The sequence below is a fragment of the Populus alba genome, chromosome 5 (genome assembly GCF_005239225.2).
Source record: "Populus alba chromosome 5, ASM523922v2, whole genome shotgun sequence".
Lineage (NCBI taxonomy): Eukaryota > Viridiplantae > Streptophyta > Magnoliopsida > Malpighiales > Salicaceae > Populus > Populus alba.
Window position 1 is genome coordinate 4510764 of NC_133288.1, and position 123673 is coordinate 4634436.

At 34.3% G+C, this 123673-nt stretch overlaps 11 protein-coding genes across 16 annotated transcripts; 3 read left to right on the forward strand and 8 right to left on the reverse strand.

The window, feature by feature from the left end:
* The first annotated feature begins 1937 nt into the window (after positions 1-1937).
* LOC118032389 (U3 snoRNP-associated protein-like EMB2271) lies at positions 1938-5694 on the forward strand. The gene is made up of 7 exons (XM_073409263.1): positions 1938-2372; positions 2910-3256; positions 3920-4144; positions 4468-4696; positions 4927-5063; positions 5308-5373; positions 5478-5694. The coding sequence occupies exons 1-7, from the start codon at positions 1949-1951 to the stop codon at positions 5553-5555; spliced, it is 1506 nt and encodes a 501-aa protein (XP_073265364.1). The 5' UTR covers positions 1938-1948; the 3' UTR covers positions 5556-5694.
* A 976-nt stretch (positions 5695-6670) lies between these two features.
* LOC118032380 (zinc finger CCCH domain-containing protein 38) lies at positions 6671-15767 on the reverse strand. 2 transcript variants are annotated; one of them, XM_035037086.2, is made up of 4 exons: positions 15612-15765; positions 10150-10563; positions 7501-9667; positions 6671-7273 (listed from the first exon to the last, which is right to left on the reverse strand). In XM_035037086.2, exons 2-4 carry the CDS (start codon positions 10548-10550, stop codon positions 7241-7243), a joined length of 2601 nt encoding a protein of 866 aa, XP_034892977.1. In that variant the 5' UTR covers positions 10551-10563; positions 15612-15765; the 3' UTR covers positions 6671-7240. The 2 variants fall into 2 exon arrangements, 1 of the variants encoding a protein (XP_034892977.1); XR_012169887.1 differs by lacking the exons at positions 6671-7273; positions 7501-9667; positions 10150-10563 and adding an exon at positions 13987-14492 and having other exon boundaries at positions 15612-15767.
* Positions 15768-18065: 2298 nt separating this feature from the next.
* LOC118032398 (general transcription and DNA repair factor IIH subunit TFB1-1-like) lies at positions 18066-20041 on the reverse strand. 2 transcript variants are annotated; one of them, XM_035037108.2, is made up of 6 exons: positions 19867-20041; positions 19340-19463; positions 19133-19192; positions 18920-19050; positions 18648-18839; positions 18066-18545 (listed from the first exon to the last, which is right to left on the reverse strand). In XM_035037108.2, the coding sequence occupies exons 1-6, from the start codon at positions 19903-19905 to the stop codon at positions 18513-18515; spliced, it is 579 nt and encodes a 192-aa protein (XP_034892999.1). In that variant the 5' UTR covers positions 19906-20041; the 3' UTR covers positions 18066-18512. The 2 variants fall into 2 exon arrangements, with proteins under 2 accessions (XP_034892999.1, XP_073265714.1); XM_073409613.1 differs by having other exon boundaries at positions 18066-18839.
* A 2036-nt stretch (positions 20042-22077) lies between these two features.
* Positions 22078-25463, forward strand: LOC118032408 (probable pectinesterase/pectinesterase inhibitor 51). Its single transcript, XM_035037120.2, has 2 exons — positions 22078-23381; positions 24512-25463. The coding sequence occupies exons 1-2, from the start codon at positions 22325-22327 to the stop codon at positions 25195-25197; spliced, it is 1743 nt and encodes a 580-aa protein (XP_034893011.1). The 5' UTR covers positions 22078-22324; the 3' UTR covers positions 25198-25463.
* A 2324-nt stretch (positions 25464-27787) lies between these two features.
* Positions 27788-31799, reverse strand: LOC118032416 (UDP-glucuronate:xylan alpha-glucuronosyltransferase 1). 4 transcript variants are annotated; one of them, XM_035037151.2, is made up of 5 exons: positions 31657-31799; positions 31381-31506; positions 30271-30468; positions 29120-29730; positions 27788-29032 (listed from the first exon to the last, which is right to left on the reverse strand). In XM_035037151.2, exons 2-5 carry the CDS (start codon positions 31431-31433, stop codon positions 28002-28004), a joined length of 1893 nt encoding a protein of 630 aa, XP_034893042.1. In that variant the 5' UTR covers positions 31434-31506; positions 31657-31799; the 3' UTR covers positions 27788-28001. The 4 variants fall into 4 exon arrangements, with proteins under 4 accessions (XP_034893042.1, XP_034893035.1, XP_034893022.1 ...); XM_035037144.2 differs by having other exon boundaries at positions 27788-29017; positions 29120-29748; XM_035037131.2 differs by having other exon boundaries at positions 29120-29748.
* Positions 31800-35265: 3466 nt separating this feature from the next.
* Positions 35266-38284, reverse strand: LOC118032444 (uncharacterized). The gene is made up of 6 exons (XM_035037160.2): positions 38126-38284; positions 37951-38005; positions 37561-37611; positions 37127-37218; positions 36966-37043; positions 35266-35726 (listed from the first exon to the last, which is right to left on the reverse strand). The coding sequence occupies exons 1-6, from the start codon at positions 38179-38181 to the stop codon at positions 35576-35578; spliced, it is 483 nt and encodes a 160-aa protein (XP_034893051.1). The 5' UTR covers positions 38182-38284; the 3' UTR covers positions 35266-35575.
* A 3064-nt stretch (positions 38285-41348) lies between these two features.
* LOC118032451 (uncharacterized) lies at positions 41349-70705 on the reverse strand. The gene is made up of 15 exons (XM_035037167.2): positions 70572-70705; positions 70083-70300; positions 68261-69252; positions 61505-61579; positions 60779-61285; positions 56281-56641; positions 54254-56118; positions 53506-54012; positions 52103-52828; positions 50521-51393; positions 49587-50351; positions 43205-44035; positions 42634-42903; positions 42466-42561; positions 41349-42381 (listed from the first exon to the last, which is right to left on the reverse strand). The coding sequence occupies exons 1-15, from the start codon at positions 70703-70705 to the stop codon at positions 41527-41529; spliced, it is 9075 nt and encodes a 3024-aa protein (XP_034893058.2). The 3' UTR covers positions 41349-41526.
* Positions 70706-75794: 5089 nt separating this feature from the next.
* LOC118032459 (uncharacterized) lies at positions 75795-83502 on the reverse strand. The gene is made up of 9 exons (XM_035037172.2): positions 83287-83502; positions 82546-83052; positions 81415-82119; positions 79819-80688; positions 78889-79653; positions 77643-78473; positions 77085-77354; positions 76917-77012; positions 75795-76832 (listed from the first exon to the last, which is right to left on the reverse strand). The coding sequence occupies exons 1-9, from the start codon at positions 83473-83475 to the stop codon at positions 75978-75980; spliced, it is 5088 nt and encodes a 1695-aa protein (XP_034893063.1). The 5' UTR covers positions 83476-83502; the 3' UTR covers positions 75795-75977.
* A 146-nt stretch (positions 83503-83648) lies between these two features.
* LOC118031853 (disease resistance protein At4g27190) lies at positions 83649-91339 on the reverse strand. Its single transcript, XM_073409260.1, has 3 exons — positions 90944-91339; positions 89782-90789; positions 83649-85144 (listed from the first exon to the last, which is right to left on the reverse strand). Exons 2-3 carry the CDS (start codon positions 90752-90754, stop codon positions 83649-83651), a joined length of 2469 nt encoding a protein of 822 aa, XP_073265361.1. The 5' UTR covers positions 90755-90789; positions 90944-91339.
* Positions 91340-94179: 2840 nt separating this feature from the next.
* On the reverse strand, positions 94180-94497 carry LOC118031861 (uncharacterized). Its single transcript, XM_035036367.1, has one exon. The coding sequence runs from the start codon at positions 94495-94497 to the stop codon at positions 94180-94182; it is 318 nt and encodes a 105-aa protein (XP_034892258.1).
* Positions 94498-110783: 16286 nt separating this feature from the next.
* LOC118032466 (mitogen-activated protein kinase kinase kinase 3) lies at positions 110784-116467 on the forward strand. Its single transcript, XM_035037176.2, has 11 exons — positions 110784-111404; positions 112147-112524; positions 112855-112942; positions 113074-113136; positions 113306-113466; positions 113563-113638; positions 114446-114505; positions 114668-114775; positions 114894-115130; positions 115660-115766; positions 115851-116467. Exons 1-11 carry the CDS (start codon positions 111007-111009, stop codon positions 116101-116103), a joined length of 1929 nt encoding a protein of 642 aa, XP_034893067.1. The 5' UTR covers positions 110784-111006; the 3' UTR covers positions 116104-116467.
* Positions 116468-123673: the final 7206 nt, after the last annotated feature.

Consider the following 123673-nt stretch of genomic DNA (forward strand, 5'->3'; position numbering starts at 1 on the left):
TTTATAACATATAAAATAAATAATAAAATTGAAATCAAATCTAAATAAGTAACAAATTAAAGGGTTGTTTTTAATTTTTGAATGGACATAGTGAAAATTAGAGAGGAGAGAAAAAAAAAATCACCGGTGCCTAATCAAATGGTCGTTAGCCACACACAGCATCTTATTACAAAGAGTATGTTGAAACGATTCAAGCTCTATTACGGAAGACAATATTTGACTACTAGATGACCTTGCATATATTGGTAGAATGGCACGGAGATTACTCACATGTTAACATGTGCACTGCATGAATTATCAGTTATGATGGTGGACATGACAATAAAAAATTTTATGTCCTCAAAAAAGATAAAAAGATTGATAATTAGATATTATCTTTTATCAATTCAAGAAAAAAATATTAAACCAAAGTAGGAAAGAAAACAAGTCTGGATACTTAATGAGTTGTACTAGATCAAACAATCTCTGTATTATTTTCAAAAATTATATCTTATCTTTTGAATTTTTTAGTAAAAAATAATGATTTTTCTTGATATCTCCAACAAAAATCTCCATTAAAATCTACATGTCTCCAAGTGTGTTTTCATGAAAAATCTTCGTTATAAATTATTCATCTCTTCATTAAATCTATATACATGTCTGTCTGCAAAAGGGTCCAGCATCCTTCTCTAAAAATGTTGGCAAACGTTAACAAAAGCCACCTATATGCATGGCTATAATGGCAAGAATTCAGGCATAGTAACGGTAACATTATCATAGTCTTTCAAAGGTGCATAATTTTAGAAGATGGCCTAAACGGCACATACATATTATTACTTGCTAACAAATATTTTTGCCTTTGCTATGGTTTGGGCCTATGCCCCAACAGCAACAACATCTTCGTTTCCTTTTGGATCATGGCCTTTGCTATTTTCATAATCAATTATCTGGTGAAGTCCACATCTTTATTATTATTATTATTAATAATAATGTGGGTATTTGGGTCAGTTTATGTGCATTTCGATTAATCTCACGAACCTAAAAATAATGATCATGTAAACTTCTAGTGGACATTATATGAGCACTCAAGAGGCTCGAACTTGAAATCATAACAAAAAAAAATAAATTTAGTTCCAAGTTCTTACTATTAAATTTAAGTCCTGGTTTTTGTAACACCGATTAGATGGCGTGGGCATGGTGACAGCAACAGACATATCCTCCCCCCAAGCTAGTTTCCGACGTGGTCTCCGGCGAGTTTTGTTTTCTCCAGAAGACAAGGGATATAGTTTCCCATCAATATGGGAGGGGACACAAACTAAGAGAGGATAAAAGTGGATTTTGTCGGGAGGGTAAAATTGCAAATGAGTTACTTGGACCTGTTGAAGCTGACAGCATTTTCAGCTCAGTTCTGTTTGATTTTTATTTAAAATAAATAATTATATAAAAATTACCGAAACTAACTAGAAATTGGTTCAAACCAGTCCTATGTTAACTAGGCAAACAACTACAAGTACTATGCTACATACTAGGAGATCAAAGAACACAAGAACTGAAGATTGATATGTACTTGGTTTATATCCAACAAATCTTTCTCTGTTTAGTTTTTTTTTTTTCTCAGCAACTAGATATTAGTTCTCAGGCGAAATCACATAATACCATGGTGCATATCAACTCACAAAATTTCTTCAACATGTGCCGCAGCCCAAGCCCATTTATTCACGAGACAAGGCCATAGCAGGAGGCCCAACAAGAATTGTCTGTTTTATGTCCAGACAGAACCCAAATGGCTGTTGCACTTCAGTTCTCACCAAAAACCCCTAACGTTAAACCCTACTCGCAGAGCTCCTTTCCCTTTCAAAGCTCTCCCCATCCAGCCCCCTTTATTTCCCTCTTTCTCTGCTAAAAAGCAAAAAATCTTTTCTGGGTTTCTGTTTTTTTCGCAGAAAAATATATAATATTAACGATAACCATGAACAAGAATCCAAGGAAGAGAGGAGGCCCCCCGGGAAGAAACAAGAGGGGCGGCAGCAAGTTTTCTATGAATAGAGATCCCTTTTTCAGCAACAACAAAAGACGTAAGAAGGGTGAGGATGAAGACATCGAATCCGAGGAGGAGGAGTTGGACGGAGGAATGCTAAATGGTGGAGGAGATTCAGGGGAGGATGAAGAGGATGAGGAATTAGTACCGGAGGAGACGGCGGGAGAGAAGAGGCAGCGGATCGCGAAAGCAGTGGTAGAGAATCTTAGAGCGAGAGAGAAGGAGCTTGAGGGTGAGGAGGATGAAGAGGGGGATAGAGAGTTTGAGAAGGACGGTGAGAGGGATTCTTCTGTGGCTAAGAAATTGATGCAGCAACAGCTTGAAGAAAGTGGTCGCTTGAGAAGAGCCATTGCTTCTAGGTAAAAATAAGAGAAAAGTCCTCTTTCCTTTTTAAATCCATTTTTGCTTAACAATTTATGAATTGTAAGGATTAGTAACTTATCGGGTTTTTATTCAATGTTTCTGTGCAATGTTACATTCTTTATTGTTTGTTTTGATTTTGTGGTCAAATGGTATCCTCAGGCCAGTTTTCCTGTCGTACATTTTGTTTGTTCTTGAAAAGACATGCCACTAGCATTGTAATGATTTTTTTTTTAATTTGCGAATTCTTGAACCTCAAACAAATCGTCTCTAATTTTAAACCTTTTTCCATCAGTAATTGATTGATTGTTTTACTCACTTTCTAAAGCTGAATTGAGCTGTTTCTAGAGTGCTACTTGCATGATGCGGGCTAATCAAACTTAATGTTTGCTTCAGTGTTTCTGAAAGCTGAAGAACACATCTTTTCTGCTAATGTCATAAAGTAGGGAACTTTAAGGGCATCTTTAAATGTTTTATATATTACGATGGCATGTAAATGTATTTTGTTTAGAATGCTTACATTCATGAGTACCTAGGGTTCAAAAGCCAGAGAGTGTCGATGGATTTGAAGTCCTTGTGAAACATCGGCAATCTGTTACTGCTGTATGCCTTTCTGATGATGACTCGAAGGGCTTTTCTGCTTCCAAAGATGGCACAATTTTGCATTGGGATGTAGACAGTGGAAAAGCTGAAAAATACCAATGGCCTAACGATGAAATACTAAGATCCCATGGGGCCAAGAATCCAGAAGGTCGAGCAACTAAGCATAGCAGGAATGTTTTGGCATTGGCTGTTAGTACTGATGGTCGGTATTTGGCCAGTGGAGGCTTGGATCGGCATGTTCATCTGTGGGACACTCGTACACGAGAACATATTCAGGTAGATGTTGGTTAATGCTCTACATTTCTTAAGCTCCCTTTATGAACTTTTATGTTTTATCTTAAAGAATTCAACTTGCAAATCTGGTATGGAAACAACAGAAGAAGCAGAAATTCTACCCTTGTTCCCAAAATGAAAGCACCAGATGAAGAAAAAAACTACATAGCAAATCACAGTTTTAGCTCTTGTTGCTGACATGTGGGAGATAGCTGAATGTTCAAGCTAACACAGCTCCTTTTCAAAATAAGGAGCTAATATCTATTACAACTAATTCCGGCTAAATATTGATTCTTAGAGCATTTCTATGCAAAATAAAAAATCATCAGATTAACCCAGAATACTGCTGTTTTCATTAAGTTCTTACAATGTGAATGGTTCTAATCTTAGTCCTGTACCAATAGTTTCTAAAGTCTTGTCTAAATCTGCCTACACCTTATCTGGAACTCTCAAGATAAGTTATCTATCCTGCAAAAGATGCAAGTAATCTCATATCTCAAATTGCTGTAAGATTTTTTTCCCTATTAAATATCATTCTTAGTAGATGCTCTCGTAGTGTTATATTAGCAAGATTTTAATTATTCATTTTAGTAGCATATTGTGTCATTTCCAATCAAATTTTGTGTCCTGTTAACTTGTTATTCTCTTCTATTATCTATTTTACAGGCTTTCCCAGGTCATAAAGGTCCTGTCTCATGTTTGACGTTTAGGAAAGGGAGTTCAGAACTTTTTTCTGGTTCATATGATCGATCAATCAAGATATGGAATGTAGAAGATAGAGCTTACATGAGCACATTGTTTGGTCACCAAAGTGAAGTGTTAACAATTGATTGTTTGTGGCAAGAACGAGTGCTTGCTGTTGGACGTGATCGGAGCATGCAATTGTTTAAGGTATATAAAATAATGTTTCGATATTCACTTGGCCCATATGAAAGGAGGCATTACTGGTCTCACAAACTTAAGTTTATATCTGAAAATTAAATTGCCAGGACGCTTCTTTTGAAGCTATGACATTTCTATTCATGAATATTGGCACATGAATGATGACCTGTATAAAGAACAATCAAAGTGCAAAGGAATCATATTTAATGCCTTTTTCTCCATCGCATCAAATTCTCATCTTGATTTTTCTAAAGAAGATTTGTACATGCTCTAGTTCCATGTAAATTTTCAGTTGTAATTACTTAACATCCTTTTTCATATTCTATGAGCAGGTCCATGATGAGTCAAGGCTGATATTTCGTTCTTCTACGTCATCTTTGGAGTGTTGCTGTTTTATTGACAACAGCGAATTTGTGTCTGGATCAGATGATGGAAATATTGAGCTTTGGGGCGTACAAAAGAAGAAGCCTGTGTACATTGTTAAAAATGCTCATACTTCGTCGACTGATGTCAATAATGGTGAACTGAAGGATAATGGAAGAAATTACAATGGTCATATTGGTAAATACAAAGTTTCTTGCTGTCCTTTCGCTGCATCTTTGAAGAAACTAGAATCTAGTTGCTGATTTGAAATATTATTTGGTGTCACTACCTGATTTCTTTGGTTGCATTGTGTTTTGCAGAAAAACACCTGACCTGTGGTCATTAAGTCTTAATTTGTTTGTCTGCATGCTTAAGATTTTCAGATTGATTTTTCCTCTAATGACCCGGAAACTATTGTTGTTATGCAGCATCTTCCTGGGTAAGTTCAGTCGGTGTGTGTAGAGGCAGCGATCTTGCTGCATCAGGGGCTGGGAATGGTTCTGTCCGCTTATGGGCTGTAGAAGGTGCTGGCAAAGGCATCCGGCCCTTGTACAATCTTCCATTGGTAAGTACGCCAGTTGAATAACCTTTTCAATAACTGATATTTGGTTGTCAGTAATGGTATAGAAATACTATCATATGGAAATATTGGAATTCTTTTTGCTCACCTTCCTACCTTCTTTCACCCACCAGCATCACTTTCCCGTTTTCCATTCTCTGTTTTCCTCTCTCCTGTTACACATGTTCCTTCTGATGTTAAATTCAGCTACTGTGCAATTCATCACTTACCAGCCTATTGTATAATGCAGATTGGGTTTGTAAATTCTCTGGCCTTTGCAAAATCTGGAAAGTTCCTTCTCGCTGGGGTTGGACAGGTAACTGTATAGATCGATCTCTTGTTTTTTTAAATAAATAATTTTAACATGTTTAAGATGTTTTATTATACAATTTTGTAATGCTTAAGTTATTTTTGCTACAGGAACCTCGCCTAGGAAGATGGGGACACAATTCAGCTGCTCGAAACGGAGTTGCAATCCAGCAGTTGAAGCTTTTGTAGGGTAGAAAGAAGGATTTGATCCTTTACAGTAATGATTACTTGAGAAATTAAATGAATATTCCTCGGTCCTTGTAACTCAATTTTGTTCAAATCTAATGGTTTATACCAGTTTATTCGATATCTTGCTGCACATTGTTAAGTGAATTCTGCCCTCAATTTTCTTGGTTGATACTTTCGTTTGGAAGGAAATACGAGTCATGATTTCTCAAACAATTGTTATTTATAATTTCTGTTTGAAGACAGAGCTCTAATGTCTGCTGCAATATAACCCAAATAACTCGCAGGCAGTTCATCCTTATTAACTGTCCTTACGATCAACAAACTGTCCATCTCTAGAGAAACCTTCACGTACCCCATCTCTTTAGCTAGAGGTAAATGCCATACCGTGCGGCAATAACAGGTGCATCGACCATTTCCAGAACATTCATGGCTGTCAGCATCATCTCCCCTCTAGTATTTCTGATAAGGACTCCCCAACCAGCAACAGCTGCGTCTGTATTTATTTTAAATGCATCCCCTGCTGGTCTCTTCCAACGTATTATTGCTTTGCTTCATGCCCGTTATTAGTCCTAGCTCTCACCTCGTATCTTTCAGCAGAGTAAAGGCCATCTCATTCACCGCAGAAACTCTTAATCAAACTTGTAATCCTTTCTCATAAAAAATATAAGAACAAATCATAAAAGTAAATCATTAATATTAACAGAAAATGGGGAAATCGGTGTTTAAGTTTGTGGGGCATGCTCTTCCAAAACTAGTTTTTATAGGCATGAAACTCTAGCCGAAACAAAGATAAAGGAATACGGGTGGAAGGGGGATGGCAAACAAATAAATAGCAGCAAGAACTTGATGACATTATACCAAAAAAAAAAAAAAAAAAAACCTTGATGACAACGCTGTGAGAGTACTCAAACTGGACAAGGTGAAGTATCAAGACACTGCAGTGCGGATGATGAGCGTGAGGAAAATTTGCTAAGAACAAACAAGCTCATGCAAATCCTGTCAGGTAATTGTCCACTGGTGCTACCGATGTTCATATATCAGCATAAAATGCCCTGTTGGGCTGTAGTTTGGGTGGTTCCTCCAGCTATTAACTCTCACAAAATACTCTCAAAACACACTTAAACATAGCATATCATTGCTGTAATTTTCTGGTACAAAACTCACACAAGAAAGGGATTACAATGGTGGAAACCACACTCTCTGCTGCTGTTTCTCCTTATCTGTTACAGCACCTGTTTCTGCCTATTTTCAGATTAACTTTCAGCTGTACCTGCTGTCATTCTCTTCAATAATTTCAGCCCCATGTACCCAACCACTTAAACAAAATAATACACTTAACACACATTCAACTCTAGTTAACTTTAAGCTAACACTAGTCAACTAACTTCACAGCACATTAACAATAACATGCCCCTATTAGGTGGCATTATAGAATCTGAAAGTTAATCTACCTGGTTAACCTTCATGATTAGGAGGCATTCTAAACTTCCAAGCAAAAAGACATTCTACATGTAAGAGTTAAAGTTTTAGCCAACCTTGATTTCAACAGCTAAAACAAAACAGGTTGAAAAGAAGAGCTCATTCTAGAAGCTTCGTTACCATAATAAAATCATATGAAACATAAAATTTAACTAGCTTTCTATATGACACAGGAAAATAGATGAATAGTAAACACGGGAGTTCTTTCATTTGTCCTTCTGAAATTTCTCCACATATGCCTGCAACAAGATTGATAAATAAATAATTACAATAACAAAATCACAAAAAAATGTGTAAAAGAAATCATAAAATGAAACATCAGTGCCCCCACATAAATTTGTACCCCATAAAGGGATGAGAATGAGAAGCACTGGGAGAATACAGGCAAGGAAAAGGCTGCGTTAGTAATCAAATTCATATACCTTTCAAAATCAAATACAACAGGAGCAAGCACATCAACGCTCACCTGTACAAGTTTTGTCAGCTTTGGCTTTGAAACTGACAGATATTGTTCAATTTTTTCCTGCGTTGTTGGAATACCAGCACTGTGCATGGTACCAGTAACTTTGTCAACCACTTTCTTAACTATGTTCTTGTAAGCGTCTTTGCTGATTTGACCTTCCTTCCATGCAGGTTTCAGAAGATCCTTAACAAACTCCACCAGTGCAAACTTAAATGCACGATATCCCTTGGCATCCTTGTTTTTCTTGCTCTCATCAGCTTTGCCATCACCATCACTGTTCTCTAAGGGACCATTTTCTTGTGCGGTCTTATCCTGCTCTTGCACTCTATTGCCTTCACCAGACCCCACCCCATTGTTTTCCTTGGTAGCTTCAGAACTCGCAGCTGGTGCTGGCTGATTTAACTGGGAACTCTTTTCATTAGACTCTTGCTCCAAGAAGAACTTGTTAAAGTCACCACCATTGGGTGCAGCAGCAAGAGATGAAGGGGACAAGCTTTTGGATAACAATTCTAGTTTCTTGTCTGGAGAGTTAGTATTGACATTAAGCTTCCCAGGCTCAACACTGTCACAAATAGGATCATACTGCTTCCGGGGTTCAACAGCTTGATTTGGCTGAATGGTCACTGCAGAATCTGGTTTCACAGTGACAGTGCCCTCTGAGTTGGCAAAGGTACCATCATGCGAATTATGAGATTCATGAAGTTGTGGAAGCTGCTGTCCATTCACAAGTAACTGAACCAGAGAGGCGGAAAGGTTGGTAAGCTGAGTCAAATGTCCATTACTGGCCATGTTTTGTGCTGTTGGAATCCCCAAATTCGCATGTGGAGCATTTGGATTCCCAGTATCTGGAATGTTGATCACTGTCCTCTCCTGAAACAGTGTTTGCTTTTGAGGATTTGTTGTTGTCCCTCCTCTTGAAGCATTGGTCAAGAAAGCTTCTTGAATTTTTCCAACAGTATTCAAATTCAGAATAGGTAAAGTATTTGAACTCTGGCCATTTTTGTTGAAGCTTTGTGATGCAAGGGCATTGGCAGAAATGTTTGTGTAGGAACTAGCAGTTTTTGCAGTCACACCATCATCATCATGTGGCAAAGCACTAATCCCAACCTCCTGTAAATTAAAGCCCTGTTGAATGGAAGATGTTTCATTTGAAATTGGTGGCATGACTGCAGCGGTATCATGCACCTGACCTGAACCCTCTTGAAGTTCACGACTGGATCCTTTGTTGATATGGTTGGAAGGTTGCAGTCTGTAGTTCCAATCCGGAGACATTTCCATATCACCAAGCCAATTCTCAGAAACATTAGTGTTATCACCAGAATTTTCAGTCTTCCATTGGAAGGCTTCCTTTTTGTCGATCTCAACCACTTCATTAGTTGGAGGATTACTGTGTGTCTTGTCCTCGACAGGATCATGGCCCCATCCATCCTCCATATGCCGTGCAGAGAGACTCAGATTAGGTGCATCCAATTTTTCATTTTTATCCTCTCTCAACCTTGCAGAGTCTGAGTTATGACTGTCACTCCATTTTGGACCATTCCATGATTTTTCAAATTCATCTGAGTTTTGGCTTGGTGGCCACCTAACATCTCGTGATCTTTTGTCAGGACTTGCAAGTGTCTGATCATGATGAGAAAACCTGCAATATTTTCCATTCTGGCAATTGCCAGCAGCAAAAAATTTGCACGGAATATCAGCTGCTCTGCGGGTTTCACGCTCAGCACGTCTCTCTGGAGATGCATATCTATGCCTTCGGTCATTATCTCTTTCTCTAATCACCTCATTTGCAGACCCCCTACTGGATGGATCAGAAGCACCATGATGAGCATACCTGCAGGATTCACCCCTTCTACAGTTTCCCTTTAGAAAATTAGTGCAGCAATTGGCAGATCTTCCACTCCCCATTGGGTACTGCTTAGTATCGTGCGAGATAGGATATTTAGAAGCTGCAGTTCTCCTGGGTCTTTCCCAGTCATTCTCACAAGTCTCAGTATCTTGGTGAAGAAACTGGCAATGATTGCCTCTCCTGCATCTCCCAGCAACAAAATCCTTACATAATTGAGCTGATACACCAGATCTACTTCTAGTTCTGTCATATGCTCCTGATTCTCGCCTGAAGCCATGGACAGGGCTCCTGCTCCGGCTCTGGCTCCAACTTCGGCTTCGGCTCCTGCTTTCGCAGACAAACCAGAGACAGGACAAGTCAACCAATGCCAATCAACTGAATCAACTTCTAAAGAAAAAACAAGACGACCTTTAGAAATGTTGCATGCAGAGTCAAATTGAGGTAAATCAGTTTATAGCAGGCAATGTAGTTATTACATGGTGTGAAGAGCACTACCTGGTTCATTAAAAGCATGAAACAGAAACACCCAAAACCATAAACTAACAAGCAGAGTTGCTGAAACTTGAATAAATCTAAAATTTCTAGTGGTTAGGATAGCATTGCATGTCCAATGAAAATCTCTACAGAACCAAAAGTGTGTGATTCTTGACTCTTTAGCGATATAGAAGATATTTGAAGACTACCATTACTATTCCATCACATGTGTGTAGGTGCCAGATAGATTTAGCAATAGTTGACTAGAAAACAGGACATTGACAAGAATGTTAATAGCTGTATCAGTAAGCATGCTGAGCAAATAACCAAACCTTCTTAATCTTTTATATTCATTCTTGGGAGAGTTTTGAAAACTTTGCTGTCTCCATTCATCAAGACCAGGAGACATTCTACTTCCATAACTCTCATCTTCATAGGTGGCTTTCAAAGTTCTACTATGGTCTTCATCAATATTATCATCCCTGCAGGAGCCTCTTCTTCCAGGCAAAGGTTCCATAGCCGACCACTTGGAGCGAGTGCTGCCAGCAGCTTCAGGTGGGAGCCAGTCACATCGTGATTCTTTGTCGCAAAAAGGTATTCCTGCTTTCCCAGGCCAAGCATTGTCTTCCACATCTTCAAATGACATTCGGGACTCTTCTTTCAAATCCCATTTTGAACTATGTTTTCGGCCACTGCCACTCATTTTGACAGAAGCAGTACCACCTTCTTTCATTCAACAGGAGCACCTGGCGACAGGGAAAAGCCATAGATCCATCTATCATGATGACATTGAATTAATCCTAATTTATTTGGTTTCTCGTTTCCTCAAGTTGCATGAAAATATCCTATCACAAGCGAGATTCATATTTCAAGTTTTAGATGTGGCTAACATAAACTAATAAAACAAAGCTATATTAACCTAGAAAATGAACAGACAAAAGAAAATCTCAATTTCAAACAGCATTCATCTTTTATATAAATCAGATGTAGCTAAAATAAACCAATGGCTCCATGAAATCAAAAGGTAAATAGAATAGACAGTCAAATAAAGAACACAGCTTAAACCCCCCAGCCCTACCCTTCTTTTTAAGTACACGAAGTTAGAGGAGAAAGAGAAAATTGACTTCTCTTCCAGCTAGTAAAAGGAAACAAATGATGCATTAACTTGACCAAAAGCAGAAAGGAAGCTCGTCTGTTAGTAACACAAGGAGAGGGATAGAACACAACTCCTTAATTTATATTTGATTGATCCAGCAAACTAAAAGAGCATAAAAGTATAAACAAAATGAAAGAAAAGTCTTCCATATCTTATATCTGATTTCTGAAATCATATTAGTAGATTTACACAATACAAATTTCCTAAATACATAGTGGATCCCGAACACAATTCACTAATTAATTCCTAAGACATTCAATCAAAGTATACCCTTCCCTTATTCACTAACTCAATCGAGATTAACATTTCTATTGGATATTTTGCTAGTTTAATTGAATATCAAGCTCAAATGAAAACACTACTGGATTTTTTTTTCGGGATTAACTGGACCTGAACTAAGCGCCCCTAAAAAATAAAAGAAAATGAATACAAAGAAAGTGAAAGTTGAAAAGATATTCATTGTAGGTGCAGGTACAAAAATCATTACTCCCATATCACATGTCCAGTAGTTTCAATGAAAGAGCATGTGTATTTCCTTTCGACCCCAAACACAAAACAAATTGCAAAGAGAATTATAAACAGCGCAATGGAAGGAGTGGCTGACAATCATACAATAAAAACCCCACCCATTACACAAACAAATAAGCAACAAAAGAAGTTCCTTTAACTAATGCCACTACAAGCAACATTCTATGCAATTTCCACTACTACATGTACATCCACAAAGTTAGAACAGTCTATCCATCCATTTCCTACAAACCACAACGAGAATCCTTTAACAATTTGCAAAAACAAGGCAACTAGCTTGCTAAAATAAAAGTACAGGATCGAGCAACAGATGCACTACTTTTTTTGGGAGGGTTGAGTTTGTTTGGGCCTTAGCATGCAAGCCTGAAATGGGTGCTCAGCCTTGCATAGTTAAACGTGAAATTGACTGTACTTAAATGCAACCAGGCCATCTCCTATCCAGGAGAGAACATGCAGTCCAAATTACATCCCACAAGATTTTGATTGGGTCCAAATCATCTACATGATATGTTTGGAACAAAACCCAGTTTTCACCACAATAAGGCAATTTCCTATTCTGTACTACTAAGAGAACGCACATTTGTGTCATTTCTTGCTTATTGCAAACCCAAGATGGCTACAAACAGGTGAGCTTCAACTGTATGCAAGGACTATCGTTCTATCAGTAATATAGGAAAATCTAAAAAAAAAAAAAAAAAAAACAGAGAGAGGCCACTATATGGCAACTTGAGGTTTCTAGTTATCACGATGCAGTTTAGAAAGTGACATGGGAAATAACATTGACTACAACCCTCAATAATTTCACCCGTCTGCCCTCCCACAAATACGTTCACGTCTTACTTGGTCCTCTATTGCTTTCATGAATTTTTTCTTTACATTTTCAATTTTTCTTGTTCAGTGTCCAACACTCACCATCACAAAGCAAAGCTAGCCTAATCGATATTTTATGTAATTTATCCTTCAACTGATAAGGACCAACCACGGGATGGACCCCTTAGCTAGGCAACATAAACAACTGACCTAAGCCACTGTCAATACATCCGATGTAACACTCTCTTAAACTCTTCCACAACAACTAAACTTTAGATCATCCCACTCTTAACAGGAGTAAAAGGGGGCCAAATGTGTTTTCATATTTCATTCATTACAGAAAAAAAGGACAAAGGCTCCATATAGATTCTTGGAACAACCATTTTGTACAAGGAAATTCGCCCATGTCAACCTAACAGTCCTCACTGATAGAAACTACACCTTCGTGTATGATTGACCACATTTATATGTCAAATGACAACTCTTTCTGCCACACTCGCTGTCAAACTTCCCTTAATATTACAGAACTCCGCAATCTATAAATTGATGAAGACCATGAATTATAGCTTGTGCTAGCACTTTTCCTTGGTAAGATAGACTATTCTACTGCCTTTCTATATTAACCCCTTTTCATAGGCTCCCTAGCATAAAACTAGTTAATTTCAGAAATCGTGATGTCGTAACTTTATCTTGCTCAATCACTCTTTTCCCATAGGCTATCATGTAGCAACTCATTAATTGAGAACCTTGATAGTTCATGCAACTGCGATATCATCCTTGCTCTTAGATTTAAAACCAAAGAACACCTTTCATTAACCAAGCATCTTTTCCATTATCAATCTTATAGCCAATTTTACTTGACCAAACCTGGCACTTCCAAACTTCCATAGAGATTCTTGCAAATCTACATGCTTTTTGTATCTTCTTCATGACTTCCTTCAACATAGAGATTTAATCCTACACGAGGAATTGAATTGATATTTCTTAAAACCTTCAATGTGATAAGTTCTCCAAGATTCTCCAAGTGGCTACCATCCTTTATTCTCTCATCTCTTAATGAAATGCTATGAAAATACACTTCCCTTAATTCGGAGTTTGACCTTTCCTATCCTATTCAATAAACTAATTTGAATAGAAATCGTACTCGCTTTTGAGTCCCAACCTTTATATACAACTCTTATACATTTTCAGGCCCAGCTTCTCTAACTCCTAAATCCTTTGCTGGCCTATAATTTTCCCAAAGGATGTTCTGACAAGATTCCACAAAATATTCTCTAGTACAAAGGGTTAGTTAATCAATATTACTACCAGCATAGTTCACCCCACCTTAACCATTCAATAATCTCATAGGAACGGTGTTTCGAATGCCACAAATATCAAAACATTACCCTATCTATGTCATTTTTTCAAAGACTGGCTTAAATCTCAAAATCTTTATAGCACCTATAGTCACAATTTTAATCAGCTTTACAATAGTGCTTCGGGCCCATGAGAACACAAGTCATCAGAAATCTGTTTCATCGATTTCTTTTATTTCAAAATAATCCAATAAAGCTGCAACTAGATAACATCGCAAGGACTGAACATCATGTCAGATTATTATAAAATAGGAACATATTCCCATGTGCCATTTTTCCTTTTTGTCAGCCATATGACAAATCACCAACAAACAAAGTAACAAACAGTTATATTTCTGTATATAAAAAGTTATGTCCTGCGAATTGCGAGTTCTTTACATCTTTCCAAAATATTCAAAAATATGGCATCAATGTTGCCCTGGTAACATTTCCCACAAAAAAGGTGGTAGAATTTGCTGATGATCAATGATATGATCACTCATAACAATCAATATAGTACAGTAGCTTGAACATGAAGTCCAACTTTAATTCCCCCAATGCTTCCACGCAAAATGATATCGATGGACATTAGACCTCAAAAAATCAATAAATTTACTTTTGTGGATGGATTCTTTGACAACTCCTGAACTATGATGGAGGTTTCACAATGCTACCTCAAACCCTTTTCAATGGTCTCCAGTCCAACAAATTGACCAAGATCCATTAATTTTTGCCATGATTCAAGGTTCCAGTTGTGGAAGGATTGCAATCCATTACAAAAATAATTACATCAGTTACTTTTGAACAATTTGGAAATCCCTCCACGCATTGACCTCTTGAGTCACTGCATAAACATTATATCTGATATTAGCAATCGGGTAAATGTTTTCTATGGAGAGGCAAAGAACTAGAGCACATATGGGCACATTACCCTAGTAGCGATCTACTAGTGTGTAAGCAGTTAGCCTAGAAAAAAGATAGAACCTAATGACTCAAGCAAATGGATATATCAATGTGATTTTATTACCTAACCTAACTATCCGGGATATGGCATTGATGTCATAATAGTTACACTAAGCACACGGCAGATATTAAATAGATGTATATTTTACGCAAACATCAAGTCTGTATATCATTCAACAGACAATTATGCAAAAACTTGCACAGAAAGCAAGGTTGAAAATAGATAAACGAATCAAATTACAGTTCAGTCTGTGACTAATAAATTCATGAATGAATTGTATTACTACATCATTATTAAAATTTAACCTCCGCTCAGCATCCCTAAAATTTGACTATTTGAGTATCCAGTTATCTAACCTAATTTAAGAACTCGGGAGCAAAATAATTCAAAAAACTAGATTATGGCAGTCTTCAAGATTTATTTCTGATGCATCTCAACATCTGAGTCCTAAACAACCCATCAACACTCCATGAACCTAAAGCCAATATTATATATTAGTAATACAAACCATTTTAGTATAAAACTCAAATTCCTATCAAGCCCAATCTACACTTAGAACCCAAAATTTTCCTCAACACAATACTAAAAATGGTGAGCCCCAGATTAGTCCCTAAAACAGCTAAAACCATTTCTTTTCATTATACACTTTTGCTTTTTAACCCTGTCAAATCAAGAACCCATAATCCAAAAACGAATTAAAGTTTACAAGAATCGAAAAAGTTGCAAGCTTTTCCAAAGAAAGACTAAAAATAATCAAAACCCATGAACTAAAAATAATCTCCAAAGAAGTATCACCACACAAACTGAGAAACCCCAATTTAAAGCAGCAAAACCTAAAGGAACCCTAATCATTGTGTTCAATAACTTCTCTAAATTATCGAACTCAAAATCAGAACTTGAACAAAACCCATTAAAAAGAATAAACACAAAACCCTAAAATCAAGAAAAACAGAAGCATTTTGGGAAACTTTATAAAAGATCGAAAACGAGAGTACTTACATGGAAATTAAGGAGAGAAAACCATGCAAGAGAACCAAAGTGAGAGCACAAATGGGAGAGATTCGAGAGCTCAGTTAAGAAGTAAAGAGTGTTTTTAGTTAAGACTTTAAATTAGCAGAAAGAAAGAGACATGGAAAAAGACTTGTGACTTGTGAGCTCTACTTTATACTAACAAGTGTCTTTGATTATGTGATTTGAAATCAAAAATTTATAAAAAATATTTTTAACTGAAATTTATTTAATATTTATATATATTTAATTAAAATTATTCTTGAATAAAAAATAATTTAATGTGTTTGATAAAAAATACTTTTTAAATTAAGGTTATAAAATAATTAAAAATGATATATATTAATATTAATGATTTTTAATTTAAATATTACAGATTTAATTATTATTATTATTATTATATTATTAAATAAATAATATTTTTATATCAAATATTTTCAATTGTTCTATTAACCTATTTAAAATTCCATTACATACGAAATTCATCTAATAAGGATTACAGTTTTCATGATTTTTTTGAGCGTGCAATAAAATCAGGTAAAATATCATCAGGAACAAAATTAAGATTGCGATCAAATTTTATAAATGTTACGTTATTATGCAATCTCCTTATAATTTATGTAGTGTCATTGATTAATATTAAACACTAGTTTTTTAAGTAAAACATAATTAAATAAAATAATTTTTTTTACCAGATCCGTCCAATCAAAATAATAAAGAATAAAATTTAGGCTGGATCCAGCATGGACAATGGAGAATGTCTCCACTGTCTCCACGTAGTGAAGAGTATTGTATGAATTATCCTGCCAAAGAAATTAGAAAATGGGAAAGCCACCACCATTCTGCAATGACTGAATAGCCATGGTGGTGGTGCACGAATTCATGGTGTGTTTGGAATTGTGGTTATGATTACTTTTTAAAGTGTTTAGAAAAGTATATCAATAATATTTTTTTAAAATTATTTTTGAGAATAGAAAATCAAAATAATTTAAAAATATAAAAAATATATTAATTTAAAGCAATTTTTTTTTTAATTTTTTTTTAAAAATACTTTTAAAATACAATACCATACACACTTAGAAGGGCCAGAATCCATTAAAAACATCGTCGGAATGGAAACCATAAACTCATCCATTTGCCTTTTGTTTGACCCGAAAAATAGATAACTGCCTTTTCGTTTTAGATGCTCTCTTTATTATAGAAGAAATGAATCTTTCACTCAGTGTTGAATATTAAAAAAATAAAATTGTAGACGAAACTTTAAGGGGTGAGAAATATAGTAAAAAGGAGAGGGAAAAAAAAACAATGAAAGTTTTTAGATTGAAAAGATGATAAATCACCTGTTTTTTTGACATAAAACTTAAGGGATACTGATAGGATTTGTGTAGAAAAAATCTAATATATATATATATAACCTAAATAACAAAGAAATTTAGTTAACGGACTAAAATGACGATTTTCAAAAACTTAGAGGACCATTCAAGAAACTTACCACGTTCCCAGTAATGTGGACGCCAAGCTAAACAGTATAATTTCATCCATGGCCCCAATGGTGATGTGATTCTTCAAGTGGAGACCATGAACCAATAAAAACTATCCACATCAGAATAATATCAAAACCATCAGAATCTCTCCTCTTTTATCTGCTTTACTTTCAAGCTAACAATTCTCATATTTGTAACGTTCAACTTTATTTACAGTGTTTCCCTTAACGCAACTCCAAGATTCAAAACACGCCAAGTTCTTGAAAGACAGCCAGCTAAGATGTGCTGTGGGAAGAGGGTGTGCATGTTCTGCACGTGTGTGGTATTGGTGGCGATCCTGATAGGGTTGCTGTTTGGTTTTGGAATTTACAAGAATGGGTTTCACAAGTTGAAGGATGCTTTTCATGAATGTGATTCTAGTGTCAGTGGTTCACTTTGTGGAGCTGGAATTGGAAGGCCTTTCATGGGTTATGCTCCTCCTCCGCCTCCTCCTCCTCCTCCTCCTCTCTAGTAGCATTTCCTTCAGGGTTTCTGTTTTCTTCCTAACTTGTTCTTGTTCTTAGGTGCTTGTTGGGACTGGCTCATTGGAATTAGTTTTGGATCGTAATAACTTTTGTTTATTGTTGTTTGACTGTAGCAATTGTTGAAAGGAACAATGTCTAATGGTTCTCAGATTTGTTAAATTGAAACAGATGCCTTGCAGCTTATCTGATCCTGCAATGGGGTTGAAGATCATGACTTTCCACACAGCTGTGTTAATTTGTGTCCATTTCGACACACATTTATCCTACAAAACTAGTTCAAAATGGTCTTCTCCAGATGAACGGAATTGCCCCTTTTGCATTTTGGTGTCTTTTACTTAGTTTTTTTTTTTTTTTTTGTTAGAAGGCAAAAACAATCGCCTCTCCCTTTGCCGTTGACATTATTGTCAGTGGACAGAAATCCTTGTTTGCTAATCAGGATATGTGGGCACATAACATCAAATAATTGAAGGAGCAAATCACCAAGGTCAAAACAGGGGCTCCAACAATGTAGGCACCCCTAGATTTCTACTTCTAACAATGCTCTCTTATACTCACTTTTGTATGTAAATAATATGAACTCAGTGGTAAAATTGACTTGAAGGTGGCAAATAATGTATATCCATTTGATCTCTCTCCACTTCACGATGATCTCTTCTGCATATCTGCATCATAATGTTGCATAGCTACCTCTAGAGCCGGCACAAAAACAATTCGGAATATTTTGCAATTGACTTGTGATCTTGGCAGAGTTGGCAGAACAATAGAAAATTAGGGTATTTGTTAACTTTTGTAATTCCAATCTGACATCAAAAAACTCAAAACCATGGTTGACATTTCAGTCAAAAAGAAGTCTACTAACAGCTCAAACAGATAATTGACAGCTGCTATGAGATATTGGGGGTCAAGACTGAAAGGACCTGCATCATAGTCACATGATATATACTACAGTATCAATGGCAATATGAAAGCTTTCCAATAACATGTAGCAAAGAAACAGCAGATAGTTTAAGATCCATTACCTTAGCAGCAACTTCAGGTGTAACCATGGGATCAACCAATCCTGTGTTTTTTATGTGGGAAATGGAGTCCCTCAAAGAAGCATATGATTCTTCCACGCTCAGGGTGCGTCTTACTGGATCATTTCCAATACTGGTATCTCTGGAAGTTGTAAGAGCACTAGCTTGTTGAGAATCAAAGTAATCCCTTGGATCCTGGATTCAGAAATATCAAATCACACATCTCAATTAAAAAAATTTACAGCAGACTCTTGATGACGAGAAGTCGACCAAACCTTGATAGAAAGCGGTGCCAAAGGAAGATCACTTGACGCCTGAAGATCGTCAATTTCCATCATTTTTAAAATTCTACTCAATCTGTCCTGGTTTGCATTGATATCAGCTTCTTCATTTGAAGTATTCTGTCCTGACAACAGATACACAAGGATGTTTTCATACATGACCAAATAGAGGAGGGGTAAAGGGAAGTCAACACAAACCATACTAACCCTGTTTTGATCGTTCAAGTGCCTCTGCTACAGTCTGTGTGTCTTTCAATTGGTCCTCGTCTATAAGATGACAAATCTTAATTTCACACGTTATCTAGTCGCAACTTATAAGGTACAAACACCAGCAAATTAAACAAGAAACAGACACAAAATCACTCATTGCATACTTAAAGCACTTAGAAGCAAACTTTGATAGAAAACTCTTACCTACAGTTGTTCCTTGAAGAACAACAGCGGCATGCCTGTTTAGGTCCTGCGACAGAGTTCTTCTATATAGTTCATGCTGCAATTCGGTTATTTCCTTGCTACCGTCATGGACAATGCCATGATCCTATATTTTAAAAGCGCAACGAAGATTAGAAGAGATAGATATAAAAGCACATAATGACAGGTTCAGACAATCAACCTAGAGAAGAAACTAGGATTTCCTCCACAAATGCATACCAGAAAGTAACATATAATGCTAAGTTTAAATTTAATTCAAATACATGAGGACGTTAAGCAGGGAAGAAAACCCTTTTTTTATATTTTTTATTGAGATGTTCCATTTTCTCAATAAACCTATCTAGCACTTCTTTTAGAAAATTAGTATAAGATAAGCAGGAAATACAAACTCTAGCGTTATTTCCCAGTGGAGTTTTATATCCAAGCTTACCATTTATAAATAATTCACAAGGAAATAACAAATTCCAGGAATATAGTCTTAATATGAAAATGGGCATTATACAACTTACTGGAAGATGTGTATAATCATCCCCTTCATCAGCTTCCATGTCTAGAGCTGGATCAACACCTCTGATCTGGAACAGAAGGCACCGATTGAATCAACATATCTTAATTCAGAATAAAAGGACATAAAAAGTACAAAGAAACGTCCCAGTTTATGAGATGTGCCTCAACTTGGGGTAATTATTTACTGAGAGAATTTTTGTTTTTGTTTTTGAAGATGAAAGAGTCATTACACTACAAAAAAATCATGTTCAAACCATTTTGTTCCTTATCAATTTTATAATAATGAATGTATTCTAAAAAAAAAAAATATCTACCCCTATTACAAACTTAGAAAACTGTTTGCTTAAAATTAATTTTTTTTTATATTTTTTTGATTGTTTTGGTGCGCTGATTTTAAAAATATATATTTTTTAAAAAATATTATTTTAATGTATTTCAACACGAAAAATACTTTAAAAAATAACCGCAACAACATTGCCAAACAAAAATTGTTTTTTTAATAATGATAAAATAATCATATTTATACTATTTCAATTAATAATTTTTCATATCTCAAACCATGGTGAAAGACTGAGCTCATTAATTTTTTTTCTATGTAAAAATGTAATTGTAAGTAGAGGCTTTAGCACCGGGCTTTAAAACGGGAAGGGAGAGGGACTCGTGAGAGATGAAATGGCTATGTATATGGTTCTGCTTGCTGGTTGCCAGCTGGTTCCCGTAACATCTGCAAGCCGATGGCACCTGGGCCCAACAATTTCTTAGAAAACAGGCCCATTTCCATAACAGAACAAGAGATCCGCCGAGAAGGGGGGAAATATATATATATATATATATAAACAGAACACGAGAAGCACCGAAATTAATGTTCTTAATTCATCTTTAGTTTAATTTAATTTTAAGGGCTTACCATATATAAGTTGTTTATATAATAATTCCAATAAATATTATTCATTTTTATTTGAATACTAGATTTTATTCTTTCTTTTTTACACTTAATCCAATAATAACTCCAATAAATATTATTCATTTTTATTTAAATGCTACATTTTATTTCTTTTTTAAAATTTTTAATGATCTGTTTGGGATTATGATAGCGGTTGAAAATATTTTTCATTTAAAAATGTATTAGAATTATATATTTTTATTTTTAAAAAATTAATTTTGAAATTTGCATGTCAAAACAAATTAAAAATAAAAAAAAAATATTTTTTAAATTTTAAGAAAACATTACATTTCCAAACAAATCCTTAATTTATGAAGAATAATAAAATAAAAGTGCTCAAGAGTGATAAATTTTACATTAAAATTAAACTCCTATCTAGAAACAAATCCATTCCATAAAAATCTCTATCAAGTCAGTCTAACTAAAATCAATAGCTTTTGACTTTAGGGTGTAGAATTTACTTTATGCATATATTTCAAACCTAACTTGGAATTTAACGCGGGACAAGTGATAGGTTAATAATTAGATGGATTAACTTAAATTAATTTTTTTATTTTATAAAAAAAATTAAAAATCACTTTATTTTAATAATAAATTTTAAAAAATAAAAAGTCAACAGTTTGAAGCAATTTTTTTCTAGATTAATCAAGTAATTATCAACCTAACTTTTTAATTTGATCACAACATATTAATTTTTTTTTCTGTCGTTGAAAATCAAGCCCACCCCAGGCCTCGTATCATAGGTCTACTTGTGGTAGGTTTGAAAAGTGTCCAAAAACAACAATTTTGTACCAATAGCTTCCGTCCCACAAAACTAATTCCGCCCATTACCTTTATAGCTTTTGTTTTTGGCTAAAAATTATGTTTTATAAAATTTTATTTTTTTAAAATTAATTTCTAAAATATTTTTAGATTGATATTAAAAAATTTCTAAAATAATAAAACCTCATCGAGCTAATATATTTAAATTAAAAGCCTCATCAAGCTAATATATTCAAATTTCTAAAATAATAAAACCTTCAATCCTATTTTTATAAATAAAAAAAAATATCCTTTGATGTATTTTTAAACAAAAAATAAAAATAATGTAAAATATATATTTTTAATTTTTAATTTTAATATTAATATATAATAATAATAATAAAATAATTAATTAAATACATTTTTACACTAAAACTAAAATCACTTTTAAAAACCAACTAACCCATATAGGCATATACCACCGAAAGCATCCAAAAAAATCACGATAGGTTTGATCTACTTTCCTCCTCCATCACCTGCGATAAGACTTAGTAACAACTCCCTGGTGACAAGACTCGTAGTAACCACTCCCTAGTCTCTGCCTTCCACCAGCCCACCGCCTCATCTCTCCGTCTCAAAAAGTTTAATGTCAAAAGAACCAGTGACCTTCTGATCTCGGGAACCCAAATGAAGAATCCAAAATCTTTAGAATCACAAACATCCATTGATTCAATATTTGACCACTCCACTCCATCACTATAAATACCTTCGTTGCCATGACAACGTTAACAACAAAGCTAACATCAATCACACATTATCCAAGAAACTTTCTTCACATTTTCATGGCTTCACTTCTCTCTTTCTCCCTCCTTTCTCTCTTCCTCTTCCTCTCCCTCTCCTCCTCCGCCACTTTAAAGATAAACCACCAACCCCCCACGAAACAACAACAAAAACAAATATCAAAACCACCTTCATTTGCTTCAACAACCCCACCTGGGATTCTCCAAGCTTGTAAAGCCACTAGATTACAGGACACTTGTGTCTCTTCTTTGTCTAACGCTAATGTCCCTCAAAATCCAACCCCACTTCAAATCATCCAATCAGCAATCTCTGTTTCCGACACTAACCTCAAAACTGCCCAATCAATGGTCAAGTCTATCCTAGAGTCGTCCGCAGGGAATACAGACCGCGCAACAGCCGCAAAAAACTGCATGGAGGTGTTAAACAATTCACAGTACCGTATAACAAGATCAGCGGGTGATGCTTTGCCACGTGGAAAGATCAAGGACGCTAGAGCTTGGATGAGTGCTGCGTTGTTGTACCAGTACGATTGTTCCAACGCATTGAAGTACGCGAATGACACGTCTCTCACCAACCAGACGATGTCGTTTTTGGACACCTTGATGGGTTTCTCCAGTAATGCTCTGAGCATGATCGTCTCTTACGATGCTTTTGGTAATGACACCAAGTCGTGGGGCCCACCAAAAACAGAACGGGACGGGGTTTGGGAACTCAGGTCGGGTGGGGATTCCGGTTCAGAGTTGAGGGGTGGGGTTCCGTCCAATTTAACGCCGGATGTGACGGTATGTAAGAACGGGAATGATAAAGGGTGCTATAAAACGGTGCAGGAGGCGGTCAATACGGCACCGGATAATGAGTGGGGACGTAGGTACGTGATATCTATTAAGGAGGGGGTTTATGACGAGATTGTTAGAGTGCCGTTAGAGAAAAAGAATGTAGTGTTTTTAGGGGATGGGATGGGCAAAACAGTAATTACAGGGTCGTTAGCTGCGGGCCAGCCTGGGATTTTTACCTACAACACAGCAACAGTTGGTAAGGTTTTTTTTTTTTTTATATTAAAAAAACTCTTGTTATTTTAATTAAATTTTGTTCTTGATCTTTGCTTTTCTGGAAATGTTGAAGGTCGTGGACTTAGCTGGATGCTGACTCATCACGGCAAATGTGATGGCATTTGGATGCGATGACATATGGCATGCTGAGTCAGCATTCACTTGTAGTCAGGCACTCGGTAACAATTTTTTTTTACCTCTTGTGCATTGGCCTGGGTGTAAAAAAAAAAGAAGGAATTATGCAGCTATGACGTGCACGGTCCAATTGTCAATCCGTCGTCTTTAAAATGATTTCCCTCCCTTTTACGTCAAATGTCGCATAGCTTAGTTTTCAGATTCTATCCGAGGACTAACATAAACAAGGATTTGGATTATTAGATTATCGGATCAATCCATGAATTATCGAGCTGAACTTGGTCTCCATTGTTTGGCTTGGCATCCAGGTTTGTATTTGAGATTGAGAGGAAGCAGGTAACTTTTTATTTATTTCTAAATTTTGCAACTTTCTCACCAAGGGGAAGTAGTTTCACGTTTCGATGGAAAAGTATTTGATTGGAGAACAACAGATAATTTAGTGATTGATTTGCAATATTTGGTGATAGAGGTCGATTTGATATACAATTCAAGCTGACCTTCTGTATTATTCTATCAAATGGTCTGCGTCCCATATGTTGGCATTGCTCTCAACTCATTGTGAAATTGGGAAGGTACTTTGAAGCTTGAATCCAAGCCAAGCACATGGCTTGCCTACCGCTATTGTGGCTTCAAGTCCTGGAAAACCATGAGTTGCAAGTTTAGGTTTTGAGGCAATCATTCTGATCCGAAATGAAAACAAAAATCTCCAAGGGTGCACAGCAGATTATGTTTTAGCCATCTTGTTAGGATAAGTTTGATTTCTTGTAATTTGATTTTTGCTGGTATGATAAACAGTGTCTTGGTTGCAAGTCCTGCTTGTCCAATTTGTGGAAAATGATCACGAGGGGGAGCTTGAGCAAAAGAACTTTGCTGATGTGCCTGTCAAATAACTTTGAATTTTTTTTTAAGAAGGGAAAATGGTGGTTTTTGGGGATAAATTCCTCACCTTGTTTTGACATGTTCTATTATCTGACGCAGGAGTTCTTGGTGATGGATTTATGGCCAGAGGACTAACAATCCAGAACACAGCAGGAGCCCCCACCCACCAAGCAGTTGCTTTCAGATTAGATGGTGATCTGTCCATTATAGAGAACTGTGAATTCCTAGGCAATCAAGACACTTTATATGCTCATTCGCTTCGCCAATTCTACAAATCATGTCACATTGAGGGAAATGTGGACTTCATCTTTGGAAACTCAGCTGCAATATTTCAAGATTGCCAGATATCAGTCCGTCCAAGGCAAGAAAATCCAGAAAAAGGTGAAACTAATACTGTCACAGCGCATGGCAGGACAGACCCTGCCCAATCAACAGGTTTCGTCTTTCAAAATTGTCTGATCAATGGAACTGAGGAATACATGGCACTATATAGAAGCAACCCTAGCGTGCACAAGAATTTCTTGGGAAGGCCATGGAAGGAATACTCAAGGACTGTTTTTATACGCTGTAACTTGGAAGCTCTTGTAACACCACAAGGATGGTTGCCATGGAGTGGAGGTTTTGCACTTGAAACACTTTACTATGGAGAATTTGAGAATTCTGGACCAGGATCTAAGTCGTCTCAGAGAGTAACATGGAGTAGTCAGATTCCTTCACAGCATGTAGATGCATATTCAGTGCAGAATTTCATTCAAGGAGACGAGTGGATTCCAACGTCTTCTTGATCGTTTTGTCTGGTTAGCTACAATAATAACAATGCCATCTGCGGTGTGTTGTTAGCAGAACCTGTAGTATTAGACACAATTTGGTGGGGATGAATCCCTCTGTCATTACAAAATTCGTGAAATGGCGACAAAATTTCCCATTTGAAGTCAGTAACTTATCCCATCAGCAATTCTTTGTAGAAACCAGTTCTCCTCAGGCTAATTCCTCCTGTTTGTACACCATGTTTATGTATTTCCTTTCTAGTTAAGTATGAACCCTTGGCAAATGGATAATCTCATATACTCAAATGTTCTTGATCGAGTAGTGGAACCGGGTGCATAATGCTGGGCTAAATTACTCAAAATTACCCCGAATTTTGAGTCCAAAGGAACTTTATTGGGTGGATGCCATGGTTTATTGTGTGAACAAGATCCAGTCAAGATCAGTCATGAAAAAGGGCAAAAAAGAAAGCGTGCATCAGAAACCATATGAGATGATTGTTTTCCATGCTGTATTGGGACTACGATACAACATACCGGTTCTCTTTACTTGCCGGTAAAGGATGCTCTCCATGATCGGTTACTTTGCAAAACTGACAAAAAACAAAAAGAGGTGACCTGAGTGAATAGTTTAAGCACTTTTATTTCTGAAATATTGGGTGCATCTACGTGAAATAAATGTAAAGCCCAGCCATCGACAAATCGGCTTCCTAGAATGCAGAATTAGAGAGATGATGAGGTTAACTAACCGGTACAGTTTTTCCATAGCTATAAAACCCGCCTTGGCCTTACAGGTTGATTAAGAAGTAGAACCTGCATAGTTAGAAATCTCGGCGGGCTGAACCGGGACCCGGCTGATCCGGAACTGAAACCGTACCGGGTTGAAAAAAAAAAAAAAAAAATCCAGCGTGACCCGGCGACCTGGTTGACCGGGCAAAACTCGTTGACTTTTGTTTTTTTTCTTTTTATATACTAATACGACGTCATTTTGATTTTTTTAAAAAAAAAAAAATTTACCCGGCCGACTCGATGACCTAGTTAAGACCTGAAACCCGGGCCTTGGACCGGGCCATGGACTGGCCATTAGACTGGGTCTTAAAACTATGAGAACATGACTGACCTAGTTCTGATACGGGCTGAGTTTCAAATTGACAATCAACCCGCAGTTAAGTAGTGTACCCAGCAAATCAACTCGTAATATGTTAAAAGTTCAGTTTTTTTTTTTTTTTTCAAATCAATGTTATTTTAACTTAAAAAAAACCTGAGGTAACCATTTTAATTTCTCTTATCTTAATAAGGTCAGAATTTATAACCAAACAATTAAAGAACCGAGTTTCATTTCACAAAGCAATAAAAAAAGCTAATGAATTAACTGAGCAGAGCAATACAAAAGAAATTCAAGTACAAATTGCAAGGCATCTTGATGAGAAAGAAATTTCACGTGCTGGATGGGTTAGAGAGGGTAAGGGTTCCTATACAAACTCTTCCAGCTAAAATTAATTATTGTTCATATACAGTTAGAATTATTTATGGGAATATCAGGTATAAAAAATTGGATATTTGTAGACGAGGAATAATGAATTCTTACTTAACTTCTCTTACATTCTATTTATTGATAGAACAAAAATGATGTTTAATAACTTTGGTTTTTCCCGCATGATGCTTTCATGCGAGCATGTGTCTGGACAGCTTCTGACTATTGCTATATTTGTCTTAATTGTACTGACAAAAGAGCTACGAAACCCCATCAAGGAACAGTTTTCTACATGTCATTTTCAGATCACATGTTTCAGTCGCTGTCACACGATGCCGAAAGTTTATCAGTTTCTTAATTGTGATGGAAGAACAAACGGTCCTCAAATGCCACACCTTTCTTTACATTTATGTCAATACTTCTGCTATACAACAGATGCAGCTAAAATCACTCGCCTAAGCTTCAGGATATGGCAAGTGCTATAACTATCTCGTCCTTGAAGTTGGTCTGCGCATGCTTTCCACTCTTTGCCTCATCTTCCCCTTAGAGGAAATGGACTCCTTGGTGTCTACTTTACTCTCCATTACTGAATCCCATTGTGGCACTCTGCTCTGGCATCCACTTGCTTGGACATGCTCCTATCCTCCCACCTCCATACCTCTTTCCTTTCACTTGCCTGTTTCTTCTTCTTTACTCTACCACTTGTAGGTCTGGTTCCCATTTGTATTGTAAGCTTACACGAATGCATAAAGTGTGCTATAACCACCACATATGATGATCAACACCCTCTAGTCAAGCTGTGCTGTGGTGGGTCTCAGCTGTGATCTGCTAGATATGAAAACCTCATGCTCTCTAGTGTCCATTGATCTTATGACGTAAGATAGAATTATCCCATACTATCATCAGCCCAAGTTGCAGCCGCACTGACTGATGATCACATATGGCATGCGGCCTCCTTTGTCTCAATTATTTTCACCCCGTAGGCTGCAGACATGTGACTGCAGTAGTCTAGAAGATTTGGAGAGGTAAGAAAAATTTACGAGGCATCAATCCATCAGGCTCTGTAATGGCCTATAGAATCGCTTGAAAGCATGGAGAGTAATTGCAAGTCTGGTTTCTGTGATAAAACAGGATGAGTAATGGAATTATGGGAAAAATTGCACTAGTATAAAGAACAAAAATCAAATAACTCTCTCGAATCTGTTTCTAACTCAGGCTACAGAAACATCAAATGGATATTCTATCTCGAACACAGAGTGGTCTTGAAATTTATGCTTTGAAAGAGGAGAGGGGTGATTCGTTTATACTAAAGAGGCATGTGAATATGGTGAGACTAATGGGAAATGATAATTCACAGGCCAGAAAGAGATGCTGTGCTAATAGCTGGTGGTGATGGATTAAGAAATTCATCATCAGTCCAATTCGTCTCGCCCCAGTGTTTTAACATGCTCTTCCAGTTGCAGACATTGTCAATACATTTCTTTAAGCGACGGTCTTGAACTTTGATTTTCCAATGACCATCTGTGTAGTTTGCCTTCTCAGCTTCTCTTCGATCATATTCTAGTTGTGCCTTTTGCTTCGATTTCAAGGAACAAAACTGATGCAACTGCTCAGGCATTGCATCATAAACTCTCCACCACTTTTCATGAGCAATATCACTTGCAAACTCTTGAAATATGTCCACATTCCAGTTGCAATCGTAGTCTCGGAAGCACAACCATGGCTTTACACCAAGATAGTGAAGGACATAGAGAATTGGAGGCTCGGCTCCGAAAAGGCTAGTTTTCTTTTGCTTAACCTCTTCCTCATCACCAATCCAGAAATGTTTTAAGAAGTTCATGTGTTTTGGAATACGATGCCACCATGTAAAGATCTCATTCAGATAGCCTTGATCTCCACCATTATAGGATTCGATCTCGTTAATATGTTCCATCAAAAGATTGAATGTGCAATTTGAAGGCTCAATGACCATCACACCCGAGTTAAAAAGAGTAGCATTGTTCCCTGTTGCTGATATTTCTGGCATGCCAAATAAGAAATCGATGTTCCTGAGTATAAGTAAATCAGCATCGATGAAAATGATCTTGTCATAGTCTGTCAGCTGCCATAACCGGAACTTGCTATAATTCCATTCATTGTATGCATCCTTCTCAGCTTTTGGGTTCCGTATTCTTTGAATTGTCCTGGTTTTCCATCCAGCTGCCTCAAGTCCACTTCTGTGGTAAACACTGATAGTTTCGTCAACAAGTATGACAAGGTCTCGAGTTGAGCCTGACAATCGAATGCTTTGTGCTGCAGCAATGGCTCCACAGACATAAACATGAGCAGAATGGAGAATCGTTGCATATGCTTCTCGATGTGGAATCCCTGAATAAACCCGTTCTGCTTTAAAGGAGTATCAGAATTCTGTCTGCTACAAGTGTATTACATTCAAAAGGAAAAATGTTGTTGAAATTGGATATAACTAACCTTTGTCTCCGAGAGGAAGTGAAAGCTCACAAGAGCCAGCTGGGAGCTGGAGTTTGTCTCTCAAAACGTTCACATCAGGCTTGTATAACCAAACATTCCCATCTCGTACAACAAGTTCCTTGCAAGAGAAGAGGTTCGGTATGGGAAAGCGCGCGGTGATAAAGAGCAAATGGACTGGATAAAACCCTCTGGCAGAGGCTGCAAGACTAGCTGCTGCTAGCTGCAAGTGCAACCGAGCAACATCTCTTGACCAATTCCACTCATTTCTGCAAGGAAGCTTCACAGCGATGAGGTCAAGTCGTTTTCTAGGAGTCTCAGGTTTCGGTAGAGATGGGCAAACAGGAACTTCCTTTTCTTGTTCCTCATCAATCCATTCTGGATATAATGAATCCCAGGTCATGTTCTTGTCAGCATAGTCTAGTTGAAGAGCAACATGTGTAGCGTCAGGCATAAGGTGCTTCCAATAACTGATTTCACTGTTATTGAAGTTTAGAAGACCAATTCCCTGATAGTCATTCTTTTCACCAAGCTTCTCAATGACTTTCATCACATCATCCCAGTTCACATCTAAATCTGATACATATCTAGGATCCAATCCCCCCCAAATCCACCTGTTCACAAAATTTTGTCTGCGATAAATAACCAAATTTCAGCTTCTTTTAGATCTGATTCAGGCTGCTTTCATGAATAAACATTTCTCCAATTGACAGTTCTTGTTGCAACTAGGGCATATGCATAATTGGCCAACTGTGTTGGAATAGTCAATATCCAAAAAGCTTTCCAGGATCAAATATGTTAGAAATTTAAGAAACAGATGTTTCCTCAATCCCCCGATTATAAAAGAATTTACTATTCACATTAACACATTGGTGCATGGGATCTGACTAGAACACATTTCTACAAAGGATGTCTGGTTCGGACAACAGAATCTTAATGATTTTTTCTATTACCACTGAAACTAACTTAAATGTTTATTAGACAAATTGCTATCTCTTAGTAACTTGGTAGCAGAAATGTTGAAAGGACCCGGCACCAACCGCACAGCGTGAGTTAAGTGTTCGAATCACACAGTTCCAATATGAAAACAGCAGTAAGCTTTATGGAAAACCTAAGAGTCAAAAGAGCAGGTGAAAAGGCATGGTGAAATGTACCTTGAACCTGAGTGAGATAGTTGATCAACATCTGGAGAGTATAAGAGTGATACCACAGTGCCACCGATAATGACGACAAGGACTAATTTGATAAGTGGAAACTTGAAACAAGAACTTCTATCTTGGATGGGGATGTTGAAGGGCTTTTGAACACCTTTAACTTTATATCTTGTTAACCTTCTTTTGTATAAATCTTCACTGTTCGAGTATAAATAAATTTGCAAACAAATATTACGATCGAAAAAAAGAGAGCCGGGATAAGCAAAACAGGAAAACTGCATGAAAAGTACTAATGAACAGAAAAAAATGATCTGATTGTCCATGGAAATGCACTAAATGCAGTTGGAAACAATATATTTATCTCGAGAATGTATAATTATATTTTCCTTATCAGTAGGTCATCTGTATTTTCTTGATTAGCTACAGAAAAAAATCTCATTGCACTCTAGCAAACTTTCCCTTAAATCAGTCAATCTAATCTCATCATCATTACGGAGATCACACGGAATTGCATTAACATGTTCCTTATTGATTAGTTCCTTCTTGCTTTTACTTCACAGTCATATAAATACAGAGACACCAATCCATGGCCTAGCCTCACCATTGCTATATCGAAAGAGCTGTTGCTATATTTATATAAAACATTTTCCTTCTGGGAATTTTCTCTTTCGAGCGACTTGCATTGAAAGAAAATCACAAGTTTCATACATTGTTGGATTCGGTTAGAAGCGATATCTTCAACCACTACTTTGATTCATCAGATAAGCACTTTAGAATTGAGCTTGAGATGCCTGAAGTTGAGAATCTTTAAAACTGGGCTCGAAGACTAGCTGATGCAGACCTTGTTCATGCGAACTAAACCAATCACATTACAAAGTCCATTGCATTGACGAATTACAACAGCAGAGTCCACAGAATCCATCAACCATAATTTTTTCAGAATACGAATGACCATGTAAATATATTGCAGTACTTGTGGAGGCAATCAAGAGTTAATTATGCAAAAAAGATCAAGAAGCAGATATTTGAAAACTTTCTTTGACAAATAATGCATAATGATTGATGAAAATATGTACCTTGGTCTGTAAATGTTTTTTTATAGTAACTTACAATGATGCAGATAGCCTATGCCTAGGCTCAACCGAACCCGGTGCGCCACCCATTGCTCAACTTATTCCTGTATGTAAGCAACAGGAGAATATTGTACCATGTGATAGTTAATGATCGAGCGAAAGCCTGCAAGAATCATGAAGACAACAGTAAGCTTCAAGAAGCAACCAGGCAAATAACAAGCCAGAAAGGAGTTAAAAAAAACAAGGAAAAAAGACGATCAAACAACATTTTCATGAAGTTCTATATCAATGAGGGGATTGGTGAAGCAAAAACCTTAGGTCGTGATGATGGTATTTCCTAGCCTTTTTAGAAATAGAAAGATGGTGAGGGTGCCATAATGAAAGACAGGTTGAGAGCCAACGAGAGGAAGGAGTAGTAGTCAATATAGACAGAGTTAACGTCCATTTGAATTTTCCTTCCTTCGCTATTAGGCAGCTGGCTTAATTGAGTTTTCATTTTCATTTGCAATTTTTTTTGTCACCAAATTTATTATTATTTTCTTTATTTTTCCCTCTAAATACTCAAAACCTGTTATTTTTTGTTCCTAATACAAAAATTATAATTATTGAATGTTTAAGGAACTAATCATAAACTTCTGATTGGTGTTTGGCACAGAAACTATGAAAGAACAACGTTTTCATCATTTTGGAAGTACATTGTTGCTAGATTACGTTAATGAAAACAAATTGGTTTGGTTAACGATGGATTTGAGTAAGTAATTGGAAACCGTCTGCTAGTGCATTAGCTTCTGTTTCTGGGTATTTCTTAAGAATATATTTGCCTTAAAAACATCAAATTTATAGTTTTTTTAAGTGTTTTTTAATAATTTTAATGTACTAATGTTAAAAATAATAAAAAAAACACCTTACATTACATTACCGAATACCAAATACGCAACAAAAGTGATCAAATGTCCCATCTCACTTACCAAACAGGGGCTGGGGTGGAAATTGGTGCTGCTTTTTCTTCGTGATTGTCAGTAGAACATACTGATTAACAGCAGTAAAATTGATTGTTAACCCAATTGGCTAAATCCCTTTGTCCTCTCTCAATCATTGCAAAACCATGATACAGGTTTCAGCACCTCAATAAATTGTCTTACTGAAGAAGTAGCATAGGAAGGCAGCAAATGATATAGGTTTAGGAGTGCTTTCAAAAACTGTTCTCACAAAAAAAACGTTTAAAATCTGGTCAAAACCTTGTGATATAAGGAGGGCGGCTGAAACAAAGTGCGTTGGCACACAGTTGCATGATTCTGAAGAGTTTTTAGTTTATATATATATCCCCAGAATAGAGAAAAATATAGATTTTATCATCTTTTTGTAACGCGAATTATAAATAATTTGATTAGACATTTTGTAGTTATATGCACAAACAAGTAATGGCAATATTGGCTTGGCTGGAGATCTCTACTTAATTTACAGCCTCCCCTCCCCCTTCTGATCATTCTTTATATCCAAGCAACGAGATCCACCGCATAAACCCAGTTTTTAAGTGACAATGGAATGTTTCAAAAAGGCTTAATAAGGCATGATTATACGATAATCATGACAGTAACTTGTTATATTAAGTTTAAAGTTTCAGCTAGATCTTGCCCGACCAAGAAGGTGGAACTTCTTTGTAGGATGGAATCCTTGCACCTATAGCTTATACGTATCTCTCTGTTACTCCAATATCCCTAGCTCCATGCATTAATTATCTATATAGTTTTGGCTGGCAAATATATATATATATATATATATATATATATATATATATATATATATATATATAAAAGTGTATCTGCATTGCGTACCAAAAATGGAATGGATGAATGTTTGAAGGGGTCTGTCTGTGTACGTGAATTGCATTGGAAGTTAAGCAACCCAACAACAGGTAGACTCCATTTTTGTTTTCTTCCACACCTATCATGGAAATGGGCTTGATTAAGCACCATTAATGTAGATGGGTTGCTTGCCTAATTCATCTTGATTTTTGTATGGTCTATGAGAACTAATTAATCCTCCCTTGAGTTTTGGGACGCTAGTTATCTTGGAAAGTTGCCAATGACCTAATTAATGATATAAGAGTAATTAACATCTGATCATCAGTACTACCCTATTTCAATGGCCATGTCTCAACTAAATGAATCAATCTGAGTTATCTTAATGAACCTGTAAGCTATATTAATTTTATAAAAATAAAGAATGAGTTTTCCGACAAAAGAGCTCTAATACTTTTTTCCCAGATGTTGTGAAGTGATTTCCCTCGCACGTTTTAGTTTATGGTAATAATTATGTTCAAAGACTGAAAAAGGCTTTTTGTGAAGTGGCAACCTTGACAGCGACCTTCAAAAAGTACAGGAAAAAGTTTTGGAATTTGTGATTAAATTATCTTTTGAAAAGGATAATTGAACTGGAAAGCAGTTAAAAACGAGGGGAGGGGCCATGTTCTCCACTCCTCCCCCGTGCAGCTTTCTTTCCCTGATTTTTACTCTTTGTCTGGACGGCAAAACCTTGCTTTTAATTCAATTCTCTTCAGGTAGGTGCGTGGGGCGGCGGCGGCTGCAGATTTGGCTCTTCCTCGGAATGTTGACTGCTGACTTGCTAAGCATGCCTTTTGAACCGGTGCTGGTCGAGACTCCGAACTAAACCAAGTCCTTCATTCTCTCACGTATTAACGTGGATTCGAATAATAAATTTTTTCTAAGTTTTCAATTTAATCTTTTATTTTTTTTCACAAATAAACTTTTTTAAATTTAAATTAACACTCAAGTAATTTTTTTTTGTTTGAAAAAAAAAGATTAGATTGAAAAATATAGGATTAAGTGAAAAGAAAAAAATAAAACACATGACTATTTTGAATTTTACATAAACAAACATATTTTGGTTCTATATTTTTTGGTCTATAGGTGTTCGGTTTTTTAGTTGTCAAGAATTTATTTTTGATATTAAATTTTATTTTTTATGTATAGTATTTTTTGTGTAAGGAAAGAGGCTCATTAAATTCTTGTATAGAGAGAAAAAATAATCATTAATGATGATTTCAACCACTAAAATGATTGATTATAACTTCAATTAGTTTTTTATGACGAGAAGAGTTTTACCTAGGTGTTTTTTCCTTCTTTTTACTCAAGGAGGTAGATCCAACCGTGATAATATTTTTATATTTGGGTTCATTTTGATTTTTGAGCTATTTTTGAATTTTTTGAGGTCATGAATAAGCTTATTAAGGTGTTTAGGGTGTTCTTTATGTGTTTTGGTTTAACAAAAACAACCCAAGGCCTTGATTTTTATGAAGAAAATAGAAAATATATCAACTACTGTTTTATTTTTAAAAAATAACAATTAAGGTGGACCACAGGTTTTCATCCCTTTTAAGAAATTAAAAAAAAGTTAGACCCATGCGTCTAAGTTGATATTTTTCTAATGTATAGGCATATTGGGTCACTAGGCCCACACGCTTTTTTTTATTTTTTTTTGTTATTTTATATTTGTGTTATAAAAAATAATAAAATAAATTATTGAACTGGATTCACTTCATGTTACATCCAGGCTATTATTTTCTTTTCGATGCCTTTTTTGTCTTATAATTTTAAAAAATATAATTTCATCATTTGTTAACAATAATATATTTTTTATTTTGCCCAAAACTAAAATAATATAATTTCACTTTTGTTATCACTTATCTAATTTTACATATAAGTGTAGGTTAATCCAATGTATCTCCATCTTCATCTTAAAATTAAATAAAATCCTCATTCAATTCATGATTAAAATCTTTTTTTTTTAGTTTTTTTTTTTTTTTTTTTGCTTCACCCAGCGGATAGTGAAAATACCGGAGCAAGATGTACATGTCATGGCATTGAAACGCAAATCAAACAAGGTCAGAGTAAGTTCAACATAATCAAAATATCCGACTCTAAATTCTTGCACAATGACATTACCCTGATACATGTTCTACAATAAACCTTCAATTTGTACAGCAAAAATCACCCTACAATAGCAAGAAAAGAACAATCATTTTGATCCATGTTGGAACCTTCTTATCTACGTTCTCCCAAGAACTGGGGCAATAAACAATGCGAGGTAAAATGATGCTGCATTTATATAATTCAGGTATCAAACTGTTAATAGCACAGCATAAGGAGGTATTGAAGGCTAACAGCTTAGCAGAAACACAATACTGCAAGCAGAAGCTAATGATTTTTGAATCATATCTCAGGATCAGAGCTTTTTTCTTCTTTAGGGGGTGCAAACTGCCTGGTAAGCCGTGATCTTGTCCAGGGATCCAAAGGAGCTCTCTGTGGTGGTTGAGGGGTTGGTGGTTTGGACTGTCTAAGCTCATTTTCTCTGTCAATAAACCTGTCCAGATATAAAAATATAAGAATAAACTAGTAGGCGACCCTCAACAAACACTGGGAAAAAAATCAACACCAATTAATGATATCGTTTCTAAAAAACACCAGATGTTGGCTTTGGCAACATTGCTTACTTCACTACCTCAAAGATTACACAACAGCTTTTTAACTCCCTTTGAACGATTTGAAAGTGAAAGGCATCGTCCTCAATATACTTTGATATTGGTTTATTCTGATGCAAGAAATATACTCAAGAGTGCATTTGGCCATCCATTGTGTCTAGGAAAAGCTTATTGATTATTTACACCAGTTGTTGAATGCGAGCTTTGCCCATTTTTATGGAGAATATATCCTTCAACCAATAAACATAACCTTCTAGCAAGGACAATTTAACAATCTAATGAGCAGAAAATTTCAAATTTCATTTTTTCAATAATAGCAGGATTAACAATTCTTACCAAGACTTCAAATTTACTGCTGAACAAAACACCTCCCGGGTGCCTCTCACACATTTATTTCTAAGGTGACAAAGCAAAACTTCAGCTTCGGACACAGATAATCTAATAATTAGTTCCATTCTCTTATTTCATTTATTTGTTTAGGTATGGAAATTTTGCTGATGACATTATTGACCCAAATTACAGGATGGAGAATAAAGGCATCTTCTGCATGAGGAAATATAAAACCAAGGCAATCAGAATACAAAGCCCTCCAATTCCCTTTTAATTTTTGGACAGAGAAACAGTGAACAGACCCTCTAGCAGTAGTATAGGGATGTTAGTAACAAAATCCTATCCTTGCAGTTCTTTAAAACTTTAATGCTATTAACATTCATGTTACTTCCAGAACTAGCATCAACAAGTTCCCTTTTGATATTACAATTGCCATTAGCTTTTGCATTTTGATTTTTAATTCAAGTAATGGACTCCAATAGTAAACCAACTCTACATAAGCTGCAGAGATGAACACAATAGTTGTCAGACAGCTGGAAAGTTGTAATCTATGTTTTACCGGGAAGAAAGTTCATGAACTGCTGACTGAAAGTAATATTAGGTTTCCCCTACACATATTCATATAAGCGTTTAAACTTTAAACCAATTTTATTTGATTTCAGTAATCCCTTGGTTTCATATGGAGGGTGTGGGTGTTCCTTTAAAAATAATAATAATTCAGACCATTCATCTCTGAATTATTATTTTATGTTTAGAATAAAACAGTTTAGAATTGGCAATAACGGTCTTACTCAATGTAGGCCATTGGTGCAGCATCACCAACTCTTATGCGAGTTCGAAGCATCCTTGTGTAACCACCTGCTCTGTCCCTGAAACATCAATACATACATAAGCCCTTCTATTAAAATAATACAGATAGAACTTAGATGAATAATAACATCAAAAGATTTACTTGTAACGGTAAGCCATTTCAGAAAACAGCTTGTGAATGACATCATCCCCTCTCACAAATGCCGCAGCACGCCTTGCAGCACAAAGGGACCCCTGTAGTTTTGATGAAATACAATAAGTAATGATAGAAGGGGGAAAGTGATCAGAAGAGACAGGTTTATAGATTAAAAGCTCATTCTCTTTTGCACTGACTGATACCTAACAAAAAGTTCCTTTTAACTAGAATTCAGTTTTTCTGTTCCGATTACATCTAAAGAACAATCTACATATTCATGTAACCTCATAACAGGCAATAATAAGAAGACTCTGCAAATTGCCAGTGATGGTGTTCATGTTAACAATGTCATCAATAATGTTGATCATTCTATCCCTTTCGCATGCTTAATCGCTACTAACCATAAACAAGCTGATTCATATAGCTAAGTTAGTACACACCTCTTTCCCAAGCTGTACCATATTATCTGCAAGACGTCGAATCTCTTTTGCCTGCAAAATCATAAAAAAAATAATGGAAATCCTATCACCATCATTACCAAACAATTTCTTTCATCACCCTCAATTTGAATCATTCACTACCAAAAATCCACTCAAAGCAGCAAAGTTTTTGTACAAAACAAAAAATCAGCTAAACCCATATATTCTGAACATCACTACTCAATGTTTCAATCAACTTCCTCATAAATCAAACAAAAATGAAAAAACCATGGATTCTTCAATCTCAAATCGTCAAAATAACAATCAAACTTAAATCTTTCTTGCCGATATAACATCCAGGTATATAAACCCTACAAAAACCCTATAAATGAGGAGTTAAAAAAATCCAACCTTTGCAACAGTGGTTTCAATTCTCTCATGTTTGATCAACTGGGACACCATAGTTCTGAAGATTAATAAAAATCATAAAAAAATTAAACTAAATTAACGATTTTGATTGGATTAATACAAAAATAGAAGCAAACTTTTTTTAAGAAAAAAAATAGAGATAAAAGAAATGAAGAACCTGAGCATGGACATACGGTGACCAGTGGGTCGATTTAGCTTTCTGAATTTCGTCATTTGAGAGAGAGAGAGAGTGGGAAAATCTCAGTTCTGGGGAGAGAAATGATAAACCCTACCAGCCTGCAATAGCAATGCAAGCAGCGGAGAAGAAGTGAAAGTTTCACTGTTGAAGTATTGATGGGCTTTTAATTTGGACTACACTAGTCCAAAATGGGGTGTTGCTGGGTTGGGCTACTTTTTTAAGAATTAAAATCTCATGCAAGACATCAAAAATAATTTTAAATTAATTCTCTAATATTCCTAGGGATTTAAGCTCTAGCTAATAGCATATTTTTTATATTATTTTTTTAAAAAAATTTAATTTAAATATATTAAAATAATATTTATTTTTTATTTTTTAAAATTTATTTTTGATATAAATATATTAAACAATGTAAAAATACAAGAAAAATTTAAAAAAATTCAAAATTTTACAAAAATGTTTTCTATCTATAAAAATAAAATCACTACTATATAAATTACCATTTTCAAGTAAGTATTAAAACTTGACATCTTCAAAATTAAGAGGGTATTTGAAAATGTAATATCTATTGTTTTTTAAAAAAACATTTCTCTTGGAAAAACATTAAAATAATATTGATATATTTTAAAATTTATTTTTGATATACAATAAAAAATATTAAAAAAATTAATCAATTTTTTTTTTTTAAAAAAAGGTTGAAATTCACTATGAAACAGTGCCTAGTGTTCCAGTGCTGTGCATACTGCATAGTGATATGGTGGTGAGGACCCACTTGAGAACAGGAAATACGAGACACTTCCATGGTGTCTCTGTGATGGTTACTGCACTGGGCACATGAACTCAAGGAAGGAGAAAAACAGGAAATATGCTTATTTTTGTAAATCAGAGCCGGCCCCTCGTAAGAAACTAACATAACAATGATTTTTGGCTTCTTTCTTGACCTCATCCATGGAAGTTGTACTATGAAAATAATGAGGTATCATGGGAAGTCATCTCTCTCACTGAAGAAGGAGGGAGAGAGCAGAGGGAGAGGAAGGAAGACACTGAAATGGCGAACCACAAACCAGCCTTGTTCCTCAGCTCAATTTTGATGCTCTCGCTTTTGCTCGCTGTCTCCATGGCTGAAAGCCGAATTCTTGGATTTAAGTATTTGAATATGGGTTCCACACTAATCTTTATATTAGCAATGGATTGACAAAAATGGATTCGAACCTGTTCTTTTTTCAATTTTTTTATGAGAATAATATTGATCTACAAGCTCATTGATTCGACCGATTCCATGTTCCTAATGTTATGCATGAACATATGCATTTGCCGAACACAGTTATAACCTGGTTTCCCTTGTTAGGTTAATTTGATAAACCGTCAACATAATATCTAGTTTAAGTATTAAACCTAGATGATTGGCAAATCAATTTATAATTTGATTGACTTAATAAAACTAGTGTAAGATCCAATGTGATTAAGCTTAAAGTTTTTTTTTGTTTGTTAATGTTAAAACTTGACTTGTTTCTGTATTTTAAAAGTGTTTTTTGAAAAAATTTATTTATGTTTTATTTTTTTATAAACTTCAAATTAATATATTTTTAGTGTTTTCAAATTATTTTAATGTGTTGATGTTAAAAATAATTTTTTAAAAATAAAATATTATTATTAATATTTATTTTAGGATGAAAAGTTATTATAATGCTTTTTTCGTGGGTCAATGGCTATGTGTTGCAGGATCAGCTTGAAGACTGAATTAAGTTGTTAATCAGTTGCTTATCCTCTCCAAGGCATCTCGAAATAAACAAGTATTGTATGAATGAGGAGATTATGAACTCCATTTATTTCCTTGGATCATTGATGTTTTGTTTTTGCTCTTAAACAATAAAATCGGCCATGGATACACAAAGAACAGAAGCTTGTACCTGCATAAAATAGTTCAATAATACTTCACGATGACAAAATTTTCCAGATTGGTTAAGCTCTCCAGCTAAACAAAAATTCTAGGTTAGGTACAAAAACAGATACAAAAAGAAATAAACGATTTTTGTTGGAAAGACAAAGATAATATATAAAATAAATATAATTTAAAAAAAAAATTTAAAGTGAATTTTTATTTTTTAAAATAAAAAATATTTTTTTTTATATCGACTATCTCGATATCTTGTGTCTCGAAGACACATTTAAGTGCTATTTTTTAAAGTTGAATACTTCAATGATCATAAAATTGCTCAAACTAAGCTTTTTTATTTTCACCTTATTTTTTTCATCAATTTGTTAGAAAAACCTCCTCTTTGTTATGAATTGTATCAACTGAGCGTATGTGTACTTTTCATTTTAGCCAATTTAGTACATTTTTTTTTCACTATTTGAGTCATCAATATAAATTTTATTTTATTAACGTGGATATTCGAACCAGTTTGAATATATTTTAATTAATTTCACGGATTTTGAAATTAATAATCATATAAATATTTAATAGCCCTAAAATTTATAAATTTTAAATTGATAAATTCTAAAAAACAAATATAAAATTTGAGTTCCATCTCTTAGAATTAATAAACTTTACTTTCTCGTGTGTAAATATCATCACCCGCCTGACCCCCTCTCTTCCGAGTAGATTAACATAGGACTTTTTCATGGATTCACGACTTTCAGAGACGATGAATTACATAGCATTCGCAATTACATGAACAGCAAGTGGCTGCTTCAAGGCCAAAACCCCAGAATCTGATCGAGGGTTTGGACGAGGAAGTGGTGACACTTGCTTTGACATTTATACAATCGTTCAACTTGACCACTGCATTCTTTGACTCTATAAACCCAAATCTCAAGGTTCAATGGCTATGCGTAGCTGGATCAGCTTAAAGACTGCATGAATACGTTGCTGAGTTAATTACTCATCCTTTCCAGGGCATCTACTGTATGTACAAGGAGATTAAGAACTCCATTTAGTTCCTTGAAAGATTATTGTTTTTTTTTTTTTTTTAACTACAAATTACGTCATGGTGTTGATCTATAAGTAAACTTTGTTCTTGTTATGAAATTTCTTTTTTTCACAGAGAAAAAAAGACGATCACTATAAATTAATCATTCATCTTTTGTCAGAATGTGTATGCGTGACAGAGACTTTCGAAAAGAAATACATCCAGCTTAAGTATAAATTAATAAAAACCAAAACTTAGTCAAAGGAGTCAACCTTCATTGCTGACAGAAATTGTAGAGCAAAATATGATTTGATTATTAAAGCTCGTGTTAAGGTTTACAGAGAGTGATCGTAACTTAATAAATTCGATAACAAGACAAAGATAGTGATTCAATGTATATGGTTTATGGCAACAAATAATTGCACAATTAATCACCATTTCGAAAGTAAATACCAACAACTTAACTGCTCAAGCAAATAAATTTCGAATCTTACCCCAATAATCATTGGAATTGTTGGTTCTATTCTCAGCCTCATTTTGTTGTCTCAAAGCTTCTGGAAGAGCTTTCATGTGCGTTTCTAGTTCAGCTTTCCAACTCATCAGCTGTGTACGGACATCTTCTACATCTTCTCGGATGTGAATTTCTTCTTTTGCAATCTCATCAAGTCTCTTTTTCAATGCTTCCTTCTCTGCAGCAAGACTGCTTGCATTGTTGATAAGATCTCCGTAATGGTTCTTGAGGTCAGAAATTCCTTTTTTCTTATGTTCAATGGAACATTTCAGCGCACTTGTCCTATCAATTTGGTGCTCGTACAATGGGTGGTTGGACACTAGACTATCAAAATTGTCAATGTAAGCTTGAATGATTTCTAACTGCTGAGAATTTAGGAGATCGCTTTTCTTCAGATTCTTCATTGTAGCTAGCAACAGGAGGCCATCAGGTGATCTTGCTACTTCCGTCAGGGGTTTCATTAAGATTTTCTTTATCAAACCCATAGAGTAGACATGACTGTCGGGGCTCCCAACATCAGACTCATAAGATTCAGCATAAGTATTTGCACTTGATTCAGGCTGCGAAGAAGACACAGGACATGGCCTGACCAATTGTTCCATGGTAGCAAATAGAGACTCGATTTCTGTAATTGTTTCTGAAGTTTGTCTCGAGGAAGTGTGAGATGCGAGCTTCTGAGTGGAGGTTTCATTGATTGAAGATGCAGAAGTTGATGCAAGAGATTGTTCTGCAGCACTGGGAGGAGATACAAGAACAATGCTTTTTTGCTGACTTGAAGAAGCAGTCATAAATTGGTCTTGTGGCAATTCCTTCTGTAGTAATTTCAGTTTTTCTTCAAGTATCATCTAAGAACAAAAGACGGTGCTTGAATGGTTTAATTTGAAATAGAGAATTACCTCATCAGTTGCTTGAGAATCATTTTGAACTTGCTGAGAGATGGGAGCTTCAATGTCAATGGGAGCTAGGGGACTCTGACCTTGTTCACGATCCTCCTGCGTTCAGGATGTGGCAAGCTTTTCAAAATCATGTCAGGAACAGTGCAACTAAAAAGAAGAGACAGCTACCTTATCATTCAAAGTTGCCTGGGAATCTTGGTATATTGAGGTCACTTGAGGGCCTGGTTTCATCAATCCATTTCTCATGGCCTGTTCTTTGATAACAAGATTAGTGCTTGTTTCGATGACAGGATGGGAAGCTTTTCCAGCATCTGTATTCTCATTGACGTGCAAATTCTCAGAAGCTGGTCCTTCAGAGACAGCATACATTTGATTTTTATGTGCTGTAGTTGTCTCACGTGCTAAGCTTGGCTGCCTAGATGAGCTTGGCAATTTGGACTGTGCCATGCCATAACCCAGCAAATGAAATTGAGTTGGAAATGAGTCAACTAAGGAATTAGAGGTCACTACACACAGGATTTGAATGGATAGAGAAGCTTTTTGTTGACTCCCTATGTGAAGCTGTATCCTTACATTACTTTAGAGTCACAGTATGGTGAAAGCAGTAGAAATTTAACAAGATTATTCGTTAGTTTTATGTTGGCAGAGTAGCTAGTTAGTTGCTCATGTTTTCTGGATCCAGGAGAAAAGGAAAACAAAATATGGACTAGGCAACTAAATTTCGCAAAAGAATTCATACCTTCTTCACGAACAAGTTATGTATAGTCAAATTAAGGTCATCCTTCCAGAATCCTGTGCTGTCTCCTTCTGTTAGTTGTACTCTCTCTAGCTTTGGGGTGTTTATGAATCCCGGTGAAAACAATTCCATCTTCGGGCACTGATCTATGTATACTCTCTCCAATGAAGGAAACTTCAATGCACAGTTGTGCATGTAGAAGCTTGTGAGGCTTGGTAAGCAGTGAAACGCCAAATTTTCCAATTTATGAAAAACAATCTCATTTTCTGCTTCATTTTCGTCGTTTGCAACTACCACTTCAATCCTTTCACATTCGACTACAGTCATGCTAGTGAGTTGCACAAGATTTTTAGCTGTTGAGGAAGACATCAAACTTGCTAGCCCATTACATTTTGAGACTTCCAAAGTCATCAGGCATCGGAAAGATACTGGCATTGGAATTAAAGTTTTCAGTGTGCCACATTCAGATACTCGAAGAATTTCTAGATTTTGGAAAATTTGACATGCCTGCGAGCTTTCTTTCGACAGATGCATGAGTTCCGGCAGCTTAAACAGCTCCAATAATCTTAGCTGAGCAAAGACCTGGTTCGGCCTGCTACTCATCTCTTCAAGCCGGACTATTTCTTTGAAAGAAGCATCACACACAACAAGGCTCTCTAAAATGTTGAATCTCTGAAGGAACCAGGATGGAAAATCAACACAATCAATAGGAAAGCGGACGAGTTCAAGAACCCTTAGTCGGTAGAAGAACTCGGTCCGAAATTGGCCACGCTGTGTCACCTCCATGATAGCATTCCAATCCACTCTCAATTTCTTCAATTCTGGAAATGCAACCTGCAAACCAATCCAAGACATAAGAAAGTAGGATTTAGTGTCCCTTTAATGTATAGGATGTTATTGCATAAACTGGCAGGCTCCCACCACCAACCATTTGTTAGCATTGTCAATATATTCTCTTTTATTTCATCTCTTTAATAGCTGTCAGTCTTTCCTTTATAGCTGTCAGTATATTCTATTTCTTTCATAGCTGTCACTATATTCTTCTTTCTTTGTTTAATTTCTGTTATAGCTGTATATCCCTTGATTCTCTCTAAAGTTCTCAATTATTGTCTAGGCCTAGTATTAAGGGATATGATTATGTTTTCCTAGAATTAAGGGATTTGATACTTCTTGATGTATATATATATTGTAACTCTCTTAGTGAATGGAAGAAAACATTTCCAGAATTTCTCTTGTATTATCTTGTCATGGTATCAGAGCTATACCTTTGAATTTGTATCCCAAAATCAGGTTCTTTCTTGCTGTTTTCGGTTTCTGGATTATTCTGGATCAGTCCTAGATACAGAGGACTCTCAGTTTCTTGATTCTTTTGGTTTGGTTCTTGGTTGTCAGCTGAGGTCTGTATTCTCTTGGTTCTGTGATTTTTTTTGTGTGTATCACTACAAAGATGTCAAACAATTCTGATCTGTTTGGTGTCCGATTTACTGGGAAGAATTATTCAGCTTGGGAATTTCAGTTTCAAGTCTTTGTCACAGGAAAAGAATTGTGGGATCATGTGGATGGGAGTGATCCAGCCCCTACTGATGCTAAAGAACTGTCTTTATGGAAGGTCAAGGACGCTCGGGTAATGTCCTGGATACTAGGGTCAGTCGACCCCCTCATTATTCTGAATCTGAGGCCATACAAAACAGCAAGAACCATGTGGGAATATCTGAAAAAGGTTTACTATCAAGATAACAATGCTAGACGTTTTCAATTAGAACACGACATCTCTAATTATTCTCAAAGCAATCTTTCTATTCAGGAGTATTATTCTGGTTTTCAGAATCTATGGGCAGAATATACTGATATCATTTATGCCCAGATTCCAGTAGAATCCCTCTCGGTTATTCAGAAGGTGCATGAGCAAAGCAAGCGTGATCAATTTCTCATGAAATTGAGATCTGAATTTGAGATTACTCGCTCAAATTTGATGAGCCGAGCTCCTTTGCCTTCCTTGGATGTTTGTTTTGGGGAATTACTGCGGGAAGAACAGCGAATCCTTACACAAAGTACTCTAAAGCAGGACAACCCAGCTGCAGTTGCCTTTGCTGCCCAAGGAAGAGGTAGAGGCCGGAATATGGGCAATGTTCAGTGTTATAGTTGCAAGGAATATGGCCACATAGCTAACAATTGTAGAAAGAAGTTCTGCAATTATTGCAAACAGCAAGGGCACATTATCAAGGAGTGTCCCACTCGTCCTCAAAACCGGAAAATACAAGCCTTTCCAGCGGTGGTATCTGAAAACTCATCTGTGACAGTCGCTACCAGTTCTCTTACTCCAGAAATGGTGCAGCAAATGATCATTACAGCCCTCTCGGCCCTAGGGCTACAAGGTAATACTTCCAATTCACAACTTTGGCTTGCTGATTCCGCTGCTTCAAATCATATGACCAACTCATCAAGTATGCTTAAGAATGTGCGAGAGTATCATGGTTCATCACAAATTCAGGTTGCTAATGGTGGTCATATACCCATCACTAAAATTGGAGATATTGATCCCACCTTCACGAATATTTTTGTATCACCAGAACTGTCTACTAGCCTTATTTCAATTGGTCAACTGGTGGATGATAACTGTGATGTGCATTTTTCTCGTAATGGTTGTCTTGTGCAGGATCAGGTGTCGGGGAAAGTAATCGCGAAGGGGCCTAAAGTTGGACGCTTATTTCCGCTGAATTTTTCCATTCCTAGTTGTCTTTCTTTTGCATGCTTGAATGTTCTAAATAAAAGTGAAGTCTGGCATAAACGTTTAGGCCATCCAAATTCTGTTGTTTTATCGCGATTGTTGAATTCTGGTTTGTTGGGCAATCAAGATAAATTTTCTTCTTTCGATGCCTTGATTGATTGTTCAACATGTAAGTTAGGTAAGAGTAAAACTCTTCCTTTTCCTTCTCATGGTAGTCGTGCCACAAAATGTTTTGATATTATTCATAGTGATGTTTGGGGACCTTCACCGATACTTTCTCATGCTCATTTCAAGTACTTTGTAACTTTTATTGATGATTATAGTCGGTTTACTTGGGTATACTTCCTACGTTCCAAATCTGAGGTTCTTTCCGTCTTTAAGACATTTCTTGCCTATGTTGAAACCCAATTTTCTACTGGTATTAAGGTATTAAGATCTGATTCGGGTGGGGAATATATGTCACGTGACTTTCATGATTTGTTACTACAAAAGGGCATTATTTCACATCGTTCTTGTCCATATACACCTCAACAAAATGGGGTTGCTGAGCGTAAGAATCGACATTTGTTGGATGTCACTAGAACCTTATTGCTTGACTCGTCTGTTCCCTCTAAATTCTGGGTTGAAGCATTGTCTACTGCTGTTTATTTAATCAACCGTTTGCCCTCCCAGGTGTTAAAATTCGACTCCCCTTATTATCGTCTATATCATGAGGCTCCTAGCTACTCTGATTTGCATACTTTTGGTTGTGTCTGTTTTGTTCATTTGCCTTCTAATGAACGCCACAAACTTTCTGCTCAGTCTGCTAAATGTGCTTTTCTAGGTTACAGTATTTCTCACAAGGGTTTTGTTTGTTATGATCTAAGTTGTAGCAAATTTCGAGTCTCTCGCAATGTGGTCTTCTTTGAAAATCAATATTTTTTTCCTACTACTACTCCTACTGCATCTTCATTGCATGCTCCTATTCTTCCTCATTTTGAGGATGTGTCGTCATTTGAGCGGTTTAAACCTGGAATTGTGTATGAAAGACGGCGCCCAATTTTGGCTCTTCCGGAGACTAACCCACCATCTGATCCTGCTACTGAGACTGCTTCGGTACCTTCCCCTCTGCAGCCTGCACTTCGTCGTTCTTCGAGGGTTTCTTATCCTCCTGATAGGTTTGGTTTCTCTGCTACTCTATCCAATATTATTGTTCCATCATGTTACTCACAGGCTGTCCAGCATGAGTGTTGGCAAACCGCCATGCAGGAAGAACTTTGTGCGCTTCAGGATAATCATACATGGGATCTTGTTTCATGTCCTCTATCCGTTAAACCCATTGGGTGTAAATGGGTATATTCCATAAAACTTCGCTCTGATGGCACTCTAGACCGCTATAAAGCTCGGTTGGTTGCTCTGGGGAATCGACAAGAATATGGGGTGGATTATGAAGAGACTTTTGCCCCTGTAGCCAAAATGACTACTGTGCGCACTATTATTGCCATTGCTGCTTCACAGGGTTGGCCACTTCATCAAATGGACGTCAAAAATGCGTTTCTTCATGGTGATCTCAAAGAGGATATTTATATGGCACCTCCACCGGGTTTGGTTTCATCTTCTACATCGGTTGTTTGTAAATTGAAGCGGTCCTTGTATGGTTTGAAAACAAGCTCCCGGGCATGGTTTGACAAGTTTCGCACTACCTTGCTTCGCTTCTCTTTTGTGCAAAGCAAATATGATTCTTCATTATTTCTTTGCACAACATCTACTGGGTATGTTTTTCTACTTGTTTATGTCGATGACATTGTCATTACAGGCACTGATTCGACATTGATTAGCAGACTTCAGCAACACCTTCGGGATTCCTTTCATATGACGGACCTTGGTTCTCTCACTTACTTCTTGGGTTTGGAGGTTCATTCTTCCTCTTCTGGTATTTATGTGCACCAACAGAAATACACTCATGATTTGATTGCTTTGGCCGGTCTTCAAGCTTCTTCTCCCGTAGATACTCCTTTAGAGGTGAATGTTACGTTTCAAAGTGATGTTGGGGATCTTCTTCCTAATCCATCTTTGTATCGACAACTTGTTGGCAGCTTGAATTATCTTACTATTACTCGACCTGGTATCTCCTTTGCTGTTCAGCAAGTCAGTCAATTTATGCAATCTCCTCGTCATCTACACTTAGCAGCAGTCCGTCGCATCATTCGATATCTACTTGGTTCTTCTAACCGTGGTCTATTCTACCCAGCTGGATCTCCTCTTAGTCTTGTTGCATACAGTGATGCAGATTGGGCTGGTTGTCCTGATACCAGACGCTCTGTTACCGGTTGGTGTATGTTTCTTGGTGATTCCTTGATTTCTTGGAAAAGTAAGAAACAAGTTCGAGTCTCCAAATCCTCGACCGAATCTGAATACCGCGCCATGTCCGCTGCCTGCTCAGAGATTGTTTGGCTTCGTGGCCTACTTGCCGAGATGGGCTTTCCGCAGACTACTCCTACTCTCCTCCATGCAGACAACACGAGTGCTATTCAGATTGCTACGAATCCTGTCTTCCATGAGCGCACCAAACATATTGAAGTGGATTGTCACTCTATCCGCGAAGCCGTCGATGCTCATGTTATTTCTCTTCCACATATCTCCACTGATCTCCAGATTGCTGACGTGTTCACCAAATCCATGACTCGACCACGACATCAGTTTTTGGTTGGCAAATTGATGCTTAGTAATCCTCCAGCATCAATTTGAGGGGGGATGTTAGCATTGTCAATATATTCTCTTTTATTTCATCTCTTTAATAGCTGTCAGTCTTTCCTTTATAGCTGTCAGTATATTCTATTTCTTTCATAGCTGTCACTATATTCTTCTTTCTTTGTTTAATTTCTGTTATAGCTGTATATCCCTTGATTCTCTCTAAAGTTCTCAATTATTGTCTAGGCCTAGTATTAAGGGATATGATTATGTTTTCCTAGAATTAAGGGATTTGATACTTCTTGATGTATATATATATTGTAACTCTCTTAGTGAATGGAAGAAAACATTTCCAGAATTTCTCTTGTATTATCTTGTCACCATTACCATCATTTAATTCAAGTGAACTTGTGTACATTGGAAAAACAAAAGACGAACATGTGTAAATTTCATATCGCAAAAACAGATGGATAATTGATTCAGCACCATGGTTAGAAGAGTGAATAATGAAACTATTCTTAGTTGGTTACTGTTCCAGGATTGTGAGGTTCTGTTACAAAGTAAAATAAATCATATCCAGGGACCTCACCTAACAGCTTAAACTATTGAGTTCAGATAGTTCTTTGACATGGTATTAGAGCCTTGATGACCAAGCGGTCACGAGTTCGAATGTTACCATTCCTATTTATTTGATAAAAATTAAGTACAAGATAATGTGAGCCTGTGCAAGTTTCAAGTCCAAAGATCTTTCACTCGAGGGGTGTGTTAAAAGATAATATAAATCATATTTTGGAACTTCACCTAATAGCTTAAGCTATTGGATTGAGTTGGTTCTTTGCAGGTTCAACATCTTACATATATATCTATCCTTTGATGGTTACATCCATTATTTACATTATTCTACCATTGTTTTGCTTTCAGAATGATTTAATATTAACATCTATAACATGGGGAATTGGTGAAAGAGGCTTGAGTAGACAAACTGACCTTATAGTTGAGAAGTGCAGTGAAATTATAATTGTCTCCCTGACCTTGCCTCTGCTCATTTCCTTTATCAACTGAATTAGGCTCCGGTTCCTCTATAAGGGAGGAGATGAAGATCTTCATATTTGGACAACCATCTATGCAAATCTCTTCTAACGATGTAAGATTCAGAACACCACTTCCTGAGTAGATATTGCTTAACTCAGGTAAAGACTCGAGAATGATCACTTTTAGTACAGGAAAGATGATTTTATCCATTGCTTCTTCTTCCCCTGCTCTCTCCTTGGTGATGATTTCTTCCATCTTGTCACAGTTTCTTATTACAATCTTCTGGAGATGCACAAGGCTCAATGCCATCGATGGTGTAAATATATTTCTCAAGCTGCTACAGTCATCAACTTCTAGAAAATTAAGGTTTCTGAATTCCAGAATTCCTTGAGGATCTGTGTTACATATATGTCTCAACCTTGATAAACCAATCAAGTTCAATTCATATAAAAGGGGTAACCAAACCCTCCCTTCCTCTGGACTAAGCCCTTTCAAATCAAATACCCCTTCTAGTAAATCACAGTTTCTCACTTGCAGTTCTTGCAAATCGTTCATAAACTGTAGCAGAGTGGAAGGTAAAGCATCGGGCAAATAACAGTATTCATCCACCGTGAGGTTTGTTAACTTTCTGAAGAAGTTGAAAGGAAGTTGGTATTGCCATCTCTCTTTCAATTGAGGAAAGTCAGATACCTTTAGCCTCTTTACACCATCAAATCCAACCTGCTCCAATCCAAATTATTGCATTAGTTAAAAAAAAGAAGAAGAAGAAGCTAAATTGCTGAAGCACCTACTCATTCATAGAAGAAAAGGAAAAATGAATATTTGAATTAGTATGAAAGAGGGGCAAGAATCAAGCCATGCTCACAATACAGGCGTTATTGATACATACCATTTCTGTGTATAAGTGTTGTATGGTAATATCAAGATTACCATGCCAATGCACTGTGTTCTTAGAATACTTTTTCCAGTGTACTCCCTGCAGCTTTGGCGTGCTTAACACTCCTGGAGAGAAACTTTTCATATTAGGACATTCTTCCACAACCATTTCTTTCAATGATGGAAATCTGAAGGCATGATTTTCAAAGCAGAAGCTTGTGAGATTCTGTAAATCTAGAAGTTCCAAATATTCTAGTTTGCTGAAAATGATCTCATCATCTGCTTCATCTCCTCCCTGTCTTGCCACCACTACTGTCATTTTTTTGCAATGAGCTATGGTCAACTTAACAAGTTGCACAAGACTTTTAGCCGTTGATGATGTAAACAAGTTCAATAATCCAAGGCAAGACTGTATATCCAGAGTTGTTAAATTTTGAAAACACACATAAGATGGTGCTAAACTGACCAAACTGTGACAATCCTTTACTTTGAGAGTCTTAAGATTTTGAAGAATGGGAGCTAGCAGGTGGTCTTGCTTCCATATATGTTTTATATCATGAACTGCATGTATTGTTAAATTTTTTAATCGTGCGAGTGCACGTCTCTCTTCACCACCAACTTCTCTGATCGATGGTAGCTTTTTGAATGAGCTATGCCCTTTGTACAAGAATAGCTTTTTGAAAGAACTATGTGTCACGGATAGTGTTTCAAGATTCCGTAATCTTTGCAGGAAACCAAATGAGATAGGATCTGATTTAACACCAAAATCGTGTAACTTTAGAACTTTCAATGAGGAATAGCACTCTATTGGAAGTTGGTGATGCCAAATGATTGAAGCAGTTGTATTCTTGCCACCTAATGACAATTCCTCCAGGTTGGAGATCACCTGCAACACGCTCAAACAAAAGCAAAGTGGGAGTTGATATTCTGTCCAAATAAAAGTAATTTCACCTGCATTAATTTACACAATGGGAAAGAGGAAAAAAAGGAAAATTAAGCGCAATTTAGTATCTAATCAGCAAAAAATGCACTGAAGGGTCTGATCCCAAGAGGAACCTGATTCATTTTACCTCTTTTAAGGGTGAAAAGAACCATCTGACATGATATTAGTTATTGCATCTAAACCAAAATTTCTCTATATTTCTTGGAGAAACTTGTTGTAAGTTGACTTACTAACCAGCAACAAGGAAAAAAAGGAAGAGAAGTTAGTGCTATGCTATATCATATTTCTGTCTAGGTTTTACTTGATTTCATTCCAAGTGCATTTGGCGCAGAGTCTAGACTGTTCCGGCGATTCATGGCCATTGGAACAGCCTTTCAATGAGAAGCAGATGTTTGATATTATGCAGCCAATAACTAGGAACATATTACTTTGCACAGTGAAAGTTTGGAAAAGAAAAGGAAAAGCTTTGTGCAGAGAAACGTTCATTTTTCATATTTTTTCTCAAATCCAGGAACCGACCCTTAAACGATCACTTCCAATGAATATGATGGTAATACAATTGAAATATGTTGAGGCATGAAAGTATCACAGGTTTTTGAATACCTCAGAGAAGAAGTGAAAGGAAAACAGAAGGCATGATTTAGATTCATACCTTTTCGACGAAGAAGAGAGGTTGTTGAGCCGGGATACCAAGTTGGACTTCCCCTTGTGTTTCTTGAGATTTAAGAAATTTGGAGCCGAATAATGCTACATTGCAGCAATCAGACACCGCCAACCTTTTTAACATGGGATATTTCCAAGTATGTTTCCCTGGATATAAGTTCCTGAATTCTGGTAATTCTTGAAGTTTCAATGAGGTTAGCAGCGGAAACACAAAACAATGGGCTGCTTCACCATGGTCCACCTTCACAATAATTTCCTCCAGTTTCCCACATTGCTCTATCTTGAGTTTTTCGAGCTGCACAAGTTCTCTAGCTATAGAGAATGGAAACAGATTCTTCAATACATTACAATCTGAAACCTTCAATGCATGTAGATTTTGGAAGCTGAGTGTTCCTTGAGGATCTTTATTCCATATATGCTTCAGTTTGCCTAGTCCAATCAAGGACAAGTCTCTTAACTGAAAGGAACCAGATGCACTAGTTTCTTCAAGGTCAAAGATCTCTTCTAACAAAGGACAATGACTGATATCCAACATCTCTACCATCCGGAATGTTTCTAGCAAAATTGATGGGAAAACCCTCACTAGCCTTTTACAGCTAGAAATTGTTACTGATCGTAGTTGACAAAAGGAATCTTCAGCAAGCTGGTTGTGCCACATCTTTTCCAAGCTCTCTATGTGGGAAATTTTGATTTCAGCTAGGCTAGGGAATGCAACCTGCAAGGTCCATCTGTCTTTGTTAAGCACAATAAACATGCCTGTAATAATATATAGAACATATATGAAAGATCTATATATGAAGAAGGTAAACAAGGTGAAAACGAACCAAATTCCTTATATCAGTTGATCCGATATATGAATTTGATTTAAAAATCAAAACTATGTATTAAATGGAAATCGAATGGATAAGTAGTCATATGGAAAAAAATTGCTGATTAAACCATAAAACTAAGAACCTTTTTTAAAGAAAATTGGGCATCAAATTAAAATGTAAAAGAACAGATAAAAAATGGTCAGTTAAAAGTATTACCCTGCAAAAAATTGTCCTTCTGATTAAAGAAGAGAAAGGCTTACACTTTACAACTTCGGGTGGTCTATCAGTCCTTTTAGACTTCAAAAATTTGACATTTTAATTAACCTTTATGAAGACCGATCACTGGTAAATTAAATTAATATAACAGAAATTTTGGTTGACTTTTTTTAGATTTGTAACACTATCTCGAAATTTTTCCTTAAAATTCGTAAAGCTTTATGTTCTTTCATATTCTTTTCAATAGTACTGAAGAGAGGGATTACGACCTTGATCACCTTTCAGAATCTGAAATGATTCGAGCTTTGATATATGAAGTGACAGAAGGAAGGGGGAAAGAGAGGAGAATAGAAGAAGAGGTCACCTTTTCATCAAAGAGAGGCTGCCCGGCATTGTGGTCACTCTCCCTTGAATGCAATTCTCCAGGTTCAACGTCAACTGTCATGTTCGCGCTATCGGGACAGGAGATGAATGTCTTAAATTCAGGGCAAGAACAAATGCGCAGTTGTTTCAAAACTTTACAGTCGATCAGCGTGCCAGCACAGAACCGTGTGAGTCTTGGAAGATCAGAGAGCTCAACATCTTCCAGTTTATCAAAGCACATCTCGCTCATCATTTCCCCTTCTTCCAATCCTTCCACAGATATTATCTCTTCCATGGACTTGCAAAAACGTACAGTAAGATGCTTGAGTAGCACAAGACTTTTAACCATGGAAGGAGAAAACAGATATTTAAGGTTGTGGCAATCATCCACAACTAATGTCATTAAATTTTGAACAGGAAATGCATTTTCCCGGTGAAGCTGGCCATGCCATATCTTTTCAACGTTGATAGAGACCAATTCCAGCTTCTTCAGTTTCGGGATAAGAATCTGCATGTAATATTTTTGTTTTATTAAGGACATTATTCTCAAAGTCTATAGGAAGAAGGTATGATGGATTTGACATTTGAGAATTAAACTACAAACAATATCATTACTGAAAACTTTGAACAATTGGCAATTGTACGAGCTTTTAGTTTCTTATCCACTATTTAAACATCCAACCAATCTAAAAACCTAAATTTATAAAGAACGTATATTATACATAGTTGAATGAAAACTATGTAGGTACCTTTTCACAGAAAAGTTGGAGAGGATTTCTCGGCTCATCCTCTGAAATTTCTTTAGATTGCAATCCCACGCTAGTTGCCACTGGATTCAGTTGTGCTTGACAGAGTCGAGATGTCTTCTCTCTGGAGCAAAAGTTTTTGAGATGCGGCAAACACCGAAGCGATAGTGAGCTCAATTGATTGAACTCCATCACATCAATTTCTGTACAAGAGTCTTCAAATTCATCACCTTCCTCAGCAACAATCTCTTCCATGGTTAGGCAAAATGAAATATTGATGGTTTGAAGTTGCGAAAGTCCTCGTGCAATGGAGAATGGGAAGAGATGCTTCAACTTAACACAGTTCCCCACTTCTATGATTGCTAGTTTCCTGAAAGACCCTGCTGTGAGAATGCCATGGCAAAGTTTCTCCAAGGATACCAAATTGTAGAGAAACAAAGACTCCAACACAGGGAAGACATGAGAAGGAACCTCGCTGCTCGTGTTAATAATATATTGAATATCAGTACTATTGTGGAGATGGAGGTGCCGCAGTTGTAGAAATCCTTCCGTGTCTAGTTCAGAGACCACATTATTAACACCCTTTAGTTCAAGTAAATACAAATCTTGAGTTATCTTCAACAACATTAGAACACCATGCTCCAAATGACTGGCGCTTGTGTTGAGCCTGAGCTTCAATGTTCTCAAGCTCTGATAAACACCATCCCAATCCCAGACATCTCCAATAAATATTCTGAATCTTTCTAATCTTTTAGAGAGCATGCCTTTTGACATAACATGAGAATCTAGAACATGTATGTCCACATTTGTCAAGTGAGGCAAATGATCCAACTCAACAAGACTGGCATTGTCCTCCCCTTCCGTAGCCCAATGATGGAAGCTGTTTCCCATACACAATTCTTCTAGCATGGACAAGTTTGAGAAGATATTTGGTGGAATTACGTCAAGTTCAAAACAATCACTCAAATCCAACATTCTCAGCTTAGTCAACTGCCCTATTTGTCTTGGCAAATGCTTAATATTAGATTTGGCAAAGCTGAGAATTTCCAATTTCTTCAGCTCCCCAATGTCAGCTATCTCTCCCAATGAAGATTGATGAACACACAAAGTTCGAAGGTTTTTTAGGAAATGAAGAGATGAAGGCAAAGACACAAAAGACACGTTAGTCAACACTAAGACTTTCAGTTTGTGCATTCCTCTACATATGTTGCTACTTATCTCTAGAGAAGGATCCTCACTCCTTACATGTAACAATTTAAGTTGTGGGTACTCCATCTCTCTAAGAAGCTCGATATTAGAACTTAACCAAATTTCTTTATACTTCTTTAACCTAATCTTAGCAGACCATTTTGGTTCAACCTCATCACCCCCAACAAATACGTGGCAGTCTCTAAAAGCAATTGATATAGCAACATCACGCACAGCATCATGCATAGAAAATTGCCAATCGCTATGATTTTCTAGCAACAATCCAGAGGCCTTGAGTTTATGAACCAACGAATGCACTCTGTCTTGTGCTTCTTCAACTGTAACAAAGCCAGAAAACAAGCCCAAACCCATACCATATTTCAACAAGTCGCGAGTGGATGCATTATAACCCATTCGACTACAAAGAAGAAAAGTTGATTTCAACTCCTTACTTTCAAGATGATTATAACTTAGTTCTATAGCCGCATAAACATCTTCCTGCACTCCTGCGAAGTTTCTTGGAGATGGTCTCTTTAGTTCCCGTAATGCATTCTTCCACTGGGACAAGTTCTTGTTCTTCAGAGCTCTTGCAACAGTTACAATGGCCACCGGTAAACCTGCACACTTTTTGGCCACCTCAATTGCCAAGGATTGCAAATCTGGATGTTCAACGTGATCTCCTGCTAAGTAGTAATATAGGTTACTGTTAGCTTTTCTCTGGTTCATGGGAGCAGTTGCTTATACTCACTAGAAAACAAATGATTAACATTTTAGAATTTTGTATTTGCGTGTATACTAGGTAGTGATATATGGTATTGATAGATGAAAAAAAAATTAATCACCTGCCATCTTTTTGAACAACTCCCACGTTTCTTCTTCAGATAAAGCATTGATGGGAAAGTTCTTTTGAATATCCATTCCACAAGATAAAACATCAAATTCCCTCGATGTTACCAGCATCTTGCATCCTTCGTGTTCATCCTTGAGTGGAATCCCAACTGCTTCTAAATCAAGACTCTTCCACAAATCGTCTAGAATAATAAGAATTTTCTGCTCTTGTTTCAACCTCTGGCGCAATCGACCAGCTCTTCCACATTCACTTTCCTCATCAAATTTTAGACAAAGCTGGTCTGCAATCTGCCCTTGAATTTTCTTGATGTCTGGGGTTTGGGTTATAGTGGCAAATGTTGGTGGGAGGAGCCACTGGTGGTGGCTTTGAAACACTCAGAGGGGATAAAACACACTGTTTTATTACACAAAACCGAAGCTTACAAATACAACACAAAAGCTTAACAATTACACGCCCTCTCTCTCTCTATTCTCTTACTAGTGTTTCTCTCAATTCTCTCCACACATATAACATAAGCTGGGCACTCTATTTATACACAAATCAAAATACGAAAATTCAACCTTCAAGTGTGAAGGCGGCTGGCGGCAATGGAGGCGGCTGGCGGCTGCGGCTGGTGGCTGGTCGGCGACTGGTGGCTGGTGGCTGGTTGCCTTCCTTGACCTTCTGGGAGCTTCTGGATATATTGAGTTTAATATTCTACAAATCTCCCCCTTAAACTCAATCGAGAGATGTCATGTCAAGCATGAACACTTCTCCTTTCAATGCCTTCTTTCTGCTTGTAGCCTTTATCCATTAATTTGGCTTTCATCTTGTAGACCCTTTTGACACCTATTGCTTTCTTCTTTTCTGGTGGGTCCTTATCTGCATGGAAACAAAATAGAGTTGTATCTTTCATAACCTGAGTGGTATCGTACAACTCTTCAAGATTCCGCATCCTTCTTGGTCCTTCTAACGAGGATGCTGATGGTGGTGTTGATGATGATGCTCCTGGTGTGTTCCTCCTGTTGAATACAGGGAATCTGTGTACCGGACTTTGTGGTTCAGTTGCTGGTATAAACACCGGACTTTGTGGTTCAGCTGCTGGCACAATCGGTTCTTCTACAGGTACTGTTGGTACTTCTTCACCTTCAAGGATCAAATCAGTGATGATCCATTTGACTGCTTCTTGATCACCATTCCATGCCCAAGATTTATCTTCTTCAAAGATAACATCTCTACTTGTAATCACCTTCTTCGTGATGGGATTATACAGCCTGTATCCCATCCTTCTTTCACCATATCCGACAAAGATGCATTTCTCGCTCTTATCATCGAGCTTTCTCCTTCTTGCATCTGGGATCTTTGCATATGCCACACAACCAAAGACTCGTAGATGAGTTACACTTGGTTTGTGACCACTCCATGCTTCTTCTGGAGTAACACCTTGCAAACTTCTGGTCGGGCAGCGATTCAACAGATACACTGCACATGATACAGCTTCAGCCCAGTATTGCTTGGGCAACTTCTTTGCTTTGAGCAAACTTCTGGCCATGTCAAGAATCGTGCGATTCTTCCTTTCTGCTACACCATTCAGCTGTGGTGTATAAGCTGGCGTTGTTTGATGTCTGATGCCTTGTTGTGTACAGAAGGCTTCAAAATCATTGGCTGTATATTCTCCTCCTTGATCAGATCTCACGGTTCTGATCGTGTAACCAGTTTGCTTCTCCACAATTGCTTTAAAATCTTTAAAACAATTGAATACTTCTGACTTCCTCTTCAGAAAGTATATCCACGTCTTTCTACTAAAATCATCAGTAAAAGTGAGGAAGTACCTATTTTGTCCAGTCGACATAGGCGTGATTGGACCACACACATCTGTGTGTACTAACTCCAGTGGCCTCTTTGCTCTCCAGTTGACTTCTTTGGCAAAACTGGATCTGTGATGTTTGCTGAGGACACAACTTTCACAGACTTCTTCTGGATGATCAATGTGAGGCAAACCTTTGACCATCTTCTTGCTTGCTAGCATCTTCAAACTCGTGAAATTCAGATGTCCAAGTCTCAGGTGCCAAAGCCATTCTTCACTGTTGGTGATGGCGCTCAAGCACCTTGCTGCATCATACTGGATGTTCAAAGGAAACATCCTATTCTTGGACATTTTCACGTAGGCCATTAATCTCCAATTGTTGTCTCTAATTGCTAGATGACAATTCTTCGAGTAAAAAGTATAGCCTCTCTCCAAAAGTTGACCTAAACTGAGTAGGTTCTGTTTTATGGCTGGGACATAATACACATCGGCGATGTAGCTGGAATCGCCATTCTTCATCTTGACTGGGATGTTGCCTTTACCTTTGAATGGAACCTTTGTGGTATCTCCAAAAGTAACTAGACCTTGCTTGGTCTCATCTAGATTACTAAATAACTCTCGGTAGCCGCACATGTGATTGCTGGCTCCAGTATCTAGATACCATATGTCCTCCTTTTTCTTATCAAGTCCTTGTTGGACAAGAAATGCAGTTTCTTCTCTGTCATCCTTCTCTACATAGTTGGCTTGCTCACGTATCTCCAACGGAGCTTTCCATCGGCATTCAGTGCTATAGTGCCCAAATTGATTGCAACTATAACATTGGATGTTCCTCTTGTCACGGTTATTGTAACCGCCTCCTCTTCCTCTAGGAGTGAATGCATGTTGGCCTCGACCTCCTCTAGTGGTGTTTCTGCCACCTCTTCCTCTAAAACTTGTATTCCAAGAACCTCTTCCTTGGAATTGCTGGAATCCTCCTCTGGATTGTTGACTTCCTCCTTGAGTGGTATATCCACCACTTGTTGAAGTCTCCCCTTGCTCATATCTGTCCTTGAGAGACAGCTTTGCTTGTAAGGCATGCTCAATTGCCTTATCTCCATTTCGCTTTACGATCTTCTGCTCATGAGCTTGCAAGGAACTCATAAGCTCATCAACCGTCAACTTGTCCACATCTTTGGACTCTTCAATTGCGACAACAACAAAATCGAATTTTGGATCTAGGGATCTCAAAATTTTTTCAGTAATTCGAGAATCGATGAGGGCTTCTCCATTTCTCCTCATCTGGTTGACTATCACCATAATCCTTGTGTGATAATCAGAAATAGACTCCGAGGACTTCATTTGCAATAACTCAAATTCACCTCGCAAAGATTGAAGACGAATCTTCTTGATTCTGTCAGCACCTTTGTATTTCTGTTGGAGAGCCTCCCATATATCATGTGATGTTTCAGCGGAAGCTATTATCTCGAATGTGTCTTCATCAAGACCTTGGTAGATGATGGTCTTGGCTTTGTTGTCCTTCTTTCTGTTGACTTTCAAGGCTTGCTTTTGAGCCTCTTGTAAAGCATCTTCTCTTTCTTTGGACTCTGGTTCATCATAACTAGTTTGTACAATATCTAAACACTCTTGTGACCCAAGAAATGCCTTCAATCTGATGCACCAACTATCATAGTTGTCTTTGGTCAGCTTTGGAATGAGTGTATGTGTACCTTCTGTAGTCATTTTGCTCTTTTAATGACTATATCGCCTTCTGGGAGCTGAATTTGGCCAAACGGACACTGTAGATCGATCCGGAATGGTCCAAATAGTCAGGAACCGGTCTGACTTTGTTGAAATCGGGTCAGAAAATGGGTGAACCGGTCAAAAAACCAATTCTGTACGGCGGGCGGTTCGCTGGGTTGAACCGGGAATATTCTGTGGAATATTCGGGGAATATTCTGTGGAATATTCTCTCTCTCGGCTCGGCTGGAACTCGGCTCGGCTCGGCGCGGAGTACGGACCGGCTGGAGGCTCGGCTGGACTCGGCTTGTGGCTCGGCTAGGACTCGGCGTAAGAGGCTCGGCGCGGCTCCAATATGGCGCGCGTGTGGCTCAGTCGTCTTCAACCTCGGGGCGCGTGGGATGCGCGTGGGAGATCTGGCTGAATATGCAGGCGGCGCGTGTGGGCTACCCCGAACTCCGATTTGGATGATTTTTGCGGCAGTGAGTTCGTCTTGATGAGATCTACACTGTGGAATGATCAAAACTTGTTTTTGACAATTTTGAAAATTCGGATATACCCCAAAACACTTCTGTTTTCCGACGAACGGGGCTCTGATACCAATTGTTGGTGGGAGGAGCCACTGGTGGTGGCTTTGAAACACTCAGAGGGGATAAAACACACTGTTTTATTACACAAAACCGAAGCTTACAAATACAACACAAAAGCTTAACAATTACACGCCCTCTCTCTCTCTATTCTCTTACTAGTGTTTCTCTCAATTCTCTCCACACATATAACATAAGCTGGGCACTCTATTTATACACAAATCAAAATACGAAAATTCAACCTTCAAGTGTGAAGGCGGCTGGCGGCAATGGAGGCGGCTGGCGGCTGCGGCTGGTGGCTGGTCGGCGACTGGTGGCTGGTGGCTGGTGGCTGGTTGCCTTCCTTGACCTTCTGGGAGCTTCTGGATATATTGAGTTTAATATTCTACAGCAAACACTACCTGGTTAAATAATTTCTCCTTAATGGCTTGTCTAGCAGCCTCTTTTACCAGCGTTGTCTTCCCCATACCACCCATTCCATACACCCCAACCATGTTCACATCAGCAGTTGTGAAGGCATTCATAATTTCCTTCAAAACGGGTGTTCTTGATGGCATGGCGTCAAAACTTCTGAAAGATATAGCTTCCATCCCTTTTGGAGCAGCTCGATGGGAAACTGTGCTGAAAACATCTCTTTCATCCAGGAGGCTGGCAACAAAGCGTGTTTCCGCCTTTGCTTTCTTGCTACACTGGTATCGTGCCTTGAGATCCGGACACAATCCGATGAAGCACTTCTTTCTCGCTCTATCTTCATCTTCCAAAATCTCCCTTCCCACTTTTTCGGAAGCTTCTTCCACAAGAGATAGCCACTTTATAACATCCTCAAGAATTGCTTCCCCATTGTTTCTGGCATCGTCAACTAAATGCTGCACCCTCAGCTGGGCACTTTTCAACTTCTTGACTTCCCTCTTCAGATTTTCAAAGTTGTGATTGTATTTGAAACAATAATTGATCTCACGTGCAATTGGAACAACGCTGTGCTCGGAAAAAAGGCCAATGGTGGAAATAATGTTTTCCAGAACCATTCTCTCTCCCCTTTTCCTCTAATTTTCTTCTTTTCCTTTCTCTCTTTTGGTCGTAGGTTGGTTACAAAAATAACGCAAGAAGTAGGAGATCAAAGGACGAACCTCACTGTTAAATGACAAAGGTCCAAGATGATCTGAGCATGGCAATTGCTTCCCTAATACTGCAAGTGTTGTTAACTACACAAGCATCATCAACAAGATAATTCCATCAAAAGTACCACTCATGGCAATATCAGTCAATAAAAATCAGCACTACAAGGAAACAAGACAAAGAAATAAAGTTGTGAGAATAAAAAACAAACGACTCGACGTGTCTAATATTGAATAGCGCGCCGGTTATCATATCTCGGTTGACCGACAGAAGATGCGAAAATCATAGTAGCTCCTACTTTTCTAGGCTTTATTCGGAAGAGTTGAGGTAAGAATTGCAAAAAGATCAATTAATTAAAAAAAAATAGAATTAAAAAAAAATGATTTAGATCTGAAATTTATATATATAAAAAAAAAAATTGGGCAAAATCAGATGATATATTTTCCGTTGCAGGTGTAGTGAAAAAAAATTTAGAGTCCAATTACGCGGACTTGCCCTGGTAGCAGCGCTTGGCTAGGCCTTTTTTTTCCTTAATGTTTTTTAATTAATGTTTATTTATTATTTAAAAAAAAAATATTTAGATCAATATTTTTTTCTTTTTTTTTATGGAGTCTTTTCTAAATGATAATGATTTTTTGGTTATACATTTAATTTTTGAAGAGGTTTTTTATTTATTTGTATTTTTTTCTTTTATATAGATGAATTATATTTTTTAAAATAAAAAATATTTGTTTTTAGATAATGTTTCTAATATGTGTAACCTTATATATTATTTTTATTTTATTTAATCAATTGAATGTGTTTATCTATTTTTATTATCGTTTGATTAAATAAAAAAAAATTAATAAATAAAATGCAGCAAATATAATGGGGTAAATGTCCTGTTTTGCGAGATTTAATATCTTGATCTATATTTATCTCTTAATTTTTTAAATTTTATTTTTAGATATTATGAATTATTTATTTATTTATTAGCCCACATAATTCTCGGTTTTTATATTACTTATATACATAAATTTTTATTTACATTTAAATTTTTTAAACTACAAAAATACATTGAAAAAAACTATATGTATAATTGTTTTCATAAAAATAAAAATATATACACCACGGGTTATTTAGAGCGTGTTTGGTAGTGTGGTAGCGGTTTCTTTTCAAATAACTTTTCGTGCCGAAATGTATGTTAATAATGTTTTTTCATTTTTTAAAAATTATTTTTGACATCAGCACATCAAAATGATCCAAAATGTACAAACCACACTCAATTTTAACAAAAAAAAAACTTTCAAATTTTTTGGGAACACAGGTTGAACCGCGTTCCCAAACACTGCCTTAAGAAAATTCAATAATGGGTGTTTTACTGTGTACTGAAAATAAACAGTGACAAAATCCATTACGCAACAGCACAACTTTGATCAAGATACACTTAAACGTTGTCCTTTTTTTTGTTTTTAATGTTTGCATTGCCCATAAAAATAGTCTCTCTCTCTCTTCTTTTTAGAAATAATTGACAGGTCCACTTGATTTGAAAAATAAAAAAAGTATAAATTATATTTTTTTAATAAAAATTTTAAAATGGAATTTTTAATATAATTTATGAAAAAAAATATTATATATTTGTCGCACCCAACATCGCGGCGACCAATTAAAAAATTATCACTCGATTATAGAAAAAAGAACATAATTTTGGAATCTTGTTCTTTTAGGGAAAAGATCTTGTTTAAGGAGTCGCCACCTAGTATTATGGTCACTAGAAACCCTAACTAGTCAACAGAGATTCTATGGTTCGGGACTGGTTACGTAAAAGAAAAGATATTATCACCCCTTAAACGTCTTGTCTAAGGCAGGCTGCATTGCTAGTTTCGTCTTAAATTGCTAAATGTTTATTAGTTTACGCTATGATAATTTGCTTATAATATTCCTGACTCTGGTGCCAGTAAATATTCAACTACGGATACTTCCAACTCTTGCGTTGGTAAATATCACGTAGCTATAAAATAAATTAGATCAATATTTTTTATTCCTGACTCTAGCGCCAGTGAATAAATCAATAAAAAATAAATTTATTTTTACAAATGCACATTTTTTTTCTAGCTAAATAAAATAAAATACAACAAATAAAAATAATATAAATTTAAACTGGTATTTTTATTCATGACTCTGGCGTTAGTGGATAAATCAATAAATTTATATTATTTTTATTCGTGCATAAACATTTTTATTTTTATTTTTTATTACCTTTTTTATTTTTCTGTATTTTTAGATGGAAGTAAAAAAAAAAAAACATTGCATGACATATTTGCATTTAACAGTAATAGTCCACAGATTGAGCACATCTACAAAAAATACAAACACAAAGAAAAAAAAAAAAACAAAGTGCGAGGGGCTCACAAATAAATCAACGAAAGCACCAAATATTTTTGGAATTTTCTGCTATCGAAAAATGTATGCAACAGTAACCAATTAATTATTTTAGCAAGGAAGGAAGCAAACTTACCTAGGTGTGCGGCTGCTGGAGGCGAAGTCAAGTGAGACTGGGCTAAAAAAAAAAAGGTTAAAGGGGGGGCTAGTATAGGGTTCGCCGCCCCTTTCTTTTTTTATGTTTCTCTCTTTTAGGGTTTCTGGTAATGACTTCCTCTATGGTCTCTTTTTTTAGGGTTTTTCCTATCCTTCCCATCTTTTTTTTCTTTTTTTTGCATAGACTAGGATCAATATTTATATTGCAAGAGCCCCATCACTTATAAGAAGTAAAATGTCAATCAAACTCATTCTCTTTTTTGAAGTTCGAATTATAATCGAATTCGAAAACAGACAACTATCATTATCTTGAAAGTAAGGATTATCTTGAAGGTAGGGATAGAATGGCAAAAGCACATTATAGTCCTTAATTTTCACGCAAGTTGACAAATCACACTTTTCATCGAAATAAGTATCTGATCTTTTAATTTTACATTTTAAACCCTGTAAAAATTAAATTAAAAGCCAATGAGCCAAAATTGGGTTACAACAATATTTATTAACTAAACACTTTCAACCTATAATTGAATACAACATAAACTACATAAAAATACATATAATTAACTAAAAATATCTTTAAAATACTTTTATAAATTTAATAAATTAATTTTTCACCTAAAACCATCCTTCAAGTTAGTTTAAAAATAAAGAATCAAATGGAAAACAAAGTCTCTCTCAACCTCTATCCACTCTTTCCAACAATATAATAAATAAAGACTTTTCAATGATATTTTTTTTTATCAAGAAAAATACTTTAATATCAATTTTTTAACATGATCTTGCCAACAAATATTCTCTCACTCCTCCGGTTATATTTTTTGATGATTCTCTTCCTTTTCTTTTGAATTTAGAGATTGATAGGTGAATAAAATAAAATTTGAATTAAAATATATAATTTCAAATCAAATGAATCAAAAAAAGATATTTGACAAAATTCAAAAGTAAAAAAAAAAAAGACATGTTTTTTAACACTAAAAATGATAAGAAGCGGAAAATACTCAATAAAGATAATTTTTGGTTGTATTAATTAAAAAAATAAAAATTAAAAGATCCAATTTGACAAAAATGAAAATATGCGTTGTCAAATTGGTTCCTTTATTTTTAGTTTTTTTTCTTTTATTTAATACAACCAAATTTATTTTTGTAAAACTTAACATCAACTAAATATTATAATTTTTTTTTTATATATTGAGAATATGGAAAACTAGTCAAAACAAATTCTTAGGCACAAATTCTGTAGGGAAGTTTTTTTAATTATAGTTTTAGACATGGTTTACCGTTGATTGCATTTTTTTCCTAGACTGTAAAAAATTGAGAGTCTTAATTGTAGGGGTCATTTGATCTATTTTAGAAATTCATTTGTTATTAAAAGATTGTTAGCGGATATATTAATATTTTTTCAAAATTTTTGGACAATAAAATAATGAGTTTCCCTCCAAAGTCAACAAAATCTATAATTATTGACCAAGGGTTATTTGATATTTTTAAAATTTTTAAACAATAAAAATACTTATTTATCTTTAAGGTAAAAAAAAAAAAAATTAAGTTGTTAACCAAAGACTTTTTTGGTTTTTTTATTAGAATATGGTTAAAATATTTTTTTAGCCTTAGAAAAGATAAATAAAAAAATAAAAAAAATACAAGGCATGTGTCTAAGGGCATCTATGTCCTTCACACTAGTTTTTTTTTTTTTTTTTAATTCTCAGTTTCATGGTGGGTGTTATGGTATTTAAAAGCTGAAAAAAATATTTTTTATTCAAAAACATTGATGGCGTGCTACACACCAGCAAATGGATGGCACGTGAGATGCCATTCGATGGTCAAACATGACCTTTCATCATATCCTTGAAAGCGTTAATATGTCATCTTCCTATTAATGTGGCGTGTGGCGGCGGATGATGGATGATTTGTCGCCAGTGCTCATTTTATTTATTTTTCTTCCTTCTTTTCTCTATTTTCTAGAGAAAGTATATGTATGTCCTTTTTTCTTTGGATTTTTCAATTTTAGTCCTTATGTTTTTTTATTGCATATTTTCGTCATTAACCCTTCTATAATTTTTTTTTTGTTTTCAATTTAGTCCTTAAATTACAATTTGTTATTTATTATTTTTTGCAATTCGATTTTTATTGTTTTTATTTATGATTGTTTTCATTGGCTCTTTTGTTAAAGTTAAATTGGGTTTCAATTTCATCTTTCAATTTCAATTTCATTTTATGTTGTTTTATTTTTTTTTTCTGATTTAGCCCTCATTCTTTTGATTTATTTTTCCTTATGTTAAAGTATCTTTCTTTTCAATTTAACCCTCCAATTTAAATTTTTTTGATGCCCTCTAATTTATTTTTGTATTTATATTTTCACATTCATTCTTTTAATTATAATTTTTTGTGTGATTGATTTTTTTTTTATTTCATCCTTTAGCGTTTAATTTTTTAGGTACTGAGTTTTATGGTTTTTCCATTTGTGTTGCTTCTAATGTAATGACACAGGTAATAAGTTTCAAAAGTTGATGCAGTTCAACATTCATTTTTTCTCATTTTATTTTATAATTTTATAATTTTATATTATTTTTGTTAAAAAAAAAAGATTAGTTTTGTGGTTATTTTCAATTTCTTTTCTATTAGTTTATCTTGGTCTCATTCCCTAGGTCATGGGTTTTGCAAGATTTTTTTATAGAGTTTTTTTTTTAAAAAAAACAAATTGGTTTGTTTGTATTTATTTTTTGAAGATTTTTTTTATATAGGTGAGATTTATTTTATAAAAAAATATTTATTTTAAAATAATATTCCTAATATGTTTGGCATTACCTAATATATTTTTTTTATTCAACCAGTTTCATATATAATTCTATTGCTATTATATATTATGATTTTAATAAATAAGTTTAACAGGCACAAACGAGTAAATGTCTCATTTTAGAGAATGAAATATTATGATCCACATTCATCTCTCAATCTTTTTAGTCTTTTTTTAGTTATTGTCAATGGCTATTTTGTTTTGTTTATTTACATAATTGATTATCGATTTAATTGATTAGATGTTTACATAAGCTTTTCGCTTTAAGCTTTGAACTTTTTAATATAAAAAAACATATTAAAATAGCTCATAGATCCATTTTAAAAAAAAAAAAAAAACATTATGATATGCAGCAAAGTGCTAGTTAAATAACTAGTACCAACAATGTTTTGTGAGATGACGTACAATAATATCACCACTCTAATTATTATTTTTTTTGTAATTTTCTTATTAAATTGGGTTTTATTTTTTGTCTTTTTTTTCAATCAATATTTTCTCAGATAATTAGCTTATTAACAATGGTTGCACAAACCACATGACTTTTGACAGGAGTCTTTTCAAAACATTGCAACCTACAAGAATTACAACGGTTCAAATTAGGAATGATGATTACATAACATCAAAGGAAAAATGAGCCATTGCAATCTTAACAAATTCAGGTACAAAAATAATTTCAGATGTATTTTATATACCTGATATAAATCAGAACTTGTTAATGGTAGCTGATAGAAAAAGGAATGAAGGTGACTTTTAAAGATAAATGCTATCATATTTTTATATTACTGGATATAAGATATTGCAGGCTAAAATAAGAGGTAAAAGTTTCTCATTCTTACCATATGAGGAGGAGCATGCAACTTTCTCAACAAATATTAACAACACAAAAGTATGGCATAAAAGACTGGAAACTATCATCTTTAATGCACGCACAATATGAAGAAGAATGATGTTGTGAAATGTCTGCCATTGCATTCTGATCAATTATCAAACTATTATGCTTGACAATTTGGTAAGCAAAACATGAAGCTATTTCCTAAATTGACATGAAGATCTACACAAAAACTCCAATTGATCAATATTGATGCGGCAAGCCTTCAGAAAACACCTTCATTAAAAATTAGTCGCTATTACATTCTTTATATTGATGATTTTACTAGAATGTGTTGGGTTTTGTTCGTGAAATACAAATAAGAAATGGTTGGAACTTTTAGAGATTCAAAAAGAATATGGAGAATCAAAGTGGGTGCAAAATTCAAGCTATAAAATTTGACAATGAGAAGGAATACACTTCATCAGAATTCAACTTATTATATGAAGATGTTGTCATTGAGTATCAACTTACGACTCTTTACACTCTAGAGAAAAATAGAGTCAATAAGAGAAGAAACAGATACATAATGAAGATGATCAGATGCATGCTACATGAGAAGGGATTGAATGAAAACTATGCAGGTACCTTTTCACAGAAAAGCTGGAGAGGATTTCTCAGCTCATCCTCTGAAATTTCTTTAGATTGCAATCCCACGCTAGTTGCCACTGGATTCGGTTGTGCTTGACAGAGACGAGATGTCTTTTCTCTGGAGCAAAAGTTTTTGAGAAGCGGCAAACACTGAAGCGATAGTGAGCTCAATTGATTGAACTCCATCGCATCAATTGCTGTATAAGAGTCTTCAAATTCATCACCTTCCTTAGCAACAATCTCTTCCATGGTTAGGCAAAATGAAATATTGATGGTTTGAAGTTGCGAAAGTCCTCGTGCAACGGAGAATGGGAAGAGATGCTTCAATTTAACACATTTCCCCACTTCTATGATTGTTAGTTTCCTGAAAGACTCTGCTGTGAGAATGCCATGGCAAAGTTTCTCCAAGGATACCAAATTGTAGAGAAACAAAGACTCCAACACAGGGAAGACATGAGAAGGAACCTCGCTGCTAGTGTTAATAATAAATTGAATATCAGAACTATTGTGGAGATGGAGGTGCCGCAGTTGTAGAAATCCTTCCGTGTCCAGTTCAGAGACCACATTATTAACACCCTTTAGTTCAAGTAAATACAAATCTTGAGCTCTCTTCAACAACATTAGAACACCATGCTCCAAATGACTGGCGCTTGTGTTGAGCTTGATCTTCAATGTTCTCGAGCTCTGATAAACACCATCCCAATCCCAGACATCTCCAATAAATATTCTGAATCTTTCTAATCTTTTAGAGAGCATGCCTTTTGACATAACATGAGAATCTAGAACATGCATGTCCAAATTTGTCAAGTGAGGCAAATGATCCAACTCAACAAGACTGGCATTGTCCTCCCCTTCAGTAGCCCAATGATGGAAGCTATTTCCCATACACAATTCTTCTAGCATGGACAAGTTTGAGAGAGTATTTGGTGGAATTACTTCAAGTTCAAAACAATCACTCAAATCCAACATTCTCAGCTTATTCAACTGCCCTATTTGTCTTGAATAGAAATAGATTATCAGTTATGATAAAGAAAAATAAATTTTGAACATTTAAATTAAAAAATATAACATTTTGAATTCAATTCATTTCTAATGATGTTATGATTCTCCCACACTTTCTTAACAACAGTGTTGGCAGCCTTATCTAATTGTATCTCAATTTTGTAAAGTAATTCATTAATTAAAATTAAAAAACTGACCAAAGTTTTTTTATGTATATATTAACCTTGAGCAATAATCTGAACTATGCATCTATCATAAGCTTTCATTTTGGGCTTTTAAAAACCTAACTCCAATGAAACAAAAACACTTTAATCGATGATTTCATCATTAATGTTATCTTAAGAGCAGCATCCACATTTGTAAACTTCAAATTCCAGTTGTTTATTGAAATTAATTATTAAAAAAGTATTTATTATTGTTTATTTTTTAATTGTGTATGGAAAAAAGATAGGTCTTTTATTATGCAATGTACTTTCATTTGTTTTTTTTTATTGTAAAGTTGTGGGTACTCACATTCAATCAAGATCACAAGTTTTTTTTTTTTTTTTTTCCAATATAGCTTTCTCTAATCTTGATCGTGTTATGGGCATAACTTTCTGCCAACACGTTCAATGATAAGCCATATTCTTCAGCATCTATCTCATCGTTACTACCTTTCATTGCTTCCATAAACGCATCCTCTTCTTCCTCATTTTCTTCTAGTAAATGTATACTTTTCTGCATATATAAGTGGCCAGGACTGCACTTTTCTCCACACTTATAACATTGCCCTAGTTGCCTAATTTGTTCATAAAGAGATTCTTGGGCTGTTCTGAACCTTGTGCTACATCATTCTTAATTGGATTGTAAGACTTTGATGGTGGATTGTTTGTCCATCTGTTAGCATTGGTTGGAACCATTGACCTTGTGACCATCTTATTCCTCCTGATCATAGCCAGATTTGATTTTTCCTGCCATTTGGATTGTTCAAAATCTTGCATTAATGTGATAGGCTTCAAAATTTTCAACATCGGCTTCACATCTTCCTTAAGTCCGCTATGATGAAGCTTGAAACGTAATAAAATAGATGCTGAAAAAACTGAAGTTTGATATCTCTATCTTGGGTAGAGCAACATTATATCCAAGTTTCTGCCCTTCAAAGGAATTTACCTACTCTAATCTTGCATGTGTTTTTAGCTGTGGTAGAATTCCATAAAAAAAAAGTGGGTTATTCCTTACAATAGGCAATGGAGTACTGTTTCTGCCTTATTTTTCAGCATCTTGATTGTTTACAATGGTTTGCAGAGTAGCCATTATTGAATCTAACCTTGAAGTGAATTGCTTGTTCTCCCTGTTTCTCTCTACCCACTGCCTCTGATTTTCATCATGCATTCTCTGCACTTGTTCTTCCATTTTCTTTCCATGTTCTTGCAATGCTCTAACTTTGTTGTTTTCAACCATTTTTTTAATAGTAATGGGTGGATCTTTTGGGCTCTAATACCAATTTGTTAATAGCTAATCTTAACAACGAGATTTAAAGAAATGAGAGGGAGAATTAGAAGAGAAAAGAGAGATAGAAACTGTAGATTGAAGAGAAACTTTTCTTTATTGATATTTCTTGATTAATGTCACTTAACAAAAACTTTGATTTATATAACATATGTTGGCGGCAAGGAGGGCACAAGTGACTAGGATGCAATCTAATATAAATCATATTCTAAAACTTCATCTAACAATTTAAGTTATTGAATTGAGATGGTTCTTTAATATGGTATCAGAGCTTTAATGACCAAACGGTCACGAGTTTAAATTTCACAATTCTTATTTATTTCATAAAAATTAAGCACAAGGTAATGTGGGTCTGTGCAAGTTTCAAGCTCAAAGAGCTTTCACTTGAGTGAGTGTGTTAAAGAATAATATAAATCATATCTTGGAACCTCACTTAACAACTTAAACTATTGGGTTGAGTGGGTTGTTTGACACAACCACTAAACAATGCAATCTTAATTATAAGCATGGGAATACGGCATACGAATTGCATCACTCCCTGCCTCAATCTCTTACATGCAAACTGTGCAGTCTCTCATTGTTCCCGAAACACTCTTTCCAATGCATTAATAGACGACTTGGTGGCCGGAATCGGTCTCGCTTCAGTCTCCATTGATTCCCTCTCAGCTCTTGCAAGATCTTCTTCACTATGAACACCCCTCCCGCTCCCAGTTATATATACTGCGGCCTCTATTCTAACAGACATTGAGGAAGCACTATAAAATATCCATGCCAATAGCCTTAGATGCAATTAGTCTAGTATCTTTGATTGTTCGGATTCCGGGATGTCCAACGAGGTCAAGATATCTTTAAAATCTTGGCTGTTATCAAGCAGTGAATCGCTAAAAGGAATGTGAACAAGTTTGCTTCTTATGAATGGTGGTTCTCTTCTTCTGAATAACATCCATCTCCCTTCACTATTGTGAACCAGGTAATGGATCTCATAAAGTTTACAGGGAACTTTGTAAGTTCTCCGGGGAAGGGATTTAACTCAACATGAAACTTGAATTTGAATATAGAGCTCGCATGATTGAATTCAGAAAGAGAGCAAAAATAAAAAAGCAGACGGTAGGGGTTTGTTAAGAATAAAACCAGCTATAAAGACAAAGAATGTTACAGCAGGAAGCAGGCAGTCTTCTATGTTTCTATATGTATATATAGATGTTACACATTTCTCAGGATGGTGGTGTACAAAACTTCTTTTTCAACAAGGATTTAATTAACTATTCAAATGGGAGAGATAAATCCATGAGAATATTTGAGGGAAAGTTGGGAACTAATACTAAAATTTAGTTGCGTAAAGGCTAATAAAATTGGATCCTCGCCTAATTTCTAGGTTAGTCTGGAGGGCCTAAAATGATATTAATATAAAAATAATAACCCATGTACGTTTCTTCCACTTAATAATGTTAAACTGTTTTATCATACTTAGTTCAAACCTTTTTCTTTTTATTTTTTTTTTATTTTGAAACAGCACTCTACCATTAAATTGTTGAAGCACCCTTAAAAATTCTACTTCTGATGATAAATAATATTGTTCATCCCGATAATATATAGGTTTTAATTAACGTCCTCCTCGAATTTTTGATGAGACATCAATTAATTGGATTAATTGTGAAACAACAATTATAATTACAAAATTATATATAAAAAACAAAATCTAAATGCCATTGTGATTTGACTATGAATTCCCTCCTATTGCAAATGAATTTTTTTTTTTGTCACACGAGTAGTTTTTATTTGGTTATTAAATTATTATTTTTTTAATTTTATCCTTGTTAATTAGATTAAATGGGATTTCAAGTTCATAATTTATTTTGAATACCTTCCTATATGGTTTTTGAGGTGTCAAAAACAATTCCAGCTTCGATTTGGTAAGATAAAATTCAATTTTCTTAATTAAAAAAATTAAATTTTTGAAGATTAAATTTGATATAAAAAAATTAACATGCTGCCCTTTTCTTTTTTATTATTGTGCTACTAGTATCTTTTCTAAAACATACCTTAAGAATTTTTATAATTTTTTATCATTTTAGTTTAACAATTATGCATTTTAATCTAAAATTTCATGTCCTTTACTTATCAATCATTCAGTTTAAGAGATGAGAGAGAATATTGTAAAACAAAATGAAGGAGAGAGAAATCATTTGGTTGATGAGATTTTGAAAACAAAAAAACCAAGGTTGGTGAGATTTCATTAACAAAAAAATCCAAGTTTAGTGTCAAATTGTTCTTATTGACAAGAGGAGTGTCATTTGAGGAATAGGCTACTATACTGCTGGAAAAAAATAGATCAAGTTTGAGTGAGTTTTTTAATTTAATTTTATGTTTTTAACCGATTTGAGGATCTTTTGAGTTGACAAATTAATTAATTTAGGTTATAAGAGTAATTTTAGGTGTTTTAGGGTGAAAATTGGTTAAAAACCAGTTTTTCGAGTTCAAAAAACTTTAGCCTAATTCTTTAACCTCATCTTTAATGATTGAAAACTTGCCAAGTAAACGATGCATCTTCTGTTTATTGAAAGTAGAATGGGTTGACCACATGTTTTTTTTTTTAAAAAAAAAAAGCCCAAGCTCAAGGGCTTGGGATTCGAAGACTCTGAGATTGGCCTTATTAATAATGAGTTAGGCATATTAGGCTACCCAAGGTGGCATGCTTGCCTATTTTAAGGTGTTTTTTCTTAAATAAATATTAAATGTTTTTAGAATGAGTTAATTTAATATATATCACATATATTACTTTGTTGAATTTCTTAAAATAATTGAGAATATATCTTAGATATGATTTTATTAAATACAAATCAAATTTTACTTTTTTTTCAAATAAGGTTTTTAGCAATCATTTAATAATATTAACAGCTCTTTTTATTTTTTTACAGCCCATCATGATATATATTAACAAGCATTTTTTGTTAAAAAATATTATTGGGTTGCTTTCATGTGATCGTCTATTTTGCTTTACCATATTCTTAACTAAAAAAATAATATAAAAATAAAATTATTAAACCTAATCAGTTCTATAATTCGAGTTATGGGTTTGGTGAATTAACCAATGATGATCTAAGATGTCTTTGTGTCAATATTTTTTGAAAAGCTATTTTGTCTTGAGTTTTGTTTTTAGTTAAATTGTGTTTTTACTAGTAGTTGTTCGGGTTGCTTTGACCTGCTAAGTTGACCGAGTTATATCAGGTCAGCTCCTGAATGGTTTAATTAAAACTTAAGCTAGGTAAAGATTCAAGTCGAAAGGTTTTAAGGTTGACCCGATAACTTAAGTGTAACGACACTATCAAAGAGTTCTCCTCGACAACACGCAACTGTCGTATTACTCTTATGTTTTGAAATGCAATCGCATCGAAATTATTAGAATGTTATTTTTTTTAATTGAAATTTGATTTTGAAATAATGATAGCATGTTGTTTAAAAAACAAATATTCTAATAATATATTTTCAAAAACAATTACAACATGAAGGAAACAAAGTGTTTTTTAGTTAGACATATATCATTTTTATCTTTATTTTAAGTTGTTTAATTTTTTTTGAGAATATCTTATGATTGCTTTTGGTTTTTATTAAATAAATAACATATACCAAAATATTAGTTTTTAAAAAAAATTAAAGATAGTAATAAGAAAAACAAGACCTATACTAGCAACTTAGTTTGTTAATAAAAAGCCCAAGTTTAACATTAGGGGGCACAATAAACCATGTTGGAAAGGCATTCCAAAGATAAAAGGTCAGGAAACAAGCATTAGTGATCCTTAATTTTAAAATCTCTTGAAACACCTTTTGAGCCTACAAATATTTTTTTCTTCATAACCAAGAACCCAAGCCTACATTACATGCTTAATCAAGCCTTTTCTTATCAAAGACAAGCAATCAGGATTGGTAGGCAATGCTTTCTCAATTGAACCAAATCATTATTCATGTAAATAAAATGAATGTTTTGAATACTGGTTCTCTGTAACCCTAAAATTAAATCTTAAACCTTTTGACCAACTAAATGTCACTTCATTTTCACCAAAAGCTAAACAAAAAGTTTTCATCGCTTCTAAAAACCTCTCCATATGAATCACTTGAATTTCTTCATAACGAGTTTGCTTTGAATTGATGTCAAAATGATTTCTATATCTGGAATAGGTTTGAAATTCCAAAAATTCTATCTAAAAACAACTCCTTGTCAAGCCTTCCTTCACATAGCCTCATCTCCAAACCCGAATTGAACACTTGGGGGCATGATAAAGCTGTGGGGCAATCAAAAACACCTTGTAGGGATGGCTCCAAGATTCCCTTTCTAAGAAAAATGTTGGGCAAAATTGACAGCCTTTAAGATAAAGGGTGGAGGACAAAGGAGTATGATGACATCAAGTCTTTTTAGAGGTCAAGATCACAAGATATGACTCAAGTAAGCAAGAGCGAAAAAGCCATCGATGTTTACTATCAACACTCCAACTTTTGAGAAAAGAAAGATACCATGAAGAAAAGAGGATCTATATTTCTCAAGGAAATATACATGCATGTTGATCATAATGCATTGCTTTCAACAGTGTCAAATCGGTGTTTCATCATCACCTTTTGGGTAGTGCATTTTCTAACCCTACCTCATTTTGAGTGTGCCTTTGTGCTCTCACTTCATTTCAAGTGCGCTTTTGAGCCACCATCTCTTGGGTAGTGCGTTTTCTAACTCCACCTTATTTCAAGTGCGCCTGTGAGCCACTATCTCTTGGATAGTGCATTTTTTAACCCTACCTAAGCTAGTAGACTTGTTTACAAAACCACTTCCAGCAAGCAAGTTTGGGTTCCTACGACAAAAGATTAAAATTTGTAGTTTCTAAAGCAAGGAGAATTATTGAAGATTGCTTTAGGATTGCCATAAGTCCAGATTACCTTTTTGTTATGTTAGTTTTAGTTTCTTATGTTTCCACCAAATATATAAAAGGTTATCCTAGTTTAAAAGAGTTGTTAGTTTGTTAGCGGATGATAGTATGATTTATTGCTATTTGTTAGCAATCAATTGTCCTTAGCCTGCAATACACTTGTATTCTTATTCTGGTAGTCTTTTAATCTCTTCTGATTTCTTTCTTTACTTAAAAACTAACAAGAGTGATTCAATGTACAGGGTTTATGGCAACAAATAATTGCAAAATTAATCACCATTTCGATAGTAAATCCCAAACAACTCAACTGCTCAAGCAAATAAGCTTCGAATCTTACCCCAATACTCATTGGAATTGTTGGCTCTATTATCAGCTTCATTTTGTTGTCTCAAAGCTTCTGGAAGAGCTTTCATGTGCGTTTCTAGTTCAGCTTTCCAACTGATCAGCTGTGTACGGAGATCGTCTGCATCTTCTCGGATGTGAATTTCTTCTTCTGCAATCTCATCGAGTCTCTTTTTCAATGCTTCCTTCTCTGCAGCAAGACTGCTTGCATTGTTCATAAGATCTCCGTAATGGTTCTTGAGGTCAGAAATTCCTTTTTTCTTATGTTCAATGGAACATTTCAGTGCACTTGTCCTATCAATTTGGTGCTCGTACAATGGGTGGTGGGACACTAGACTATCAAAATTGTCAATGTAAGCTTGAATGATTTCTAACTGCTGAGAATTTAGGAGATCGCTTTTCTTTAGATTCTTCATTGTAGCTAGCAAAAGGAGGCCATCAGGTGATCTTGCTACTTCCGTCAGGGGTTTCATTAAGATTTTCTTTATCAAACCCATAGAGTAGACATGACTTTCGGGGCTCCCAGCATCAGACTCATAAGATTCAGCATGTGTATTTGCACTTGATTCAGGCTGCGAAGAAGACACAGGACATGGTCTGACCAATTGTTCCATGGTAGCAAATAGAGACTCGATTTCTGAAATTGTTTCGGAAGTTTCTCTCGAGGAAGTGTGAGATGCGAGCTTCTGAGTGGAGGTTTCATTGATTGAAGATGCAGAAGTTGATGCAAGAGATTGTTCTGCAGCACTCGGAGGAGATACAAGAACAATGCTTTTTTGCTGACTTGAAGAAGCAGTCATAAATTGGTCTTGTGGGAATTCTTTCTGTAGTAATTTCAGTTTTTCTTTAAGTGTCATCTAAGAACAAAAGACGGTGCTTGAATGGTTTAATTTGAAATTGAGAATTACCTCCTCAGTTGCTTGAGAATCATTTTGAACTTGCTGAGAGATGGGAGCTTCAATGTCAATGGGAGCTAGGGGACTCTGACATTGTTCACGATCCTCCTGCATTCAGGATGTGGCAAGCTTTTCAAAATTATGTCAGGAACAGTGCAACTAAAAAGAAGAGACAGCTACCTTATCATTCAAAGTTGCCTGGGAATCTTGGTATATTGAGGTCACTTGAGGGCCTGGTTTCATCAATCCATTTCTCATGGCCTGTTCTTTGATAATAAGATTAGTGCTTGTTTCGATGACAGGATGGGAAGCTTTTCCAGCATCTGGATTCTCATTCACGTGCAAATTCTCAGAAGCTGGTCCTTCAGAGACAGCACACTTTTGATTTTTATGTGCTGCAATTGTCTCACGGGCTAAGCTTGGCTGCCTGGATGAGCTTGGCAATTTGGACTGTGCCATGCCATAACCCAGCAAATGAAATCGAGTTAACTAAAGAATTAGAGGTCACTACACACAGAGGATTTGAATGGATAGAGGAGCTTTTTGCGGACTCCCTATGTGAAGCTGTATCATTACATTACTTTAGAGTCACATTATGGTGAAAGCAGTAGAAATTTAACAAGATTACTCGTTAGTTTTATGTTGGCAGAGAAGCTAGACATTAGTAGCTCATGTTTTCTGGATCCAGGAGAAAAGAAATATGGACTAGGCAACTAAATTTCGCAAAAGAATTCATACCTTCTTCACAAACAAGTTATGTATAGTCAAATTAAGGTCATCCTTCCAGAATCCTGTGCTGTCTCCTTCTGTTAGTTGTACTCTCTCTAGCTTTGGGGTGTTTATGACTCCCCGTGAAAACAATTCCATCTTCGGGCACTGATCTATGTATACTCTCTCCAATGAAGGAAACATCAATGCACAGTTTTGCATGTAGAAGCTTGTGAGGCTTGGTAAGCAGTGAAATGCCAAAATTTCCAATTTATGAAAAACGATCTCATTTTCTGCTTCATTTTCGTCGTTTGCAACTACTACTTCAATCGTTTCACATTCGACTACAGTCATGCTAGTGAGTTGCACGAGATTTTTAGCTGTTGAGGAAGACATCAAACTTGCTAGCCCATTACATTTTGAGACTTCCAAAGTCATCAGGCATCGGAAAGGTACCGACATTGGAATTAAAGTTTTCAGTGTGCCACATTCAGATACTCGAAGAATTTCTAGATTTTGGAAAATTTGACATGCCTGCGAGCTTTCTTTCGACTGATGCATGAGTTCCGGCAGCTTATACAGCTCCAACACTCTTAGCTGAGCAAAGACCTGGTTCGGCCTGCTACTCATCTCTTCAAGCCGGACTATTTCTTTGAAAGAAGCATCACACACAACAAGGCTCTCTAAAATGTTGAATCTCTGAAGGAACCAGGATGGAAAATCAACACAATCAATAGGAAAGCGGACGAGTTCAAGAACCTTTAGTCGGTAGAAGAACTCGGTCCGAAATTGGCCACGCTGTGTCACCTCCATGATAGCATTCCAATCCACTCTCAATTTCTTCAATTCTGGAAATGCAACCTGCAAACCAATCCAAGACATAAGAAAGTAGGATTTAGTGTCCCTTTAATGTACAGGATGTTATTGCCAAAACTGGCAGGCTCCCACCACCAACCATTACCATCATTTAATTCAAGTGAACTTGTGTATATTGCGAAAACAAAAGAAGAACTCATGAATATGTTATATTCCATGTTCTCCCAGAATGGAAACCTGGATAATTGATTCAGCACCGTGGTTAGAAGAGTGAATAATGAAATTATTAAAAAAATAAGTTCCAGGATTATGAGGTTCAACATCTTACATATATATCTATCCTTTGATGGTTACATCCATTATTTACATTATTCTACCAATGTTTTGATTTCAGAATGATTTAATATTAACATCTATAACATGGGGAATTGGTGAAAGAGGCCTGAGTAGACAAACTGACCTTATAGTTGAGAAGTGCAGTGAAATTATCATTGTCTCCCTGACCTTGCCTATGCTCTTTTCCTTTATCAACTGAATCAGGCTCCGGTTCCTCTATAAGGGAGGAGATGAAGATCTTCATATTTGGACAACCATCTATGCAAATCTCTTCTAACGATGTAAGATTCAGAACACCACTTCCTGAGTAGATATTGCTTAACTCAGGTAAAGACTCGAGAATGATCACTTTCAGTACAGGAAAGATGATTTTATCCATTGCTTCTTCTTCCCCTGCTCTCTCCTTGGTGATGATTTCTTCCATCTTGTCACAGTTTCTTATTACAATCTTCTGGAGATGCACAAGGCTCAATGCCATCGATGGTGTAAATATATTTCTCAAGCTGCTACAGTCATCAACTTCTAGAAAATTAAGGTTTCTGAATTCCAGAATTCCTTGAGGATCTGTGTTACATATGTGTCGCAACCTTGATAAACCAATCAAGTTCAATTCATATAAAAGGGGAAACCAAACCCTCCCTTCCTCTGGACTAAGCCCCTTCAAATCAAATACACCTTCTAGTAAATCACAGTTTCTCACTTGCAGTTCTTGCAAATCATTCATAAACTGTAGCAGAGTGGAAGGTAAAGCATCAGGCGAATAACAGTATTCATCCACCGTGAGGTTTGTTAAATTTCTGAAGAAGTTGAAAGGAAGTTGGCATTGCCATCTCTCTTTCAATTGAGGAAAGTCAGAGACCTTCACCCTGTTTACACCATCAAATCCAACCTGCCCAAATCCAAATTATTCCATTAGTTAAAAAATGAAGAAGAAGCTAAATTGCTTAAGCACCTACTCATTCCTAGAAGAAAAGGAAAAATGAATATTTGAATTAGTATGAAAGAGGGGCAAGAATCAAGCCATGCTCACAATGCAGGCGTTATTGATACATACCATTTCTGTGTAGAAGTGTTGTATGGTAATATCAAGATTACCATGCCAATGCACTGTGTTCTTAGAATACTTTTTCCAGTGTACTCCCTGCAGCTTTGGCGTGCTTAACACTCCTGGAGAGAAACTTTTCATATTAGGACATTCTTCCACAACCATTGCTTTCAATGATGGAAATCTGAAGGCATAATTTTCAAAGCAGAAGCTTGTGAGATTCTGTAAATCTAGAAGTTCCAAATATTCTAGTTTGCTGAAAATGATCCCATCATCTGCTTCATCTCCTCCCTGTCTTGCCACCACTACTGTCATTTTTTTGCAATGAGCTATGGTCAACTTAACAAGTTGCACAAGACTTTTAGCCGTTGATGATGTAAACAAGTTCAATAATCCAAGGCAAGACTGTATATCCAGAGTTGTTAAATTTTGAAAGCACACATAAGATGGTGCTAAACTGACAATACTGTGACAATCCTCTACTTTGAGAGTCTTAAGATTGTGAAGAATGGGAGCTAGCAGGTGGTCTTGCTTCCATATATGTTTTATATCATGAACTGCATGTATTGTTAAATTTTTTAAACGTGCAAGTGGTCTCTCTTCACCAACAACTTCTCCGATCGATGGTAGCTTTTTGAATGAACTATGCCCGTTGTACAAGAATAGCTTTTTGAAAGAACTATGTGCCACGGATAGTGTTTCAAGATTCTGTAATCTTTGCAGGAAACCAAATGAGAAAGGATCTGATTTAACACCAAAATGGTGGAACTTTAGAACTTTCAATGAGGAATAGCACTCTATTGGGAGTTGGCCATGCCAAATGATCGAAGCAGTTGTGTTCTTGCCACCTAATGACAATTCCTCCAGGTTGGAGATCACCTGCAACACGCTCAAACAAAAGCAAAGTGGGAGTTGATATTCTGTCCAAATAAAAGTAATTTCACCTGCATTAATTTACACAATGGGAAAGAGAAAAAAAGGAAAATTAAGCTCCCACATACCAATTTAGTATCTAATCAGCAAAAAACGCACTGAAAGGTCTGATCCCATGAGGGACCTGATTCATTTTACCTCTTTTGAGGGTGAAAAGAACCATCTGACATGATATTAGTTATTCCATCTCAGCCAAAATTTCTGGTAGAAACTTGTTGTAAGTTGAGTTACTAACCAGCAACAAGGAAAAACAAATAAAGTAAAAAACGAAAGAGAAGTTAGTGCTATGCTATATCATATTTCTGTAAAGGTTTTACTTGATTTCATTTCAAGTGCAATCGAGGCAGAGTCTACACTGTTCCGACGATATTCATGGCCACTGGAACAGCCTTTCAATGAGAAGCAGATGTTTGATATTATGCAGCCAATAACTAGGAACATATTACTTTGAACAGTGAAAGTTTGGAAAAGAAAAGGAAAAGCTTTGTGCAGAGAAACTTTCATTTTTCATATTTTTTCTCAAATCCAGGAACTGACCCTTAAACTATCACTTGCATTGAATAATGATAGTAATGCAATTGAAATATGTTGAGGCATGAAAGTATCCACAGGTTTTTGAATACCACAGAGAAGAAGTGGAAGGAAAACAGAAGGCATAATTTAGATTCATACCTTTTCGACGAAGAAGAGAGGTTGTTGAGCCGGGATACCAAGTTGGACTTCCCCTTGAGTTTCTTGAGATCTAAGAAATTTGCAGCAATCAGACACCGCCAACCTTTTTAACATGGGAGATTTCCAAGTATGTTTCCCTGGATATAAGTTCCTGAATTCTGGTAAGTCTTGAAGTTTCAATGAGGTTAGCTGCGGAAACACAAAACAATGGGCTGCTTCACCATGGTCCACCTTCACAATAATTTCCTCCAGTTTCTCACAATGCTCTATCTCGAGTTTTTCTAGTTGCACAAGTTCTCTAGCTATAGAGAATGGAAACAGATTCTTCAATACATTACAATCTGAAACCTTCAATGCATGTAGATTTTGGAAGCTGAGTGTTCCTTGAGGATCTTTATTCCATATATGCTTCAGTTTGCCTAGTCCAATCAAGGACAAGTCTCTTAACTGAAAGGAACCAGATGCACTAGTTTCTTCAAGGTCAAAGATCTCTTCTAACAAAGGACAATGACTGATATCCAACATCTCTACCATCCGGAATGTTCCTAGCAAAATTGATGGGAAAACCCTCACTAGCCTTTTACAGCTAGAAATTGTTACTGATCGTAGTTGACAAAAGGAATCTTCAGCAAGCTGGTTGTGCCACATCTTTTCTAAGTTCTCTATGTTGGAAATTTTGATTTCAGCTAGGCTAGGGAATGCAACCTGCAAGGCCCATCCGTCTTTGTTAAGCACAATAAACATGCCTGTAATAATACATAGAACATGCGAAGAAGAAGGTACACAAGGTGAAGACGAACCTAATTTCTTATATCTGTTGATCCTATATATGAATTTGATTTAAGAAAATCGAAATTATGTATTAATATAATGCAAATCAAATGGAAAAAAATTTGGTTCTTAATATAACAATAACAGAAATTTTAGTTGACTTATCTTAGATTTGTAACACTATCTTGAAATGCTTACTTCAAATTCATAAAGCTTTATGTTCTTTCATATTCTTTTCAATAGTACTGAAGAGAGGGATTACGACCTTGATCACCTTTCAGAATCTGAAATGATTCGAGCTATGATATATGAAGTGAGAGAAGGAAGGGGGAAAGAGAGGAGAATAGAAGAAGAGGTCACCTTTTTATCAAAGAGAGGCTGCACGGCATTGTGGTCACTCTCCCTTGAATGCACTTCTCCAGGTTCAACGTCAACTGTCATGTTCCCGCTATTGGGGCAGGAGATGAATGTCTTAAATTCAGGGCAAGAACAAATGTGCAGTTGTTTCAAAACTTTACACTCGATCAGCGTGCCAGCACAGAACCATGTGAGTCTTGGAAGATGAGAGAGATCAACATCTTCCAGTTTATCAAAGCACATCTCGCTCATCATTTCAACTTCTTCCACTCCTTCTACAGATATTATCTCTTCCATGGACTTGCAATTACGTACAGTAAGATACTTGAGTTGCACAAGACTTTTAACCATGGAAGCAGAAAACAGATATTTCAGGCTGTGGCAATCATCCACATATAATGTCTGTAAATTTTGAACAGGAAATGCATTTTCCCGGTCAAGCTGGCCATGCCATATCTTTTCAACGTTGATAGAGACCAATTCCAGCTTCTTCAGTTTCGGGATAAGAATCTGCATGTAATATTTTTGTTTTATTAAGGACATTATTCTCAAAGTCTATAGGAAGAAGGTATGATGGATTGAAGTATTAAACTACAAACAATATCATTACTGAAAACTTTGAACAATTGGCAATTGTACGAGCTTTTAGTTTCTTATCCACTATTTAAACATCCAACCAATCTAAAAACCTAAATTTACAAAGAGCGTATATTATACATAGTTGAATGAAAACTATGTAGGTACCTTTTCACAGAAAAGTTGGAGAGGATTTCTCGGCTCATCCTCTGAAATTTCTTTAGATTGCAATCCCACGCTAGTTGCCACTGGATTCAGTTGTGCTTGACAGAGTCGAGATGTCTTCTCTCTGGAGCAAAAGTTTTTGAGATGCGGCAAACACCGAAGCGATAGTGAGCTCAATTGATTGAACTCCATCACATCAATTGCTGTACAAGAGTCTTCAAAATTCATCACCTTCCTCAGCAACAATCTCTTCCATGGTTAGGCAAAAATGAAATATTGATGGTTTGAAGTTGCGAAAGTCCTTGTGCAATGGAGAATGGGAAGAGATGCTTCAATTTAACACAGTTTCCCCACTTCTATGATTGCTAGTTTCCTGAAAGACCCTGCTGTGAGAATGCCATGGCAAAGTTTCTCCAAGGATACCAAATTGTAGAGAAACAAAGACTCCAACACAGGGAAGACATGAGAAGGAACCTCGCTGCTAGTGTTAAAATATATTGAATATCAGTACTATTGTGGAGATGGAGGTGCCGCAGTTGTAGAAATCCTTCCGTGTCTAGTTCAGAGACCACATTATTAACACCCTTTAGTTCAAGTAAATACAAATCTTGAGTTATCTTCAACAACATTAGAACACCATGCTCCAAATGACTGGCGCTTGTGTTGAGCCTGAGCTTCAATGTTCTCAAGCTTTGATAAACACCATCCCAATCCCAGACATCTCCAATAAATATTCTGAATCTTTCTAATCTTTTAGAGAGCATGCCTTTTGACATAACATGAGAATCTAGAACATGTATGTCCACATTTGTCAAGTGAGGCAAATGATCCAACTCAACAAGACTGGCATTGTCCTCCCCTTCCGTAGCCCAATGATGGAAGCTGTTTCCCATACACAATTCTTCTAGCATGGACAAGTTTGAGAAGATATTTGGTGGAATTACGTCAAGTTCAAAACAATCACTCAAATCCAACATTCTCAGCTTAGTCAACTGCCCTATTTGTCTTGGCAAATGCTTAATATTAGATTTGGCAAAGCTGAGAATTTCCAATTTCTTCAGCTCCCCAATGTCAGCTATCTCTCCCAATGAAGATTGATGAACACACAAAGTTCGAAGGTTTTTTAGGAAATGAAGAGATGAAGGCAAAGACATGTTAGTCAATACTAAGACTTTCAGTTTGTGCATTCCTCTACAAATGTTGCTACTTATTTCTAGAAAAGGATCTTCACTCCTTACATGTAAAAAATTAAGTTGTGGATACTCCATCTCTCTAAGAAGCTCGATATTAGAACTTAACCAAATTTCTTTATACTTCTTTAACTTATTCTTAGCAGACCATTCTGGTTCGAACTGATCACCCCCAACAAATACGTGGCAGTCTCTAAAAGCAATTGATAGAGCAACATCACGCACAGGATCGTGCATAGAAAATTGCCAATCGCAATGATTTTCTAGCAACAATCCAGAGGTCTTGAGTTTATGAACCAACGATTGCACTCTGTCTCGTGCTTCTTCAACTGTAACAAAGCCAGAAAACAAGCCCAAACCCATACCATATTTCAACAAGTCGCGAGTGGATGCATTATAACCCATTCGACTACAAAGAAGAAAAGTTGATTTCAACTCCTTACTTTCAAGATGATTATAACTTAGTTCTATAGCCGCATAAACATCTTCCTGCACTCCTGCGAAGTTTCTTGGAGATGGTCTCTTTAGTTCCCGTAATGCATTCTTCCACTGGGACAAGTTCTTGTTCTTCAGAGCTCTTGCAACAGTTACAATGGCCAGTGGTAAACCTGCACACTTTTTGGCCACCTCCATTGCCAAGGATTGCAAATCTGGATGTTCAATGCGATCACCTGCTAAATAGTAATATAGGTTAGTGTAAGCTTTTTTCTTGTTCATGGAAGCATGGAAGTAGTTGATTATACCCACTAGAATACAAATGATTGACATTTTAGATTTTTTGTTGACGGGAGAGACCACTTGTGGTGGTTTAGAAACATTCAAGGGAGGTAAAACACACTATTTTATTTCATAAACAAGAAACTTACATATACTATTAACCCATTTGGTTAGGTCCCAAGATATTTTGATACCATGTCAAAGAACCATCTTAATCCAATAGCTTAGGCTGTTAAGTTATGTCTCAAGATATGATTTATATTATTTTCTAACATATTGAGTTCTTTGCTAATGCAATCGTTGGTCGATTATCAAGATAAATCTCTATAGGATTTTCTTGAGAAAATCCCAAATGCTTCAACATATTCCTTAACCATATTAAATGGCATATAACTAAGTTGGCAACAACATACTCAACTTTACAACTTGATAACGTTATTAATCAATTGCTTCTTAGATGACCATGTGAAAGATGTATCTCCCATAAAAAATAATAAAAAAAAAAAAAAAAAATCTTGTTGTGCTTTTCCTTTCATCTAGGTCTCTACCCTAATTATTATCTAAGTAGCCAACAAGATTGAATTTTTCACTTAAAATATAGAACATACCTTCATTTATCGTTCCTTTGATGTAATAAAGAATTATCTTGACTGCATTCAAGTGAGACTGATCTGGTGTCTCCATATATCTATTGATAAGTCCTACTCCGTGTAATATATATGGTTTAGTACATGTCAAATACCTTAAGCTTCCTACTAAGCTTTTTAAAATAGGTTGGATTAACATTTCCTACTTTATTCTTCCTCAATTCCACTCCATTTTCAATTGAAGTTGATACTGAATTCCAACTTTCCATCTTTGGCATAACCACTATGAGATACAAAAATTTCTTCTTCTTTCTGCGTCACTTCCAAGCCAAGAAAATGTGTCATTAGACAAATTTCTATCATCTTAACTCTTGTACCATGCTTTTCTTGAAGCCTTGAAGCATGATATGATTGTTACCGGTGAATATCAAGTCATCAATGTATAGGCATGTAAATAGTGTGTTTCCATCAGCTTCTTTCTACACATACATTGCATGTTTATATAGACATTTTTCAAATTTATTTTCTTAAAAATACTTGTCAATTCTAATATTCCAAGTGCATGGAGCTTGCTTCAGACCATATAGGATTTTGTTCAACTTGTATACTTTTTCTTCATTATTGGCTTCAATGTATCTAAGTGGTTGTTCAACATAGATCTCTTCTTCTAGAAAACCGTTCAAAAATGCTGACTTCACATCAAGTTGATAGATCTTCCATCTACGTTGTGTAGCTAGTGAGATCATTAGTCTGATTGTCTCCAGCCAAGCTACATGAGCAAATACTTTTGCATATTCAATGTCTTCTCTCTGTTTGTAGCCTTTTGCCGCTAATCTTTGCTTATATCTTTGTACTTTACTTTTTGCATTCTTCTTTGTCTTATAGACCCCTTTGACATCTATTACTTTCTTGTTTTCTGGTAGATTAGTCAGTTGTCAGGTATCATTTTTCTTAATGGAATGTATTTTTTCATCTATTGCTTCTATCCATTTCTCTTTTATGACAGCTTCATTGAAACTAAGTGGGTCACTATCTGTGAAGAAACAAAATAGAGTTGTATCTTTCATGACTTGAGTGACATCATATGAATCTTCTAAATTTCTCATCCTTCTTGGTTCTTCTGATGAGGATGCTAACAGTGATGTTGATGATGATCCTGGTGTTGGTGTGTTTCTCTTATTGAATACAGGGAATATGTGTATTGGAGTTTGTGGCTCATCCATTGGTAATATTAGACATTTTATAATACTATTGTACTTCCAGTTCATTCTTCAAGGATCAGATCAGTACTGATCCATTTGACTTCTTCTTGATCATCATTCCATTGCTAAGTTTTATCTTTTTCAAAGATAACATCTCTACTCATAACCACCTTCTTTGTGATAGGATTATAAAGCTTGTATCCCATCCTTCTATCACCATATCTAACAAAGATGCATTTCTCGCTTTTATCATTAGTTTGGTCCTTCTTACATTTGGGATCTTTGCATAAGCCACACAATCGAAGACTCGTAGATGAGTAACACTTGTTTTGTGACCACTCCATACTTTTTCTAGAGTGACAACTTGCAAACTTCTAGTTGGGCAATGATTCAGTAGATACATTGTACATGATACAGCTTCAACTCAATATTGTTTGGGCAACTTCTTTGCTTTAAAGAGACTTTTTGCCATATCAAGAATAGTTTGATTCTTTCTCTCGATTACACCATTCAGCTGTGATGTATAGGTTAGGGTTGTTTAATGCCTGATGTCTTGTTATGTACAAAAGGTTTCAAAGTCATTTGATGTATATTCTTCACCTTGATCAAATCTTACGATTATGATGTTATACCCACTTTACTTCTCAATGATTGCTTTAAAATCTTTATAATAATTTAACATTTCTGATTTGCTCTTCAAAAAGTATACCCATGTCTTTCTACTATAATCATCAATGAAAGTAAAGAAGTACCTAACATGTCTAGTTAGCATTGGCTTTATGGGACCACACACATTATTGTGCACTAACTCCAGTGGCTTATTTGCTTTCCAATTAACCTCTTTGGCAAAACTAGCTCCAATGAAGCTTTCCTTTGGCATTCAGTGTTATTGCCCAAATTGATTGTAATTATAACACTGGATATTTCTCTCGTCATGGTTATTATGATCACCTTCTTTTCCTCTAAAGTAAATACTTATTGTCCTCGACCTCCTCTACTGGTGTTTCTACCACCTCTTCCTCTGAATCTTGTATTCCAAGATCCTCTTCCTTGAAATCCTCATTGTCGTTGTTGACCTCTTCTTCGAGTGGTACATCCATATGTTAAAGTCCTTATTTAATCATATTTGTCTTATTTAAGGGAAAAGTTTAATTGCAAGACATGCTCTATTGCCTTATCTCCATTTATTTTCATAATCTTCTATTCATGAGCTTGTAAAGAACCTATAAACTCATCCACCATCAATGTTTCCACTTCTTTGGACTATTCAATAACGACAACAACATAATCAAATCTTGGATCTAGGGATCTTAAAAGTTTCTTAGTAATCTGAGCATCTGTGAGGGTTTCTCCATTTTTTCTCATCTAATTGACTATCACCATAATTCTTGTGTGATAATTAGAAATAGATTCTGAGGACTTCATTTGTAATGATTCAAATCGACATCACAAAGATAAGAGATGAATCTTCTTGATTATGTAAGCACCTTTTTATTTTGCTTAGAGAGCCTCCCATATTTCTTTTGATGTTTCTATGGAAGCGATGATCTAAAATGTACTTTCATCGAGACCTTGATAAATGAGGGTTTTGGCTTTGTAATCTTTCTTTCTACTAGCTTTGAAGACTTGCTTTTGTGCCTCTTGTAAATAATCTTCTGCTTCTTTGGAATCTGGTTCATTATAACCATATTCCACAATCTCTATACTCTCTTATAAGCCAAGAAATGCTTTCAATCTGATACACCAATTATAATAATTGTCTTTGGTCAGCTTCGAGTTGAGTGTTTATGCATTTTATGTAGTCATTTTAATCTTTGAATGACCATATCACTTTTCAGAAGTTGATTTAAAAAAAAAAAAACAGCATAGCAGGTGAATCTGGAATAGTCTAAATAGTAGGGAATCAATATAACTTGGTTGACAATGGATTAGAAATGGGTTAAACCGGTCAAAAAATTGAATATGGATGTCAATCGGTTTGTTAGGGTTGAACTGAAAATATTCTTCAATGTAGCTTTGATGGCTCGACACAGATCACAGTTCAGCTAAATAGCTTGGAGGCTCGACTTATGGCTCGGCTTTAGTTGGCTTAGCTTGGCTCAAATATGGCGCATGTGTTGCTTAGTTGTATTCTTCCTCTGGGCGTATGGGTTACGCGTGGTTGATAGGGGCAAATATGCAGGCGACGCGTGCAGGCCATTGCAGGCTCCAATCAGACTAACTTTTACACCTCTAAGTTCATACCGAAGAACCCTACACTTTAGAATGATCAAAATGTAGTTTTGATAATTTTGAAAATTTGGATGTATCTAAAAATCTCATCTGTTTTTTACAAACAATACTATAATATCAATTGTTAGTGGAAGAGACCACTAGTGGTGGCTTTAAAATACTCAAGGGAGATAAAAACACACTGTTTTATTTCATAAACAAGAAGCTTATACACACACACACACATTAAGCTCTCAAACACACCTTATATTTTTCTTTAGTGTTTTTCTCTTATATTTTCCACACATAATAACATAAACTTGAGTGTCTATTTATACACAAATTAAAAATATGAAAAATTAGATTTCAATTGGGAATACAAATAATTGGTGATAGTGTGAAGACAATTGGCAGCTATAATTGGTGGTTACTGTTGATAGCTACAACTACAGTTGGTGGTTTCAGTTAGTGGCCATCATCCTTGACCTTTACTACAAAAGTTTTGAATTTACTACAAAAGTTTTGTATTTGCATGTCTACTAGGCAGTGATATATGGTATTTGATAGATGAAAAAAAAAAAAGAGTATCACCTGCCATCTTTTTGAAGAACTCCCACGTTTCTTCTTCAGATAAAGCATTGATGGGAAAGTTCTTTTGAATATCCATTCCGCTAGATAAAACATCATATACCCTCGATGTTAGCAGCATCTTGCATCCTTCGTGTTCATCCTTGAGTGGAATCCCAACTGCTTCTAAATCAAGACTCTTCCACAAATCGTCTAGAATAATAAGAATTTTCTGCTCTTGTTTCAACCTCTGGCGCAATCGACCAGCTCTTCCCCATTCACTTTCCTCGTCAAATTTTAGAAAAAGCTGGTCTGCAATCTGCCCTTGAATTTTCTTGATGTCTGGGGTTTGGGTTATAGTAGCAAACACTACCTGGTTAAATAATTTCTCCTGAATAGCTTGTCTAGCAGCCTCTTTTACCAGCACTGTCTTCCCCATACCACGCATTCCATACACCCCAACCATGTTCACATCAGCAGTTGTTAAGGCATTCATAATTTCCTTCAAAACGGGTGTTCTTGATGGCATGGCGTCATAACTTCTGAAAGATATAGCTTCCATCCCTTTTGGAGCAGCTCGATGGGAAACTGTGCTGAAACCATCTCTTTCATCCAGGAGGCTGGCAACAAAGCGTGTTTCCGCCTTTGCTTTCTTGCTACACTGGTATCGTGCCTTGAGATCCGGACACAATCCGATGAAGCACTTCTTTCTCGCTCCATCTTCATCTTCTGAAATCGTCCTTTCCACTTTTTCTGTAGCTTTTTCCGCAAGAGATAGCCACTCTAAAACATCCTCAAGAATTGCTTCCCCATTGTTTCTGGCATCGTCAACTAAATGCTGCACCCTCAGCTGGGCACTTTTCAACTTCTTGACTTCCCTCTTCAGATTTTCAAAGTTGTGATTGTATTTGAAACAATAATTGATCTCACGTGCAATTGGAACAACAGTGTGGTGGGAAACAAGGTCAATGATGGAGATAATGTTTTCCAGAACCATTTTCTCTCTCTTTCTCCTCTGATTTTCTTCTTTCCCTTCTAGCATGAAAAAAAAAAATGAAAACACAAATTCTATAAACATCAATAAAGAATGAAAACACAATTTTTTCTCCTCTTCTTTTCCTTTCTTTCTTTCTTTTTTGGTCGGAGAAAATAACGCAAGTAGGAAATCAAAGCACAAAGGACATACCTCACGTTTAAAAGACAATGGTCCAAGATGATCTTTTGGTGTAGAGCAAAGGTGTTCAATTGTGGAAATGAGAAGAGACAGAGATGGAAAGAAAGCTTAGGCGAATGACAAGATTTTGGATCTATAAAGAGATTAACTTTTCTCTTTAAATTTTCCCGTTTTTCTTTTGGTCTTGTGATAAAGTTCATTAATGATAAATTCTCTTTTCTTCATGTTGAAGAGGAATCTTGAGAGGCTGAATACGACCCTACTGTACCCACACATTTGTCTGACTCTTGTGATTAATCGGGCCCCCGCAAGATAGGATCGCCATTAGCAAGGACGAACAAGATGATCTGAGCATGGCAATGCAAGTGTTGTTAACTGCTCAAGCAACATCAACAACAACAGCGGGATATATTTTGATAACTCTACCCTTATATATATATATTTGATTTACATTAAAAAAATTTAAACTACAAAAGCAAATTAAATAAACTACATATATAATTTTTTTCAGAAAAAATAAAAATATATACACGTGAAAATGCAATAATGGGTTTGCTACTGTGTTGCGGTAATGAACAATGACAGGGTCCACTAAGCAACAGCACAACCTAGACCAAGGTACACTTGCACGTTGCCCTCTTGTCTTTTTCTTTTCTTTTCCTTCTGTTTGCATTGCCCATAAATAATTGATAGGGTACACTTAGTTTTAAAAAATAAATTTAAAGAAAGTCTATAAATCAAAAAGGATTTTAATAAAGATTTTGAAAGGAAATTTTTTATGAGATTTATGCAAAACTGTTATATGTATTAATTAACTAAATATTTTTAAATTTATAATTAAAGCAAAACATAGACTATATAAAAATATCTATAATTAATAAAAAAAAACCTAAAAAATATTCTTATAATCTTAATAAATTAATTCTTCAATTCAAAAAACCCTCTAAATCAAACTAATAAACAAAGTCTTTCTCGACCGCAATCCACATTTTCCGACAACATAAAAAACCAAAAACTTCTCAATAGCACTCCTCTCATTATATATATATATATATATATAATACACTTTGACATCGATTTTTTTAACATAATCTCACCAACAATAGAACTCTGAATCCTAACTTGATTTCGTAAAAGGTCATGATGATGAAAGTGAATCATAATAGCATTTTCTCTTAATAGTTTTAATTCATAAAGCAATTAGAATTTATTAAACTGTATTTTCCCCCCCACCTATATTAGTTGAAGTTTCACTAATCTTGATATCGGTGAACCTCAACCAAGAATTCCAAGAAAACAAATTTTTAGTTGCTGTACTAAAGCACATCTAAAATATTTTTACTTTTATTGCTTGTTTATAAATGCAGTTAAATGCAAAAAAAAAACAATAATTAATGTTTGATATCTTCATGTTAAAACTATATAAAATCACCTAAAAATATTAATTTAATATTTTTAAAACAAAAATTAATTTAAAAAGCACTTGAATCATATTATCAAACGAGTCTCTTAAATTGCAAACAATAATTAAGAAGATGTTGCCGTAATGTTTCTTCCCCTTTCATAGCTACAAATTATCCTGATGATATCGATGAGATTTAATTTATTTTATGCAAGGAAAATCCACTTTATTAATCATCAAAAGTATTATTTACAGCGGCATCAGTCTATAGAAAATATCAGTACTACAAGGAAACAAGACAAAAGGAATAAAGTTTTGAAAGGCAAAAGGATGATGACAGGAACAATTCTTTCAAGTAAATTCAATAATTGATACTACTATGTATGTAGTGGCCATATGATGACATTTCACTAAATAATTGATAGAGATAAGCGTAGAAACTATATATGGAAGGGTTTCCTTGTGACCACGTACTTGTCTGTCACGTGACCGGCTTTTGTTGATTTTTAGATAGAGGGTCTGCATTGTACATCGGTCTCAATCAAGTTGTTTCTTACATTTTTCAAAGCTAACTTTTCTTTAAAAAAAATATCAGATTGTAGGAGAATAGAAAAACAAATCTGTGGAAGACTCATCCTCACTCCATAGGAGACACCGCTTCCACAACTAGAGAGAACTAACTAAATTAATTCTAAAATGAGTATCTTATATTTTTTATTTTAATCAATAAATTTAATTTAATTTAATTTAATTAAAAATAACAAATAAACTCTAAGTTTTTTTAATTATTTTTTAAGTTAGAAAAAAACTCTATAAAAAGCAAAAACAAACATCAATATAGCTCATTCTCTAATTAAATAAATGCTGAAAAATAACACTAAAAAAATGAGCTTAAAAAGAAAGAAAAAAACACCAAGCAAACCCATGCAATTGTTAAAAATTGAAAAAGTCATCAGATTTCGGTAAAATAAATTTAATTTGTTTTTAAGAATTGTGCTTTAAAATTGTTAAAAAAACAAAGCTATTCCTGATCAATCTGATAATGATTAATTAACCTTGTAAAAATACAATATTGCTCCTAATAACTAGTTCAATGATTTTGTTTGAAAATGATAAAATCATAATTACATTGCTCCATTCCACAATGTAATGAATTTGGGTGTACAATTAAACTCTATTTTTTTAATTTAATTTAATATAAAACAAATTGTGTCTCCTCCTTCTGTATGTAATGGTTACTTCAAATCGACTAATACCTTAATTTCCCACCCAAAAAAAAAAAGCATCGAATTTGAGACAGAGAACTCATTACCAAATTGTTTAAATTTTATTTCCTCTTCAAATCTATGGCAGGGATGGCGAGCATAGGTGGTAAACCCTTCTTACATGGGCAGGATTTTAGTTAAATTATACATACATACAGACATATTAATTGAAATGATTAATTAGGTAGGTAATATTAAGATGGTCAAATAACCTAATTACTCGGGTGCTTTTCAAATCAGTATTCAAATTGATCAGCAGGATGACTATGATGGCGAGGCTGATATCTCACCCTAATCCAGCTTCGAGGGTTATCTCCATAGAAGTTTGATATCTCCATCCTGGGTAGAGCAACATCATATCCAAGTTTCTGCCCTTCAAAAGAATTCACCTCCTCTAATCTTGCATGTGTTTTTGGCTGTGGTAGAATTCCATAAAAAAACTGGGTTATTCCTTACAATAGGCAATGGACTGTTTCTGCCTTATTTTTCAGCTTCTTGATTGTTTACAGAGTAGCCATTATTGAATCCAACCTTGAAGTGAATTGCTCGTTCTCCCTGTTTCTCTCTTCATATTGTTTACATTAGGCAATGGACCTGGCGGCCGGGATTTGTCCAGCTTCAATATCCATTGACTCCCTCTCAGCTCTAGCAATATCACCTTCTGTAATTTCCTGGTAGGTCCCCACCAATAATTCAACATCCATGGAGACGCCACTAAAAGTACCCTTGCTACGGGCAAGCGATGCCATCTGTCTTAGGATCTTCGATTGCTTCCTTCCAGGGACTCCCATCACTGTCAAGATCTCTTTAAATTCTTGATCATGATCATCAACCAATGAACTGGTGATGGGGATGCAAGTCTCTTTGCTGTTGATTTTCACCGGTCTAGTTGTGAACATCGATCCACCAGTTAAGTTACCAATTGGAAGTAAAACTTATACAGCGAGAAAAACACACGCAACATCGAATCTTCCTCGTGCAGGGGCTGGCCATTGATGTGTCGTTGTGATTCTTGATGATTTTCTTGTGGTTTAAAGTTTACACAAGAACTGTATTTGATCCTAATAGTCATGGTTCAGTTCAGAGAGCAAAAGCAAAGCTGGTAGGGTTTGTGAGAAAACAAGAAACAATGATGGAGATTCTCTAGCGGCCTATTTCAAATCAAGAGGGCATGGTTCACAGTGTGTGTTCTTATATTTATACACACTAAGAGTCGGTCTATGATATATATATATATATATATATATATCTTAAGCAAAAAACAATTACTGATTTCCTACATTAAACCGGATTCAAATACAAATAGTAATGCTTTAGAACAAATACAAAGTCACTGTGACAGGTGCATGAACAAATTAAATACTAGATTGGAAACAAGTTTATCGGTCAACAATTCAACATCCTTCCTTGACTTGACTTTGGATAACTCCCAGTTGAGCCCTAATTAAGATTGTTCGTTAACGTCTTGAAGGGAAGAGATCTGCTTCTTGTGTTCTGGGCACAAAACATCATCCTGACAGCACTTCTGTGTCTTCTTGGCTGGTTCAGCAGTGATTTCAGTAAGGTCTTTCCCTGCTGTTAAGTTTCTGCAGCTGATGATCAAATAGCCTCTCTTTTAGTGAGTTGATAACGTTGCAGCCCTCGTCTAATTATTTGATTAAATTATATAATTCAGAATAAAATTGGATAAGTATATGATAAAAATATTACAAATTTAAGTTCTTGTTTGGGGGGCTACCTGTTATGGTAAACATAATTAAAATTATATTGAAATATCCAACAAACATAAAACAGGAAGGAGTACACTTAAGACCGTCTAAAGACAAATTAATGGTGGAATATTTTCGTGTTTTTTAAAAGAATATAATGAAAGTACGGGGAAAATGTCGTTTCAATAAAAAGGAAAATAATAAATAAAAGGACAACACAATAGTAGGTTTTATGCATTAATTACCTTGACTGTGACCTTAAAGGAAAACAACAATTTTATACACACACACACACTTGAGCCAGGTCTATGTTAACAAGTTTATGTTTTAAGAAAGCCCATGAACAAATATTGGGCCGAACCCTATCTTTTTTCATTGTAAGGGTTTGGTCCAAATGCATACCTTTTTTGCACTTTTTGTGAGGCCCTGGAGTTTGGGCTGGCCCAACCTAAATATACATAAATAAAAAAACAAAATAAAATAATCTCCGTTGTCTTAATTAGAAAATAAAATAATCCATGTCTATTTTTAAATTTATTTTTACATTAATACATTAAAATGATACACAAAATAACTAGAAATTAAAAAAAATAATAATAAAAAAACACGGGCAACAACAGCGCTAAACACCCTCTAATTACAAGGAAGAAATCAAAACGAAAATGATAAATAAGAGATGGAAAAGAGAAGCAAGTAATCCATGTCTATTGTTAGGTGACGTGGAATCTTATGCGTGGTATATATTTCTTAATAATTTCCAAATCTCATCATGAAGAGATGATACCACCGCCTCATACTGTATTTTTTAGATATTTCTTCTCAAAATTATATTTAATACTTAGATTCTGTTTTGAGCTACATTTTTAATTGGATATTTTGATAAAATATTTTAATAATAAAACTTAATTGATTTGATTAAACTTATTATTTTTTTTATTTTTTAATAAAAAAAATAACTGAATTAAAAAAATAACTGAATGGCTTGCAAAGTGAACTAATCCCTTTTTAATTCAATATCGTCATCCTCATTAATACTTAATTAATCTATTGTTCTAGTGGTTGAGGGATAAGTTTTATATAGCCATCAAGAGCTAAACTGCAGTTAGAATGTGAAATACATATTTTATAAATCTAAAAAATAAATCTAGTTTAAGAAAATTAATTCAAAAAAATGAAATGATCAATAAACGGAAGAAGCTTAGCTTTAGAGCGTGATTATTGTTGTTTTTTAAAATGTTTTTCATTCAAAAATATATTAAAATAATACTTTTTTATTTTTAAAAAATTATTTTTTATATCAGTAAAAATGATACAAAAACACGACAAAAATATTAATTTAAAATAAAAAAAAAATTAAAAATTTTAATTTTTTTTAAAAAACATTTTGAAATGCAAAACAAACACTATCTTATCTTAGTATGTGATTGCGGCTCAAACAGAAATTGATCAAAATTTTTATTTTTTTTGTTTTAAATTAATTTTTTTATATATTTTTTTATTATTTTAATGTGATGTATAAAAATTAATTTTGAAAAAATAATTGTTAAAACATCTCATTGAACCCACAATAATATATATATATATATATATATATATATATATATATATGACAAAACTCAGCCTGAGGTTACTTTCTGGGAGATGTATTATTGCAACAGACATCAATCACAATTGCCAACATAAGAAGGCAATGTGATTCCATCTCTTCCTCATTGATCTTCATTTGGGTGGGCCCTGCGATATCTCAATTAATCAAAGGTTGTTAAAAGAGGTTCATCTAATTTTATTTTTTAAAAAAAAAAAAAAAAAAAAATTGATCATAAGAGTGTTGTCCAAGGGAACACAAGCTTTCTAATACTGTCCGAATCATAACTGTCGTTTTTTCTAGAAGTTTCGGATGATTGTCAGTTATTTTCTCGGATGTTTTACAATTGGGCGTTACTACTGGGCTACGTGAATAGTTTTATAAGGAAATTTATGTTAGAAGATTGTCTAGCTACAACCTGTCGAGGACTGGAAGGCTTTCGGATTAGGTTAGAAGATGTTGTTTAGGTTGTTTTTTTTTATTTTTTTAATTGGTTTAGAGTTATTTTTTTATATTTTTTTTCTGATTAGCACTTTTAATTTCCATTTTAGGGGGGTTTTTAGTTTATTTAAGGAGTTATAATTAAATTTCATAAAACAGATTATTCTAAGAGAAACATCTAGTAATAAAATCTTAAATTATAATTTTTTTTGTCTAGTAATTGATAGAATTGCGTGTTTGCTTTTTATTTTTAATTTTTTACATCTGCATCAATTTGGTAGGTAATCTACTATATATTAAAACACCATATCGTACGGCAACTCAAACAAATATATTTTAAAAGTTTACTTGGAATATTCTGAACTTCATTCATATCCTTATGGACATATGTTTTTTTAATCCATAGAAAATATTATCCATTACAAACCATGTTATCCCCTGACACTTTATTCTAACATGCGTGTACCATAGAAGATATTTGGGTATGCAGTTACTTTTATATGAATCTCCCAAATTATTATTTTTTTTAATTTTATAATATTATCCATTATTTTTTATATTTTCCTCTCTCTTTTCTCTGTTTTTTTTTTTCTTAGATTTTCCTGCCCACTCTCTTCAAAATAGCAAACTGGCATGCTATTTTTATGTCAAATTTGATGCTATCAATCTTTCGATTTAATTTTTTTAAAAAAAAATTCATTATTTTACTTTGGGTTGTCTAGGAAATGGGTTTCTTAATTTTATTTTATTTTTTTTATTGTGTTATCTCGGTATCATGAATTGATTTATGAGTTTGGTAAATTAACCTTACCTCGAGTTATTTTTTTTTTTGTTATTTTTTTAATTAATTTTATAATTCAACAATGGATTCATTAAGAATTAAGCATTGTAATTTGTTTTTATATACTTTACATAAAGTTATCTTGTTATTGTGATTCAAATTGTGAATTTTATAAGTTTATATTTGGGTTATTTTTTCAAGTATTTTTTTTATTTGATTTTATTTTTAAATTTATTTTTTAATATTGAGCTGGTTAGGAATTAAAATTTATGATATTTTAGTGTGTTTTTATTATTATTTTTGTCTGTAAAACTATTTTGACTGTTTAATTCCTCCATGGTAGCTACCTTTGTCGTTTTATCGTATATGCAATGCACGTAGTCGTTGTATCATGCTACTGAATGCATCAAATTCTATGTATGATCCCTCCTTGAGACTTTAGTCTCTAAATTAAGTCATTTATGATATGGTAGACCTGCTCATAGAAATAGAAGATTGACCCACGCATCCATTGCTATAATCAAATATATATAAAACAAAAAGAAAAACGTTCATTAATTCACGCCATTTATGCACCAATAAATTAACTATCAATACAGCTAAACTAGCTACCAAGTCAACGGATATATATGGGATGAACAAAAGATCTTTGGTAGTATTTGTCACGTAGACGCCAACGTCCCTCAGCTAGTGTTCTCCTCAACCGTCGTACGTACGTATATATATCGATTGAGACATTTATATATGCTTACTTGTGAATGTGTTCGTTGTATGGAGACACCGAGCCCTGCATTACTCGTAATTGAACATGTAGAGAACTCTACCTGCTCTCTTCTCCGAATTTTCCATGAATCAATGGTTGTTAGGTTAGGCCTGATTTGTTCATTATAGATAAATCTAATTTAAGTTATTAGAAAAATTATTAAAGGAAATAACTATCTCCTTTAATCACATATAAAAAAACATAAATTATATGAAATGTTTACTTTTTATTATTAAAAAAAACATATTTTTCTTTATCTCTTCTTTCATCTTGACTCTCTGTATTAACTTTATAAGATTTGTAAAAACATTCGTATTCTGAAATATCACTTTAATTCTAGTAATTAAAGTAGCATTAAAGTAATTAATTCAAGAATAAAAAATAAATTTTCCTTAAAGTTCTTCAAGTCATAATTGAACATGTAGAGAATTGTAAAAATTAAAATTTTCATGAATTCTTTAATTTTAATTTTAATTTTAATTTTAATGTAAATAGTTGTTTTTACTATTTTTAAAGAGTCAAACACGTGCCTAGGTGTAGGTATAAAAAAATTAATTCCTTCATAATTAGTCACGGTTACATTAATAAAGTCAATAGACCATTGTATGAGTTACCAAGTTTTTGAAAAAGTTGATGATTTTATTATCCCATCTTGCTTTCACTCCTTCATCTCCAGCTTCGCCGTCCAAAGATTTCCTCCAATCTCATATGCAACAACAAAGCATACTTTTTAATATGATGGGTTTCGATCGTAAATACTACACCTTTTGCAATAAATATCCATGATATTTCTTTTCTCAGTCAAAAAAATGTTCCGTTGAGCCTTTGTTTACAGCATAGAGACAAGTGTTTCCGTTATAGTTTGTTTGATAATATGATTGTGGTTATTTTTTAAATAATTTTTTGTGTTAAAATATATGTTAATTAAAAATTATTTTTGATATTAGCACATCAAAATGATCTGAAAATATAAAAATATATTAATTTGAAGTAAATATAAAAAAAATAAAAAAAATTTAAATTTTTTTTAAAAAAACTTTTGAGATGTAGAAACAATATGCCTAAGCTTAATCTGTTTTTTTGAGCCCTCTCCATAACTGCAGAAAACAATCTGAGATTTGTTTTACACCCACGAGAGTCTTTTTGCCTCTTACTATTTTGTTACACAATTGTCCTAATGGAACTCCTCAAACATATATGTGCAAATCGTGATCTTCCAATCTTATTCTTGATCACTGCTGAAGATGAAACCGCTCATATTACATTATTACATTGCTCTTAGCTGGAAATGTAGCCGCTGCATGCTTTAACCATGATTTAAAAATAATGTTTTTTATTTCTAAAATATTTATGTGCAAATTATTAATTTTAAATTTATCTACCTTAGATACATAAAAAATCAAAAGTAATTATAATTATAGTTTAAAAACTTAAACCGGGAGTTCATTGGAGAGTCTATCCACCTTTATTTTTTTTAAAAAAATCAAAACAATATATATATATATATAAAGAATCGATGAGTTCTTTACTCGGGTTTTACCTAAGATGTCTAGGTCATGAGTCGACTCGGTTTTTTAACCGGATCAATTATTCTTCTTCTTCTTCTTTTTAAATTTAAATTGATTTAAATTTTATAATTAGGATTATTATAATAATATTATTAACTTCAACACTCAATGTAAATAATATATAAAAAATCATTTTATTTTTTATGCAATTATCAAACATAATTTTATCTTTATCTTATATTTTATTTTATCTTTTCTATCTCCACTATCTTCATAATTTTTTTTTTTTCAGAACAATAACTAAAGATAAATTAGCTCTACAAACATTTTTGACGAGGAGACCCACATTCAAAATTTAACCATTCGACAGCACTGAGGCGCAGGATTCTGTGGGAAAAAAAATGTTTTAATTGATATATAATATATAGTCCATTGAAAATTAAGAACAAAAGCTTAAACACAAATACATTTTCCGTTTTATTTATAAATCTTCCTTTTAAAACATCCCATATATATAGGTGAATATCTTCATGGACAGCTCTTTGCTGGTGCCAAGGATGAAAGAGGCAAGGTTACATCACAGATTTTATTTTGCAAAGAGGTTTTAGTAAAAGTTCTTTTTTTCTACTTACAGTAAAATCGTCTCCAGAAGTGTTGATGGTGTGGTGGTGAGATTTATTGCCACTTGATTTAAGATTAATTTTAATTTAATTTAACGATTAAATTAATGTTTATTTTATTTTTTAGAGTCAACAATCATGGACTGGCTTGAGAGTAATAATTAAAGATGTCGAATATTCAACGTCACGTCGTTGTGTACTCGCAAGCCCATGAAGATATTTATTTATTTTGTTCAAAAAATGTTTATTTGATCAAATTATTTGGAAGATAAATTGAAGTTGTAGAGAATGCAGTCCATCATAATCTTTGCATTAAATGCTTGCACATTATTGATGAAATGGACTTATTATTGTTAAAATAATTAAAATTAAATATATATTAAAAATTTTAATGATTTATTTATTACGAGTATTTAGTGTTAATCTAAATACAAAAAAAATATATATAAATTAAACTGAAAATATTATTCTACTATTAATAAATAAATCTATATAAATACTATTTAATAGTTATAATATATTGGAGAACCATATATGTGTTTGCATTTTCTTTTTATTTTTTAGATGGGGCATCATCAATTATGATTTTTGTACATGCAATGAGAATATATATCTTGTTTATTTACGCATATAAAAAAAAATTAGAAAGGAAAAACATCATTGGCTGAAAATTAATTGGTTTCTGCTTCTTCTTTTTTTAGATTTAAGAAACTGAAATATTAAATGAGGTTGAGAGAGTGATAATAAAATTGTAAAAGAGGAATGGATGAGGGGAGACCAACTTTAGTGTCAAGCCGAAATAATTTTGGTGCTTCAATATGCGAAACCATGTCAAAACGCACAAAAAAAGTTGTGGTTAGAAGTCAAAACGCATGGATATAATAAAAGTCAAATCTTTTTTTTTTTAGCAAAATTGACCAGAAGTCACCTCTAGAGTTTAAAGGTGAATCCTTGTGTATTTTGATTGAAACTTCAGGCAAATCCTCATGGATATTATTTGAGCAAGCTTGATCAAGGTCAGAAGTATTTTTTTTTTTTCAGATTTTGCAGCCACGGATATATATATATATATATATATCAGTTTTTACATACTTAAATTTAGTTAATTTTTTATTTTTTGAAAAATATTTTCTTGAAGGAAAAATAGACATTATTATTTGAGTTGAAAGAAAGTGAAGATTAAGAAGTGCTCAAAAATATAAAATGTAGAAGTTATTGTCAAAATTCAACTTAGAAGTTATTACTCAGATTTTTATTATTTTCCTTGCTTTATTTGGATTTGTTGAGTGTTTAGATTAGAACTTTTAATTTAACTAGGATTTTATTAATTAGGATGCTTTTTTTTATTTAAAAATTTTTATAGGCTATTTTTCAGGAAAAAAAAGTTATTAAATTACAAACTTTTTAGAAAATATAAGAGTTTTCTCTCTATTTCTCAAAAGTTTTGGATTGTAACTTTAAAACTTGACAATTATGATGCTTTTCTTGTATTTAAATAGTTTTGTAGGCTATTTTTTAAAGAAGATTATTGAATTATAAACATTTCATAAAATATAAAAATTTTCTTTCTATTTTTCTATAGTTTTGGATTATAGAACCATGATTCTTCCTTTGCCTCAGAAAATGAAAATGGGAGTTTTGGAATTGGCCCACTGATTTCATGTACAGTTCGAAGTTGTATGATTCATTTTCAAGCAAAATTTACACAGATTATACACAAGTACAGTCGTACAGAGGCTCTAAATTTGTACTGGCCAGCTTTTTTTTATTATTATTTATTATTATTATTAATAATATGGATGTCCGGACCAGTTTGCGTGTATCCTCAACTATTCTCATGAACTCTAAAATTAACGAATTATATAAGTCTCTAGTGATTATTATATAAGTAATCACATAGCTCAATATAAAACCATAAAGAAAACAAACCTTTTAGTTTCAAACTCTTATTATTGAATCATTTTTTGAATGGTTAACTGGCCAACTTTTATACTATGTTAAGAGGGATATATTAGAGAAATAATGTATAAAATAAGAGGGAGTGGGTGCATCTAGGGGAAGGATAAAGAACAAAGAAGAGATTAGAGGGATTCCTTTCATTCTCTCTTATTACCGAAACAATTAGATAGACAGTAAATCATATAGTATTTCTTTTTTCAATATGATGCACTGTAGAAATTTTGAGCAGAAAGATTGGAGACGCTTTTTATATGCTGATAAAACTAGACTAGTAGGACTTTGCGGGCTCAATTATACCTACAAAAAAAAAACATTTTAAAACTTAAATAAGTATAATGTTTGTTCATGGGATGAGAATAATAAATATTCTCTAGATATTTTAAGAAACAAGAATGAACTCGATTTTTTCTCGATTCTCACAGATGACATCAATTGATGAGGCTAGAAAAATTCTTAGTAGAAAGATTGGGGGTGTTTTACATGAGCTGATAAAACTAGATCTAGAGAACTTGGTTGACCCAACAACACCTAAAAAAAACTTTGATGCTTAAGGGCTTGTTTAAAAATATGGTTGCGGTTATTTTTTATTTTGAAATATATTATTAGAAAGTTTAGTAATTACACAATGAAAATAATCCTTTCTTTATAATACAGTATCTAATGAAACTGGAATCCTTAAGAACTATTTTTCAGACAATTAGGTCAATCCTACATGTGTAATGAATTTTATTTTTGACTTTGATATATAATTATAAAAAAAATATGATAATTTTTTAATATTATCCCTAATTCTCTTATATATCATTGTGAAACAATATAACATTCTTATTACAACTACAGATGATTGTTTTTATTTAAAGAATGCAAGAAGTTAGCAATCCAATAATTTTAGACCTAAAAAATAAGTACATAAGTAAATCAAATCCGTAGACTAATATATATATGATGTTCTTTTTTTAAATATGAAGACGCTGAACTAATTGAAATTCATGTGTTTTTATAAAAATATATTTTAATTAAGAATATCAAATTTATGGTTTCTTAGTATTTTTTTATTGGTTTTAATATCATTATATTAAAACACATTTTTTTCTCTAAAATGTATTTTTTAAAAAATTACTTTTAATCACACTACAGCAGCACCAAACGAGGCTTTATTATTTATATTTATATTATATACTAAATATTTATAGATGTGTAATTATAATTGACAAGGATTACGAAGAGGATTTCAATTCATATGAGTGTCCCGTGCTTGATTTAATTTAAATCCAATGAATCCAATTATTGCTCCCTTCATTAATTCCTACGTTTTGTGCCCATAATCACTTCATATAGATCAGACAAAGTCAATAATTTTCAGCTGAAAGACAAAATTTTTGATGGCATTAAAGCGCCCCGTTACCTAACTTAAGAAAGGAGAAGATAAATGTGCTTAAATTGCATTTTCAATATTGAAATCTAAGAGTGTAAAAGTATTATATATTATAATATATATTTCGAGAACTGAAATTTTAAAATCGTTAGTACTGAAGTGCTATTCTTAGCTTTGCTAACGGAATATTTTCCCAGTATAATATTAACTAGTTATTTACTAAATGTAGTGAGGGTATATAGTTTATGAAATTTATTATTTTTTATAATTGAAATATATATTTTCATGAACAGTTATGATTTAAATTCTTTAAAAGATATATTTAATTAAATAAATTATTTTTCTTAGTCAAGCATTTTCATGTTAAGTTTTTATTATTATTATTACCAATGACATGTTTTTTGAATTAAAAGTAAAGGCAATTAAAATATTTTTTGTAAGATAGTAATATAAGATAAGTAGAACAAAATGTATTTCTTCAAACTAAATTATGTTTCTTTACTAATTCATTTATTTATTTTAATAAAAACAATGTTTTTTTAATTAAAAAAACATTGTTTTTAAAATCATGATCTAAAAAGCAAGTATTAATAAAAAAAAAATTGAAATTCATATCTTAATATTTATTATGCAATTTAAGGAAAAAAAGAATAATTAGTAGGAGAAGATTTCTTGTGAGATTAGAGTAAAAAAAAAAAATATATACAAAATTTATTTTTTATTGAATATTAATGAACACAAAATTAAGATTATTTTGCATTTTATGTCCATATCTAGTAATTAATAAAATGATTGCTAATATTATAAAAAAAATTCTATAATCTTATTTAAAAATAAAAAACAAAATTGAATGGTATTTAATAGAATAATGTTTTAAATACAACTTTAGAATCGTTAGTAAGAGTAGTTTTTGCTTCTACCATTCAGAAACATAATCAATAACAAGTAATATATAAATAAACCCAAAAAAAAACTAGGAAGACATCCCATAAAATCCACACCCCACACATAAAAAATTTCACAATACAACATAGATGTTTACGACATTTCATGTATGTGAGATAAACCATCTATTTTTTAACATTGTTTGCAACTTTTATAAAATTCATAGGCACACATGTTCTTTCAGGTCCAAAATGTTCACCACATGCATCTATATAACAATAAATAAGAATGGAATTAATTTCATTATTAGGCACACATCTTGTAGTAGCCTGATCTGATCTTATTTTACAAAGATAAGGTTCATCCTATATATAATACTTAAAGTCATTTTTTATTTTATTTCTTCTTACTTAATTCATGTCATCCAAAAATAACCAACTACAAAGAAAGTTGACAATATTAGCAAATCATGGTTCATCCTTTTATAATTTCAAAAGCTGTTCATCTAGGAATGTTTTTGAAATTAGTATTTACTCTTCCTTATGCACCATCCTGCTCAAATGATCTGCCACTTAGTTTTCAATCCTTTTTTGTATCTTTTATCTTCAAATCAAACTCTTGAAGCAATATAATCCATCGTATCAACCTTGGTTTGGATTCTTTTTCTACAAGCAGATACTTGAAGGTTGCATGATAAGAAAAAACAATTACTTTAAATCCCAATAAATATGATCGAGATTTTTCCAAAGCAAAAACAACACCGAGTTCTTTTTTGGTAGTGGAATAGTTGCATTATGTAGGATTCATAGTTCTTGACACATAACAAATGACATGACTTTTTCTACCAACTTGTTGACAAAGAACTATGTCAATGATATAATGACTTGCATCACACATTATTTCAAAAGAAATTTTTCCAATTTAATGGTGGTATAATGGGTGATGAAGTGAGTAATTTCTTTAATTTATTAAATGCCCTTCAACAATTATCCCTTTAATTTGTTAAATGCCCTTCAATAATTATCATCAAAATCAAATGATACATCCTTTTGCAAAAGGTTTGTCAAAGGTTGTGCAATTCTTGAAAAATCCTTGATGAATCACTTATAAAAACTTGCATGGCCTAGAAGGCTGCTAATCTCTCTAAGGTTAGTTGGATATGGTAATGCATAATTAAATCAACTTTTTTTCTTATTCACTTCAATTCCCTAAGTCGAAACTACATGTCTTAAAATAATGCCTTGTTGAACCATGAAATGATATTTTTTATAATTCAAGACTTAATTTGTGTTGATGCAATGTTTCAAAACCTTAGTTAAGTTATATAGACATTGATCAAAATAATTGTCATAAACTATAAAATCATCCATAAATACCTTAATGCAATTTTGTAATATCTCATGTAGGTGGGTGAAGATTTAGAGGAGAGGTCTTATATATGAGTATGTTTACCTTAACTAGTAAGACGTTTTGGGGCATGCATGACTTACCAAGAACAAATTCATGAGGCCCATGAGCCAAAATGGATAATATCTTGCCGGTGGAAAGTGGTGTTACATTGGTATTAAAGCCTAACTCATTTGCTGCCTGGTGGTGCTGGCAGGGTCATCAGATGGAAGCTAATAAAGCCAATTATTTGTCTTAGTTTAATTTGTTTTTCTGTTACTCTTTGCGGCTTCATGGTTAAATAAACCACATGGAATTCCTTCAGTACTTGTGGGGGATCCTCACTTGTAAGGCTTTGAAACATTGCATCAGCACAAATTCCTTGTTTTGCCATGTATTTTTTGAACTTTTGTTTTTCCTTTCACTTTTAGAATTGCTTGTCAAAAACATTAAGGTTAACAAGTTCTCCTTTCGTTTCCTTTGTCTTTCTATTTGCTTGTATAAAATATTTTGTCATAAATTAGTTCACTATTAATGAAAAATTAGATACAAATTACCCTAGCAATAGCACTAATGAAAATGAACTTTATAATTGAAACATCAATAATGAAAAACTATAAAGACCAAATAAATTAAATATTATGGAACTAAAATGAATTGTAACTAAAGCTACAGGGAATATGAAAACATAAAAAGTTTTAGGGGTAAAAAATAAAAATAAAATAAAATAATCAAGGGTTGTTTATGGAATTCAACTAAAACTAAATGAACCAAAATAGTAGATGTGAAGATTTATAGGACCAAAATGAGCTTTGAGTAAACTAAAAGGACATATATGGAAACCATAAAAAATCAAGGGAACAAAATGAACTTTTATTATTCACCTGAAAAAAAAAAAAATTTCAAGGGTCATCGATGGAATTCAACTAAAACTAAAGGATCAAAATAGAAAATCTAAAGGATCTAAAATAAAAAATTTAAAAAACTGAAGAGACCAAAGTAAACTTTGAGTAAATTTAAAAGGAACAAAACAAATAAATAATCACACCACTTGACTTGAATCTTGCTTGAAATTAAAATTCATTGTGCTGCAACCCAAAATAATAAAAAAATATATATATATATATATATTTTATTTTTTTTTAAAAAATTATTTTTAAAACATAAAAATAAACAAAGTCCTAAAATAAGAACTTTAAAGGATTTATAGTATAACTACAAGATTGTAAATTCAAATGTTTAATTTTTTGCACCTGAAATTGAACCCAGCTTTTTAAATGAAATCAACGTTACAACTCCATTCTATCTCATATTAAACATTGGAATTGAAGACTCCATCGATAAGAATTTGATGAAGTACTTAAAATAAAAACTTTACATAAAAATTGAAAAATTTTTGTATGTACTGAGATCCTGGGCTGAGATATATGGGTTGAAATATATATTTTTTGTTTGAACTTGATTATTCATGAAGAAAAAAGCTTTTTGTGGGATAATCACATTTCAATACTTAAATTAATAAATATATAAGAAAAAAAATAAAAATCAATTGGCAAGAAGTAAAATGTCGAGTCTGAAAAAACTCATTTATTTACTTTATAATCCAAGATATTTATAAATTTTAAGCACATTCATCATCTTGGGACGTGAAAAGTTCTATAATTTGTGAAAATATTAGTGTCCATTATTAATTATAATGTCTGATTATATCATTAATTAATGAAGAGATTAATGATTGTTAGTAACATACTAACAAGAAATAATCATCGACAAAAAAAGAGAGCTTATTTGCATAGAATGTGATGCTTAATCGCAAAAGAATACTGGCTAAAAACATAAGGTCTACCTTGTATAAAAATATGTTCTCGCATATAATCTATCAGGAAAAAAGTGGGAGGAGGGAAACAGCAAGGTGTATCCGTCTGGGGTTGGCACAAATCACACGGTGTTCTATTGTTTTTGAAAGTATTGTGCACCATCAAGACGAATACAGCACAAAAATAACTAGCAATCCCTCCTTAAAAATCTAGTTTAATTGGTCAGGTTTTAAATTTAATTTTTAAAAATTATCAGCTCGACTTCCACAAATCTCAAAATCATTTGAAGTTTACATAGTTTTTAACTTCAAGATTCATGAGATTAAATAAGATATACACAAACTGATCTAAATATTTACGTTAATAATAAAAAAAAAATAACTGGCTTCACATAGACTTTCTAGATATTTTTGGATAAATTTCACACACTTTTTTTTTTTAAAAAAATTTCAAATAGGTATATAGTTTATTTTAATGAGTGAAATCCAAGTTAGCATCATCCTCCAAATCCAATCACTGAAATCGTCACAATGATGTTTATAGTGAAAAAAATTAAAATAAATTGTAAGCTTGGTTAGTCCTGAAGAATTTAAAATACAGCCTTAGTCCCTAAGGAAAAGGGACTAGTTAATTCAGAATTAAAAAATAAATTGTCAATCAAAGTTAAAATTAATAAGTTTTGGAGAACAACCCTATAACTTTACCTCCTTCTCTTTTAATATTATTTTGTTAAGCTTAGGTAATGCATGATATCTAATGATGATTAAGTGACGTACAACATGTAAACTAAATCTATAGGGATCTATTATCAACGTGCACGCTTTGAGACTTTCCTCTCTCTTTCTATATATCTTTTTAATAACAATCACCCTTGGATTATATAATAATATAATTCTCCAATTGTTATTTTTTTTTTCAAGTATTAGGTTCAACAACCCTTAAATAATAAGAGGAATTTTTTTATTTTTTTTGAATAATTTATTAATAGAGTCTTGTAACAGAATCCTCGTTCATTGGTTTACAAAACCTTGAATTCATCCACGTATATGAGATAGTATAATATAAATCGCTTCAAAGAAATAATAAAAAAAAAAGTAGAAAAGGAAAAAAAAAATTGAAAGCATAATTTAAAAAATGAGCGAGGATTAGTTATTTTGTTATCAAGCCAGCTTGTGTTACAGTTAATTTAAAAAATTTATAATTCAAAACTTGAATTAAATTAAATTTTAAATTAAATCATAATATTATTGATTTAATGAAATTTAATTTACCTATGAAAGTTTAGTTTTATTAATCGAGTCAAATAATATTACAACCTAACTAGTTTAATTAAAAACTAATTAAAAAAAGTAAATGATATTATATTAATAAAAGTAATTAATAAGTTGACTTTTTAAATTTGGGAATTAATTCAATATGCTACATTTTATTTTTTCTAAATTAATTGATTTAACAAGACCTTGTTTAGGGTTGAGATATAACTTTTTTTTATTAAAATATAAATTTATTTATTGTTTTTAAATTATTTTAATGTGCTGAAATTAAAAATATTTTTTAAAATAATAATTTTAATTAATTTCAAATAAAATATATTTTAAAAAATAACTTTTACTTCACTATTAACCACGTCAAAACATTCATACAATATATGATAAATAAATAAACACCTTTTATTAATAAAAAACTGCAACCCACACGTAAAACCCCACTCTCTGTCCCCTTTCACTTCTGTCTGAAAGTTGGAAAACAATATTAAAAGAAAATGGCCACGTCATCACTCCTCTTTATCCAACCACCGCCGGCCGTCTCTTACTTCTCCTTAGCTGTTCCTCACTGTAGCCTCTGGACCCCACACTCACCTCGCTTTCTTTCTCTGAAACCCCACTTTATATATATATATATATATATATATTTTTTTTTTTTTCTTATAACTCATGTAAACAATAACATCTGTATCATTTTCCCCTATAGTATGGCATATGATCTAGATTCTTGAAAGTGAAAAGTAAAATTCTCTTTTGTTTTGAATTAGAATATTATTTATTATAAAACAGAAAGTAAACCCCACTTATCATGTGTTTTTTTATATATAAAATACTAGATCAGAATTTATTTATTTATTTTCATTTGATTGATTTCGTTTTTAAAATTATTTTAAAATTGAAATTGGATTTATCGATATTTTTTGAACATTTTTTATAAGAATAAAAGAAGATGTACGAGGATTATATTATATTAATCTCAAAATTAATGTGATTAAGAAACGGATGCTTCAGTTAAAACAATCTTACTCAAACATAGAAGCGGAGAAAACGTGTTTTTAATCTACTCTCAACTAACTATAAGCAAAACCTTGTTACAGAGCAATTAAGATGAGTTCTCTCTCTAGAAAGTTAAGTGAAAATCTAACCTTCTCTCTCTAAAAAGACAACAAAAAAGTCTCCTTTTTTCCCTACTTTTCTTTCTTCGAAGTCTCCTCTTTACACACACAAAGAAAGAAAAATCATATCTTGTTCTCTATTTTGGCTCGGAAGTTGATAAAGTTTGCATATTTACAATCTTACAAAGCAAAAAAAAAAATGCCTGCTTGGTGGGGTAAAAAGAGCAGCAAGAGCAAAGAAGGGAGTAATCAAGAGAACCCACATGGAAAAAATGATAAAAAAATCTTTAGCATCAAAGAAAACAAGAGGAGGAGCAGTCTTGATGAGGCGGCTTTGAGGAAGAATTCACCACGTGCCAACAGGGAATTTTCTGGCAGTGGTGGCTTATCTGCGTTTTCGGGTTTTGATTCGGATTCAGGTGAAAAAAGAGGGCTTCCTCTGCCTAAACCATTCACGAGTGATCTTGGTGGTGGTGGAGGAGGAGTCGGGTTTGGATCTGGGTCGGTTTCTGTTTCTAGTGTTAGCTCTTCCGGGTCATCTGGAGGTGAAGATCATGATAATAATCAGAGTGGTAATGGTCTGTTTGATGGTTACAGGTTAGTGTTTTTATGGAATTATGGGTTCGGTTTTTATCTTTTGGTGGGATTTGGAATTCTGGGTTAAATTCTGATTTGTGAAATGGAGTTGTTTGATTGGTGAATTTGATTAATTGTTTTTGGATATGAAGAACAGACTTGAGCTATTTTTAGGGGTTTTTGTTTGAGTTACGAAAAAGGGGGTATTTTTAAATCTTTTCTCTATGTTTTTGTGTCAGAGTATGGTTTGTCGTCTGAGGTTTCTGTCTCTTCTGTTTTCTCAGCTTTTTTGATTTCTGAACTTCCAAATACCTGTCCTTAAATCCCCTGCTCTCTCTCTTTACCGAGTTTTCCTGTCAGAGTTTGATTGCTTTGGGTGGGAGCTAGTTTCTCTTTCCAATCAAGTATTACTGATTTGGATTTTTCTTACCTGTTTGGACAGTCTTATGATTTATTGGACTTGTCCTTAACCATTTTAGTTTTCATTCGGGCATAAAATTAGGGGTGAACGTTTTTGTTAAGTTTTTAATCTTAAAATGATGTGTGAATTAAAGATGTCTACTTTATTGTAAACTTATCAGCTTTGTTCTTTTGCTTTAATTGTTAGTTTTAAGCAATGGATTTTCTGCTCCATTTGCAATATCTAGAGACGGGGTTTCTTGTATGTCACAATCAGCTTGCTGATTTGAAAATCTAGTTGGCTAAGCTTTACAAATCTGTAATTCGGTATGTTTCTCAAGTGCATCTGCCAACTGCAACCCAGGTTATCTGTAGATCATAAAGGATACGGTGGGGGTTCAAGGAGTCCTGGTCCACGTTCGAGGAGTCCTGTTCCAGGTTCGAGGAGTCCTGTTCCAGGTTCGAGGAGTCCTGCTCCAGGCTCGAGAGCAGCAAGCAGGCCTACTTCACCTCTCCATCAGCAGTTGGGTGGTTTGAGCATAGACTCCCCAACTGGGAGGCTGGAAGATGGGAAGAACGAATGTCATCCGCTGCCTCTTCCACCAGGTTCTCCCACTAGCCCTCCTTCCTTACCTGGCCTAAGAACTGCCGGAGCGACAGAGATGTCTACCTTGTCAAGATGGAAGAAAGGAAAGCTCCTAGGGAGGGGAACTTTTGGACATGTTTATCTTGGATTTAACAGGTGATGTCAATGATTCTGGTGGGACTAGTTAGCATAATCGTAACAAGTTTTAAGTCTTAATAAAATACTACTTGATGATGATTATTGGCACGATTTACTCATCAGTAGTCGGTGCTTGGAGACAATAATAGTTTTTGGGTATTGATTTTTTCTGTTTTAGTGTATCCATTTTATGGAATGTAATGTCTACTGTCTCCATCTGCTCAAAGGGGGAAAAAGGAGAAGAAGGCAATGGGAGTGCAACAGATCCTACAACACTGTTTTTATTTATGCTGTTCCTCTTGCAATTTATGGCTTTCTCTTCTAAATATTGTTTTGCAACTTAAACAGTGGGAGTGGGCAGATGTGCGCAATAAAAGAAGTCACGGTTATTTCAGATGATTCAACATCAAAAGAATGTCTCAAGCAGCTGAACCAGGTAAACTTGTTTATGGCATCAGATTCAGCAAACAGTATTATAGTATAGTTTCTACATGTGCATTTTCTGGTTTTCCTTTAGATTTTTCGGTGATTGATGATGCATTTCTAACTGCTGCTGCTTGCCAACAGGAGATAAATTTGCTTAGTCAGCTGTCACATGCAAACATTGTTCGTTACTATGGAAGTGAACTGGTACGAGTTACTTTTGCACATGAAAGTCTCATGTTTTCGCACATATGATTGAGAGGGATGATTGAAATCCATTTCCTGACATCTTAACTTCGATTTTGTTCAATCCGAGTGATCATTTGTGTATACTGGACCCTGATTCTGTAATCTCTTTGCCTTTTCATTTTCCCAGAGTGAAGAAAGGCTTTCAGTTTATCTGGAGTATGTCTCTGGTGGTTCGGTCCACAAGTTACTTCAAGAATATGGTGCCTTTAAGGAACCAGTTATCCAAAATTATACCAGGCAGATTCTTTCTGGGCTTGCCTATTTGCATGGAAGAAATACAGTTCACAGGTATGTGTTAACTGTAATTATGGTTAATAGTTTGCATCTGAAATCACAGTTTCTTCAGTCTCTCAATTGTTATATGAAATGTGTTGTTCATGGCAGGGATATCAAAGGTGCAAACATATTAGTGGACCCTAATGGTGAAATCAAGTTGGTTGACTTTGGCATGGCTAAGCATGTATGTCTCATCTACAACAGATTTTAAAATATAAAATATTTTCAAAGAAATATTGGACTTTTTTAATTGCCAATTTACTCCCAACTCCTTAGATGTGGAAGTAGCTAAATAAGAGAGTGTATGTTTGTGCAGATGATGCTCTCTTTCATGAGAATTTTGCCATGTGTGCACCTTAAAATAACAAATAGTTAGGATTCAAGTATTCTTTTCCTTTCAATCAGTCTTCTGGAGACAATCTGATTCCATGCGCCTATTATGTATGATTGCACATTTAACAAGTTGGCAGACACTGAAAAAAACATTTGGCTGATGAAATTTGAGAATAATAAATATTAGTGAAAATTATCTTGAGCACCCTATAGTATTTTAATTCTTTTGTAATTTTTCTAATATTACGGCGTGTTGTCTATATTTTTTATGTTAATTTAACTTAGCACCCTGTAGTTTGTAATGGTTTATCGCAACACATTTTGTTTAGACTCCATTAAAAATAAACATTATGTTTATTATGAATTGCCATTAAACTTGTGTTTTTATGTTAGGGAGATTTTTGCTTTTCACTTTTAATGTAACATAACTTTAACAATGTCACATGAGGTTATAAAGTGCATGTAATGTTAGAAAAATAGTGTAAGAAGGTGTTAAAAACACTGTATCATAGGTTGCCCAAGATAATTTTCCCTAAATGTTAATTCTATAAATTTTGCCGTTTTTTTCACCATTAGTATCAGATACCCTTTTTCCCTTTTCCATCTCTTTTTTTGGCTTATAATTGAAAGTGTTTTAATTTGTGTTATTTTGAATTAGATCACGACATGCTCATCAATGCTTTCATTCAAGGGAAGTCCTTACTGGATGGCGCCTGAGGTAGCCTCTCTCTCTATCTCTCAAGAAAAAATACCTTTCCTTGTCCTTTGCCTTACTCAAATCCAATATTTTGGTCCATTTTTTAGCCTTTCATTCTTCTTGTTCTTTTTGTTTTTTTCTCTTTAATTAATGTTACTGTTTTTCTGGATACTCTTATTGCAGGTGGTGATGAATACAAATGGCTACAGTCTTGCAGTAGATATATGGAGCTTGGGATGCACACTTCTTGAAATGGCAACATCAAAACCACCATGGAGTCAGTATGAAGGGGTGCGCCTCTGAAAATTTAGAACTTAAATAGAAGAAATTGTGTTGTGGCTATTGCTCTGCCATTTCCAGTTTTAAAGTGCCCCTTATCAAGACTGTTTTATCTTTTTGAATTTAACAGGTTGCTGCAATATTTAAAATTGGAAACAGCAAAGATATGCCAGATATTCCTGATTATCTTTCCAATGATGCAAAAAGTTTTATAAAGCTATGCCTGCAACGAGATCCATCAGCGCGGCCAACAGCCTTTCAGTTGTTGGACCACCCGTTTATTCGGGACCAAGCAACAACAAGAGTTGCGAACATCAACATTACTAGGGATGCCTTTCCCAGAACTTTTGATGGAAGCCGCACACCGGTATGCCTCTTAGATGCGTAGTAACCTAATAATATTTTAGATAGGTGTTTGCTCCTGCCAAATGAGCTGAACTTTAATTTAATATATAACAAGGGGATAGATGATTTACGTAACATGATTATTAGAAGGAATTTGTGACATGCTCGTGGAATTCACAGTAAAGCAGTGTTTGTTTAGTGAAAAGTGTACGTGCTAAACAGCTACGTGGTTTTTCACCAGGCCATTCAATCTCCTTCACCAAAACCTTTTGTGCTGTAAAAGAATTGTCCAAGAAAGTTTTTGTTGCTTCAAATGCAATATGAGATTGAATCTATCACGTTTGCTACATATCATTTGGCAATTGTAGACCCCTATGGTATTGTTACTAAAGATTTTATAAGAGTTTGTGTATGTGAAAGAGACTTCTTGTTGCAAAGTTTTCACTGCTGCTATATCCTTTAGAACTTTAACATTAGCGCTCATAGTCCTTTGCTTTTTAACCTAAAGTTGCACACTATCTAATTGCTTAATTATTATATCGTCTGAGCAGCCAGTCTTGGATCTGCACTCCAACCGAGCAAGTGCCAGTTCTTGGGATGGAGATTTTGCAATGAAGCCAGGGGTTAGTAGTAATACCAGAGCATTGAAAAATCCAAGGTAAATGGCACACTGCCATTGATTCCGATCATGCTTTATAATCTTTCCTAAGTTTTAAATTAACTTAAACTTTGTTGTGTGCAGGGACGATGGCGGAATGATCACATCCATGCCTGTATCTCCTTGTTCTAGCCCACTGCGACAACATGGGTCTGCATACAGGAATTATTTTTCTCCTCACTCACCCTATGCTATGGTAGGACAAAGCAGCTACCATGTAAGCGACCCCTCATTACATCCAATAAGACAAACTACATATACTCACGATCTTTTCTTTGATACCACCTTATTAAAAGTTCAAACACCTGGTACATCACCAAGAACGAGACCCATTTGAAGGAGTGTAAATATCAACAAAAATAGTCGAGCTGAACCATATAGGTGTAACATCTAATCGTTCCTTGCTCTTTCGAAGAATCCGGCCATGAGTTTTCCTTTTCCACCGAGTGAAGTTAGTGAACTCCTCTTTATAAACTCCTAAGAGGGTAGTGGGGGTGATCAGGGGAGAAGAAACTGAATTTTGAAGCGGAGGGGAAGGTGCTGAATTTGTTGATACCAAGACAACTCTCTTCATTGATTATTGTAAATGGCTGATGTCAGTTTGTTTGTAACATTCTTGGTGTAATCTAGTCTGTTGTATAAAGATTACTGCTAATACCAACTCGTTTAGCTAGATAATGAGAACATGTTGTTCAAGCTCCCCCCCGATTAGGCCTTCTACTTTGTTATTTTCACTGTTTCGTTTCTTCCATGTTTTTTCCTCAAAAAGGATTTTTAAGAATAATAGAAGGGTGAAGAACACTACATTTTATCTTGAATGAAGTTGCTGCACCATCTGTTGGCCTGTGGCCTGTGGCCTGTGGTTTTCGTTCGAGGTATTGCTTGCTTGAGAGCCTAGGGGCGGCTGCAGCAGAATCACAGGGAGCAGCTGCGTCTAGCAACTGCAGCTGGGGAGCTCTGGATGGCTAGACAGAGGCAGTGGTGGTGGTAGACCTCTACTACAACTTGGAGTTTGCAAGTGGGACGAGAGGGAGGGCTACTGTACCGATACTTTCCAGGACATTTTCATGATAGTGTCAAGAAAACGCGTCAAATTTGAAACTTCTTGTGGGCAAGATCTGATAATACCACTGGCAAATTTGATGTGACAAGGTGATGCTGGCAGCATTACAGCACAGGAGGAGGTTTTCAATAATGATGCCAAACGTACAGCGCCAGCTACTGTAATTCTATTTTTGTAGCTTCTGTCATCGATGGTTCCAAGCTACTCTCTACCCTCTACGCTACTCTGTTTGATGCAGGATTCCTTAGCCGGTTGTTTTGAGTTACTTGCACGACCGACTTGCTAATTATTGGGAAAAAAAGTTTGGAAAGGGATCATATAAAAAAGAGATCCAAATTCAATCCAAGCGCTAAATTAATTTTTTAAAATATTTTTAAATTATTTTGATATATTAATATTAAATGGTTAGGATACATGCGGATTAGTTTTTACTGGTTCTTAAACCTTGAGATTAAATCCCTTCTTATTTGGTTTCAGGATAGGCTATCTAAATATTCATGGTAAATTTTTCATTGTGGATTAAACTCGCCATCTCCATAAATACCTCAGAGGTTCGTCTAAACAAAAGTTGGGTTTTTCATGTAAGGGAAAGCTCAAGTTTAGGTCAGTGGACAAAATCCTCTTTAAAGCTTCGTGTAGTCTGTGTGTTGGATTAATATGTCCAGAGCCAATCGAATTAATGTATATATATATATATTTTATTATTAATAAATATTTAATTTATTTTTAATATTTATATAATATTAGATTAATGAATATAGAGTAAAGATAAAGTTTATAAAAAAAAATGTTTATAAAAAAAAATTATAAAAATTATTATAATTATAAGATTTTTATTGCATAAAAAAAAATATTTTTTGTCGATGTTATTTTAAATACTAGATATTTATTAGAACAGTAAAGACTGACATATATTATGTTTTTTTTTTTATGAAAAAAAAAAAAACATATGTTCTCATAAGCTAAAATACAAAGGATATTTAAAATTAATATATAAGTGTTTGTTATAAGACATGTATATTAAATTAACTTGCATGATAATTTTATATGGAGATCATCCATGTTTATGAAAAAACTCATATGATATCGAGACATGTTATGAAAATCAAAGGATTCACCATCAAAATTTTATAAGTAAGAACTTAGAAAAAAACCTAATACTTGTCACCAAAAATTAGGTAGTGAGGTTGGTTACACTTTAAAAGTGTCAATACAAAAAAGTTGTCTATTTTGTCTAAATTCATGGGAAAATTATTTAATTTATTCCTGTGAATTATGACATTCAATATATTTTTAAAACTTGAGTTCAAGGATTTCTAAAAATATACATGTTAAAGAAAAAAAATCTGATCGAAGTTCAATTTATTCCACATTTATAATTCTTTTAAATTAAACTCTAAATTATAAAGGATGATCAAATTGAATCCAAAAAATAAGAAAAGATAAACAAATAAATATACATACATTAAAGGAAAGAAACAAATAAATATAAACCTATCCTAAAAATCAATCTTTTCACATATGTGCCTAAATTAATTATATTTACAGGTACTCAAGTGAGTGTATTTAATTAATTCTATCGTGACTAGATTAACTAATAAAGTGAGAATACTTCAAAAACAAGTATGATTAAAAATAAAATCTATGTTACAAAATTAATTAATCAAGGTTAAATTTTATGTCATATTAATTATTTAAACTTAAAATATATTCTTTAAAAAAATAAATAGAAAGCAAATCTAAAGTATATTAACAAGAAAACAACTTTTAACATTAAAGTTCATGTTTTTTTTTTTCTAGTTTAATTCATTTCTAAATAAATTTTTATCCATTTCACCCTTTTAGATCATGATTTCATATCATAGAAATTCAAAATTAACAAGAATTTGAATAAATCTTTCAATTTTGCATCAATCAATCTCATATCATATTACACAAGAGATCCGATTGTAAAAATTAGAAGTTTGATACAAATATCTAATTACAACATTAATTACATGGAGGGAGAGTATAATAACCTTATCTGGGAGTACACTAAACATTTGGTATGCTACTTGTGTGTGTGGGAGCTCGTCGAAGGTTGGATTAGGGTGGTTTAAGTGGTGGTGGATAGAGGAGGGGACGAAGCTGACAATTTACTGCGTGTCCAGTTTGGTGGAGGAGAGCGAGCGAGCAGCGGGCTATGAAAGATTCAAGTGTCTGAGGAGAGATTTTGGTAGGGTTTATGTGCTAGAAAGCCCTATCTTTCAACCGAGGGGGGCAACCTATTTATAATGTACGGTTTTAATTTTTAAGCTTACTCCTAAAGTCAAATAATATCCCCCTCTTCAATTTGTTTTTCATTTCTTCTCACTCAATTTTTTTTTTCTATTATCATAATCTAATTTTTGAATTTCCAGGAAAATATATAAAAAATAATGAATGAAAAATAAATTTGAGAATTGGGTCAAGGCCACACAAATTGAAAGTTTGAGGATTAATAATGATGAAGTTCTAAATTTGAAAGTCAATTTGGTCAAAAATTAAAAGAATTGATAAATTTAGGGACTTAATTAAACTTTGATTTAGTTTAATTAATTAAATCAGGGGCTTAATTGAAAAATGTTAAAGTTCAAGATCAATTTGGATCAAAATTAAAAGAAATTAAAATCCAAGGATCAAAGTGAATAGGCAGTGATAGTGTAGGCGGTTAATTGATTTTTCCATGAGTAATTTAGAAAGAATTAAAAGTTGAGGAGTTAATTAAGGACTAAATTGGTTAAACTTGAAATCAAGGACTATTGTGTAAACGACGCTGAAATCCAGGGTTCAATTGCAATTGATCCAGGGGCGAAGTTAAAAAAGAGAGGAATATTTTCATGAATAAGGGCCTAATTGCTAAATGTCAGAATTTCAGGAGGCAAGTTGAAGATAGACATTTCAGCCAAGTAAACGACGTCGTTTTTAAGTCCAATGTTCGTTCTCCCCTTCCTTTGAAACAAAGGAAAATTTGTGCGATAAAATTGATTATCGGATGCTGAGCATAAGAGGCAATTAGAACATGACCATTTACCTCATAATCTAATTTTGGGTTCCTTCTAAAATTATTATTATTTTTTAAAAAACCAAAACAAAAATAAAAAAAAATGAAAAGCAACCAAAAATAAAAATTAAAATGAAAAAAGACTAACAACTTAGCAAAAGCAACTTAAAAAAGATTTCAAATACATGGAGAAACTAAGATGAAATTTCAAACAAAATTAGGGGCCTAGTTGTTCCCATTGTATCTAATATTAGAAGATAATATAGATTCAAGGTGAAATTAAATAATTATCGGATGAATTTACATAAAAATTAAGTCCGAGAACCTAATTAGACTTTTAATAAGCCAATTTAATTTAATCATGAGCCCAATTAAAGGTTTAATGAAGTTTAAGAATTAATTTATGCTAGATTAAAAGAATTAATTAAGTGCAATGACTTAATTAGACTTTTAAGGAGTCAAATAAATTTTATTAGGGGCTTAATTGATTAAAAATTAAGTTTAGAAGCCAGTTTGGATTTAATTGAGAATATTGAAATCATAAAGAACCAAATATAATTTTTACAAAGTCAATTGGGTGAAATAAGAGTTAATTTCAAGAAATTAGAAGTTTGGAGATCAATTAGGAGTTAAATTAAAGAATTTTCGAGACCAATGATCACTATGTAAAAATAGTAGAAATTGGAGGGTCTAATCGAAGTAGGCTAAGGGTTAAATTGAAAGGAATTTAAAATATTAGAGCTGATTGGAGGTTTCATTACAAAGCTTCCAAGGTTTAGAAACCAAACTGAGAAATACTATAATTTCATTATTCATCTTTTTCCCATTAAAACAAGAGAAAAAGAGGTCCAAGTGCCGATCTTTCATCCCTAATATCTCTCTCACTCCTTCACTGTACCATAAAAATCTTATGCCATCGTATTCCTTTGTATTATTACTTCACTCTCGCTTTAAATTTCAGCTCTAATTGCACCAAAAATACATGCATGCAGATTCTCTCCCCCAAAACACTACCCAACACTATTCTGCCTCCATTTGGTGTTTTAACTTCACTCTAAGCTAAAATTCCAACTTTAATAACACTGAAAACACCTGTAAATTATCTTTTAAAAACACTACTCAACACTGTTTCGCCTGCAAAAACAGCCTTGCTCCATCCTTTGAATTGTTAGAGAAGAATTAGAAAAGCATACAGCAGTTAAATTACGAGACGGAATCCTTTCTTAAGTATTAAAGAAAAAAGATTTGAACACAGGCACTCTCGCCTTACCCCCTCGTATTAAGGAAACGCTCCAGAAGAAAAGGTCTCTTATGGCTCTTGATGACGTGTGTGTAGTTCTCAACAAATGGCAGTATTGGCAGGAGAGGATTGTTTGCTTGGATCGGGAAGCAGAACAATTTTAACAAGTAGAGAGATAAGCAAGTACTTAAACCTCGATGTGCCAAAATATACGAGGTTAAGGAATTAGAGAACCATGAAGCTCTTCAACTCTTCAGTTCACACTCCTTTAAGCAAACTCTTCCCAAAGAAGGGCTGGATCAGGAGCTATCAAAGAGGTTGGGGAGCTATGCTAAAGGCAATCCATTGGCTCTGAAAGTTCTAGGTTCCAATCTATATATATGACAAGGGTATGAGAGAATGGAAAGTGAGATTGTCAAATGGGAAAGAACACCTGACATGGAAATTCAGAAAATTCTGAGAATGAGCTGTGATGGAATAGATTCAGATGAAAAGAGCATATTTCTTGATGTTGCATGTTTCTTTAGCAAGGGCAATAAAGATCGGGTCCTAGAGATAAGGGAATGCGGCAGTTTCTTCGGCGAAAAAGCAATTCGTCGTCTTATTGATACATGTCTGATTTATATACCAGAGAGCAAGATATATGAAGATACATGATTTGCTGCAGCAACTAGCACAGGATATTGTTCGCCAGGAGTGCAATATGAGCGATCCTCCAAAACGTATCAGACTATGGATTCCCGAGGATGTCCTTCATGTATTAACATATCATCAGGTATGAGTCAAGACTTAATTTGTTTTAGACATTTGTGTTTTCTATCTAGGAGATGGAGAATTATACAAAAAAGATCAACGCGAGTTGTATTTAATTAACTTCTTTATATATTTCTTTTCTTTTGGTTATTTGGGCACTGAAACAGTTGAAGCTATTTCTTCCCGCTGTCTTTAAAGGGATGTACAAGCTTTGATTCCTTGAATTCTACCTTCCAAAAAATGAGGAAAACAGCATATTTCTTCCTCAGGACCTTAATTTTCTTTCAGATAACCTAAGGATTCTCCGCTGGGACCAGTACCCTTTGAAATCTTTGTCCATAATTGTTTTTCCAACAAATATTGTTGAGCTACAAATATCTGGAAGTCTTGAGAGTCTACCAAACAACATTGGCCAGTGGAAATGTCTCATAAAGCTTGATCTAGGTTTCTGTCGTCAGCTAGCAAGTCTTCCAAACAACAATATTAGCTAGTTGAAAAATCTCAAAGAATTCAGACTTAGTTATTGTTGTATGCTAGCAAGTCTTCCAAACAGCCTTGACCAATTAAAATGTCTCGAAAAATTTGACCTTAGTAATTGTTGTCAGCTAGCAAATCTTCCAGACAACATTGACCTGTTGAAATGTGTTAGAGAGCTCGATCTAAGTTCCTGTCATAAGCTAGCAAATCTTACATGCAACAATGGTCAGTTGGAATGTCTTGAAAAGTTGTATATCAAGCATTGCAGTCAGCTAGCAAGTCTTCCAAGCAAGATTGACCGATAGATATGTCTCAAAAAGCTTGATCTCAGTCATTGTTGTGAGCTAGCAAGTATTCAAAACGACATTGGCCAGTTGAAATGTCTCAAAAAACTTAATCTTAGTTATTGTTCTAAGTTGACAAGTCTTCCATTCTACTTTGGCCAACTGGACTGTCTCAAAAAGCTACATCTCAGCCACTGCAGTCAATTAGCAAGTCTTCCAAACAGCAATGACCGATTGAAATGTCTTGAAAATCTTGATCTTAGTCATTGTTATGGGCTAGCAAGTACTATTCAAGACGACATTGGTAGTTGAAATGTCTTAGAGAACTTAATCTTAGTTATTATTCTAAGCTAGCAAGTCTTCCATGCTACATTGGTCAGCTGGAATTTCTCCAAAAGCTAGATCTCAGCCACTGCAGTCAATCAGCAAGTCTTCCAAACAGCATTGACCATAATTATGTTTATTATGCTTTTGCCATAATTATTATGTCATTTTAGTTTGATATTTGACTAAACAAATCTCTTTTTGATATTAGAAAATTTTAAAAATATTTTGAAGATCTTTTATTGATTTACTTGTAGGCCCTCACATTTTGATTTTTTTTTTTTTTTTTGTGTTTTGTATTTTTTTAAGTTAGGTGCTCAATCTGTGACCTATTATTGTTAAATGCAAATATATTATGCAATATTTTTTTTATTTTCATCTAAAAAGAGCAAATAATAATAAAGGATAAAGAAGAAAAAAATGATATAGAAAATTTCTTCTTTAAATTAATTTTTTGTGAAAATATTCACTATATCAAAGTTGGAAGTATCATATTTTTTAGATTTGTGCGATATTTACCATCACCAGAGTTGGAAATATTTGTAGGAATTGTTTATTGATGCTAGAGTCAGGAACATGAAAGAAAGAATAAAAAAAAGAAAAAAAGAAGAACAAATTTTTAGCAATTTTAGACAAAACTAGTAATGCAGCCTGTCTCAGGTAATACATTTAAGGGGTGATAGCATCTTCCCTTTTATGTAACCAAACATGTACCATAAAATTTCTAATGTCCAGTTAGAGTTT

Coding starts and splice junctions, on each gene's coding strand:
- LOC118032389 (XM_073409263.1), top strand. CDS start 1,949: ATGAACAAGAATCCAAGGAAGAGAGGAGGCCCCCCGGGAAGAAACAAG. Junction 4,697..4,926: donor AAATTACAATGGTCATATTG/GTAAATACAAAG, acceptor GTTGTTATGCAG/CATCTTCCTGGGTAAGTTCA. Junction 5,064..5,307: donor CCTTGTACAATCTTCCATTG/GTAAGTACGCCA, acceptor TGTATAATGCAG/ATTGGGTTTGTAAATTCTCT.
- LOC118032380 (XM_035037086.2), bottom strand. CDS start 10,550: ATGAAAGAAGGTGGTACTGCTTCTGTCAAAATGAGTGGCAGTGGCCGA. Junction 9,668..10,149: donor GAATATAAAAGATTAAGAAG/GTTTGGTTATTT, acceptor CTGCGAAAGCAG/GAGCCGAAGCCGAAGTTGGA. Junction 7,274..7,500: donor AGCTGACAAAACTTGTACAG/GTGAGCGTTGAT, acceptor ATCTTGTTGCAG/GCATATGTGGAGAAATTTCA.
- LOC118032398 (XM_073409613.1), bottom strand. CDS start 19,905: ATGGAAGCTGATGAAGGGGATGATTATACACATCTTCCA. Junction 19,051..19,132: donor ACTTGAACGATCAAAACAGG/GTTAGTATGGTT, acceptor ATCTGTTGTCAG/GACAGAATACTTCAAATGAA. Junction 18,840..18,919: donor TGGCACCGCTTTCTATCAAG/GTTTGGTCGACT, acceptor TTCTGAATCCAG/GATCCAAGGGATTACTTTGA.
- LOC118032408 (XM_035037120.2), top strand. CDS start 22,325: ATGACAACGTTAACAACAAAGCTAACATCAATCACACATTATCCAAGA. Junction 23,382..24,511: donor CTACAACACAGCAACAGTTG/GTAAGGTTTTTT, acceptor TATCTGACGCAG/GAGTTCTTGGTGATGGATTT.
- LOC118032416 (XM_035037131.2), bottom strand. CDS start 31,433: ATGGGTGGCGCACCGGGTTCGGTTGAGCCTAGGCATAGGCTATCTGCA. Junction 30,469..31,380: donor CATAGGCTATCTGCATCATT/GTAAGTTACTAT, acceptor ATACTCGAACAG/TGAAGATTTATACAAAAGAA. Junction 29,749..30,270: donor CTATCTCACTCAGGTTCAAG/GTACATTTCACC, acceptor TATTTATCGCAG/ACAAAATTTTGTGAACAGGT.
- LOC118032444 (XM_035037160.2), bottom strand. CDS start 38,181: ATGACGAAATTCAGAAAGCTAAATCGACCCACTGGTCACCGTATGTCC. Junction 37,044..37,126: donor GAAATGGCTTACCGTTACAA/GTAAATCTTTTG, acceptor TTGATGTTTCAG/GGACAGAGCAGGTGGTTACA. Junction 35,727..36,965: donor GCACCAATGGCCTACATTGA/GTAAGACCGTTA, acceptor ATATCTGGACAG/GTTTATTGACAGAGAAAATG.
- LOC118032451 (XM_035037167.2), bottom strand. CDS start 70,705: ATGGTTGAAAACAACAAAGTTAGAGCATTGCAAGAACATGGAAAGAAA. Junction 54,013..54,253: donor TCCAACTTTTCTGTGAAAAG/GTACCTACATAG, acceptor TATTACATGCAG/ATTCTTATCCCGAAACTGAA. Junction 51,394..52,102: donor CTCTCTTCTTCGTCGAAAAG/GTATGAATCTAA, acceptor AGCGTGTTGCAG/GTGATCTCCAACCTGGAGGA.
- LOC118032459 (XM_035037172.2), bottom strand. CDS start 83,475: ATGGAGTTCAATCAATTGAGCTCACTATCGCTTCGGTGTTTGCCGCAT. Junction 82,120..82,545: donor AGCCTCTCTTTGATAAAAAG/GTGACCTCTTCT, acceptor TGGGCCTTGCAG/GTTGCATTCCCTAGCCTAGC. Junction 78,474..78,888: donor CTGCACTTCTCAACTATAAG/GTCAGTTTGTCT, acceptor ATTGGTTTGCAG/GTTGCATTTCCAGAATTGAA.
- LOC118031853 (XM_073409260.1), bottom strand. CDS start 90,754: ATGGTTCTGGAAAACATTATCTCCATCATTGACCTTGTTTCCCACCAC. Junction 85,145..89,781: donor GTTCTTCAAAAAGATGGCAG/GTGATACTCTTT, acceptor ACTATTTAGCAG/GTGATCGCATTGAACATCCA.
- LOC118031861 (XM_035036367.1), bottom strand. CDS start 94,497: ATGTTCACAACTAGACCGGTGAAAATCAACAGCAAAGAGACTTGCATC.
- LOC118032466 (XM_035037176.2), top strand. CDS start 111,007: ATGCCTGCTTGGTGGGGTAAAAAGAGCAGCAAGAGCAAAGAAGGGAGT. Junction 113,137..113,305: donor GTTACTATGGAAGTGAACTG/GTACGAGTTACT, acceptor TCATTTTCCCAG/AGTGAAGAAAGGCTTTCAGT. Junction 114,776..114,893: donor CATGGAGTCAGTATGAAGGG/GTGCGCCTCTGA, acceptor TGAATTTAACAG/GTTGCTGCAATATTTAAAAT.